Below are 143,552 nucleotides of genomic sequence, written 5' to 3' on the forward strand. Positions count from 1 at the left end.
CTGTAGCAGGGAGAAGAGCTGCAGGGGGCTCCCTGCAGGCCACTCAGCCTCCCCGAAGCTGCAGTGCCGAACAATGCGCCAGCTGCAGCTCCCAGGCCAGCCTGGAAGGCTCCGGGTGCACTCAGGCTGAGAGATGCAGCCTCTGGGTTGGAGCTGGTGGAAGAGACTGCAAAGAGAGGTCACTGTTTTCACCATGAGGCTGGGCAGGGCAGGAGTGACTCACCATAATTTGACTTCTGAAGGCTGCCAGGTGGCTAGGTGGTCAGGAATAATTCATTTGTTCGTTCATTCATTTATTCACTTAGACATTTTCTAAGTGCCTGCTACATGCAAAAGGCTAAGGATACAGAGATGAAAAAACAGCCCCTGACCTTCTGGAGCATTCAGAGCAGTGGGGGAGACAGAGGGTAAACAGTGAACAATATAGGCCTTGCTTAGAAGTCTGTTCTAAGTTCCAGGGGGTGACTGAGTCTACCAGGGGCAGGGGGCAGGCTACACAGAGGATGGAACCTTTTCAGGCTCTTGAAGGGCGAGACAAGTTTGCAGGTTACCAGACAAAGAAAGGAGTATGAAGGTGGAGGAAGGAGAGTCGGGGCACTGGTGTGTGCACAGAACCGAGAGCTGCCAAAGGTCCTCATGCACTTGAAGATAGGTGAGAGGTGCAGCCGGAGAGACAGCGGGGCAGCCAGAGAGGGGCCTTGAAAGCTATCCTGAGGGCTGTGAACTGTATCCCGTAGATGTCAGGGAACATCTCAGGACTTTTGAGCTCTGGGATTCAAAGTTGAATGCTGTGGTTCTTGCTACCAAGAGCTCAGAGTTTGATGGTGAAATAGACAAAGGGAAGGCTACCACTTATGTTTACTGAGCCCTGACCGTTTGCCATGCATGGTGCTAAGTGCTTCCTGAGCATTGGCTTCTTACCTACCTTACAGTGCAGGTACTGTTATCACCCCCATTTTATTACTGAGTAAACTGAGGCTTAGGGTGCTTCAGAAAATTGTCCAAGGTCATAGAATTAGTAAGGTGGAGTTAGGACTTTTTTTTTTTTGCTTTTGAATGATCACCTTTACAAAAGCAAATTCATTAATTTTATATAGGTTTTGTTTTTTTCATGCAAATGCTACAAAATTCAAAAGTTGCCCAGTGAAGTTGCTCTTGCTGACATCCCTGCTCTTAGCCCTCCCTCCCCAGAAGTGACCACTCCTACTAGTTTCCCATGTTTTTTTCCTAAAAATCTTCTTCTATCCAGACTCAAGCACAAAGGGTGAGAAAAGACAAGTATATGTACATCACCAGCGTGGGCTTCTGGAACAGCTTGCAGGGGACTGAATCCTGACCTGTGTGTGTGTGTGAGAGAGAGAGAGAGAGAAAGAGAGAGAGAGAGAAAGCTTGAAGAATGTTACCACTAAATTATAGTTTGAGCAAGGGGCAGAAGGGCTTGGCGGGTGGGAAAGGGGTGGCAGGTGTGTGTGTGATGGTATAGGGCTGGACTTGGGCAGGTCAAGTGTTGGGATGGAGAGGAGGGACTGAGGACCAGTGGGGCCTGGAAAGAGACTGATTGGGGGTGAGGAGGGAAAGAGACGCTGTGGAGGTGTTGCCACAACAGGCCAGCATCTGGCAGGGTGGAGATGCACTAAGAGGGCAGAGGAGCCAAGTGGGGCTGGGACAGTCCCTGTCTGGGGCCTCACGTTGACCCCTGGAGCCGTTCCAGTCCATTGGGCTGCACACAGGAACTGAGCCGCTGGCATTGGGCTATCAGGGAGGCCATAGACTCAGGAGTCTGGGAGGTCTGGCCCTGGTGGGGGATTCTGGGTAAGTCATTTCTCTCGAGGCTTTAGTGCTATCAGCACTCACAGAGGTTCATTCTCTCAGTTGTTCTTCCTTGTGGAGGGAAAGGCAGGTGATGGGGAGTGGGAGGGCTTGAGAGAGGCCCAGGTTGGAGGTTTCCAGGCTGCATCTGAACAAGTGTCCACAGTGCGCAGAGCTCTCCTAGGCAGGGTGGGGAGGCTATATGAAGCTATAATATCACATGCTACGTTTAACCTATGTATAATGTGTGTAATAACATGTAATATGTATTATTTTGTTTGATTGTCACCTCCCCCTGGTGTTGAAACCAGTTTTCAAAATGAGTAGGTTCTCTGGCATCCTCCCATTCTTTCTGCTGCTCGGATGGCTTCCTCTCCAGCCTGCGGGAGCCCCTTCAGGTTGGACACTGAGCCTGTGACCCATCCCTCGTAGGCTTTGGGAACTTCTTGGCTTTTTGGAAGGACACGATGTTCCAGTTCACCTTGTACTTTCCCTTCCCAAGTCCTGGAATCAGCCATTTCTCTAAGCAGCCCTGGTTCCTTTCCATGAGAAATGCTATTTGGAGGCCAGAGTCCTCAGGTCGGGGAGATGGAGAGAAGTGGTAGGCTCCAGAGGAAGAGTCCCCAATCTGGGCAGCCACTTAGCCCTGGTGACCTTGAGCAAGTCCCTCCATTTTCTCTGGGGGTTGAGGATTAGAGGACCAGTGTAGTCCTTTCCAGACTCGTGTGAGGCCAGGAACGAGATGTGGGAAATATTCATGCTGTGTGCCCTGCTGCAGCAGCACAGTGGAACCCCACAGACCTGGATTCCAGCCCTGGCTCTGCCACCATGTGTCTGAGTGACTCTGGGCAATTTACTTAACCTCTCTGAGTCTCAGGGTCCTCATCTGTGAGGTGCGGATAATAGCACCTACCTTGCAGGACGTTCCTGAGGATTATATGAGACAGTACATGTAGATCACTGACATCTTACTTAGAGCTGATGTTCAGTGGATGTGAATTCCCTTCTCCCTCCTCAGTCATGTGACTTCAGCACCCCAGGAGGTGAGGACTCGTTTACTGGTTGGTTTAGGAGAGGGGAAGAAAGGTGGCTAGGAAAGAGAAAGAAATTGGAAAAATAGAAGTTCATGGACAAGTAAAGGGGAGGGGAGATTACCCAAAATAGGGAAGGTGATTAAAATTTTTTAAAATTTAAATATAGTTGATATATAATATTACATTAGTCTCAGGTGTGATTTGACATTTATGTACCTTAAGAGGTGATCACCATACTAAGTCTAGTTATCATCTGTCACCGTGTAAACTTACTGCGATCTTATTGACTGTGTTCCCCTTCACCTTTTTCATCCATCCCTCCATCCCCGCCCCTCTGGCAACCATCAGTTTGATCTCTATTTCTATGAGTCTGTTTTTGTTTTGCTTTGTTTTTCTAGATTTCACATATAAGTGAAACCATACAGTATTTGTCTTTCTCTGACTTATTTCACTTAGCACGATGGGAAGGCAATTTTAATTGTCAGATCAAGAAAAGCTCTGTTTGCTTAGGGGAGATGGAGAGCCTCCTGTCTCTGGAGGTATGCAAGTGGAGGCTGAGGGACCATATGCCATAGAGATGTTTTTGTGAGGATTCCTGCATTGGCCAGGAGGTTGATTCATTCACTCAGCAAACTTTTGGAGAGGGTTATCCTTGCCTGGCCCTAGGATGGGACAGGGGATGCCAAGGTGAATGGGACACCATCTCTGGCCCAAGGAGCTCCCAGTCTGGGGAATGAACTGATCTCTAAGGTCCCTTTCACTCTGCAGTTCTGTGCTTTAACGTGTCCAAGCCTTGGAGGGAATTGGCTGAGGGTTTTCAGTGTGCATCTCTTGGTATTGATCCACTGGAGCTGGTGCTGGCTGGGGAGCGGCAGGAGGAGGACGCCGCAGTGTTATTAGTGCGGAGGACACGCTGTAATCTGTCAGTGTCACCCTGGTCGCAGCTGGCCTGGGAGCCATCCTGTGGTTAACTCCTCCCTTCCCAGCAACCACCAAGCACACAACTTGTATGGCACCCTCCACAGCACCTCCATCTGTCCCTAGAGGAGGGGCAATGGGGGTGTTTACTCTCTATTTCTTCTGGTGCGAACCCTCTGCCCTAGTCACACTGATGTATTCAGTGTTTCCTAACACACCTTGGTCATTCCTACCTCCGTGCTTTCAGTTACCAGATTTTCCTGCTACCTAGGTCACCAGATCTACTCCCATCTATCCATCCATCCTTCCTACCTCTGTGCTTTCAGTTACCAGATTTTCCTGCTACCTAGGTCACCAGATCTACTCCCATCTATCCATCCGTCCGTCCGTCCGTCCGTCCGTCCGTCCATCCATCATCTTAGCATCTAAAAATCCATTAATTTTTTTTCCATTTATTTAACCAACTATCCATCCACTCATCCAACCCTCTGTCCATCCTTTCACCCTTCATCCATTCAACCTTGTGATTCAGTTCAGTCCAATTCAATTCAACTCAACTCAGTTCAATTCAATTCCGTTCACCTTTATTCAATTCATAAGACTGTTAGGCCTTGCCACGTGCCAAGCAAGTGATAAGTGGAGTCATGTCTTTGCTGTCAAGGAGCCTGTGGGGAAAATCCTCTTCACCCTTTATGGCCAGCTCTGAGTCTCACTTATGTTAAGCCTTTGCCAGTCCCTTCAGCGGAAGCAATTGACTCTAAAGGGCTGTCTCACAGAAGAAAGTTTAGTGTGTTTTTCACAAACTCTACAGGACAGAGCTAAGACAAGAGAGAGGCAAAGCATGGGAAGGAGGTGAGAGTGAGGTGAGCATGAGGTGAGCCAGTGGACAGTTATGGCTCCATGGCGGAAGAGCTTCCATCAGCTGTGAGCACTTTGCAGTCAGAGTGGGTATACTATGGAGGGTGGAGGTAGAGAAAGGGAAGGGAGAAGGAGAACCCATCGGAGAAGCGGGTCAGTGAGGGTGAAGATGCGAGCTCTGGAGCCAGCAGACTGCCTGGCTTACTGTCCCAGCTCCACCACATTCCTGCTGTGTGGCCTTGAATGCATATCTTAATCTCTCTGGGCTTCATTTCCTCATCTGTAAAATGGGGACAATAATAGGATCTATCCCAAAATGTTGCTGTTGGCATTAAAATAAAAATTGTGTCCATCAATGCCTGGTGCAAGGGGAAGCTCGATAGATCCCAGCTATGATGCTTCTTCACTGACACCAGCTGCATCTAGGTGCTGTGCTTGGAGCTTTCACAGTCAGTGTCTCCTCAGAGCATCCTAGCCGCTGATCCTAGGTGAGATCAGTGATCCCATTTTGCAGATGAGGAAATGCAGGCTCAGGGAGGCTGTCTCTTACTTGTGCTACACAGCTGGGGAAGAGTGAAGCTGGGCTTTAGATACAGCTTCCTAACTTCACTACCCATTCTTTCCTGCCTGCTCTTTTCTGCTGCCCTTCAAGGGGTGAGTGCTCTGAGATGTGAGGACTCTAAGACTTCCAGCTCCGTTTCTGTCTGAGGCACTCTTTTGCCCTTCTCTACTTTTAGCTTTGACTTGTTGATGATTGTTTCATGTGTGTTTTCTCTCTTCTCTAGAGAGCATGAGAGCAAGAAAAAAAAATGTTCTTCTCCACAGCAGCTGAAGTGTTGACTCTGACAGTGAAAGCTGCAGAGTTTATGATGCTTCCCTTTTTGCCTTGCTTGCGAGGAAGCTTTTATTTTTTGCTTCTGCCTTTCCATGGCCTTGGTTTTCTAACTTTAATATTCTTTTTTTTAAATCCTCGTTTGAAGATATTTATTCCATTGCTTTTCAAAGAGAGTGGAGGGAGAGAGAGAAACATTGATGTGAGAGAGACACATTGATTGGTTGCCCCCCCCCATGTGCCCCAATTGGGGCCAGGGATCGAGCCTGCTACTGACGTACATGCTCTTGACCAGGAGGAATAGAACCCGGGACCCTTCAGCCTGCCAGCCAATGCTCTAATCACCAAGCCAAACTGGCTAGAACAATATTCTTTTTTATTTATGTGTCTTTTACTGTAAGCTGTTCCACTCATAGAAGGAGCTGCATAAATAGAGGTTAATTGGATGGAAAAGGGCAGATCGCAAATCACAAGTAAATAATTCAAATAAAACTCTGAGAGTTAGGGAAGAGACCTGGCTTACTTATATCTGTCCCTGCACAGTGTCTAACCTTGGCTCTGGCTTCATTAATTTTGCATGGAGAGCTCAGGGGTGATTTTCCCTGTCATGTCTGGGTGAGGGGGCCTTCCTTGCACTTAAAACAAAATCCAAAGGCCTGCCCCATGAGGACTGACCTCTGCCTACCTTTCCCACCTCATCCTGTGTTACTTGTCCCTTGCTCGCCAGGGATAACCAATTGAGTCATCTTTAGATCTACTCACAGGCCAATTTCTTTCCTGCCTCAGGAAAAGAGGCTTTGCACATGCTATTCCCTCTGCCTGGAACCTTCCCTTCCCTTCCATCCCTTGTTTTTGTCTGACTCACCCTCCTGACCCTTCAAATTTTAGCTGAAAGTCAGCATCTCAGAGAGGTTTCCCTGAGTGCTTTATCTAGGGGGTTGTGGTAGCTGGCCTTCAAAGACTTCCCCCAGCATTTCCTCGCTTCTCACACATCTGCTGCTATTCCCATCAGGAGTTGGACTTGGTTTTTCTTCCCCCTAGAACTGGCCTTGGGACTTGCTTTGACCAACAGAATATGGCAGAGGTGACTTGCTGACACTTCCCAGGCCAGGCCTTCCAGTGACTGGCAGCTTTCAGTTTTTGCTACTTGGAACCCAGCTATCATGCTGTGAAAGGCCCAAGATACAGAGAGTCCACAGGGGCAGAAATGAGGAGTTAGGTCAACAGCTCAGCTGAGCTGCCAGCTGACAGTGAGCACTGACTACGGCCCCTGAGTGTGTCAGTTTGGTTGCTCCAGCCCAGTCCAGCCCGTGAGCAATTGCAGCCTTAGTACTCACCATGTAGAGCAGAACTGCCCAGCTGAGCGGATAATAAATGGTTATTGTTTTAAGTCACTGAGTTTTCATTAACCATAGGAGGTCAAGCCTTATTACTTTTTAAAATCAATTTACTTTTTACTTTTTAAAATGAACATACTTTATCGCACTCATGGCAATTTGTAATTATATTATTATTTGATTCTTAACTTGCTAATTTTTCCTTTTCCCTCTGGAATATGACTTATATGAGGCTGGAGCTGTGGTCTCTCTTGATTACTGCTACCCCCAGCACAGAGCAGCATGTAATAGGAACTGGGTGGATGGATGGATGGATGGATGGATGGATGCATGAATGAATGAATGAAAGGCATCAGAGCGGTCTTGAGTATTCCTGAGAACCAGGTTGGGGCAGCACCAGGAAGGAGGCGGGTATAGCCCAAGCCTCAGCCCTCAAGGGCTTTTACAGCCCAGAACTGTGAAGCCTCTCCTGGCACTGCCTTTGCAACCCAGGCCCCCTCTGCCCTGCCAAGGAGAATTCACCCTCCCTTCTCCTTGCCTGTCTGTGCCCTGTGCAGCCTCCATTAATGCACTCACTGGTGACCCTGTGTGTGCTTGTGTGTGTAGATGATGCAGGCAGGACAAAGTGGTGGGTGCGCATGAGGACTCTGAACACAGCTCTGCCACAGTCTGAGCATGTCTTGGTGCCACAGCACATTCTTGAGTGTTCACTGATATAGAAAGTGCTATATAACTGTTATGTATCAGGCAGAATGCTTTTGTTCATGTACTCCCCATAACAACAGTGCTATTATTATCATTCCCCTTTTATAGATTAGGAAACTGAGGTGTAGATAACTTGCCCAAGGTTGTGCTACAGGTTAGTGGCAAGAGCCAGGACTGAACCCTGGCAGTGTGACTCCAGAGCCCACCCTCTTAGTTCCCATACATTTCTGCCTCTCTGAGCCTCTGTTTCCTTATCTACTTAACAGGGCTGTGATAATATATGATCTGACAGTGCCCGGCACATTGTAGGCTCTCAGTAAAGCCCAGTTTGCTGTGGTAAGACAGACAACCAAGGCCCAGATGAGGGAGAGCATTAAAGACTTTACTGTGAGGGCACTGGGGAGCTGCTGAAGATTTTGAGTGGGAGAAATAGTGGTTTAGCTCAAGTCCTACCCTTTTCCTCCCCTGGCTACCTTCTCCCTGCTCGGAGTCACCCTCTGACAGCTGACTACATCCTGCCTGATGTCTGTGTCTGAGTTTCATATCCCATAAAATTTTGAACTGTTTAGGGGTCCTGACAGGTCATTGCGGACTCCCTGACTTGATGGGTGGGAAGGGATCACCCCCTCCTCCCGCTCGTGCCAGCCGTTCTTGCGCGTCTGCCTCATTGCAGGGAGCCGCCTCCGAGAGCCCATCCGTGGTGCTCTGCTCTGCTCTGCATGCTAGTGGCTGAGAGAGGTGCCTGGGTTGGCCAACCGTTTACTTTTTATTCCCCCTGGAATCCTTTGCAACGCAGTGTGGGTGAGGTGAGATTGAGGCTGGTCACTGGGTGGGAGGGAGAGGAGGGAGAGAAAAAAGCCAGAGCAAGAGAGGGAGAGGGGGGTGAGGAGACTGAAAAAGAGAGATTGAGAGGGGTACTAACAGAAAGAAAGAGCTAGCAAGAGAGAGGCTGGTGACAAAAATGGGCCATCTCCCTTAGTGTTGTATTCCTTTGTTCTGACCGATGTTTTGGGCACATATGGGCACACACATATATGCACACACAAGCACATGTATGGCACATGCGTCCACACAGATGGAAGCATCTGTGACATAGTATACACACCTCTATGCTCACCTTTGCATGTAAGTGCAAGGATGCATGTAGATTATGTAGAGAAATGTGTGCCGTGGGCGTGTACATCCTTGCTGAAGATGTACCTGCCCCGTGTTAGTGCGCCCTCCTCTCCACGCCTTTGTGTGGCTTTATCATCTTTCTCAGCAACCTTCTGTTTCCCTGTCCATGGCCCTGTCTCCACAGAGAGCTTCCTGAAGGAAAGTCCATGTCCTTGTCATGTTGGTACAGTTGGGACCAAGACCAAGGCCTGGTAGAGGAGACGTGGTCAGTAAGTGCTGACAGACTGAATGAGTATGTTTGGTGAGTGGATCTAATTTCAGAAGTGTGTATGTGTGTGGACATGCATGCACAAGAATGTGTGCATGTAAGAATATATACATGGACATGCACACATGCACCCGTACTGTGGATGTGTCTCAAAGGTGTGCATAAGTAAACCTACATGCACATACCACACCTACACACTTATGCAATGGTATGCTGGTAAATGTTTGACAATCAGCTCTTCATTAAAAAAACCAGAATCCCTGATTTGTAGCATTTGCCCATTTCTTTGGTGTAAACACTCCCACCATGGCCAATTTCAAAATGCCATTGTGGCCCCACTGAACATGGAGTTGAGAAGAGATGCCTGTAAGGAGGTGGTCCCAGCATACTTCTGGATTTGTGTCTGTGACAGCCTGCGGTGGGGAGGACCAGAGGGGCAGAGCTCCTCTGGGAGAAATCTGCACACTGGCCCAGCAACATTTCTTTCCAGAGCCTGGGCACTAGGGGAGCAGGCAATGTCTGGCTACCAGCCAGCTTCCTCAGCCGTTGTCTTGGAAGCCAGTCCAAACTGATGCTCCTTGTTAGCCAGGTCTAGACACCTACTGAGACAGCCGCCTTCCCTCACACCCTGCAGATATGCTTGGAGCTTTTGGAGTTTGGTGAGGTCAGTACTACTGTCAGGGGGAAACTCTAAGCCTGGAGTGTGAACGGAGGATGGAGAAGGAATTCCTCAAACCTCCATCAGAAGGGTGTCTGGGGACAGTGCAGGACCAGGAGGCTGGGGCCTGGAACCTTCTTGAGGCCAATTCATAGTGCAAGTCTGGACACATTGCTTGTCCTCTCTGGGCTCCATCTTGCCTTTTCCCCCAAGAAGATATAGGTCTTCTGAGCTTTCTGGCTCCTTAACTGAAACTCTGGGAGTCAGAGCCCTTGGGCTGGGCCCTGAGTGTTGATATCTACAATCAAAAGCCAGAGAGAGACTGTGCTGTGGACTTGTACTGTGGGAGGGGCCCCTGCCTTGGGCCCTGGGCTTTAGGGGCCCTTGCTCTGGCCCTCATTTGATCACGCCCCTCCCCATGTTCTTACGACAATAGGACACGCTCGCCCTGAGCACTCGCCCTGAGCCCATGCCCCTCTTCTAGACCTGTGTTTTGAATTTCTGTCCAAAGGGACCAGAAGCAGATTCCAGGGCTAGCTACCATCTGTCTTGAGATTGGACTGGCCTGAGGAGTGGCCAGGTAGGGGCTGTTTTGGGTGGCAGTAGCTGGAACGTGGATGTGCAGGCTGGGATGGGCACCACATTTGTGGGAGAGGCTCCTCGTATGCTGAGTGGAGCTGAAGGTGGGAAGGGAAGGGGAGCTGGGTTGTGTGCCAGGTGCCAGGGTTGAGGGCCTAGTACAGGCTTGCCTCGTGCTGCCACTTTGGGGTACAGAAATCAGAGGAGGTTGAGATTTTGAAATACAGGATAGAAGGATAGAGCATTATTTTAAATTGGATTTTTAGCTGTTAAATTTTCAGATTTATGGTATGTCGGCCTCCATTTGTATTCTTGCCTTGGGATTGTAAATGTTAGGGGTGAGCTGGAGGGAGAGACGCTTGCTGGCCCCTGGGAACTTGAGCTGAATTGTGCGGAGAGTTCTGAGCATTGGCCAGTTCTAGAGCTAAGTTTTCCAGGGACCCATAGTGCAGGGCTGGCTTCCTCTGGATCTGTGTGGCTCAGAGGATGCCATCCCCTTTCTCTTGAGCTCCAGGGAGAGCTGCACAGTGACCAAGCTTCCTCCTCCAATCTTAGACAGTGTCTTCCCCCCTAGAGGCCCCACCTCTCAGAGCTTGTAGAGAAGCCCTGGTCTGTGTCAGGACTTGGGTCATGACTTTTGGGACTCTCCCCTGTCCCCATCACTGTGCATTATCATGGCTGATTTGAAGGTGACTTGGATGGTCCCCATAGATCACCTTCAGCCTCTCCAAATGAAAATATTAAAATCGCAGCTACTGTAGTGAATGCAACCTCCATGCTTTTTAAATCTATGATGAGCGATGTCAGTAGGATAAAATGAAGCTCTTTTTTTCTTTTCAGAACAACGTATCATGTTTTCATTTTAAACAAGCTTTGGTCAGCTCTTCTTTTTCCTGTTTGTCATGGTGTTGGTTGTGAGTGCATCCCTCATCTCTGAGTCAAGTATAATAAATTCAGTAAAGTGGTGATGGGCAGGTGGGCACAGGAGGTGTTAGGAGGAGAAGGAATAGTCTGATTTGCCAGCAGATGAGTCCTTTTCTGTTCACTTTTAAAATCTTGATTTGATTTTGAAATACCTTCCTTCCTTCCATCCTAAGTGGTATGACAGTTTTTTAAAGTTAAAATGAACTAAATTAAGTGTATTTAATGCATTTTGGGAGGTATGTACAGCCCTCCTTCAGATAGCTGACCTTGGCAGTCTGGCCAGACCAGGGCTGGACATGGGAGGCCAGCTCTTGAGCTGCCTTGAAATGGGGCCTTTCTTCACTGTTGAGGGTCACATTCTCCTATTAGCATCTTGTTATGGACTGAATTCTTGTGTTCCCTCCAAAGTACATATATCGAAGCCCTAAATCCCAATGTGATGGTATTTGGAGGTGGGGCCTTTGGGAGATAGAGTTAAATGAGGTCATGAGGGTGGGACTCCCATGATGGGATTCATGTTCTTATAAGAAGAGAAAGACCAGATTTCTCTCTCTGAGAGAAAGTGCCATCTGCAAGCCAGGAAGAGTTCACACCAGAAACCTGTCTTCCGGCACCTTGATCCAGTACTCCCCAGCCTCCAGAACTGTGGAAATAAATGTCTGTTGTTTAAGCCCTGCAGTCTGTGGTATTTTTTTATAGCAGCCTGAGCTGACTGGAAAATCCCATCTTGCCTTTCCCATCTCTTCAAGTCAAGAGAGTCCCAGGGCCCCTTCTGAGATCCTCCCCATTCATCTCCCAATGACCCACGGTCTCCTCCAGGGAGCACCTCTGTACAGGGAGCCCCTGAAAATTGTGTCAACTCCAGGCTGCACACTTTCATGGGGAAAACTGAAACCCTGGACTGTCATTGGGTTGTTGAGCAGGCTGGTTTATTTTAAGGCGAAAACTTAAGGACTTGTGCTTACAATCTTCTGAGGAAGTGTTGTGCTGCAAAGGGAAGGGATTCATTCAGCGTTGCTGGATTCAAAGGAAGAGTGGATTAAAATCTGTTGTGCAGAGGAGACTTTCACCAGTGCGTGCTGCCCAGCGTGGGCTGGGGTGAGCCCCCTGTCACTGGAGGAGTGAAAGGATCAGTAAGGAATATTTATGAGAGGACTCGTGACCTGACACTCCTGTGGGGACACTACTGCTTGGCATCTAAGCCTCTTATCCCTCAACTCTAAGAATCTGTGGCTTTGCAGTTGTTTTAAATGGGATGCCAGGAGTTGAGAATGCAATTAAAGAAATCCACAGAAGTGAGGACCAAGCTATAAAAAAAATCTTTATTTCATGTACCAGGATTTTTTTCTTTTTTTTTCTTTTTTTAGTTTTCTGCTTTTTAAAATTTTTTCTGTTAACAGTCTGAAAAAAAAAGGACCCACCGAGAAAATAAAATGGAGGTTGGTTTCTTGAACTGGTTTGAGCTGGACATGAGCAATCGTCTGCCCTGGTAAGCAGTTCCCTTGCCGCCCGCCCCATCCCAGCTTCTTCCCTCCAGGCCCCCGCCCTTTTCCAGCTGCCATGCTGGTTTCAGCCACACCTGATGACCTTTTTCAAGAGGACCCAGGACTCAGGCCTCACAACCTGGAGAGAAGCACTGATCTCCATCCCAAACACTCTGCCAGAACTCAGAGAATTGGGGCCAACTGTCCTCTTTGGACAGCACCGCTTGTTTGTTGTTTTCTTGGGGCCTCCCCCTTCTCTCTAGCCCTTGATCCTTTCAGGTTGGAATCGGGTAGGGTGGAGGGCCAGGTTGGAGTGGGGAGGGAGAGAGTGTGATTTCTGCCCACACTGAAAAATCCTGTGTTGCTCTGTCCTGGGGCCCTGGGGCCTCCCATGAACTTCTGGGCTGGGCAGGCAGATGTTCTGCCTTGTGGTTCAGGCTGAATTTAGGGTTCCAGCTGCTGCTGACCTGAGGACAGAGCTAAGAGACGGGAAGGGCAGCTGGGAGCGTGCAAACCCCAAAAGCCTTGCTAGCCACTCCCACCACTCCCCAGAGCTCAACTTAAGAAACTTCAGGCCAGGGCAGTGTCAAGAAAGAGGCAAACTGAGATGTGCAGATGGGGGCAGCAGGGCCCCTCACCTTCAGCAGAGTGGCTGGCAGGCTGGGCTGAAATGCAAGCTCTGCAAAGCTATTGGGTTTCTCTCCGTCTGAACTGGCCCCTGTCCCTCTGGGAAGAAAGGGGAGCAACATGGGATGCTCCAGACTTTAGTCAGTGGTGTCAGTTTAACTTTTGAGGTTGGTCCTCACTCTGGGACCAAACTTTATAAAGCTCTCCTCTCCATCCCCTGGCTTTAATCACTCCAGCAAACCTTGGAGGATCCTCTTTTTCTCTGACCCCCAAAGACAGTGGGGGAAGCGTGGTGCCTGATCTCTTCTCTCAAGGAAGCCCCCTTCCCTCTCTGTGACTAGGTTATGGCATTAAAGGGGACACAAAATGAAGAGTGGCTTTGGGGACCTCTGGTGCCTTTTCCCTCTCTGAACGGCAGGATACGTTTGCTCAGGTGTGTAATTTTTGCTTTGACGTTGGATGTGGGGACAGGGGGTTGGGAGCACAGTGAGGAGGCATATGGGGTGTGTGTGTGTGTGTGTGTGTGTGTGTGTGTGTGTGAACAGCTGACCGATAATTCAGAAATGTTCTCAATGTATGGGGCTGGATGGCAGCTATTTTGGTCGTCTCTGGCATCTTCCTCTGGGCAGGTGGCATATCTTAAAAGTCATCGGCATCAAGAATAAGAATGAGCCTTTGGAGCTCATCTGGGTCAATCCACATGCTTATTACACAAGGGAAACTGAGGCCCAGAGAGGCTACACAGCAAGGGATTTCAGAATTCAAAGCTGGATTCTAGACTGGTGTCCTTTCCATGCATGCAAGTAGTGTGCGTGTGTGTGGGGAGGGCACGCGCGAGCATGAAGGCCAGTATGGAGTTGTCCATGGCTTTGGAGGGCCTGAGTCATCTTTGAACCCTTCCTCTGCCTGCGTATGGGAATGGAAGGGTTTACTTGGCATGTGTATCCCTGTGAGTGAGTCTCGCGCTGGGCTTCAAGGACTCTGTGTGTGTGTGTGTGTGCGTGTGTGGTGTGCGATCTCCTTCCCAAAGAGAGGATTCTCCATTGTGGTTCTCTCTCCCACGTGAACATCTTCCTGGTATAAGGAAGAGTTCTCTCATTACAGGAACTCCCTGCAGCTCCCTAGGGCCGTTCGTCTCTCCCTCCTGCTTTAAGCCCAGCTCTAATCTCTCACAACAGTATTTTTAAAAAATGGATTTGTATATTTGTTTTCTGTTTTTTCTTTACAAGTTCCCTGCTAAATTTTAAGTCCCCCACCCCACCCCATTTTTTTGTTTTCACAGTTTAAAGCTGGAAAAGAATTAAAAGAAAAATACTATCTGATTTTCTTGCGAGTAAATCCACTTATTATATATTTACATTTATTTATAGTCTGTGGTTTTTTTTATTAAAAAAAAAATCACCACTTGTTTTTCCTTTTTCTTTTGTAAAAAGAAACCTTTTTGCAATGTCAGGACCCCCCCAAAGGGTCAGTGAGCCCCCTTCCCAGGAGGCTGGGGGCCTACGAATCTGGGGGTCCACCATCGCCCCAGGGTCATTGGGTGGCCCTGAGGTGAGGGGTGAGGAGGGAGAGCTGCTTTATATCCCCGGGGGTGGGGTGGGATCTCCTGCCCCCAAGGACAGGATCTTGGGGTGGTGACCCCAAGAGGCTCACCCTGAGGATTCCGGGGTTTCTGGGCATCTCAGCAAGCCACCAGCAGCCATCCCCTCTCCTTCCTTTCCCTCAAGGCCTAGGAAGTCATCACAGTGGGTTAAGGACCATTAAGGACTGGGAACCTGGGGGCTAGGCAAGCCCCAAGTGCACCCCCCTCCAGGCACCTTTCGGACAGGAGGGACCAAGGACTCTTGGGTCACCCGGAGGCCTACAACTGCCCCATTGATGCTGGGTGGAGTGGGCTCGCAAGCCAGGAGCTTGCCCAGCATTCCTGGGGTGCCCATCCAGAGGCTCCAGGGACCTGGCAGTGACCAAGAGGCTCACCTGGCCCCGGGGCCTCTGAGTCTCCACCCCCCACTCACCCAGGGAGGCAGAGTCGCTTGGGGTTAAAGGGAACAGAAAAGCAACTCTTCCAGAGTTTAAAAAAATAAGTAACAGAAAGCCCTGATTAAATACAAAGAATATCCCCCTTCTTTTCTGTTCCTTCTCGTTTTTTTGCTTTAATGTTATCTTAGTTCCCTTTTATTTTTTCATTTAAATTGGTTTTATTAAATGTTAAAATAATGGTACATGGGAAATCATGCATTTTCTTTTAGATTTATTTTCTATTTTTAATTTTTATCCTCGCTTGCTTTTTTAAAGTTTGTTTTTCCTTCCCTCGCTTATGTTTTTTTCACATTTTCTGTTGTTTGGCTTCTTTGTTCCTCTTATATTTTGTTCTTTTTTTTTTAAATTTACTTATGTTTTTCTCTTTTTTTGTTTTTTTGCTTTTGGAAGGTTTCCCCCCCAGTGGATTGTTTGGTTCCCCCCGGCCCCCAGCCCTGGCCCACCCCACGGGCCGCGCCTGCTCTGGGCTCTGCCTGGGGCGGCAGGCGCACTGGGCCCCGCGGCCTCATACGGGGGTGGTCCGGCGGTTGGCTGTGTTGGAGTGGAGAGAGTCTTTGTTCTCCTTCTGGATACAGTTGTGAACTTGGAGGAAGCTGTTATCCCTGTCGGAGTTGTAGGTGGCGGTGGGCGTGGTGGCGGCCTTCAGGGGGTCCCTGCTGAGGGTGTACATGGAGATCTCCGTGGACGGCAAGGTGTTGAAACCCTTGAGGCCCACGGGGGAGGCGTCCCTGGAGTGTGAGGGCTCGGTGGAGCGGGAGCTGGAGCGGCTGCGGCGCTGGTAGCGGTAGCGGTAGCTGGGGATGCGGGTGATGGCGGAGGCCTGGAGGTAGTCCGTGGCGCGGGCCGTGGCCCGCAGCTGTTTGTGCCGGTCGATAAACATGTGCACGGCCAGCACACCGACCATCTCGGCAATGATGAAGGACAGGGCCCCGAAGTAGAAGGACCAGCCATACGAGTAACTATTCTTTTTGGAGTCGCTCTTGGAGGGGTCTCCGGCATTGGCAGATATGTACACTATGATGCCAATGATGTTACTCAGACCTGTGGGGCACAGGATGGACACGGAGGGGGACGGGGCAGAATCAGAGAGAAGGATGTTAATTTCCAAGCAGAAGGTCAGGCACTGGGCAGAATCAAAGGACAGGGACAGTTGCCCTTGCCTGCGTGGCTTGTTTGAGCGTCATCGCTTGCACAGAAAGGTTGTCGGTTTGATGCCCTAATTGTGGGCTTGATCCCCAGTAGGGGGTGTGCAGGAAGCAGCCCATGGATGTTTCTGTCTCTCTCTCTCTCCTTTCCTTGCTTTCTAAAATCACAAAAACATTATAAAAAAGGGCAGGGACAGTTGAATGGGCCTTTGTTTTCAAAGTGTATGGATAGGTGAGTATACTTCAATGTTGGCAAGCATCACCTTAATTCTTTATCACTTCATTTGGAGAAAGCCACAGAAGAAAGAGCTAATGGTAACATATGGAAGAGGGGAGAGAAGAGAGAGGCATTCTACAACTATTGAGTAACAATCATAATAATAGGTATTGTTTATTGAGCATTACCACCTGCTTTCACTGCTAAGCGAAAATGGCCCTTTTCTAAGAGTTGGGAGGAAGATGGGCCGTTGGGCTAAGGGACAGAGTCTGGGATGTTCGTGGAGGACTCGGGGTGGGGGTGGGGGCTCAGGTGGGAGCCCTAGCACAACCTGCCTTCCCCTCAATATGATCTGTTGCTAGGCCCAGAGATTCCTCTCCTCCCTCCTCTCCTCTCTTGTCCAGGTCCTCCCAGCCAGTGAGCACCCAAACCTCACTCTTCTTCCTACTGGTAGGCCTGGGCTCTGGCCTGCCTGGTTTGGTTCTCATTACCTGCAGACACAAAGAAGATGCCGGCACTCAGGATGATGTTGTGTCGAGTCTTGTAGAACTCGCTGGCTGCGATGCAGAGTCCCCCCATGAAAAGCAGAATCACACTCAGGATCGGGAAAATGCTCGAGGCCCTAACAGCCCCTGTGGAACATGGAGGGTCAGGGGGAGAAAGAACATGGCTGTGAGACTGAGGCATGCCAGAGGGAGGAGAGGGCCAGCACACAGGAATGGGCTTTTATGGACACAGGACCAGAGTCGAGGTTGCTTAGCAATACTAGGGAGGAGAGAGAGGGAGCCACTGCCCAGCTCACAGCCCTGGAGGGGCTTATCACTGCCTACAGGCCCAAACTCCAGTGCATGTTGAGGCTCACAGGGCCCTGTGTGACTTGGCCTCTGCCTAGCTCCAGCCTCATGCCTATGTTCCCTCTGTTCAGCCACAGTAAACTTCCCATATCATGTCATTGCATGTCTGACTTTGACATACTAAGCTTTTTTAGTAGAATGTTTTTCCTGCTCTTTTTCACTCAGTAAACTTCTATTCAACCATCAAAACTCAACTCAAAGTTTCCTTGTCTGTGAAGCCTTCACTGACATCCTTAGGCAATTTTTAGCTCCTTCTTCTGCTCTTTGGGGTACCTGGGACACATTGAGAGGCAGTACTTGTAGTGGCCAGGGAATCACACAGCCTGGATTTGGGATTTGAATCTGGCTTTAGCATTTATTAGCTGGGTAAGTTTGGGTAAATTATCTCACCTCTCTGTACCTCAGTTTCCTCATCTGTAAAATGGGGACGGTAATAGTACTTGCCTCTTAAGATTGTTGTGAGAATTAAATGAGTTGATTCTGACAGTGCACTTAGATAAGTCTTTGGGGGCATACAGTAAACATTTGATGAACAATAGTTTGGGGGCATGTGTGGGGCGAACCCTAGCTGCATTCCCTACCCTGTATCCCCACCCTGATCCCTCAGCGCACACACCTGCACACACACACATGGGTGCCCGGGCGTGCAGTGAAAACCACCTGCATTCTCATCTTTGTGAGCACACAGGGATGGTGAGAGCTTTGTGAAGACCCAGGAGAGAGAGAATTCTTGTTAAGCACTCACTCTGTGTCTGGTCTTGAGTGAGTACCTAATGTATATTATAAAATTTAATCCTTGTAACAGCCCCTCAGGGTGTGTTTTTCAGCTCCAACTGATAGATGAGAAAACTGAAGTTCAGAGAGGTGAAGTAACTTGCCCAAGCCCATCAGCCAGTGAATCAGAATGGGGATTTTGCAGTTAGTCTCACCTGAATTCAAATCCTGGCTTTGTCACTTATCTATGTGACCTTGGGCAAGAGTCTCAGTTTCCCTGTCGCGTAAAGTGGGAAGGGCAAGAATAATATCCAGCTCGCAGGAGTGTTGTAAGGCCTGCTGCTCAAAGGGCAGTCTGAGCACCAGCAGCATGGGCGGCATGGGAGAGCTGGCTAGAAATTCAGATTCTCAGGCCCCACCCTGGACCTCCCTACTGAGGCAGAATGTACATGTTAACAAGATCCTCATAATAAAATTCGTGTGTGCACAACAGTTTATAAGGATTAAATTGGATAATATCTGCATTGTTTCTGACATGACAAGGAGTACAGTAAAAATACAATTTTTATTATTTCTAATGTTCAGATACAACTTCCCCATGAATTGTCCTGATTACCCACTGAAGCTGGCGTGGTCTTAGTGCTAAATCTATAATAAGGAGCAGAAAATATCTGATTTGTTCCAACAAGTATTTGTTGACCTGTGAATAAGCCTATGGAACTACACAATGCCTACTAATACAGAGTTCTTCCTGCGTGCCAGGCTCTCTTCTAAGTGCCTGCTGTGGGTTAACCCATCTAAACTTCATACCACCCCATGAACACCATGGGCCTTAGCTTCGAGGAGATTACATGTACCTAAAGCAGGTGTTCATAAACTTTTTCTGTAAAGGGACAGGTAGTAAGTATTTCTGGCTTTGCTGGCCATGTAGTCTCTGTTGCAGCTATTCAACCTTGCCATGGTAGCATGAAAACAGCCGTAGACAACATGTAAATTATTTTCTATACTGGTGACAGAAATGAAGAGTGTTATAAGCACCCAGGAGGGTTGACACTTTACCTTCTAAACAGGTGGCCTAAGCTGGAAATTCCATGCTAATAGTCTTTTTGGCCAAACTCTGTAAACAAATCATTTCACCACTAGTGCCTCATGGGCCCAGGCACCTATGGCTGCCTGCTGGGAAATCCCTCTCCATGGTGGCCTCGGCTGGAGGACGCCTGACCTGAAATCCTGGCTATTTCCTCATTCAGGCAGGCAGAAGAGGAGGTGCTCTATGGGGGGGTGGGGTGGGAGTTCAGCAGGCCTGGCACCCACTCTGCCTGGCTGTCCACGGAACCTGAGCATGTGCTTTCCCTTCTGTGGGCCTAGGTATGCGCTCTGGTGGGCTTGGACTACGTGATCTTCAAGGTCCTGTGTCCCCCGAGACCTCCCCTCAGGGCCCACTCAGCCAGGCCAGGCTATTGTCACACCTATTCCCTGTGCCAGTCGTAGTCTTTACACAAAATAGTCGTCATAGTCATATATAGGGAGGGCAGGCTCCTGATTTCTGGGCACGGTGTTAAGCTCTTTATGCCTGTTACCCCATTTGGTATTCATTCCATTTTAACGTATAGAGTGACAGATGCACTGGGTTGGGAGGAGCTTCTAGGCTCTTGGGCCTCTCTCCCCCTCTCCTCCTTCCACACTGTGCTGCATGGGGTAGCCGGTGACTGTGAAAGTGGATGGGCTACAGCAAATGCGTGTGTGAGTACATTTGTGTGAGAGTGTGTAAGTGTGACAGTGTGAGAGTGTGTGTGAGTGTATGTGAAAGTGTGTGGGGAGATGAGAGAGAGAAGAGAAGAGAAAAGGGGGGAGAGGGACAAGGGAGGGAGAAAGAGAAGATTATTGGAGAGGAGAGCAAGAGCTCAGAGAAGGAGGAAGAATGAACCGAAGATGGTGGATGAGGGGAAGAGAGAGAGCCGAGAGTGGTGCTTGGGAGCATGGGCTCCAGGTGCGGACTGCTTGGGGTCCCATTCTGTCCTCCCACTGTCTTTGTGGCCTCTGTGCCTCCCCTTTCTCATTAGTATCCTGGGCACACCAGCAGCACCTTCCTCTTAGTGTGGCTGTGCAGATGAATGAAGGTAATATATAAAAGTGTCAGGCCCTGCACGGACAGGCAGGTATCCAATGAGCGTTTGCTGTATATAATGACACATGAAAGGAACTTGGAAACCCAGTGAGCATCCTTCGGGAGCGCCATCTGTGCAGGTCCTGGGTGCTTTCCCAGTTCCTCTTGTCTCTGGGGTTGGTGATCAGCTGCAGGATCAGGAGAGAGTGGCCTGAACGCATCTCTCTCGCTGTGCTGCCTGCCCTCTCTGAGCTTCAGTTTGCCTCCTGTGTTGCAACGAGAGGGTCAGACACCAGCCCAGAGGGCCACAGTGAGGAGTCATGAGAATGCATTTTAAGCAGTTAGAACAGTGCCTGGTACCTGAGAGCACTGGGAAATGTTGGTTCTCTCCCAGCAGAGCATATTGTTGCTGTTCCCCCCGGGCCTGAGGTAACTTCGGGTGGTGGTGGTTTAAGTGCAGGTTGTGACTCATGACTAGCTCGTGAAGTCAGCATGGTGGTTGCAGCCAGCACTTAAATGAGTATGCCAGGACCGAATAGAAACTGCCGATGTGTGTGGAGTAGGTGGAGGGCAGGCACCTTTTTGTGACCCATTGGCTCTGGTTGCATGGATGTGAGAGCACGAGCTGCGGCTTAGCAGGCTCTCTAACTGCAGTGTTCGGTCACAACAGTTTTAGCCACACTGACCATGATGACCTCTGGTGGGAATGTCTTTCAAAACCATTTTGCTAGAAGGGGCTGCAGGGCTGGGACAGTGGACAGGAGCACTCAGCCCTGCATAATGTTCCAGGAGGCAGGTGGCAGCCCAGCAAGTGTACTGGGCTGGGATGAGTCATTTTACCTCTCTGGGCCTCGGTATTTCCTCATCTGTAAAATGGGAGGATGGGGCTGTGTGTGTGGCCCCAGCATTTCAGGAGCCGGGAGGATGTTTTACTGTGCTTCTAAACTCTAACCTGAAGGAGGGGGTGATGGACTTCTCCCAGGTGTTCCCAGGGGCAGCTGGGAAGCCCTAACAACGCACCACCCTAGCCCTGGTCTCATTCTCAGAGTCCCCCGGGGCTGGTATTCATCCAGGCTCAGAGAAGTGTAATGTGCCCAAGGCCACAGAGCAGACCTCACCTTGAATTCAAGTCCTTCACTCTAAATCCCAGGCTCAGACCTGGACACCTGGTATTCCCCACACTTCCCATGCTTAGGTGCCTAGGAATCCCCTTGGTGCCTGGTGAGATTGGCAGAGGGGGATGGAGAAGGGGCAATAGAGAGGAGGGGGGTTCTCTGAGGCTGGGAAAGGTGGCTTTAGCTCAGCTTGAGACCCAGCATCCACCTCTGTCCTCAACCTGGGAAGAGGGTGAATGTACCAGGGGGCCCTAGGGAGGGTGGGTTCTCATTTATTCGTTCAGCAAACATCTCCTACTGGGTGGGGGTGGGGAGAACTCTATTTGCAGCTACTCAGAGGAGTAGCTGTTCATGGTCCAGTGGGGACAGAGAAGAATCCATAACAAATCATGCAGGTTGGAAAACACAGTGATCACCTCCCTGCAACCCAGCCTCCTCCTACATTCCTGGCCTCGGAGAAGGGCAGCAGTGCTCACCGTCTTTAGTCACTGAGTCCTCTCTTTCTCTCACCTCTCCCCAACCAGGCTGTCAGTAAATCCTGCTGGCTCTGCCTTCAAATACATCCAGAATGGACCCCTTCTCAGTCCCCTTCCAAGCTCCTGCCCTGGTCCCCCCACCTGCATTTCTAGCCTGGATTACGGCCATCATCTCTTTCTGGTCTCCCTGCGCCTGCTCAGACCCCATAGTTCCGTGGCAGACGCAGAGTGATACTGTTAGCATGGGCACTAGTCCTTACCTCTCCTCTGCTCACAGCTTTCCTGAGGTCCCATCTCAGAGTAAAACTGAGGCGTACAGTCCTGGCCTCCCATCTGCCTGCTTATGCTCTCTTCCTAACCACGTGGCCTCCTGGCTGTCCCTGAGCCTGCGAGCTTCAGACACTTTGCACTGAATGCTCTTCCCAGTACACCTGCAGGACCAGACACACTCCCTCACCTGCTTTAGGTCTCCTTCCTAGTGAGGACCTTTCTGACCACCCACTGAAAACTGAAGCCCTCTTCTTGGCACCCCTTCTCCCTTCACTGCTCAATCTACATCCTTTGTACTTTTTACTGTGTAACATACACAACTGTAATGGCCAATGCCTGCCCAGTGCTAATGCCTACTATGATCCAGGCTGGTGTGGAGTTGTCTTACAGTGACTTATTTTAGCCTCATTACAACTCTAGGAAGGTACCAATGGCCATTGTCCCCATTGCGAGGAATCCGAGGCCTGGGAGGTTAACCAAGAAGTGGCAGAGCTGGATTTTAACCCAGGCAGTGTGTGCTAAAGCCTGCTGCTATGTCTGCCTACCTCCCATGGCGGTCAAGTTCAGTAAAGTTCTCCTCCAAATAACCCTCATGCCAGTCCTCCCTGCCTTGGCTGCTTTTCACCTCCCCTTCCTTATAGGTATTTGTTCCTGGTCTAAAGCTGCTCCAGGAGCTTTCCTCAACGACTCTGGGGTGGCCAGTGAAGCTCTGAGAAGGGGTCAACTCCTAGTCCAAGTGTAGTCAAATGAGACCTCTTTTGGTGGGGAGGGACAGGCCCTGCCAAGAGCCCTCCCTCCCCTCCGCTTCTGTTCACTCCAGGCTCTGGAAAAAGTGTTTGACATAGTAAGGCCCTGTTACTGCAGCTCTGGGGTGTGTGTGTGTGTGTGTGTGTGTGTGTGTGTGTGTGTGTGTGTACATGTGCAACTTCTGGGTGCCAGCCCCTCCACTCTCCCTGGACAGAGTATGTCAGGGACAGCAGCTGACCTTCGGCCCATCACCTCCAGCCCCAGGCTCTCACTCTCTGGAGAGCCTGATCCCATCCTGCAGTCCTCGGCTACAAGTGGCCACAGTACAGTGGATTTTGGGGTCTAGCATACAGTAGGTGCTTAATACATGACTGGAAGGGAACTCATTTCCTCTAATCTTCTTTCTCTGCTTTAAGTCACATTGAGACAGCTAGAAAATACCACTCCCATTTCCTGGCTGCAACACACACACACACACGCGCGCGCGCGCGCGCACGCACATTCGCCATGTAGGGACCCACATGCACACAAGCAGACATGTGCAAACACACAGGCACTTACACATTCAGACAGGCAGACATGCAGGTGCACAGACATGCAGGCACTGAAAGACAACACAACGCAGACTCATGCCCTCATGCACAAAGACAGACACACAGACACATTGACAGCTGTAGGAAGTCACACCCTGGTTGCCACCACCTCTGCTCTTCGTCATGCTCCTCAAGCTTTGTTCAGGAGGGATAGGGGTAGGGAGGCGCCACAGCAGACACATCGATGGCCCCTCAGAGCGCCCTGTACATAGTGAGTGCTTAGTGAGTGCTACATGAGTGAGTGAGTGAATGAATGAATGAATGCTTCTAGAGTTCAAGTCTCAGCTTTGGTGCCACCTCCTCCAGGCTGGGCGAGGAGCCACACTCCCTTGTGCCCCACTCTTCCTTCTAACCTATATCATGGCATACACCTTATGTTCATGGGTCTATCTCCAGACAGCGAGCCCTCGGGGGCAGAGGCTACTTCCTTGCCTCTCACAGCCTCCCGTGTGGCAGGTGCATCCTGCAGGCAGGCTTAACAGACCTGAATAGAGAGCTGACTCAGGCTCCACCCACTCTGGTGCAGCTTCGCCCACCTTGAGGCACAGCCCCGCCCACCACAGGAGAAGCCCTGCAAGCCTCCCTGGGCCCCTGCTCTGCCTGCCTTAGTGGGGCAGAGGGTCCTTCAAGAATGATCCCTGTCTTCTAGCTTCTCTAGCCAGCCAGGTTACAGCTGAATAGACAACGATAGGAACTCACATCTTCCAGCTTTAAAAAATTACTTTTATTGTCTAGCTCAAGATTAGTGTATTATAGATCAGGGGTCAAAAAACTATGCTGCATGCGGCCTGCTGCCTGTTTCAGTAAATAAAGTTGTTTCGTTGGAGCACAGCCACACTAATTTGCTTCTGTTTTGTCTCTGCTGCTTTTGTGCTCCAAGGTTAGTTGAGTAGTTGGGACAGACTGTACAGCCTGCAAAGCCTAAAATTTTTATTATCTGTCCTTTTACAGAAAAAGTTTGCTGACCTCCTATTATAGATGCTCAAAAGTATTGGATTTAGTCAACTCAGACCCTCAGATCCTGCACTGCTAATGTATGTTCAAGTTCTTTGCCCAGGGACACCAAAATGAGCCCAACAATCTAAGCTCTTTTCTCTTTAAGAGTAAGGAGAAGGAGGTATAGCGTAGGCAGGGAACAGTCACTGAAGAACCCGATATTTTCCTTCATTTAACAAAAAGCGCTGATTGAGCATCTACGGTATTCCAGGAGCTGTTCTAGGCATAGCAAAGAAGGAGATGGAATTCCTGCTGCAAGCACTTGGCATCTAGCTGTGCTCAATCAGTGCGGCTGTGGGTGTGGGGCTCAGCTTTGCTCCCCTTCCACCTCTGTGTGCAGGATGCATCTCCGCGTGCGAGTCTCCCAGTCCAGCTCTTTCCCTGAGGGTCCTCCCCACCAGGCTGTGTACCACGTGGTCTCCCTAGGGCCACGGACTGTGTCGCATTCATTCATCTGGATCTCCTCAGTCCTGAGCACAGGGGTAGTGTGCAGATGGTGTTCAATCTGCCTTCACCCATTGCCAGACTCCTTTGGGAGCCCCAGACGTCGTAACAGGGAATACAACCAAACTGCCCTTTAGGAATTCCATTTAAGAGCAACGTCTTGCAGGAATTCATAAAAATAAATGAGGGGCATTGTAAGATATTTCCTCCCCTTAGAGAGAAATCTATAAATTGCATCGTGTTCCCTTCCTTTCTCTCCTTAGTTGCCCGCATCGTGTTCCCTTCCTTTCTCTCCTTAGTTGCCTGGCTGACGTCATATTCCGTGGGCTTCTCGGTGACGCCCGGATTCCAGGCTGACCTGAGCTGGATTTGATGTGAGGAGTAATTATTGAAAGAGATGGATGATCCATATAATAAAATGCCTCCTGCATTTTTCATAAAAATGATCTGAGGGTAATGCTAAGCCCTCTGCCAACTGGGAGGGGAGGGGCAGAGCGGGATGCTCCTGGGAGAAGAGCAGATCTCAGGAGGAGCAGGCCTGAGAGCCTCGAGCAGAGCCTTCAGTCACTTCTGCTCTGGTGGCTTTGGTGTCCCAGGTGTCAAGGGCCCTCAACCCCTCTCTTGGAAATCCCTTTCTCAGGGAACATTTCATCTTGTTAGTTTTTGCCAATTCTTGAGAATGTTTCTTTGGGACTCAAATGCTTTCTCTTGATAATATGTCTCAGGTGGATTTAAGAGTGCAGCTTTTACATCAGGATTCAACTTTGACTTGACTTGTGGGGGAGGAAAAACAATCTGATCTATTGTTTCAGTAGAAATTCTAATCTGGCACCGCCTGATAAGTTTCTTCATTCAGTTATTCAAGAAGTATTTACTGAGGCCACTGGGCTGAAAATATAATGCAAACAAGAGCCCCTGGCCTGGCAGCGTTGGTAGGACTGTGAGGGAGATGGTTGCCCAAATAAACAAGGACCTTACAGCATGACAAAAGTGCCTTACTCTGGGAATATGTTCAGGGGCATGGAGGACTTCCTGGAAGAGGTAATGTTTCAGCTGAAACCTGGTGGACGAGTAGGACAAAGAAGGGAAAGAAAAGTGGTGCAGGCAGAGGGAACAGCATGCATGAAGGTTTGGCCTCCAGACAGGAGGGAAGGGGGAAGGCTCAGCTTTTTCCAGCCCTCTGCTGAGACAAGGACCTCTAGACAGTCCTGGTGTTTGGTGCTCTGAAGGCTAGAGGGCAGGACCCGTCACCATGAAGGAGATAAAAAATTGCATGCACTTACGGAGGAAATATTCTGCTGTGTCAGCTTCGTAATCTGTATCCTCTGGGAAGTGATCAATTTGCTTGCAGAGGCCTTTGAAGTTCCCTGGAAAACAAGGGGAAAAAGGACACATGAGGCAGGCATCACAGTTTCCGGGGTTCAGACCCACTGGCCTCTTCCTGACCTCTCACTCTGCTGAAGCTGGTTCAGTCCTCGCCCTCACCCTAGAGGACGGTATTGCTTTGTCTGTTTGGACATCCTCCTGGTGAATCAAAACACGCCCCTTCCCCTGCAGTGCTCTCAGAGAGGATCTGAGGCCTAAGACTTCAAAACCCAGCCTTCCACTGAGGCTTCTGAGGATTAGCGGAAGCTCGGTGGTGGTGGAGGCTGGAGGTGGAGGTTTGGTTTAGGGCTGTGGACTGCCACTGAAGAGGCCCATGAATGATGAACCTGGTGCAGTGCGTGTGGTTGCCTCTGTGCCCCAGCTCCACTGGTCACCCCACAATTTGCTTGAGAGAAAGTAGATAGCCTTCCAAAAGAGGCAGACCCCAGACTGAAGCTGACAGACATTCCCACTGCACTTTAGGTAAGCTTGCAAAGCAGCATTCCACCTGCAGGGCATGGAATTCACCACACCCAGGCCCCAATGGCTCTGAAATCCAGGGGGTGAGTCCCCACAGGGGGCTAGGCTCTCTGCCAGACTCTTGTACTAGACTCATTCTGGCTCTACCACAGGCCTCTGAGGGGGTATTATCATCTCCATTTTACAGATGAAGAAGCTGAGGCTCAGGGAGGCTAAATGACTAAGTACTCATGCCCAGGAATGATGGAATCAGGGCTTTTGCCTCTAAATATTTGCTCAGTGAGAAGGTGAGAACTGGCTTAGGTGAAAACTCCAGCCCAGTGCCACACACAGCAGGGCCCCTGCCAACAGTCACTAAGTGAATCAGAGAACTATGCAGTGCAATCTCCATAAAAACAGATGCTTAGGATAGAATTTACAACCATATCCGCCTCATGACAGCAGGGACTGTTGTATCCCCAGCAGCAGCATAGGTACAAGTGTTGGCTAACTTGCCCTGAGCTGGGAGATATGGTATAGGGCTGAGAGGCAGGCCAGGCGCACTGAGATGCCTCAGTTTCCTCACCTGAAAGGGAGGAAAATTCTTAGGAATTCATAGGAATTCTGCTTTCGTAGATAGTCATGGGGATTGAATGAGCTGACATAAATAAAGTGCTCAGAACAGCACTGCCACATTAGTGAACGTGCTCGAGGCACTGCTGTGAGAGAGAAATGGACTGACTATATTCAGCCACTGACATTGGGGATTTTTCTGTGACAGCGGCTAATATAACCTAATTAATACAGTCCTCAGTACATGTTAGCAATTTATTTTCCTATAGAATTCTGAGCCGCATATCCCATAAAGAAGGCTTTACTGTATACTGTGGAAATTATTTAGGCATTTTAAAGCATTGTAACATAGACCTGTATATATTATATACATGGCATATATAGGACACGGGTATACTTACATGAAGATAAGTGTTTTAGGTATTTCTAGCTATCATTATATGCTACATGTTACAGAGAAAATGGCTTACTGTCCCCCTCCCCCTTCGCCATCTCTGTACCAAATTCACCTCCTTTCCTGACTTCGGCAAGAAAAATAATTCCCCAAAGCATTTTGGGACTTCTGGTAACTTTACGGAAGCTTTGTGAGTCCCAAGAACACAACATTTCACCCAAAATACTCCCACAGGGCAGGTCTCTTTGAGTGTTCTGGGCAGTCCCTCTCCTTGCTCCCTCCTTCCCCTGACCTGTTGTCTCCCCGCTTCTCTGTCCCCCCAGCACATCTCCCTGCCCTTGTGCACCTTGGTCCATTAATAGGAGGCCTCAACCTTCCCCTAGCAGCTTCTCTGTCTTTCCAACCACACACCCCTCTCTCCTGAGAAGTGTCTTCATACCAGCTGCTAAGAGGATATACTATCCTCCCTAGTGTTAAAATTACAAATCAGTGTGTTTGAAAAGCACTTTGCAAAGCACTTTCATTTTCTCTCAATTCAATCTGACAAATATTTCATCAGCGCCAATGCCATGCCAGGCATCTTTATAAGGAAGCCTGCAGGAGGTGAGGTGTAGAGAAGGGTCCTGACATGCCCCAAGTCTTCTAACAAATCAGGGACAGTGCTCAACCCCAAACCAAGGGCTTGCAGATGGAGCCTTCACACCCCTCTTCTAAGGGCTGCATGCCTGCACCTGCTCCCCATGCAGCCTGGCTGCCCCTCTGCACAAGCCTGTGCCTCAGCCATCCTTGGACTGGCAGTTGGCTCCTAGCAAGGAGCCTAGTGCAGAAGAAGGGCGAAGAGATGCTTGTTGAGAGGCTGTGTGAAATAATCAGCTGCCCGGATGCTCCTGTGAGGTCCAGACCTGGGTAGTCAACTGCCTATTTGATGTCTCCTGGTGGATGTCTTAAGGCATTGTACACTCAGCAGGTCCAAACCTGAACTCATGATCTTTCCTTCAAGCCTGGCCTTCTGGAGGCACCAGCTAGCTCAGCAAATGTCTCTCCTTCACTTCCTGGTGCAAGTCAGAGCCCAGCCATCATCGCCAACATCTCCTCCTCCCCACTGCAGCTTCCATCCATCACAACATCTTGCTGTATTAGCTTCTCAGTGTCTCTCAAACTCATTGATTGCTCTCCATCAACAGCATCGCCCACTGCTAGGCCGCCTTCCTTGCTTCCCTGGAGGATGGCAATAGCTTCCCCACTGGTCATTTTGCACTCTTATCTGTCTCTCTACAGAGCTATCGTAATTGTCCTTGGAAATGCCAATCTGATCAAGCCACCTCCAGCTTAAAATACTCATCAGCTCCCAGTGCTCTCAGGAAAAAGCTCACCATCTTTAATAGGGTCTGACCCAACCTCAGTCTGACCTCATCATTCTGTGCACATGCCACCTGGGCCTTCCTTCCTGCATGCTCCTTCCTACCGCAGGATCTTTGCACATGCTGGTCTGGCTACCTGAGCCCTCACCACATCCTTTGTTGTCTCCTTCCCTTTACCTCCCTCTGCCCCCCTCTGCATTTTGCCAGTGGGATGTCTACCACCTGCTGGCTACTCTGTGTTGTGGGGGAGATGGCAAGGCATAAGTGGTGCTGGTGGGAATGTTCCAGTAGCGGAAGAATTTGCCCAGAGAAAGGAAGGAGCAATGCAGGAGCAATGTGAGGGGGGATGAAGTCCAGGACACAAGTGCAAGGGTGGCCTTTCATGAGGTGGGTGATGGTACGTTCACTGTACCAAGAAAGCAGCACACACCTGTGGTTAGACATGGTGGGGGCTTGTGACACTTCTGGTTGCTTCTATTTTCTTAATGGAATGGGAAGCAGGGTCATAAACTGAGAATGAGGAAGGGGAGGCAGAGTTGGACATTCGAGGAAGGAGGAAGGGAAGCAAATTTTTCTCCATGAGAGTAGGAGAGAGAATGGGCCAGGCTCGAGACATGAAGTATGTGTATCGGTGGCTTCAAGGTCCCTCTTGAGATCCTGTGGTTTTCTCAGGCCACATTTAAGCATGTCACTGCAATTTGTCTAGCTGGAGGGTTGCCTTTAACTGGGATGGGGGTCTGTGAGGTGAGAGCAAGAAGGGGAGGGAGTGATTATGAAAACTGACAGGCCCTAAGCTGGGTAAAGAGGGCAGTGGAAAGATGGGCGTCAATGCATTGGAAGCCTAGGGCGGGGGTCAGAGAATTGTTAGAGCCAGGGAGTGAGCTGAAAGGGTGGGGCATGGGAGTCCAATAGTGGGTGCAAAAGACTGAGGGTGTGAAGTGTGGTTATTGGTAATCTAGGGTCAAGTGTAAGCTCATGAACTGGGTGGCTCAGGTTGCAAGGAGGTAGGGATGACATTCAGAGTATTTAGCAACTGGAAAGGTCACCCAATTAATATATAAGACAAAACTAAAATTCATTTTTATTTTCTATGTACATCAAGTATATATTACGAAACTGCTTAGTAAGTTAAAAGTTGAAGTGCAAATGATTCATCAAATTATCCTAATAAGCCCCAAATTATTGGTTGGTTTTTAGAAATTATTGGTGTGATCTTTTGATGATGAGGCTCTTACAAGCTAAATGATGGCCCTGTCTGGACCACGGTTTGACACACGGAACCACACCAGATGCTCCCGGCCTTCTCTGCTGCATACGAGTCATTCTGTCTCAGTGAGTACCGAACCTAGTACTGAATTTTCTACTACTAATCTGGTCAGTCAGAGGACTTCTCTGTGAAAATAGCCCTATGTTCTCAGCAACCCAGGAGGCAGGATTGATGGTGCTGGGAGTGGTAGAGTAGAGGATGATGGTGGTGAGGGGAAGGGCAAAACCCCAGAGGCAGTGCTCTCGGGGTAGTGGTGTGAGCACAGCCCTGCCACTAGGGGCTGTAGGAAGGATCTGTTCTTCTTGGGCCATTGAACACCTCCTTGCAGCTGTGCTTGGGCTGGACCTTGGGGTTGAGGCTCAGAGCTCACCCTTCTACCCATGCTTGGGGAGGAGGGAGAGCAGATGGGGCCTCAGTCCCAGCCCCTCTGTCCTCTGCCTGTCAAATCTAGGAGCCACCCCTACCAGCCCTCTTCCCTGGACTTACTGTGACAGATTGGTGTGATAGGTAGGATTCCAGTATTTAATGACCAGAAGTGAAGAGCAGAGGTGTGGGCCATGAAACACCCCCATGTAAGAGACTGCAGGGGAGAAAGCCAGGCTTCCATCAGAGCAAGAAGGTGAGAATATAGGGGGTTCTGCTGACATTGGGACAAAATTCCAGAGAGCCCAGGGCTGGGACTTGAGGGGCTGGGGAGGTTGGAGATTGGGTCAGCTAGGGGATGAACAGAGCTCTGAGGGACAAATGATTAGTAGTGAGGATGACCAAGGTAACCTGGGTCCAAGGCCAAAATGGGATTGATTGGTCCCAGCGGTCTTTGAGGCTGATGGTGGTGATGAGGCCGTGAGGGTTGGCGGGATGTGTAAGGGATCTCCAGGAGCACCTGGAGCTCTGTGGCCCTGGACTCAGTCTGACTGATGTGGTGATGAGGCTCATGAGGGGGGGTGGTACCAGTGTCATTCAATCATCTTTGGTAGAATTTAAATTTGGTAGAACCTCTATGTCAATGGACATCACTACAGTCAGTGAAGAGTGGTGTACTCTTGTTTTCCTGATTCCAGCCTCGAGTTCTGCTGTACTTCCTTTTGTAATCAAGCCCTGGAGTTGTATGTCTTCAGGCATAGATGGATCCAGGTGCTCAAAAAATCTGGTGTTGGCTTTTCTTCCAGTTGGCTTCATTCTTAGGCAGGCTCTCTCCCCAAATAGTGACTAAAGGCGAAGTGCCTGGCCCTGGGGTGGTGGAAGGAAATTTAATCTGACTCCTGCTCTTCAGGGACACACAGTCTGGGGGAAAGTCAGAAAGCGTTGAATGCGATGTTATTTACTGGAATGTAATGTCTCACGTACTATATTAGAGGGATGTATAAGCCTTGTGGGAACAGAGTTGTTTAGCTGACATTTATGGAATATTGACTGTATGCTATGCTCTCTGTGCAACCTGTTGAAGACAGAGGGAAAATATACTTTCTGTCCCACAGAACTTGCAGTCTATGGTGGGGGACAGAAGGCAGAGGCTGTTGCGTAGCAGGATATGTGTTGTGACAGAGCAGAGCCTGTCTGGGTGCACACAGTAGGTGCCTGTGTGTGAGTGTGTGGGTGTTGACGCAGGCCTCCTGAGGAGGAGGTGGCTGAGCTGCTACAGAGGGTGGAGGAGGTAGCCAGGAGAAGCAGGTCGCGTGCGCGTGTGTGTTGGGTTGTGATGAAGAAGTGGTGGAGGGTGAGAAGGGATTCTAGGAAGAGGGACCAGCAAGAGCAAAGTCAGGGAAGTTCTGGGCACACAGGAGGAACAGACTGTCTCAGGGGGTCAGGAAAAGTTCCCCAGGGCAGAGTTGGAGGTAACGAGGAGGCCTGAAGGTAGTGGAATGCTGGAGCTGACTGTACCAACTCATGGGAGCTGACTGTTGGTATCCTTTCCTAACTTACATTAGAAGCTTGAAGTCAGCCACACTGGGAGTATTTGCACCACAGGAATTGGCAAATATTACAACACAAGGTCCCCATTCACTGTCCATAGAGTCATTTGTTACACATCCATCAGGATACTACTTGATGAAGGGCCTCCAACATGAGGGGTCAGCTGGTGTAAAGACATGATGTCCTGGTGGGATTGGAGATTTCAAAAACATTGCTTGCACTTAGAACGCAGGGTAGGCGAGGGTGAGGGCAGGAGGTGGCTGGAGAGGGTCGGGGCCAGATCTCTCAGGGGCCTGTGGTCTAGGCTGAACTGTCCACTGTCTTTGAGCCTTTGGAGGATGAGGAGATTTAGGGGAGACTGTCCCACCATGAACTATAAGTGATTTTTCTGCCAAGGGGCCCAATAACTACAGAAATCTCTGCTGAGCCCCTACCAGAAGGGCAGTGATGCCACACCAATCCCAGAGCCGAGTGACTTCAGGCCAACTCAAGATGGAAAGGCCTGGGGCTGCGCCTAAGGCTGCCACAGCTCTGCCTCCAGGAATCGACCTGCTCACGCTGGAAATTTCAGCTTGTAGGTATTAAGTAGTTTAAGAGGAGGTTGCATCAGCTTTGTGAAAAGCACATTAATATCTCACAACACCAACCGCTGTCTTGTGTCTTTGAGATTCAATAAGCTCTTCATAAACCTGGTCATTAGGGGCTGCACAGAGCTGTTCTATTTTCCACTTTTCAGGAGGAGTTGCAGGAGCAGCATGAGGGAGATGGGAGGGTGCCGATGGAGGAGCTGAGGCACGGGGTGGAGGCTGGCTCAGTAATTTTTTTAAGTGAAGCAAATGAAGGGTTTGGCGGGAGCTGCTTTCTCTGTGTTTTAAATCATTCCTGCTCCTGGCACCTTGCTTTGCTGGCAGGGCCGTCCCTGAGGGCAGGGATTCGGAGACCTTTAGCAGGTGAGTGATGCCTGGCTCCTCCTGGAACACCAGCCCCCAGCACAGCGCTGGCACCAGCTGGTGCTGGAGGATTCAAAACAACAGCCCGTGTGGCTTGCTCATTTGCCTGTTGTTTATTCATTCATTGGACTGCTTTGAATGCCTACTATGTGCTATCTCCTGTGCAGACACTGGGTGGGGTGAGAATGGGGTAAGAAGTCTGTTGTAGCTCAGTCTCTATTCCCTGAGCCTGCCTTTTCCATTTGTCCTGGGCTCTCAGCCCCTAGAAGTCCTGACCCCACAGCGAGCACTTGCTCATACAATCCCCAGTAGTGTCCTGTCCTCATTCTTATCATCACAGCTACTTCTTTAGTTCCTTTCATGTGATGCAGGGGAAGAGATTGTGCTCCAGACTCAGAAAGATCTGATTTCTAAGCCTGGCTCTGCTAGCTATTAGCTGTATGGCCATGAGCAAGTTATGTGACCTCTCTGTGCCTCAGTTTCCATAGCTGTAGAAAAGGTAATTAATCTCTGTCTGGTGAGGTGATTCTGAGGACTCGATGAGATGACAGAAATGAAGGCCCCTGGTGCGTTCCTAACCCAGAGCAGGCGCTCAGTGAATGTAGTTATTCCTTTGCTCTCTTCTTCAAATGACACCTCTTCTGTGAGGCCTTTTCTTTCTTTCTTTCTTTCTTTCTTTCTTTCTTTCTTTCTTTCTTTCTTTCTTTCTTTCTTTCTTTCTTTCTTTCTTTCTTTCTTTCTTTCTTTCCTTTCTTTTCTTTCTTTCTTTCTTTCTTTCTTTCTTTCTTTCTTTCTTTCTTTCTTTCTTTCTTTCTTTCTTTCTTTCTTTCTTTCTTTCTTTCTTTCTTTCTTTCTTTCTTTCTTTCTTTCTTTCTTTCTTTCTTTCTTTCTTTCTTTCTTTCTTTCTTTCTTTCTTTCTTTCTTCCTTTCTTTCTTTCTTTCTTTCTTTCTTTCTTTCTTCTCTCCCCCCCCCCTCTTTCTTTCTTCCTTTCTTTTTTAACATATCTTTATTAACTTCAGAGAGAGGGACAGAGAGTTGAAACATCAAAGATGAGAGTCATTGATCAGCTGGCTGCCTCCTGCATGCCCCCTGCTGGTGATCGATCCCGAAACCTGGGCATGTGCCCTGACTGGGAATCGCACCGCAGTCTCCTGAATCCTAGATTGACACTCAACCACTGAGCCACGCCTGGCCGGGCTGGGAGGTCTTTCTTGATTGCTCTTAGCTGGAAAGACTGTCTCCCTCACATAGCTCCCATGCAGTGTTTCTAGATTGTAATGTGCATAGGAATGAGCTGGGGATCATGTTAAGCCAGATTCTGACTCAGTGGGAATGGTCTGGGGCCTGAGAGTCTGCATTTCTCACGAGCTCCCAGGCAGCGCTGACCCGGTAGAGTCCCTGGTGGACCATACTTTGGGCTGGGTCGTGAGGGTTTCAAGCATTTTATATCTGTTTTGATCATATTTTGGGTTCTGGCATCATTGTTTAGGAACAAATGGCTACCAGTCTGTAAGCTCACTAAGGGCAGAATTTCTTCTAGAGAGTTCCCTAAGCATACCTCATTTCCCTGGATTCCAAGATGCTCACATGAACATTCCAGTGTTTCTGAAGTAGGGATGTGTCTCATAATTGATGGGTTCATTTACTCACTGTTACATTGATGGTGTGTTTTATAATTAGTGATAATGGCTACGTGACAAATGTTTATTGAACAAATAGATGAAAGAATGAGTCAGTGTGTGTGTGTGTGTGTGTGTGTGTGTGTGTGTGTGTGTGTGCATGCCTGCACGCATGTGTGTGGGCAGGGAGTGTGCTACACATTCCATTCTCTTAAACAGATGAGCATTATTCCAACTATTAGAATCCCTGGGGCACCAGGAGATTTTGTGCCTCCCTTATTAAAAGCCTATTTGACAATATAAAAATATGTGTATACCCCACAACCCAGCAATTTCTCTTAGAAATTTGCCTTGGAGGAACACTTGTGTGTATACACAGGATGAGTATAGTATGTCTGTGACAGCACTGCTTGTAACAGCCAAACATTGGGAACAGCCCACACTTCTGTTGCCAGAGAATGGTAATACTGTGGAGTATTTACTACAATGGGGTCAGCAGTGGAAGTGAGTGGGTCACAGCCACACATGTCAGCACAGGTGAATTCCACAAATGTAATATTGAACATAAAAAAATCAAGCTCCAGGAAAATACATATAGTATGGTTCCATTTTCATGAAGTTAAAAACTGTGCAATTAGACCATGGATTGCTTAAAAATACATACATTTGTGGTGAAACTGTAAAGTCAGGCAAGGCGATGATACACCCAGGATTCAAGGGGGCAGTGCATGGGATGTGGCAGGGCGGGCACCTTTAATGTGCTGGGGATGCTCCATTCTTAGCCCGATGGCACATGCACAGGTGCTCATTTTATTGTTGTTGTCTATGCCTCACTGTGGCAGAGCCTGGTGGCTGTTTCCTAGTATCCTGCTCTCTCTGTCTTCCCACATTTTGCCTGGACATACGGCTTCCTAGAATGTAGACTTTAGTTACCAGCCTCTCTTGCAGCTAGAGGTGGCCATGTGACTAAGTTCTGACCAAGGGATGTAAGTGGAAGTGCTGGGAGCAACTTCTGAGAAATGTCCTTCATGGGATGTGCCCTTCTCAGCTATTTCCTCTTCGCACATGGACTATGGAGGTCCAAGGTTGCCTTATTGGACCATGACATAACCTTGAGGATGGAGAGCTGCATGATAGTAGAATAAGGTAAGGGCATCTGGGCCATGCCACTGTGGGGGCGTACTAGCCCTGGACATCTTATCTCTAGAGCTGTGCGATGAGAGAGAAATAAACCATCTTTTTAATTTTAGTTAAAAAAAAATCTGGTAGCTGAACTTAACCCTAATAAACACAATCATACATGTTAAAATAGTCTTTTTAATGTATTTAATATCAAACACATTTTTAAGAAGGCAATTTGTTGAACCCTCAGTGCTCGCATATAGTAGGTGCTTATGAAGTATCTAAAGAATAACTGAATGAATTAATTAAAAGGCGTCTCAATGTTCCTCATAACCTCTTTGTTCAGGATAAACTTTTCTACTGTTCAGTGCCAGCTGTGGCTATGAATATGGGAGAGGGAGATGGGGGCATTGCTAAGAACAGCGTGTGACAGGGTATGCCAGCTTTGGACTAAGGGGGCTGGGAAGGGGTGTAAGATGATGGGTTTGACCTCAGACAGCAAGGATGTAATCGATCCCAGTGACAATAGGCAAGCTACAATTGTTGACACTTAGAGATAATAGAAGAGCCCTTGGAGATGGGGTCAGGGCCCCACACTGGGGACTCTGGGTGTCATGGAGAGGGTGTGCTCATGGGCTGGTAGATTGATATGGGCCTGACCTCACCAACACTGAGAATTTGAAGGATCTGGGTTCTGAACTTGAAGGCACCTTCATCACAACCTTGAGCTCTGGGTCCCCCTCCTGAACATATGGCTTCCTGGACATAGTGCTGACACGGGCAGGCCCCCAGGGACAGGAAAACCTCAGACCCACTTCACACCACAATGTGATTGAAAGCCTGTTCCTGATGAGGTTAAGGACCCTTGGCACAGGTAATGAACTAACCTAAACATACTCCATGAAGTAGACTATGAAGGAACCTTCCCAAAATATAGTTCAATTAATTCAACTCCTACCACTAGAGAGGCAGGAAAGATCAGCAGTTAGCGCCAGGGTCTGGAGGTGGGCCACTGGGTTCCTATCCCAGTTATACCACTGAACTTCTCTGACCCTCAGTCGTCTTGTCTGTAAAATGGGGAGACAGAAAGATCTATCTCACAGGGTGGAATTGCATAAAGTACTGCATTGAGAGGGCTTAGCATAATTCCTGGCACCCAGTAGGGGTTCGATAAGTGGTAGGTATTGTTTCCCATTGCTGGGCCACACGCTGGGTAGCACAGATGGGTCACACACAGTCCCTGCCCTCAAGAAGTGCACCGACTAGTCAGAGAATGGTGGTTACACTCTGACGTGTCAAGAGAGCTCCCTGGTGGAGACATGCCCAGGGAGTACGGGAACCTGATACGTTTAGATCCTACAAGACAGGACTGTTCAAATGACTGTGTCAACCCCAGAGCCCCAGGAGCAGGCAGACAATGAATAAATACTGTCATCTACCAGCGGCTCTACATTCATCTTGAGAAGCCTGTGGTAGAGAGGAAAGACGGCCGTGCCACTCAGTGAGAGAGCTTGTCTCTGAGCCCTCCTTCTGCCATTTATTACCCATGTGATCTGGAGCAAGTTGTTCCCTTTTTGACTCAGTATTTTAGCTAGTCCTCCAATTCACTGAGTGCCTACTAGGTGTGGCGGTTGAGGTAGGCGCCGCAATAGAATGCAGCGGCATGCCATGTCCCTAAGAGCTATGGGCCTAGGAGACACCTGGACAAATAATTAACTTCCATTACCCAGAGTGTAAACAATGTTAAGGGCAGGGACGGTGACAGCTGGCCCTTTGGAGAAGCTGCCATGAGCTGGGCACTGGGCTGGGCACTTTACATTTCATCCTCAAAACCTTTCATTATTTTCTCCACTTCAGAGGTGTGGAAATGGAAGCACAGGGAGGTGGAGGAATTGCATCTAAGGATTCACTGCTAGTGTAGGCGAAGGAGCTAGGATTTGACCCTAAACAGTGGGGTTCTGGGTGACCACTATGCTCTGTTGATACAGCAGAGCACAGGACACTGGAGGTGGGTGGGAGGATGCATGGCTCAGGCTGGATGGTGGTGGGTTGCCAGGAAGGCTTCCTGGAAGAAGCCCCATCTCAGATGAGCCACAAAAGATAGGTAGAAGTTGGCAGATGAAGGGAGGGAAGGGAGGTGCTAGGGGGAAGAGCAAGGGTTAACCAGAGAGAGGATGGGATCCCAAGGCCCAGAGCGTGGGTCTGTCGGAAGGACAGATGGTTGGTCTGGAAATAAGTGTGTGTGTGTGTGTGTGTGTGTGAGACCAGTGAGAGACAGCAGCCACTGTCGGATTATTCAGAGCCTAATAAGCCATTCAGAGTATGAACTTCGGTTAAGCAGGGATTAATGTGACCAGACTTGTGCTTTAGGTTGATGGCCCTGGTGGCTGAGAATAGACTGGAGGGAAGACTGGAAACCACAAGCCCTGTCAAAGCCACTGGGTCTCTTACCTGAACCACACTGACAGGAGTAGTCCAGATAAGAGATGGAGGTGGCTTGGCAGCGTGGGGGCGGTGGGCATGGAGAGAAGTGGATGGATATGAAGTAAATTGAGATCATTTATCTGTAAAATGGGGAAATGGGCCAGTGCTGCTTCTCTGATGGTATAATTGAATAGATGAAATGAGAGCTAATAAACCCACTTGGTAAAATGCAAAGCCCCTGCAGAGCTGCAGGCCAGTTAGCACGGCCATCCTTTAGTGAATGAGCCCGTGCCAGACATACACTTCTCCTTTCATGTGTATACTTTCCAAACCCTGGACAGATTGCTACTCCCACACTCGCTAGTGTGTGACTTTGGGCAGGTCATGTTTCCTCTCTAAGGTTTGCTTTCCCCCTTTGTAAAATGGGAGTAAGGTTGTTGTAAAAATGAACACGGTAATGCACAAAGAAAGCTGATGGACACCGTTCCTGTCTCATAATAGATGCCAGGGAAATAAACATCTCTACAGACATAGCTTCTCTTCTGCTACTCCACGCACCAAGATCATGAGACCTTGCTGCCAGGATGTGTCCCACAGACTTTGTCTTCTGAGGGACACTCCTTCCTGCTAGCAGTCATGAAGATCTCCAATATGGTGCCCAGATTTCTCTATGGAATGAAAAAAGTGCCCCAGTGGCCTTTCCTGCTTTGAAAATCCACCTTAATTTTCTGAACATTGATTTTCCCCAGCCCCCTTTGGCTCTTTTTTTAGCTGCTTGGGCCCATTCAGTTTCATGGCTGAGATCCAGGCCTAAGTGGTCAAATGTCACGTAAACCACTGACCCACAAATGGAAACGTTTCATGGGACAAGGATCCATAGACCTGGGGATCTGTCTAACCACATTCTTGTTTCCAAGCCAAACACACTGGCTCACTCCGAAATCTCCCAACTCCCATTGCTTGCAGCACAAAGAGCAGATGTCTTAGACTCAGACATTCTCAGCTGTGTCCACTTGGACCCAGAGATTCCCACCTCGTCTGCTCTGACTCTTCTCTCCCAGCTACTCTGGGCTCAGAAAAGCATTTGCCTATTCCCCCTCCTCACCTTTGCTCACACTTGCCCTCCCAGCCAAACCAAGTCCTCCCTCTTTCCTACCTAAAATGATGCCTGTTTTACTGGGCTAGGAGAGCTAGGAACCATGGGTGGGAATTCTACAAGCAACACTAGACTAGGTGGGGCACCTTGGTCCAAATTTAAGGAGGCACTTGCTCTCAGGGTTGGGCAGGTGCACTGAGCACCTCCGTCAGTTTTGTACCTCACCTTAGTCCAGCCCTATGAAGGGGAGAGTGAGATGTCAGATTGGTAGCTGGGAGAGTGTTGTGGTTTTCTGAACTGACTCCCAAGGTAGTGAGCTCCCTGTTGCTGGAGGGGTTCATGCGGAAGGTGGTTGGCTGCCTTTGAAGGATGCCGCAGAAGGCATTTCCAGGAGGTAGAATAGATGATCCTGAGGTGCCTTTCATCCCCTGGAAGTGAGGATTTAAGGAGCCCTCCTGATCCCTGCAGCTCAGAGCTGCCTCTCCCTCCTTTCATCTCCAAGATCACTCATCTGGCAATTAACCACAAACTGCCTCGTGACAGCTCTTGTATTGCTGTCCTGTCTTATTTCAGATCTCACCAGTTTTTGTGCCATTTTCCTAATAGCATTCTGGTGCATTGAGGCCAGGGATTGAGCTGTGCATTTTCCGTTCTCTCTCAGGGGATATGGGGGACCCCCTGATATTTATTAAAGATCCCCTCTGTGCCAATACTTTACATCTCCCCTGATTTACCTACCACATCAGTCCCTTGGGTGGGTTCTATCCATGATCTGTTCTACAGATGAGGGGCTGGAGGCCCATAGAGCTTGATAAAGATTAGCTACTCTTTTTAATAAAAACTCAGGACAGATCTATCAGAATACCTGGATGTAGAGCCTTGGGGAAGTTGCTTAACTGCTCTGGACCTCAGTTTCCTTGCTGTAAAATGGGATGATAATATTACCTATTTTTCCCATTCCTTGTGAGGGTTGTTAATGTATGTGTAAAGCTCTTAGATTGGTGCATATTGTGGGCTCTCAGTACACATTATTATCACTAGAGTGGTGGGCCTTGTCATATCTAGAAAAAAGAACCATCAGAATGCGAGCCTTAGTATTTTTGGTGTTTAAAAAGATCATCCACGTGGGAAGAAGGTGACTCAGAATTGTCTCTCTACCCAGTAGAGAGGTTCCACCCTCAGAAGCCACTTACATGTAGAAATGGGAAACGTGGGTCTCCCATGAGTCTCATCAACAGGAATCAGTCCCCAAGGACTTGATCACCTTTGGGAGAAATGCAAAGAGAATTCTCAAAACCATAAAGCTGAGGGCAAGACTTGGTCTTTAATGGCCGATTAAACAAAACCCTCACTGGTGCCTTCTCTGTGCTAGGCACTGCTGTGGAAGCAGATAAGGGTAAAAAAGTCAGAATCTTTGCTCTGAAGGCCCTGCATAGTCTGGAGGGGTTGGGGGTAGGACAGAGAATGGACCAGTGAGCCCTGGCTCCCAAGCCAGTGGGTACTCGGAGAGGAGCAGACCATGAGCCAGCCCCCTCTGCCTCTCCACAACTCCCGGGAGGAGAAGGATTCTGAGGGAGGAGAATTGCTGAGAGGAGTTGCAGCTGATCCAGGCAGCTCAGCGAGGACGAAGACCAGGAGGGAGGTGGAGTTGGTGGCACTAGTTGACTGGTGTGCACGGGAGAGGTGGAGGCAAGCTCTAGGGACCATGAGGCTTCTGCCAGCCATTGAGGAAGAGGGAGCGGGCTCTGGAAAGGCCTGCCTTGCCATGCCATGCCTCTGGCCCACCATTGGCTGCTAAGAGCAGCACTTTGGTTGCTGTTGGGAAGGCAAACACTGTTTGCATTTCTGTCACTTAAAACAATGTGGTGTTGTGACACTCTAGAATCTGAAGATAAATGTTTAATGAAAGGATTTAATTTGATACGATGTCAGAACTTAATTAGGTCCACAATGCACAGAGGGCTCTGCAGGCTCTTCAATTAAGAGCAACTTCAGCATCTTGTGTGTGTATGTGTGTGTGTGTGTCTAGCATCTTGGAGGGACTGCCTGGGCTGGGATGATGCCTCCCAGCCTTGAGACCTGCAGATTCTGGCTCAAGGACACTACTTTTGGCAGCTCTGGTAGAGGTGATGGAGGGTTCCGGCCACTCTGTGCTTGGAAATCTGCATTTTCTCAGATTGGGGCTGTAGCATATGACTGTAAAATGCTGCAAATGAATCTAACCTATTTGAGGCTCAAGGTCATCACCCCAGGTCAGGTGAGGACTCCTCTGAGGAAGCCAACCCTGCAGAAGGGAACTGTTTTTAAGCCCACCTGGCACTGCTTCGAGGAGCATTGAAGGTCGAGGCTACTAGAACCGCAAATAGCTGTTTTCAATCCCAGCCAAGGCTGACATTCCACAGGTATATGCCAAATAGCTACATTGGCTGTCAAATGACTGCTGTCCAAACAGCCCCAGACTCCCCTTGTCTCCACTGCCCTGGTCATGCTAGCCCCTCCTCCAGGATCTCCTTGACACCCCCATTTCTTCCATCCTGTGTTGGACCTGACACGGGTGTCTCCAGGATGCTGTTCCAGCACCATGGCCAGCACCCACTCTGCCTGGCCAAGGCCTAGGCCCCAGCAGTTGTGAAATATGCTGACTATTGCTCAATTGCAGCCTGTAAAAAACGACAGCAGTCTGGGTGGCACGAGGTTATAGACCTAGAAGAATCAGCTTTGAAGCCAGACCCCTCCACCTCTGGCTTCAAGAGCTTCAGTGCTACCCACTATGAGCTGTGTTAAATACTCTGAGCCTCCACTGCAAATGGGGTTAATAACATTACTTCAAACTGCTGTGGTGAAGATCAAAGAACATAAATAATGTGAGTGGTCCCAGGGTGCAATGGTTAGTACTTTAGATTCAGACTCCAGCAAGCCAAGTTCAAGTATCAGTGGGATGTTTTTAAAGGGTGTAGAATGTAGAGTTTAAGAGTATAGTACCTGGAGCAGACTGTCTAGGTTCAAATCCCAGCTCTGTCACCTAAAAGCCATGACCTTGGACAAGAAATGTCATCTTCCAGTGTCTCAGTTTCCTTATCTTGTGAATGAGAACATAAATATCTTTAGTTGTTGAAAGGATAAATAAGCTAACAGACTTAGGAGAGCATTGGGTGCATAGTAGGAATTCAAGAAAAGTTAGCTGTACTAATTATTATTACGTAAATTGTCTTACACATGTTAGGTGCTTAATAAATGGTAACAGCTACAACCACTTTGAGAATGGCCCTCACCAGTGTTCTTCACTACCCTCGTCATCCAATGTTTTCCATGCTGTTTTCAGTTCCTCAAACATCATACTTCTTAGAGGAGAGAGGGCCACCTCACCATATGGCTGCTCCCCTCATCCCTCCCAACTGGCCAGCCTCCGCCTGGTTATTTGGCTAGCCATATCCTCACCAGGAGCATGCAACAAATGTTCCATGTCTCCCACCCTCCAGACTGTGTCACCACTTAGTAGGCACCCAACCAATGAGGGAACCCAGACCAGGGAAGTCTTCTGTCTTAAGCTCAGGAGAGGATGCTTTTTACCAGTGGTTTGCCAGCTGCAGACACTTTATCAGACATGTCTGTGGTTTCCTGAGTGTGTTTTGCTAATGCCAGCTGGAGAAATACTGGTAGGGTTACACCATAATGGGGCTCCATTGTCAATAAGTTGGAGGAATGCCGGGTTAACTGAGGTCAAACAGGTTTCCTAATGCAGGGCTTTTCAGAGCCTTTACTACACTAATTGCATTGTCAAACTCTAATGTGGGAGTACAGTGCATAACCTTTCCAAAAATTTATTCCACTCCTGACTTCGTGTGTGCCTGTGTGTGTGTGTGTGTGTGTGTGTGTGTGTCTCTGTCTGTCTTCTATCTCATGGGGCTACAGTTTTTCGATCATCCTTTGGGAAACATGGAACTAAATGGATCTTAGATTTCAGTCCTGCAGGTTCATGTAGAGCAGTGGGTAATAAAGAGGTAGGGTACAAAGGTTTCCAACACCTCTTTCTCCCGAGTGCTAGTGTGGGAGTCATTTTTACACGTCCCTACTGTATTCACCGGCCTCTGCCCTGCCCTGGTGGCAGCATTTGACCCAGCCGAGCACTCTAGCCCACTGATGTGCCCTCTTCCCTTGGCACCTGGGACCCCTCCCCTACACCTGGGGCCTGGTTTCCTTCTCAAGCTCCTCCTTCTCTGATTATCCTGTAAGCTTGGTGTCCTGGGGGCTCTCCCCTTGGCCCTCTTATCTTTTCACTCTATGTAAGTTCCTCCTGGCTTTAATCTTCATCTGCATCCTGGCCATCCACAAGTCTGTCTCCAACCCAGGCCCGTCTTTTACATCTCCCTATGCGTATCCCGCAGGTACTTGGACCTTGGGCTGAACTTACTGTCTGCTTCCTCTTCCCAGAGGCTCACTCTTCCCTGCCTTCACCCAGCCGCTTTCCCAGCTGCAGATATGGAAGTCGTCCTTGATTTTACCTCTCCATGCCGCTCTCATCTCATTGCCAGTTCTTTAACATGTCTCGAACCATTCGTGCCGTAGCCTAGACCACCACCAAACCTCCACGTGCTATTATAACACCCTCCAACCTCCCGCGGCTTCCCTGGTTCCCTCTTACCCATTTCAAATCCACTCTCCACTCTCCGATACCTCTCCCCCCATTCCTAAAGGATACGCTCCGAACTCCATGGCAAGGTCTGCAGGCCCCACCACAATTTGCTGCTTAGGCCCCCAGCCTCATCCACCTTCAGAAGCCACACTCCAGCCATCCTGAGCTGCTCTGACTCCCACGATCCACTGTGCTGGCTCCTCTCTCTGACTTTTCCACATGCTTTCTGCCTGTACTCCCTTCCCCACTCCCCTCCAACCCCATCTTCTCTGCCCACCCCCTGGGCTGTTGGCTCTTCAGCTCTCAATTTATGCGTAATTTCCTCTAGGAAGGCTTCCTTAGAATCCCCTCCTTCCCACACATTGCCTCAGAGAACAGGCCGCCCCCTTCTGTTTCCCACGACACTCGCGCTTGCCCGTTTTGTAACTGCCCACACCATGTTGAGATGGCACATTGGCCTGTTTCCTTGCCTGTCCCTTCCGCTGGAGTGTTGGCCTTTTAAAGAGCTACTGTGTTTCCGTCATGTCCTCAGGTCGGAGGTAGCCTGCCCACCTTCTCTTGTCTCCAGACTTGCCCACACACCATCTCAGCCCTTGCCAGAGAGTGGGCAAGGTGGTGGGAGCAACAAGTACTGGGAGCTACGATGCCACAATAAATTTTGCTGGGTTAGTGTAGCTAGTGAAAGGCTTGTGGAGGGAAATGATTCCAACTATTGACTCAAATGAGGTTGGGGGATTTTCTGTGGTTTGCAATGATTCATTTGCCCATTACCGGCTGTGATGTGAATTGGCAGCACTGACATACGGCCTGGGCCCACTGCACAGGAGGGAGGGAGCTTCGGAGCCTGGAGGCAGAGTGGAGTTCTCCTTTCCCAGCTCCTCTTGTGCCTTCCGCCGTCTCTTGAGCAGTACCAGCCTGGCAGCAAGGGCCTTTGTCACCAGGCACTCTGACTCGGTTTACTTCCTGTCTCCCTCACTAGAGAATGCCCGCAGTTAGAGCAGGGACTATATGTATGTTTTATTCACAGGGTATCCCCACCACCCAGCAAGGGTCTTGATTACACTGGGTGCTCAGTGAATGTCCAAGGAATGGATGAACTGAATGAATGCTTTCGAAGCCATATGCCCACTACAGCATATAATGCCCCATTGGATTGGTTAGGAGGGAAAGAGTGAACATGGGGTTTGTGGTGATTGGCTGGAATCTCACACAAAGAAGACCAGTGAGCAAACGGCATGAATTGCCGCCCACTGTATACATTTTTATGTATCTCATAGGTAGCACACCTACAGGGTCCCATCTGGTTTAGTCTGAGATGACTACTACACTCAACTGTGACTCTCCTCCATTCACTCTACTTCAGACACACAGGCTTCTTAATTTGTCCTTAAATGCACCAATCACCCCCCTGCCCCCAACCAGGGCTCCCTGCCGGCAATGCTCTTGTCCTATCCAAATAGCTGTGTCTCTCGCTTCATTCAGGTCTCTGATAAAAAATCATCTGAACACCATCCTCTGTTCCCTTAGCTGGGTTTATTTTTCTTTTTAGTTAATCACTAGCTAACGTCCAATTGCGTTTTTATTTGCTTATGTGTTTGCTCAGTGTCTCCCTTGCTACAGTGGAAGATCCACAAGGGCAGAGCTTTGCTCTGTTCGCTGTTGCAGCCCCAGTGTTTAGAACAGTGCGGCACATAGCAGGTGCTCAATAAATGCTTGTGGATTACATGCACAAACCTTTGCGTGTTCTGCTGTAGCCTCCTGCTTTCTAAAGAAATAATGTCACAATAGGTATCAGTCAAAACAAAACAAAACAAAACACGACCTTACTGGCATCCTGCATTTAAAGATAAGAAAGTGTATTTATGTTCATTCCCCACTTTTTCCTCAGAATTACCTGGGCAGTAGGTGGAATTTTCATTTCCCATTTTTCTAACCCAGGGCTCAGAAAAATAAAGTCATTGCCCCAAAGACTCCAAATCTGGTATCCCCTGAATGACAGTGTCCTTGGATTACTTAACCTCTTTGTTGGCTAGGTTTCCTCATCTGTGATATGGAGATAAGACAAGTTTATGCCTCATAAAGTTGCTGTGAAAGAGTTAATTTGGTTAAGTGCCTAGAGAAGTGCCTGGCACATACTAACAACTCTTTAAAAGCTAGTTATTCTTGTTAAGTCATTTTAATATTGAATTTTTATTGAAATCCTCCCGTATTAGCATTTCATTTTGAATTTCTTATGTATTTTTCATGCAATTGCATTGTAGGCTTCTTATGAATATAAAAAGGTGAAATCTAGGAAAATCCCTATCCCTGGTTCCTAGTAGGTGTTCAATAAAACATCATCTCTTTTCCCCTCTTAAGCTCAGAAGGCAGTGTGGCGTGGTGGGACGAATGAGAGCTTGGGGATCAGACAGTCCGAGAATGGAGCTCTGTCCTCGTCAGCTCTCTGCTGAACCTCTCTCAGCTGTTTGCTCACGTGTGGGATGGGTTAATGGTTCTGAGATTAGTTGAGATCATTTATGCTGAACACCTGCCACATTTTAGGGTCCGGGAACTCTGTTAGCCTTCAATGTAAAACTTAGAAGCCCTGCATGTTCCAGCTGCTTGTCAAGAGAATAGGCATGTCTGCCTGGCCATAGTGGCCGACCGATAAACATGTGCTGAGTGACCGTCTCTGATTTTATGTGGCTAAATGCCACTGGAGGCAGAGGTTGAGGGCTGAGGGGGAGGGGCGCGTAATGAATTCTGAGTTGTGCGCTGGTGATACCTGGAGGCTTTGGGATGGTTCCAAGACACTGGGTCTGGGACACTGCCAGCCTCTTCTCTCTGACTTTGCTCCCTTGAGTCTCGGAGGGACCAATCTCTTTCTTCCCAAAGAGGAGCCGGCTGCCATATGGCCGTGTCTTCAACTGGGCTGGAACCTGGGTGGAACCCAGAGGAAAGCGGCCAAGTGTGCCTGCAGGGGCCCCTTGGAGGCAGCTGCTCCTCTGTCACATCCTAGGCTGCAGAGGCTGCCCCAGTTTGCTGCCAGGTCTGCTGACTGCCCTCACATGAGGGACTGGCTTTCCCCTTCCTGGGGAGACAGGTGGCAGCTCTATGAGCTCAGTCTCCCTCCACCTCTCTGCCTTCCTGATGGCCACTGGGGCTCGTTTGCCCCTGGTTCAAACAAAGCAGGAAGAATAAAATGGACATAGTTAAGCAAGGTTGTCACTGACCGTGGATGTGGCTGCTCAACCTGGCCTCTCTTCCACTTATGAAAATAGAGAAACAGGAGAGTGGCATGCACATGGGGGTAAAACTTAGAGAGAAGGGCAGGAAGTTCACTTTTAGTGAGTGCCTACTACATGCTTGGCACTTTCCTCAAAACATCTTTCTAAATTCTCACAGGTGACTTGTGATGCCAATGTTATAATTCCCATCAGATGAGGAAACTGAGGCCCAGAAAGGTCAAGAGGGAACTACCCAAGATCAGGCGGCTGCTATGTGGCAGAGCCAGGATTTAAACTCATTTTCGTTTGGCCCCCTGACTATGCTCATCCCACTGCATTGGGGTCTCTCAGACCTGAGTGGTGGAGGGCACATTAAATGTATGTAATTCTCATGGCTCTGCAGAAAGACAGATTTAAAAACACTCTGGTCTTTAAAGGTAAAAACATATCGCTAGGTACAGATTTCTTATACTCACAGCATAAGAGCTTATAGCACATAAAGGATTGTAAAATATAAACAAAATTACCAAGGAAATACAGAGTTGCAATACTAATCGAATTCAAATTAACAACATCGATTTCATGCGATGGATGCTTTTCTGCTGGAGCCTCTTGAGTTCATTATGCCTTGGCCAGTATGTGCCAAGTGAGTCCTCTGTTTGTCTACCAGTGTTTTCACTTCGAATGATCTCAAGACTCTCATGGGTGAAGACCACTACTCTGTCCTGTGACCTCAGTTAACAGGAGCTGGGCATCCACAGTTACTTCTGTCCTCAGTCTGTGACAGTTAAGGCAGTAAATTACTACTCTTGTGATGTAAAATCAAAGTCTCAAGTTGTTAAATAATTTAAGAAGTGAAAATGATATTCTACGAGTCTGACTTTCCATTGCCACAGACCGCAAGGGAGCTTAGTCTTTATAATGTAAAATATTTCAACCCAAGGGCCAATTGTTGTCACTCGAAAGTTGGATGTACCTGCCACTCCAGTGGCAGCTGGACATGTTTGTCCACCTGTTAAAAATTAAATGCTGTCACTAGGGGTCATTGCCTTGTGTGAACACAAAGGCAAGTTCCAGCACGGAAATGGTGCTCATAGGAGCCTCCACAGCGCTGTCGAAGCCAGTTATGTGTAAGTGGATTTGAAAAGATTATCATCAACCAGGAAACACACAGAAGCGCGTGGCGCTTGTTCGCCCGCGCACGCACACACACACTGCCTGGGCCTGTGGTCCAAGGGGGACTTTATGATGGGAAATCCTCGCCTGCCTCCTGTGACTTTGCTCAGATTAAACCAGCAAAGCCAGGTAATTGGACACTCACCTTTCAGCACAAATCTTCCCAATGTGTTTGCAGAGGGCAAGTGGCTAGAGAAGCGTCCCTCACTGGCAGGAGAACTTAAGGCAGCTGCTCCTCTGGGAGGCAGTTGAAGGGCTCTCAACCAAGTGATAGCAAAATCCTCCCTCCAGAGTGAGGCTTCCAGTGAGGCGGAAATGTCTTCACCCAGATTCACTTGGAAAAAATGTTTTTCCCCTTTCCTTCAAATAAACTGTCAGCACTAGAGAATCTCTTCTCATCCCTCCGCCAGTTCATTTGTTTTATGATATGGTGGAATGTTTAAGAGCATAGACTTATGGCTGACGTCCCCCAGATTTGAATGCCAGTAACACCAATTAATGGCTGTGTGACCTCGGGCAATTTATTAACCTCTCTGTGCCTCTCTTTCTGTTCATCTGTACAGTGGTGCTGCTGGTAGTGTGTGACCACCTACTGAGCTTGTCGCGGAGCTCTCAGGAGACTTGCGTATTAAACCCTTGTCATGGGGCCTTGCATCGTTCAGCCCGCAGCCAGGGCAAGACCACATTTGCAGTATTCACCAGCTTCTCCCCTGCATCTGCCCAGTGGGAGCACCAAAAGAAGGGGTCTTTACTATTTAAGTCTTTTTCCTTGGGTTGCACCTCCTTTGGGAAGCCTTTCCCACTTCCAGAAGCCCACAGCGAGAGCTGCCTTTACCACACCTTCTCTTTGCTGCTGGATTTGCCACCCAGTCCAAGCCTGTCTGTTCTGGTCACATATTTTGTCTTTAAGAATTTTACATCTTATGAGATGGGAGCAATTTGGGGGCCAGGATGACTTTTGTTTGTGGATTAAGCTTGGTGCTTGGATGAATGACAAATAATGATTCTGAGCTCATTCCAGAAATTGATAAAGAAGTCAAGAGAACAGAATAAGTTCCACCCCTAATGCCCATCCATGCTTTTTATTAAAAAGGCAAAGATCAAGTAGAGTCCATGCGTGCGCATGCACACACGCTCCAGGAGCCTTCCCATCCCACCCCACGCACCCACAGGTGCTGTGACACGTGCCTGCCCCCTCCCCTGCCCACAGTGCAGTTGCATTCATCTCCTGGGACAGTATCTTACTCATCCTGGCATCACAGAATCACAAGGGCACTGGCAGATAGTAGGTGCTCAGTAGCTATTTCTTGAATAGAGCTGAATTAAAGAGACAACTGGAGCTCCAGCCATTTAAGACAAACTGAATGTTTGCAAGGCAATCCTACTGTTTTCCATCATGTTAAACACGCAGGTTGGTTCATGTATTTGCCAATGACAACAGCAATGAAACAGCAGGTGACATTTACTGAGTACTCGCTATCTGCTGCTTGCTCTACTCAATGCTTTATCTCTATGATCTCATTTAACCCTCCAAACACGGTTACTAAGCAGGCACCACTGTCATTCCCTGTTTATACACAGGAAACAGAAGCAGAGGTTAAGTGACTTGTCCAAGATTGCTTAGCTAGTTGGTGGAGGGGCAGGATTCAGACCTGGCCAGTGGCTTGACCTACGTTTCCCAAGTTCCTGCTATGCAATGGACACAGACTAGGTGTGACACAGGTCACTGTGTCAGTAGTTCTGAATTGTCAGTGAGCCCCAGAATGTCCTAGGAGGCTGTCAAAACAGACAGCTGGACCCCAGCCCCAGAGTTTCCAACTGAGTTTGGGGGAAGCCTGAAAATCCACATTTCTAACAAGTTTCCCAGGTACTGACATTCTGGGCTCACTGTGAGAGCCACTGGTCTAGACTCACTGGTCTAGCCTTAGAATAGGAGGAGTTCAGCAATGTGTGGAAACACAAGCCATGGTGAGACCTGGGGACAAAAATGCCCAGTGAAAGCAGAAATTCAGCTTTGGAACTCTAGGGGGAAGGATGAACAATTTTTAGGCCCCTTCTATATGCCAGCCCTGCTCTCACACTATTTTACTTGAAAGACAAGGCAAGACATCCTCCTCACTCAGCTGCAGAGTTTGGAGAAGTAACAGGCATAACTTGGGAAAAGATTTTGAGGTGTTAAGGGTGTGCATTTGATGTTCCTGTGCTGGGGCCAGAGTGCTCAGTAAAATTCACAGCACTGCTGCTTCCTGGTGGTGTAAGCTCAGGCATGTGACTTATTGTCTCAGGCTCAGTTTCCCTGTCTGGAAATGGGGTAACAGGAGTACCTACCTCATAATGCTCACTGTGAGTGAGTGTCAAGTGACTTAGAGCAGCAGTGCCTGGCCCAGGGTTTGCCAGTGATTTTATTAACTGTTGGTTAACACAGCAAGACTGAGTCTGAACAAATGAGGTTCAAGCCACTGAAAGGAACTGGACTCAGAGTCTGGGGAATAACTGATGATAATAATATTGATGGTGATGATGGTAATAATAATAATATGAATTGCTGTTAATATTATTCACGGACACATTTGTGGGCCAGTCATTGTGCAAAGTGCTCTACTGCAAAATCTCATCGAATGCTCTCAGTAATCCCAACTGTTACCTTTGCTGTTGGGATGAAGAAACTGAGGCTCTACCTGATTGGCCCCATTAACACTCAGCTACCTTGGGCAAGTTGCCCAACCTCTCAGGGCCTCCAGGATGGAGTTGGTCTTGATGTTCTCCAAAGGCTGTGCTGCTCCTACCTGGCGACTCCTCACCCCACATCATTGAGAAACAATCCCCATAGTGGGGAGCTACTCTTACTTGAGCTTTAGGTGTCAAAGCACCAGCCTCCCTGGAATTGGTGATCTGGGACTCTCGACACCTATGAATCATTTCCAAACTGTGCAGCACCTTGGAATGCTGGCATCTGTGTGGGAGGTGGTGGGGATGGCCTGAGGTGAAGCCATGCAGCAGGCAGAGGTTTCCTGGCACCTTCTCAGCCCACCCTGGTGGTGGGAGCACCAGCTTTCCTTTATGTAGCGTTGAATTCGTGTCAGAAACTGCATGCCATCCCTTGAATTCCCTGAGCCTCTGTAACAAGCCTCTGAGGTAGCTCCCCAGGAGATGTGAAGTTTCCCTTTACAGATGAGGAAGCAGGCCCAGGAAGGTCAGGCTGCTCACCCAAAGCCACTGGCTTGAGGGTCAGAGCTAGGATTTGAACACAGGCCTGTCTGCCTCCCAAGCCCATGCCAGTGATCACCACCCTGTCTCCCTGTTTCTTTCTCTTGCCCCTGCTTTCCAGTCATCCCTCTGTCCTGCTGGCTCCTCTCTGAACTTGCTCCTAGAGTCCCAGGACAGGTCTGATATGCACCTTCAAGGTATTAAGTAGTGAAGCCCTGGCCAGGTGGCTTGGTTAGAGCATTGTCCCATACACCAAAAGGTTACAGGTTCAATTCCCAGTCAGGGCACATAGTTAGGTTGCGGGTTTGATCCCAGGTTGGGGTGCGTATGGGAGGCAACTGATTGATGTTTCTCTCCCCCCCTTCCTCTCTCTAAAATCAATAATAATAATAATAATAATAATAATAATAAAAATATCATCGGTAAGTATTAAAAAAAAGAGAGAAATAAGAAAAAGAAGCAGTGAAGACACTGACCCCCAGACTCTGATTTTGGTAGCTCTGGGGTGATGTGCCCTCTTGATTATAAATCATAGGGCCCCTCTGGATCCAACGATCTTTGAAGCTGGGTCCTAAAATGTGTTAAAAGGGCTCTCTGCAGTTCCAGTAGGCTTTGCACAGTTGCAGGTGTGGGATTCACCTCTTCAAAAATTTACACTAAAATCTATTCTTTATACAGAGGAAAGAGCACTAGATACAGAGTTTGAGAACTCATTTTGAGTCTCTCAATAACTCACTGTGTGACTTTGGGCAAGTTCCTTCCCTTCTCTGTGCCTCATTTTTCTTTTCTTTAAATGTCTTTATCGATTTCAGATAGAGGAAGGAAAAGGGAGAGAGAGAGATAGAAATGTCAGTGATGAGAGAGTCATTGATCCGCTGCCTCCTGCACGACCCTGCTGGGGATCGAGCCCGCAACCTAGGCATGTGCCCTGACGGGGAATCGAACTGCAATCTCCTGGATCCTAGGTCGAGAGCCATGCGGGCTGGGCTCTCTGCCTCATTTTAAATGAGAGTTGGATGAGATGATCCTTCTTGGCTGTACAATTTGGAGATCACATTCTGCCTTCAAATTGCTGTATACCTGCCCACCCCCTTGCTGAAGGTCGGGGTCCTTCAGGACAGGGCACTGGTACCCCCCGTTTGCCTCCCCAGGGCCTAGACAGCACCTCTCACAAACTCTGTGCTGAGTAAATATTGTAGAAGGCATGAACAGTGCTTCACAGTGTCTAGTAGGCTGCTCCATTCTGCAAACTGTAACGTCACATTTAGATAATCACTACCGATAGCAGATAATCTGGGCTCTTAGAAAGAAACCGTTTGTATTATCCTTTGTCTTATTTGATAAAGTAGCACAGCTTTGGAGAAATCGTGTTTATCTTTAACTACCGTTTTAAAAAATAATTTTTAGTAAAACCTTCTGAAAGTAATTTGACTATATGGGATTTTCTACCTCTAGTGATTTTCTTGGAGAAAAGCAAAACAAAAAAAACAAAAACAAAAAAGAAAACAAGTGCTACTCATTCACAGGCAATGCTGCTTGGGGATTTAAAGGCACAGAAGTGAAAATCTAGCAGAGTGAGTGAGCTGCTTGAAAAGCTGGCCATAGGCTGCATTGGCACCTTTAAAATTAGTGTCAGTTGCAGGCTAACTAAGGGCTCCACATTCTAATCTTATTTCCGAACAAGTCACTTAACTGCCCGGCCCAAGCTTGCTTCCCTGGCGGAGGATGACAGCAGTGGCCTGCGACAGTCTTGCCCATTGTTTCTTGCTTCCTTTTTGCTTCTTGTGTCTTTTTAAAGAATCACCCGATCCACGTTGCTCTCTCGCATTTGTAGCCTCCCCTCCCCTCCTCCTGCTCCACCTCTCCTCCCTTCTTCTCCTTATTTTTCAGTCGGATGAAATGTGGGTTTAGAAAACAGAAACCACCAGGGTCTCGTTGGCCTGTTTCCATCTTTATCAGGGAAGACAATATTCAGGAAAGATCTTTGTGGATTTCGTGGCAAAGGCAAGCCGAGAACCTCATCCAACCGGGAGGGAGCTTTCTGAGAGCTGAGTAATATTTTGGTCCTTGCCTGCTCATGTTTTGCTTTTGAAACCAAACTCCCAGTCCTTTGTGAAGGTTCCTGCTCTAACATTAAAATGTAACCCTTTGTCCAAGCAGAAAAACCTCAGCTATTTAAGAGTCTGCAGCTATAGTTGAGGAGATCATGGTGAGAGGAAGGACTGAGAGTTTTAGGGTAAAACTAATGGCCCAAGATGCTCAGTTGTGAAGGCATTTATTTGGTGGGACCCTTTGTCAGAGATGATTTCATTTAATCACAGTATAATCCTGCCTGCTGGTCTCCTTATCCTCGTTTGACAGATGACACTGAGGTTCAGAGAGGTTAAGTGACTTGGCCAGGGTCATACAGATAGGAAGTGACACAGCCCTTCTGACATCATAAGCCTGCCTGTTCCCATCAAAGTTTGTCTCCATTCTGCTGAGCAATGCTGCCTGCTGGCATCAGGCTGGGCGGATTGGAGCCAGACCGGAAGAGACTGGGGAATGAGGCGAAAGCCCCCTGTTCTCTCTCACCCCTGCCCACCCAGGAGCAGGGAGGGAAGTATGGGCACCGGTGGAGTCTGTGCACTGGAAAAATGGGAGATGGGAATGGGACTCCTGGCTGTGTGTGTGTGTGTACACACACAGAGACAGAATGGGAATAAGAAAACCAGGGTAAATATATAATTAGGTATTGTTTGCTTCCAAATGAAAATAGCATTATGGTTTATTTCCAATTTAAAAAGCAAGGCATGCTCATGATAATATAATTTACTCTGTAAAGAAGGGGATAATAAAGGAAGTGAAAACAGCCCACAATTCCACAATCTAGAGATAACTGTGACCCATGATGGCTGGGCTCTGAGCTCTGCATTCTCAGATTTGCTACCTTAAACTCACCTCAGTCTTGCCTGTTGGTGAGTTGCCATGGAGACCACCAGAACACAGTTAACATGAATAACTCTAATTTTTGCAATTTTGACTCACTTGTCACTGGGAGGGTAGTAGGGTAGCTGATAAGTTCTTTGGATTTATTTGATCTAAGATAGATGTTAAAACTAGCAAAATATAATTAGCTCATTCAAAGACATCTTTTCAAAGACAAGGAGTATGGGAAAATTTCTGATATGATATTTAGACAAAAGTGAACTTGCATCCAATATGTTGAGTCTTGATTAAGAGATATATCTATACTCACAGAAAAAAAGACAAAGAAATGTCAGTATTTCTCCTAAAATGTTATTAATGTGTGTTTCTAGGTGAATTATTTTAATTATCTTCTTCATAGTTCTCTGCATTTACTAAAGATTTGATAATGGACATGTTTTGCTTAAAGAGCCAAAGAATAATATATCCTATTTTTAAAAAAGAATAGATGCTTGGGGATGAGGTGTTTTTGAAATACACAGTGACTAGTATGTACAGAGACAAAATGAAGCAGAATATTAAGCAATTTCCCTTTGACCTTAATCAACACTCTAGCCTGGATGGATGTGGGTGAGGGAGCAGGAGTGACTGGCCGAGGGAACGTTCATTTGAGTTTCTGAAATATTCATTTCCTGCAAAAGCCTCAATTTGGCACCACCTTTTATGAGTGGAAGCATCAGTTAAAATGAGCAAGAGAAAGTTTCTCTCTGCAGGAGCTCCCCCAAAGTCCTCATGCTTTCCCCATGGAATTGGTGGTTTTACCAATGGACAACTGCCAGAAATCAAACAGGAGGGACAGGTAGGAGAAAATGGCCTGTAATTTTGGCTCTATGGATGTGTGTCATATAGTAAATTTCCTCAGTTTGCTGCATTACGGGTATGAAACTGTCAAGAACTCCCTTGAAAGCTCCCACTATTTGGGTCCACTGTCAGGGAGAGAGTGAGCCCAACAGTCCCTCCCGAGTGGAGCTAATAAGCCTCTCCAGCCTCCTACGGCTCTGTCCTTTCCAAACGAGTGGTAAAGATAACAATAAAAACCAAGAATCCTTAAATCTCAGGGGAGAGTGGGGAGGTGAAAGGAGGTCTGTTTTATGGAATACTTTTAATAAAAAAGATTTACAGGTAAGTCATTTTCTCTTCTTTCTAGCTGTTAGATTGAGAGGCTACAGTAAACTAAGCCCCAGAGAGAGCTTGGTATAAATAAAAAAATCTGACAACTGTCAAAACGCATAGCAACCAATCAGAAATACAATGTTGAGGGACGCTTTAGTTCCCAAGTAATTCAGAGACGTGTTAGCCAGTTACAGAAAGAATAAAGACTTAAAGGGACATTTGGAGGATATTTAGGATGCCCCCCAAATCTCAAACTTTGGCCAGGGGAGCCATCTAGGGATAAGACCTTCCATGCTGTGCCCTGAGACTGACTGAGAAAAATGCATAGCACGGGCCTAATCTTCTCCTTTGCGGAATAATCAGAGCCCTAAGGTCAGAGAATACATTCCTCCCTCCATTCAATAGGTAGCACTGAGTGCCTTCTCTGGGCAGGCTGTGCACTGGGTGACGGATATGCAGAGTGGGAGGACCGAGACCCCTCCCCGGGAGCCTGGACCATGACCGGGAGGAGCTGTAGCTATAATGCAGGGTGGGTGTTACATACGTAAAGGCTGGGGGTTATTGTGTGAAGTAGGAGAGAGGCAACTGTGTGTGCGTGTGTGTGAGCTGATGATTGGCAGGGCTGAGTTTGAAGAACACAGAGGAGTTAGGCAGGTAAAGGAGGCCAGGTGATAAGCATATAGACCAGATCGGTGGAATAGTCATTTGTTCATTCATTCATACAACACATACAGGGTGGGGCAAAGGCAAGTTTACAGTTGTGAGTAGGTGAAGCACAGAGTTTGTTGTATTGTTTATTAATTATTGCCTTATTTTCCACATGAAAAACTGTAAGCCTACTTTTGCCCTGCCCTGTTTATTGAGCTCCCACCACGTTCCTGGCACTATCCCAAGAACTGAATGAATGAGACAGACAATGTCCCTGCCTTCAGGGAGCTTACATTCCTGGGGAACAGACAGCGAACAAGCCAGCGAACACATCAACAAAGCAGAGGCTTCCAAACAGTGATGTGTTATGAGGAATGTAAGTATAATGTGATGTGAGGATGTGGTGGGCATGCATGAAGGTGGCCAGGGGAGCCATCTAGGGATAAGACCTTCCATGCTGTGCCCTGAGTCAGCAATGGAAAGGCCTGGGAAGAACATTCCAGGTGGCAGGAACAGCAAGTGTCAGGGCTTTTAGGTGGGAACCAGCTTATATCTTTAAAAATCAAAAGAAGGGACAGTGAATGAGGGGTCAGCAGAAGGTAGTAATGTGGTCAGACAGCAGGGGCCAGAACACACAGTGGCACTTGTGAGGACTTTAAGAATTGTTCTTAAGGAGCAGGAGTGGGTAGATAGACTAGTTGGCCAGCTATTGTGATTGACCTGGTGGGTAGCCGTGGTGGCCTGAGTCGAGGTGGCAGTTGTGAACCTGGACAGAAGATGATGGTGTGTGATTATGTTCTAGAGGCAGAATCAACCTTATGCATGGAGGGATTAGATGTGATGGGAGTAGGAAAGGGAGGAATCGAGAATAACTGACTCTTAGGGTGTTTTGCCTGAGCAGCAGGTAGATTTACAGAGGTGAGGAAGGGGAGTTCTGTTTTGTTTGAAGGGGGAATAGCAAGCACTTGGGGACCTATAGATGGGTCAGTATGGCATAAACCCAAGTTTTTGGAAAAATTTGAGAGATGGCAGGAGGGGCAGGCAGAGGTCATGAAGGATCCTGCTGGCCTGGTGAGAGAGCCAAACACAACATTGAAGCCTCAGGTAGCCAATAATTGCTTTTCCAAAAAACAGAGAAACACTGTCAGGTTTCGTCTTTTGAGAGATTATCTTCCAGTGTAGATGGTTGTTTGGAAGGATGTGGCGGGAAGCAGGGAGTCCAGGAAGAACTGGCTATAGCCTGACATTAGGTGGAATTGATAGAAGTGGGCAGATTCTTGAGCTATGTAGTGGGTGGGAAATGCAGGACACAGTGACTGATTGCACATGTGAAATGAAGGAGATGGTGAACTCTTCTTTTCTAGGTTGTGTATTTCATGGATGGCGTTCACATTCACTGCAATGCAGTGCAGAGCATGGGGAAGGTTGAGGAAGAGAGGAGTTCAGTTATAGACTCTGGTGAGGTGTCGCTTCCCTAGTACCCACCTGGCTCTCCCTCTTTCCTTTCTGAACACTGATTTGTCCACAGTTGCCTCCCACGTCCTTCAGGGGAAGCTGACCCATCCCCAGTGCTAGGGATGGTCCTCCTGTTTAGTAACCCACCCCGGCCAGTGATTAGTATGAAAATGGTCATGTGGCAGACTTGAGCCAATGAGATGGGAGGAGTGGTTTGCTGGGAGCTCTGGGAAGCGGCTTCCTTGCTTTCACCTGAGAGAGCACCTGGAAATGACACTTCCGGTGTCTGGGAGTTGTCTTTTGAGGATGGGCAGCCCCAAACCACTGTAGCTGTCTCGCTACCAACCCTGAGGATGAGAAACCTAGCTAACAGGCTGGAGCTGCTCAGTTATGTGATCAACCCCATTTCCATGTTGTGAAGCCAGTTTGAGTTGCATTTTCTCTCCTTTGCAGCTCAAAGCATCTAAACAGATCCAAGGGCCCGTGGGACAACCAGGTGGAGATTTCCAGCAGGCACACATGCTTTTGGTCTAGGCCTGGAGCCCACTCTAGGGTCTGAGATGGAAAAGACTCTAGTGCCCATACTCTTCTGAGAGTTGGTATCAATAGGATTGTTTTCCTATTCAAATAAGGCTTTTTTTTTTTTTTTTTTTAAAGGAGGAAGGAAGTGGAGTAATAAAATGAAGAACTTCTTTGAATAACACACTCTGTGGTGAGGTAGTGCACGGGGGGTGGGGTGGGGGGTATGGAAACTCTTTAATTGAGAATCTAAAGGAGAGATGCACCATTAGAATGATTCAGACACTCTTCAAAGAGAAGCCGAATGACCTATTTTCTGAGATTTTTTAAAAGTGGGAACTCATTTTGTGTTGGTTGCCCCAGATGACATATAAGAGACATGGACTAGCCCAGAGGAAAGAACATGGGAGCTTTGGGGTCTGGCACACAAAGGCCAAGTCCAGCTTTCACACTTATGAGCTGCATTAGGTCCCCGAATCTCATTTGTAAAATGGAGAAAACAACTGCTCCCCAAGGTGGTCCTGTGAATTAAATTGGGAAGCTCATATAAAGAATCTATACTGTGCCTGGAAAATAGTAGGAGTGAGGGAGAGAGAGAGACAGAGAGAGAGACAGAGAGAGAGAGAGAGAGATATTCCTTTTTTTTCCCCCACTGTCTCTTGCTCTCTCTCTATCTGACATTAACCTCCAGCATCCTCTGCTCATGATGTGGTTACCAGTGACCTCTGCTTGTCCGACCTGACGGTCAGCTCTCTGTCCTCGTCTTGTTTAAGCAGTGGCATTTGATCCGGTCAGTTACTCCCTCCTTAAACTCTCGGCTTGCCTTCGGCACCCCTCGCTTGGCTCTCCTCCTGCCTCTCGGACTGCTCCTTCTCAGGCTCTTTGCTGGATCCTCCTCGTCTTCCCGAACCCCGAATGGTGGTGTGCCTCGGGACTCGATCCTCAGACCTCCTCTCTTCTCTAGCTGTGCTCACCCTTCAAGGCTCCTTATCTCAGTTCAAGTAAAAATCCCAACATTCTTGTCATGGGTTACAGGCTCTACCCAGCCTGTGCGCTTTCCCAGTCTTCTCTGCTGCCTCTCCTCCCACTCTCCCCCAGCTCAACTGATCTCCTTGCTGATTCTGGAAAATGCCAAAATTACTCTCCCTTCAAGCCTCTTTACTTACTGTCCCCTCTGTCTAGAGGCTCACTACCTCACTTCTTTCAGGTCTTTGTTCAAATGTCCCCATTTCAGAGAAATCCTCCCTAGCACCCTGTATAACCTGGCAGCCCCCTACCTCATCAGTCTGCACTTTCTCTTCTTAATCTGTGTTCATGGCACCCAGCATCACTCAATGCATTATATATTTATTTGTGCATTGGCTCTTTCTTCCTTTAGAATGTCAGCCTCATGTGGTCAGGGATCTAGCTTTATGCACAGTTCCATTTCTCGCGTTTTAAATGGTGTTTGGCATAAAGTGGGCTCTCAATCAGTATTTTTGGATGAATGCATTCATTGAAGGTTACTGCTATTGTTATATTAGTAGCATTATTTTGCCCAACTTTAAGATTCTATGGTTTAGAAGGATCACAATACCAGATATCAAACTACTACAAAGCCATTGTTATCAAAACAGCCTGGTACTGGCACAAGAACAGGCATATAGATCAATGGAAAAGAACAGAGACCCCAGAAATCAACCCACACCATTATGGTCAATTAATATTTGGCAGAGGAGGCAAGAGCATACAATGGAGTAAAGATAGTCTCTTCAATAAATGGGGGTGGAAAAATTGGACAGGTACATGCAAAAAAAAAAAAACAACAAAAAAAAACTAGACCACCAACTTATACCATATACAAGAATAAATTCAAAATGGATAAAAGACTTAGATGTAAGTCGCAAAACCATAAAAATCGTAGAAGAAAACATAGGTAATAAAATTGTAGACATCTCATATAGCAGGATTTTTGCCAATGCATCTACTAGGGCAAGAGAAACTATGGAGAAAATAAATAAATGGAACTACATCAAACTAAAGAGCTTTTGCACAGCAAAAGAAACCATCATCAAAATGAAAACGGAACCCACTGTATGGGAGAACATGTTCACCAATGATACATCTGATAAGGGGTTAATTTCCAAAATATATAAGGAACTCATACAATGCAACAAAAGGAAGACAAACAATCCAATTGAAAAATGGGCAAAGGACCTGAATAGACACTTCTCCAAATAGGACATACAGATGGCCAATAGACTTAAGAAAAAATGCTCAGTGTCACTAATCAACAGAGAGATGCAAATTAAAACTACAATGGTACCACCTCACACCTGCCAGAATGGCTACTATCAACAAATCAACAAACAACAAGTGCTGGCGAGGGTGTGGAGAAAAGGAAACCCTAGTACACTGCTGGTGGGAGTGCAGACTGGGGCAGCCACTGTGGGAAGCAGTATGGAGGTGCCTCAAAAGATTAAAAATGGAGCTGCCTTTTGATCCAGTGATCCCACTTCTGAGACTATATCCTAAGAATTCCAAAACACCAATCAGAAAGAATATATGCACCCCTATGTTCACAGAAGCACAATTTACAATATCTAAGATCTGGAAACAGCCCAAGTGCCATCAGTAGATGAGTGGATAAAAAAGCTGTGGGACATTTTACACAAATGGAATACTATGCGACTGTAAAAATGAAGGATCTCTTACCCTTTGTGACAGCATGGGTGGACCTGGAGATTATTACACTAAGTGAAATAAGCCAGACAGAGAAAGACAAATATTACATGATCTCACTCATATGTGGAATCTAGTGAACAAAATAAACTGACCAACAAACTAGGTCCTGAGGCATGGATGCATGGAACAGACTAACAGATGTCAGAGGGGAGGAGGGTGGGAGGGGGATGGAAGAGACTAACCAAAGTATTTATATGCATATATGCATAGCCCACGGACAAAGGCAACAGTGTGGTGAAGGTCTGAGGTGGGGTGGGGGCTGGGTGGAGGGGGGTAAAGTGGGGGAAATGGGGGATGTCTGTAATACTGTCAACAATAAAAAATAGAGTGGATGGGGGCAAAGGGGAGGGGAAATATAAAAAAATCTACGGTTTATGTTTGCAAAGCAAGAGGTAGAGCCAATGACCTCCCAAGTTTCCTTTTAATTTTGCAAACCCAAGATCCACAGCACAGCGGGTGCTCTGTAAATTGCTTACATGGGAACAGATCCAAACAGAATTACTGATCCTCAAGGGCCTCAGATCACCACACTCCTAGACGTCCTAGCCTTCCTAAAAAGCCATCCTGAGCGATATGGTTAGACAGCTATTTAAGACATGTCTGTTTTGGAGGCAGCTTGACCTATGGTGAGAATGTCAAATGAAACAAAAACATTCTGACATTTTAAAAGCTTTAATTTACTCACGGTAAAAGCCATAGCATCAGAATATGTCAGGTTTATAAGGCAGAGACTTTAGAACAGGAATATGTGCCTACCTAATGTGAGGGCATGTCAGCGAGTTGATCGCCTTGTTGAAGGAGGACACGGGTAGCAAAGTTGGAACTAATGGAGGATGCATCTGCAGAATACGCCTGAACCTTGGGCTTAGGGTGAATCTGTCACTCACTGCATTTGGAAGTTAGGATATATGTGAAATCCAAGGATCGCCACGGTGATTCAAACATGCATCTCAGAGGCCCCGGAAGTACAGCACTGCAGTGACTGCTGTCCATTTGTAGGGCGTGGTGGGGAAAGCATGGACTTGGAGTTATACAGACTGGGGTGTGAATCCTTGCTCTGCTGTGCACAGACAGTGTCATTAGGAAAGTTCCGTAACCTCCCTGAGCTTTAGTTTCTACCGTCACACAGCAGAGACAGCTGTGAATCACCCAACGCGTTTCCCCCGTAGCCTAGCCCTCAGCCGGACGGCGTTTCCTAGCCTTTGTCACAGTGGGGCGTGAGAGCATGACTGACTTCCAGCCAGCGGAAGGCGGTGCCGGTGATGTGCCCGCTCCCAAGCGCAGTTGTAAGAGCCACCATCATGCTCTTTCCCCTTCTGCTTTGAGGCAGGGGGGAGCCTGGCGCCCCCAGGAGCCGTGTGCTGACGATGGTGCAGCCACAGGGTCAAGAGGCCCGTGTCCCCAAATCAGTGCTTGGAGTAGAGCTGCCTGTTTTGAACTTCCAGTGAGTGAGAAGCAAATGTGAGTGAGAAATCACCTTCTTTGTGTGAAGCCCCTGGGATTTGGGGGTTTAGTTGTTACATCAGTTGCTGTTATCCTAATATCTTTGTAAAGTGGGGATAAAACATTTTTTTGGAGGGTTGGAATATAAGTGTTATGTTTAAAGCTCCCAGAACAGGTTTTGGTATGCAGCAGGGATGAATAGATACAGTTCTTCCCATCCTCTTGCCCAGCTAGTTTATCTACAGTAGTCATTACACATCGATCCTGTGCAGAGTTTTACTGGGCCCCAAGGGGATGTCAAGAAGCAGAAAACAGTTCTAGCCCTCAAGTTCCACGGGAAGACAGTTGCTTTTCATGTGTGTATACGCTAAAGTATTGGCCTATGAAGGACAAGAGTGGAGTGAGTGTCTCTAGGGTTAACCATTAGAATTCAGAGGAAGGAGGTCCCTTCGGTCGGGTTAGTTAGGGAAGACAATAAATTACCAGGTATTGAAAGAGAGCAGTACATGGGTCATCATCACAAATAGTGGTCTATCAAGAAAGAATTTCTGTTTTATTTCGGACGCATGATATACCCATCCTCTTAGCAGTTATCCATTGCTAACCGTGTTAGAAAGGTAGGCTATTTAGAAAATTAACCTAGAATATGGATAAAGCTATAAATTAGGACCAGGATATTTTTCCTGGGACATTTATAATGTCAGAAGGTCAGAAACAACTCAAATGTCCAATAGCAGGAGAATGCTTAAGTAGAACATGGTGCATCCCTTTGAGGTGTGTCCCTAGGAAATCCCATCCATGTCCACAGCTTACATTACCACCTGGGCCTCAACGACTTCTGCATTTATGTCTCTGGCTCTGACTTCTCCATACCTGACTCCCATAGCTCCAGCTGCCCATAGGATGCCTCCACTTGGATGTCTCAAACACATTCACACTCAGGCTTCCCAAACCTGAGCTTATGATTCATACCCTTTCCCCATCCTTCCATCATGTCCGTCTTCCAGCATCATCTGCCTCACCATCTCCAGTTGTGAGAGTGAGGGTTATAGGAATCTTCCTTGATATTCCCCCTCCCTCACCCCCATGTCCAATTATGATGTCTAGTCCATTAGGTCCTTAATCTATTCATAATTCAGCCTCTTCTCTTCATCTCTGCTGCTACCTCCTTGGTCTGAGCCACCATCTTCTTTCACCTGGACTCTGGCTTAGCTTCCAAACTGGCCTTCCTGCATGCAGCCCAGGCTCCTCTCCAGTCTGCTCAGGATCACCTCTGATTATCTTACTCCTGCTGTTCCTCAGCCCCAGCACTCTTCAGTGACTTCCCACTGCTTTTAGAATTAGGCCCCGTGGACCTCATTGTCTGAGCCTTACGTGTCTCTCCATCGTCATCCCATTCTATTGCCCACCTCCTCTGCCATCCAGCCACGGACATTGCACGACTGTTCCCTCCACTCAGAATGCACTTTCCAAACCTGATGCCCCCACTCTAAACACACCATTGCCAGGTTCTTATCTGCATGTACCCTGGAACTCAGACTCAGTCTCCTTGAGGAAGCCCTACATGTTTCTGCATCTGTTAGGTTCGTTTGGGACCTGCTTCTGTGGCTTAAAACACACTGGACAAAGGAAAAAGTGGCTTAGGGGCACTCTGGATGGGGAAGAGCCAGGTATTTAAAAACAGTTGTCATCAATAATGCAGAGTGGATTGTCTACCTCGATACCATCACTGTCAAACCACAGAGTATACAGTTCTGGTACTGAATCTGAATAAGGGCTAGTCATCTAGGCCAAAAATATTTACTGTGTGCCAGACACTGAGCTATTTCCCCTACTTTTGTGGAGCTTGCTGTTTGTTTAACACATTTCAAAAACCTGGGTATCAGGAAAGCACATTTGTATTCAGGGCGCTCCCCCCAATGTGTTTTATTTCCTTGAGTAAGACATTTAATGTTCTGGGTCTCAGCTGCAATAACAATCCTTGCCGACTGCCCTGTGGTATGTTCACACTGCTGAAATACCCAGACATCTTCAGTCCCTGAGTGTGATGTGGGGAAGTCAGGCTTTGAATCTGAGCTGTTGAAAGTGTAGCTTTCCCGAGATCTTTCCTTGATCCCCCAGAGGACTTGTGTTACTAAACCAGAGAGCAGAACAGATCCTGGCTGGCGAGGACTCGGGGATTAATGTCCAGGCGTTAACATCATAATTGGGCAATGTTGAAGGTGGCAACATCTGCTGTGTGAGACTTTGATGCCACAGCCCACGTTGCACCTCTCTGCTGGCCAGGACCTCCTCTCAGGAGTCAGCCTGGGTGGCCTTAAGGTTGTACTTAGCACATGCTCCATAGCTACTGTCAGGTGTTGAAAAGCTCTTATTAGGGCCCAGAAATTGACTTGTGTCCTGGGCTTCTCAGGAAAACAGTGGGGACCCATGGGAGAAGCTTGGTGCCTGAAGGTGCCCGAGGACTTGTAATTGAGTTATTGCTGAAGCAGTGAGAGGCTGTGGTCAGTGACAAGTGTTACTGGCATGAGGTTGGCAGGCTGTTGTGAGGCCATCCTGCGTTTTCTCTTTCGCATGGAGGATACAGGAATTGATTCTCTCTTTAAAAGTGATTGCTGGGGGCAGTAGAGCCCAGCACTCAGGAGGGCAGTTCACAAGTGAGACTGCTGGTTTCTGGAGGTGGCAAATGGGTGCCCACTTGTCAGGAGAAAGTCACTGTGCTCCACACTGTCACATGCATTGTCTCATTCAATGACAACATTCCCTGGAGGCTGGTTCTCTTATCCTATTTTCCAGAGGCGGAAACTGAGGCTCCAGGAGTTTCAAAGACCTGTCTAAAGCTCCACAGCCATAAAAGATGGATTGTGGCTCCGAGTCTCAGCTGCTGCCACATCCACGCTGCCTTTGGTACATCACGGGTCCGGCTGTGGACGTGACCGAGTGACGGCAATATCATCTGTGTTCACTGTCCTGCTTCTAGAAGGGGTCGTAAATCCATCCATTTCTCCTCACCACCCCTGGCTTGTGTGGCTGTTATCTGAGCGATGACAGTAGCCTCCTGACCAGTCTCTCTGCTCCCCTCTCTGTTTCCCATGGCCACACAGCCCGGACAGAGGGAAGGATGGCGCTTTCTTGCTTCACATCCCTCAAAGCTTCTCATCACAAACAGGCCAGAATCCCAAATATTTAATGAGCCCAGGAAGCCCCATGCATGTCCCTTGCTCTGTCTCCTGTCTCTCCCACTCTTGGGTCTGTCCACACTAATCTCCCTGTACTTTCTCGAAGGCTCTAAGCTCTTGGTCCTGCCTCGGGGCCCTCACATATGCCATTTTTTCTGCCCGAAACACTTTCCCCTCTGCTTTTTTCCTGGATGACTTCTAGTCAACCCTAAGTATTCCTTACTCAGAGAACGCCCCTGTCTTAACCGTAGCCCTCTCCTCAGTATCCTGTACTCTCTCCTTCACCCCTTAATAATTTGCTAATATCTTTTCCTTCCTGACATTACTGACAGTTTTCTTGTTTTGGGTTACGGACCAGGATGGTCTGTTCCTCGCAATTTCCCCAGCATCTAACACATTGCCTGGCACCCAGGGGATTTCCAATAAGCACTTTAAGACATTTTTGTCAAATGCATAAACGGTTCTCAAAAGTTGTTGGCACCATCCCTGACGATGTGAGTGCGTGTGAGCATATTTATAGGAGCCAGTTCATTATAACTCAGTTTTCATCCATTTATTCACCTATGAATCATTACCATTAGTATTTACTAAGTACCAACTGGGTGCTGAGGATGCAGAGTGATGAATGTGTAAAAGCTCAAGCCCTCCAGTGACTCAGTGTGTGTGTATGTGTGGGGGGAACATGTGGGGCAGAGGCCTGTGTTCCCGAGCCGGCGGCTCTAGGTTTGCGTCACTGACCCTCCAGTTACCCAACTGTGTGACTTTGGGAACCTCTCTGAGCTCCGGGCGTTTCATCTGTAAAGTGGAGAGAACCATATGCATGTTGTAGGGCTGTTCTGACGCTAAATTGAAGGAGATCAAGTATGTAGAAGCAAAGTTCAATAAAGAGAAGATGTTTTGTTGTTATTATTGCTTATTTTTATTACGTGAGTGGGGCCTAAAGGGGAATTAGGTGAATTCTACCTAAGAGCAGGGCTTCAAGGGAGCTCTTACAAATGAGCAAGTGCCTTTGAGGCAAGATGGATGAAGAGGGGAAAGCTTTTTGAGGATAGGGTGGATAAAAGGGGAGGGCTTTTGCGGTGAGAGCAATGAGGGACTTCTGGGGGACCTCAGGTTGTGGTATTTTGAGAACCAGCACTCCCCCATTCTCTCTCTTCCAGAGGGGCACACACCACCCTCTCTTCTTCCCAGAATAGTTCAGCCTGTCCTTTGGGAATCCGCCCTCAGCCTCTCTCCTCCCCTGCTCCATCCCCGTTCCCACCCTTGTCCTTGCCGCATAAGCCTGTACCTCCAGGTCCCCCTTTGCTCTCAAAACTGTAAAGAATGAAGGATGGGAAACATCTCTGTCATCCATCAAATTAAACAGGGAGTTGGCAGCCATGGTTTAATCAATGAAAAATCAACTCTTCTCTCCCAACATCTGGGAGACTTGTGCCCCAGGATGGACAAGCCAGTGACATGCAGGGACAGACTTATCAACAACTTGGAGATGGATGGGGACCCTGAGGCCATCTCATCTGCCTTCCGTCCTTAGCCCCTGCCTGGCCGCTCTCCAGTATGCCCCAAGTTCACGTTGATGGAGTCAGTTTAAATGTGTGTCAGTAGTGTGAACCTCAGCCTCCAAGCCCAAATGTCAGCACAAAAGTCCTGAAAAGTAAACTTATCTCTTCAAGGAAGAAATAGTGTGATGTTCAAGAATCGGTGCTCTGGGAGCCAGACTGCCAGGGTCCACGTCCCAGCCCTATCCCTTGGGCCAGTTAACGTAGCTCGGCTTCAGTTTCCTCATCGGGGAAATGGGAATGGCAGTCGTAGTTCCTGCCTGGGAGCTGGTGTGAGAACTAGTTGCAGTAACAAGTGGGGACCACTTAGAAGACTGCCAAGTCTATAATAGCTTGGAAAGTGTTGTCTGTTATTATTAACTCTTGGCAGAACCCTTTCCAAGCAAGGGCTGGAGTGCGAGTACAAGGGCCCAGAAAAATAACCAGCCTCCCCAAATCCTTCTGAGGAGCAAACTTCCTCCACCAGGAAACAGTGCTTTTCATCGTGGGGGAGTAGAGAAGCTTGCGGCCGAGTAAAGAGAGCTAGGCATCTGTGGTTGGGCAGCCAGGAGGAGTTGGTTGGCTGCTTACTAACTATCTAGCCTTGGGTAACTACCTGCCCTTTCTGTACCTTGGTTTCCTTTCCTGCACCGTGGGGACCATCTTCCCCACATCAGAGGGTGAGGTCTGACAGCTTGGCAGCATCTCCCGTGGTTCACTCCTTTTTTAGGCCACCTTCATTTCATGCCTTGGTTATTGCAGTTGTCTGCTAATGGGCCTGTTTCCACACACATTCCCATCGAGGCAGCCAGCACAGCTTCTGAAACCCAAGTCAACGAATGGCACCCCTTTCCTTAGACCCTCCAATGATTCTGACATCCCTCAGGGTAAATTCTTCATCCTAGCCCACAAGCACTGCCATGGCTGGCCCCACTTCCTCTCTGTCCTTCTCTCCTCCATTTCTGCCCCTCCTCCGCTCTGCTCTCTCCCCCCTGCCTCCTTCTTGGAACACGCTGAACACTCTCAGGGCCTTTGCACTTGCTGTTTCCTCAACCCAGAATGTGTTCCCCAGAATCAACAGGCTTGTTCATTCTGTTCAACTGTCTCTTCTTCTGAGAAGCTTTCCCTGGCTACCTTGTCTTCCATATCATTCCCTCCTTGCCAGCCCCTCTCTCTGTACCCTGCTTTACTTTTCTGCACAGCACTTATCACTGCCTGACAAATGTTCATGTACTTGTTAGTTTATTGCTTCTTTATTCCCATTAGGCTACAGAGCCCATGAGGGGAGGCTCTGACTTTTGGTCTCTGCTGGATCTTCTGTACCCAGCACAGTGCCTGGCTCAGTGGAGATAATCAATAAGTATTTTTTGAATGAACAAGTGTGTAATATGTGACAAAGATGAACATTGTTTATGAAAATGTGCCTGGTCCATTGTAGGCGTTTGATAAATATGAGTTTTTAATCCCCTCATTACTGAACTAGAAAGAACATTTAAAAAACTAATACCCTTGGGAGGGGTAACATGTTGATTTAAATTCACATGGGATTCCGGTAAAAGGGAGGACTGGGTTGGGAGGGCAGAGAAGGCAAGCCAGGGGCCCTGTAGACAAACTTCACCAGCTAAGCAATTTTGCCCTTGGCCAGCTCTGTTTATGTCTGTGTTTACGACGATTCTCCAGGCAATTGAATTGCATTACCCTTTTCATTCTAATAATATGAACAGAATTCAGATGTGGTATTTGATGATGTCTTGTCTATTGAGCGACTTCAGGACTGCCTGGCATGCTGCAGCAAATTACTGTCAACTTGAGGGCTGCCGTGCCTCCACCAAAGTGCCCATATTTCTGTGGAAAATCCTGGTCATTTACAGTTTATGTCTCAAAAATGAATTTTTATTTCATTGGCTTAATCTTTAGAGTTATCAGAAAGATGTGTTTATTCCCAGCTAGACTTCAAATGCAAGATTCTTATAACGAGACCAGAGCTGGAAGATTTCCTGAAGGGAGAGAGAAAAAAAGCTTTCCCCGCATGGTTGGAATTGCTGTGTGTACGCTACCTGCTGTGAGAGAGAGGAGGGTAGACTGGATTTCTTCCAAAAATTAGAAGGGAGGCTGATTCCAGCTTGGGAGGGTATTAAAATCTCAAGACCAAGGCTGATGGGAGGAAGTGGAGGAGAGAGGGGAGCATGTGACCATCTTTCCCAGCTCTGTTTTCTTAAAACCAAACACCTGGAAATCCATTGCCTCCAGCCGTTCCTGGCCCTGGCACATAGTAAGCATGCAAGGAACATATGATGAATTAGAATTGAATTTAGTTGGTGAGGGTTTGGAGGCTGTGTTAGCTGCTGCATCTGGATGGGGAGTCAACCATGTCTCCCCCACAACCCTCTAGAGCATTCATATTGCCTAATCATCTGTCACAAGTAGCAGCAGCGTTGAACCTTTGGCTGTGCCACAGGATCCAGCCCTTCCTGAGGGAATCTCCCGTCACAGACAGGTGCAGCTTCACCCACACACTAGGTCTCTGAGTCAGAAGGGCATGTTTTTGCTGCAATAATTTTACTACTGTTGTTCCTATCAAATTGGTGTGAACCCCGTCAGCTTTTTAGGGAAGGGGTCCACACCAGCTGAGATCTTGAGATTAGTTTTGTTGATAAAGAGGTATTTACTTAACCAGCCCCTTAACCTGCTTCCTCGTTTCCTGTCCTTAGACAACAGAGAAAGACGGGCTGCACTGTGACCAGTGTCGTTATGGAAACTTCTCCCGCAGCCTGCCTGCCTGGCAAGGGCCGGTGGAATTCTGGGTAATTAGTGGAGTTGTAGCAGCTAGCAAACTCAGCGCCAGCGCAAAGCGATTGGTTAGTGATTGTATTAAATCCCAGGGAGGGGGTTATCCTGAGCAACAGTTATGGAAGATGCCATTGCTTTTTTTCTGCCCATCTTTCAGTTGTATAGCAACGAACAAAACAAGCAAAACTCTTAGCTCACTTGGGGCTTGTATTTTAACGAGCCACAGCTATCTCGCCATCTCATGCAGTGACCTGAAATGACATAGACAATACAGTCACAGAGAGAATCAGGCTCAAAAAATATGTCAATCAGAAGGGAAGGTGAGCACCGGAAGAGAAGGAAAGAAATGCCAGTGAGCAAGTCAGAGGGTCCTATAGAGTTGACAGTGCTAAGTGGGAGCTTGGCTCAGACATCCCTGACAACCAAGGCAGAGAGGGAAAGTGTATCAGTCACGAGAATTTCATTGCTCGGAAAGGGACACTACTACTTTTCCTACTACTTGTCATAACCAAATCTGTTATTTAATCATATTACCTTATTCAAGCCTTAGAACAATTGTATGACCATGATGATCTTATGATCATTATTAGCCCCATTTTACAGATGGAAAAACTGGAGCTTAAAACAGTTAAGTACTTTGTCCAAAGTCACATCTGGGAAGGGGCAGAACAAAGATGAATTCCCAGGCAGTCTGAATTCAGAGCCTATGCTCTTAACCATAAATCCACTGCCTCTCCTGGAGGGCAAACTGAAAAAGTACACCAGTGGTCCTTGGGCAGAGGCCTAATTGCCTTGGGGATAGTCTCCTGCCAGGGATCTGGGAGGGGAAAAAAGAGAGAAAAATTGGATATTAAATATGAAACTCATCAGCTTTTATGCCCAAGACATTCTAATAGTCCAAGAATGGGAAAACCAGAGCTGTTAGGTCCCAGGCTCAAGAAGACCTGGCTTAAACTGGTCTGACAATTTGCACTCATTTTCTGATGTCATAAAGGCATGATCTTAGTAAGAAAAAGGAGTAAAAAATTTCCTTTTCACATGGCTCTTGCCTGTCCTGAGGCTCACCCTGTTATGGATTCTCATTAGGGCCCCAAGAGCTGCTGTAGTGCCAGGAAAAGCAGCTGGAAGGCGCTCTCCAAGGCGCTGAAGCAAGAGGCGCTTCTCTTTCTTTTTTTCAGATTGGCTTCTCGCCTCTGAGTCACTACTCCTGGTAACCACATGAATGAAAAAAAACCAGAAACAAAAAAACCTCTCGAAAAACGAGACAATCTGCATCACCAAGCTGAGAAAATATGCCAATTTGTAAGCATTCAAGTTTATTTGTAGGTGATGCCAACCCTACAAGGCACCATAGGGTAAATGATATAGCATGGACTCCAGAACTAGACTACAGCGGCTCAGTTACGTACTAGCTGAGTGACGTTAGGCAAATTTCTTAAACCTCCTATGCCTCAGTTTCCTCAAATGGTAATAATAATAATAATAATAATAATAATACTGACTCCAAAAAGAATTGCTGTGAGGATCAAATGAGTTAAAAGTTACTAAATGCTTAAAACAGTGCCTGGCAAATAATAGGTCCTATATATGTCTTCGTCAAGAAAGTTAGTTACATTCCTTAGGGCAAAATCTTGTGGTAATGAGGTCATCTCTGGAATGATGAACCTGGCAGAGTTACTTCATGCCATGGGGTAGGTCTGGCCTTAGGGAATGCAGTAGTGGCAGATGACACAGAAAACACTATCTTGCTCTCATCCCCTCTCTATCACATTTATAAGACAAGACAAAAAGCCTGCACCAAATCCAATTTTCTGTTGCATCTTGGAATGCTAAGTCCAATGATTTTCTAAGATGTTGAATTCTGTTTGCTATACAGTTCTTAAACAACAGCTGTTCATCCACCCCAGAGGTGACAGTGAGTCGTTGTCGGGGGCTGTTCAGTGCATACCCATATCTCTGGTTTCCCTTGTGGGGATGTTAGGGGCTCTAATTAATTACTGTTTGCAAAGTGCTGGGAAATTCTCTAGTGAAAGTTGCTATAGAAATGCAGGTTGCTGTATTATTACATGTGCTTGTCATTGTTTTAAAAGTTTACTGGGTAGAGAAAGATGGAGAATATTTTTTTCTCTGGTGGCAGTGAATTAGTGTTTTGTAAATTGGCATTTAAGGACATTAAGTCACTTTATAGAGACATTGTATCTCTAGAGCAACAGGGATCTCATATGGGAAATGGACATGAAGCATTTCCTCTTTTAGTTTTGACCCCCCCCCATTCAACTCCTGTTTCTACAGTTGAACAAATATGAAAAGCTACTGTATGTATCCAATCTTAAAAAGGTCAAATACATATTTTTCTATAAAATTTCCTTTAAAGAGTCAGTTTTTTATATAGAACACTCCTCCCATTAATTTATGATAAAATTTGAGCAACATTAGGTTGAAATAAAAATTTGAAGTATAAACAAAGAAATTAGGGATCGATATAAACTCCAACAATTAAAATCATGTGTTGGGTACCTCCACCTGAAAAGCTATCAAAAATTTTGGCTTGACTTGATTTTGTAAAAAAAACCAAAAAAACTCACATCTCAGAAATACCTCTCTGTGTTATAACCGTATATGCATTTCTTTTTTTCTTCACTATCTATTTCCCCTATTTTCCTTTAACTTTTCTGTCTCCCAACTCAAGCTTGAGATAATGACATCAGTCCTGGCATACTGAATGCCACCAAGTTCACTGGAATGAAAATTGGGCGTCACACAGAGGAGAACACAGATCTTGCTTGCAAGCTGTTCAAGCGGTGATGAAATCTGAATCAGATAAGATTGCTATCCTTGCTACTATTAGCTGCTCCTCAGCCAAGTTTTATGTGTAGTCTCACAAAAATTGATTTGTAATCAGTTATATTTGTTTTTTAAAATCTCACAAAATCTAAGAAGTCTATTTTAGTTTGTAAAAAAAGAACAAACGAGAAAAGAACAAACAATTGCCTCTTGTATACGAATAAATGTAAAACCCATACCTGGAATAATGGCCATTTTCTTACTCCCCAACAGGCATTCCAGGTGCCAGTCACACCACATACCTCTAGATTGTCTAGTGTTATGCTCTTATGTTCGGGTTGGGATTCTCATCAGCTCTCTCCACCTGTTTCTCCTCCCTCCCCTACCTTTCCCAGCTGCAGACATGGATGTTCTCCTCTGGGCTCCCATACTATCTTGCATGCTATGAGACTCCTCACATAGTAATCAGTAAAGGAAAGAACGAACGAACGAACGAACGAATGAATGAATGAATGAGGTGGGTCTTACTTCATGAGGGTAGAGACCCTGGTTTTATATTTTCTTATAGCCTTTGATGTGGTGGTCTGATCACAGGGGCAGGCAATGACACTGTTTATTCCAGCCATCCAGTCACTGTCAGCTCACAGCAGCTCTGGATGGCTTTTACTCCTAGTGGATTTGTTATATTGCAGGTGATCGATAAGTTAAATGATTCCACATATCTTCATTTTAAGTTGTTAGGGATGCTGTCACTTACTTAACCGCATTCAGTCCTACTGATTTACCTATCAAATCCTTCCACTCTTCTCACTGTCCAGGCACTGCCCTCATCCAGGCCACCATCAGCTCTCATCTGGACAGCGGCAGTGGCCTCCTCACTGGTCTGCCCTCAGTCATTCTTGCTCACTCTTATCTCTCCATCTGCGCTGTAGCCAGAGGGGTAATTCAAAATGCCAATCTTACAAACACAGGTGAGGGACACTCAGGCATGGTGGGACAGCCATGTGAGGACACAAGTAAGCGGCCCCCTGCAAACCAACGAAAGAGGCCTCAGGAGAAACCAAATCTGCAGACACCTTGATTTTGGACTTCCAGTCTCCAGAATTGTGAGAAAGAAATGTCTGTTGTTTAAGCTGCCCAGCCTGTGGTATTTTGTTACGGTGGCCAAAGCAAACTAATATTGATGCTCAATCAGAATTACACCCACATCATGAGAACAGCCCATCCAGAGCAAAGCCCTGCTTCCTTGAACTGCTTCCAAAATCACCTAAGAACACAAGTAAAATCCTGCACCAGGTCCTCAGAATCCGCTCTAACTGGGATGCTCCACAGCTCCAAAGGGGGTGGCCTGTGGCCCATAGAGAAGAGTATGTTCTACAGTCTCCTAGAAATGAGGCATCTATAAAATAAGTTCTCCAGTTGGTTCTTGTACACATCCGTATACAACTTTAAAAAATACATTGTGAGCTTCATGTTTGATATTTTTCCATAAAATAACTGTGAGTGACATGCCAGTCACTAGTGTCCTCATTATCAGGAGTCGCCCTGCAGTGTTCAGGAGAGCAGAGCTAGCATAGGGAGGTCCAGTCACTGCTCATCTAGTGCTGGATTCAAGCTCACACACTCTAGGATCAGGTCAGGGTGGCGGAGTAGGTGGATGCTGCACTCACTTCCTCCCATGCCCACATGAAAATTACAACTAAATTATAGAACAATCAACCTGGAGAACCATCTGAAGATTAGCTGAACAGAAGTCCTATAACTGAGGATATGAAGAAGAAACTGCGTCAAGACTGGATATATTTCATTTTTGTCACAGATGACAGTAATGAACATCTTTTAAAGTGAAACGATTTCCTCCCCCCAATATGTTTTTATTGATTTTAGAGAGAGGAAGGGAGAGGGAGAGAGAGAGAAACATCAATGATGAGAGATTCATTGATCGGCTGCCTCCTGCACGCCCCCCACTGGGGATCGAGCCCACAATCTGGGCATGTGCCCTGACCAGGAATCGAACTGTGACCTTGTGGTTCATGGGTTGACGCTCAATCACTGAGCCATGCCGGCTGGGCTAATGAGAAACTTTCTATCATACTTCATTATATCCTTAAGATAAATTTCTAGGAATAGTATTGAATTAAAGAATATTTAAAAAATAAACATTCGTTATCATGTCCCTGCCCAAGTAACACCCATTTTACTTTCTAAATATATTTTTGAATCCATCCACCACTCTCCATTTTCTGTGCACCACCCTTGGTCAGGCTACCTGGATGCATCCTTGTAACCTACTTCCTGACTGGGCTCCAATGTCCCCATATGTTCCCTCCAACCACTCCCCATAGTTACTGCCTTTTACCCATAGAACCAAGAAAGAAGGTCAGAGTTCTTAGCATGACTTCAAGGCCCTGCCTGAACTGGCCCTGCCCACCTCTCCTGTTGCATCCTGCCCTTGCTCTCTGTGATGCAGCCTCCAGGCCTTCTTTGCACCTTGCAAACATGTTTATGTTTTTTTGCATGCAAATCCGTCTATCCCCTGCTTCCAGAATACCCTTCACTTCCTCTAACTCTTGCTCACCCTCAGACCTCAGCCCTTTCCTTGAACCCCTGAGGGAAATCTCCCCATTATTCATGTCGTGGACCCCCCCCCCCATGTACCTCTTCTCTGTAAGATTAGCACAACAGTGACTGGGCAGTGATTGGTGTGCCTTCTTGATTGACGTCTCTTTTGCCCACAGGGCTGTAAGGTCCGAAGGATGGGGGACCATACCTCTGAGATCTTTGCATCTCATTGCCAGCAAGCTGCCACCAGCCCCATAACAGGTGCTCAGGAATGTTGCTGGATGAGTGAATGTGGGGCAGGATACCCTGCTGAGCAATTAATTTGGGCTGGATAGTTAGTTTTCACACCCCATCCCAAGGAGGCAGACAAGCCTCAGGGGCATGGTAATGGCACTGGGCTGAGGGCCGAGCGGCAGTGTGGCCCCACCCACCCCCTTGCTGGAAGCCCAGGCTGTAAGCAGAGCAGCTTTATTTGGCAAGCCCAGCTGGCCCACGTGGTATTTCTTTTCTCTCTCTTTTTTAAAAATTTGGAGGAGTTGCTAACATTGAAAAATTGGGAGGTTTTACATACAAATTTGAATATTTGGCTTCTTTTGGAAAATAGAAAGATCCAGCAACCTTGGGCCTGCAGTGCGCCAGTTGGCTGCAGCTGACCTGGGCTGCCTTGCCTGCCTTGACTGGGGCCTGTGTGTTGCAGTTGCCCACACTTCCCACCTGGAATGCTTCTGCCACTAGGCACCTGCCTGGCTTCTCTGTGCACTGGAGGCTGTGGCATCCAGCCTGGGTTCACAGAGACAACAGACAGAGCTGGATTATCTAAAATGGGAAGGGCTCCAAGGGCATAAAAGGTCAAGGAGAGCCAACCTGGAGAGGCCAGAGGTGTTTGCAGACTCTAAAGGCTCTGGGCTGTGTGGGGGGCCCTTACACTGGGCTCCCAGCCTGGGCCCATCCCCTGTGTCCAAGCTTGTGGAAGTAAAGGGGAGTCAGCCTTTCTCTTTGAGGAACGTTTTTTCATTCCTTCTTCAATCTTGTACTAATGAGCGAATTTGGGCGTGCTTGATCCCACATGCGCTCTCTCTTCCTGTAATTTTAAAACTCATACTTATGAGGAGTCCATTATGACACTGCTTATTGTTATATGTATTTGAAGACAACTGAGGCAAAAGCCATGACCTTCAAAAGTCACAAGTCAAAAACAAGGTATATCAGTCCATTAAGAAGTGCTGACTTTATAGATTTTTGTTTCCTCTGTCCATTATCGCCTCCTAGCGCCTGGCAGGGCACCTGGCCCCGAAAGTCAGTGTGCGACAGTGACAGGAATGTGTCTAGAGCTTTTACAGGTAGTAGGTGGGTTGTTTCCATGTGGTATGTGCCTTGGTTTCTGATGTTCGCTGTGGTCATGCTGAGATGATGAGACAGATGATTGTATTTATGTGTGAAAAGTCTGTGGCTTAATTGTTAAGAATTAATGTGCAATTTTTGCCTGTTTGCCTTCTTTATGAGAGATTAGCAGGCTCTGGGCATGGAAATGACAAGCCAGGCATCCACGTCTTCAGTGCAACTATAGATGGACAAAGAGGAGATAGACTTGAGAGAGAACCCAGCTCAAGAGGGTCACTGGCCCTGGAAGACACATGTGGCACACATGTCGAGGACAGAGGAGCTTGGCCAGGGTTCAGGACGCCTCTGTCTGGGGGAGTGGGTGTGAAGGCTGGTCTAGAAGTCAGGGTGGGGATCCTGGGCTGGGATCACCTTCCCTTGGATATTCTCTGGATTGAGGAGCTTATCTTCATAAGATTTCCTTCCTAAACTGGTTGGGGCTGGACACTGGATTGACATTCTATACCTATAACTTTTTTAACCTGTACAGGGTTTTTATCTTATAAATCTTAAAACTTTTTACTGGACACAATGAGATTGGCCATGAATGGACAGTGCTGTGATGGGGAGGACATCCTGGGGTTTGTGTTTCCTCTGCCATGACCCAGGGAGTGGAAGCCTCTGGTTCCAGAATATGGAGCAGGCTCCGGGGCCCTAGGGAGCCATGTGGGGTAAAAAGTAATGGTTTGGTTCTCGTGCCCCGGAGGACAAAGCGGTTCTCAAACCCTCATCCACTTCCAACTGCTCTGAGTGCCCAGGGCCCTGGAGAGGTCCAGTGAGAGCGTGGGCCGGCAGGGACTTCGAGTTTTGGGGGATGAGCCTATAGGCTTGTCACTTCCAGGGGGCTGTCCAGCACATCCCTCTGGGATGTCATATATAGGTGCATTGTGACGGAGTATCACAGCATATACTGGCTTTCAGTAGGGCTGTCAGTGAGGTCCGGGGGAATCCTTACAGAACAGGTAGGGGGGCAACAAATACAGACAAAGACCTCACAGAGCCACACGAGTGAACAAAAACTGGCCCATGAACTTGAGAACAGGCAGGTGTAAAGGGAAGACAGTCTGACTTTGAGGGGGAGGAAGATGGGCCCTGGCCTTTGAATCTCAAACCAGGACAGAACCAAAGCCAGGGCGATTCCTCCTGTAACATTAAGGGAACACACTGCCCTTGCCCCAAAGGGGAAGGAGTAGCTGGCACCATGGGATAGACTGCTGGGGCCTGTTATGCGACCTGCGGGAGGGAAGACGAGCAGAGAGGAGCACTCACGACATGCTGGGCATTTCACATACGAGAGCACCTTAAAAGATTCCTGAAATGGTTATTACTATCCCATTTTACAGATGAGGACAATGAAGCTCAGAAGCTAGACAGTTTACTACTATCTCATGGCTTCTAAGTGTTGGCTGGGATTCAGACCTAGGCCTGCCTTCTGCTTCCATCTCCTCCTCCGTTCCTTCCTTCAACACGTTCATATTCAGTGCCAGTAGACAGTCCTGCTGAGAGGTTCCTGATGCATTATTAAGGCAGATGGGAAGGCAGGGCCCCACCCTTTTGGGGATGAGCAACCTGTCTTTCTTCCTGCAGCACAGGAAGAAAGCTCTGACCCTAAATCAGAAAAGAGGCTGGGATGGAGCCATGTGGGAATGGGAAGTGGGGTGGGGGCCACGTGTAGGTGGAAGCTGGGCCACCATAGAGATTCTGATGGCATTGTCACTGAGGAGCGAAGGACAGGAGGCAGGGAGTAACGCTTCTCAGACACCTGCTTTGCCTTAAGCACTGTTAGCTGTTTCAGGTGCCTGACTTCCCAGAGGCCTCTCCCATCTCCATCACACAGATGGGGAAACAGGCTCAGAGAGGCAAGGCAACTCACCCACAGTCACTCAGCTAGTAAGGATGTGCCGTGTCCTCCTGACTCCAAAACCCATGTTCTTTCCTATGAACGGGCTGAGTGGGAGCAGATCAGCTGGGAGGGAGCAAAGCAGCAGGACCTGGGGGTGATTCTGGAGGAGGGGTGAAAGCAAGAGTAGGATGGTGAGGGGACAGAGGGAAGTCATGTGCTGGGATGGGTTTTGCTTTCAGGACCAGACACCTGGTTTCAAATCCCAGCTGTGCCAACTGCCAGAATCGAGCAGGTAGAGGGAACACCTGGAGTATCCTAACTCCCCATGCAGTTCCTTCCCCAGCCTGCCAGCCTGAGAGGAGGCCCCCACAGCTCCTCTTGCCTCTGGCTGCCTGAGTAAGCAATCCCCCAGAAGAGCCTGACTCATGCGCCTTGGCTTCCTGCCACCAAAGCTGCAGGGAGGACAGTGGCCCAGTGGCCCCGTACCTCTCAGCCTGGTCTGACTGCCCAGTCTCCTCTGGGGGACAGATTGGGACATTCTCCTCACGACTCTGCTCCTGGTACCTACAGAAGCCTTAGCCTCTCAGATCAGCCTACCACATACCTGTGCAGCTTTGTTGATGTAGTTGTATGTTAATGTGTCACTGTCCCTCACTAGGCTGTGAGCTCTTGCACAGCAGGGTTGTGCCTGAGTCATCTCTAGTCCCCAGTGCCCATGGCAGGACCTGGCACAACATAGGGGCTGCTCAGCATATAGTTGTTGAATTCCCTTCTGAATCAAAAAGGAAATCCCCCCACACCCTGCCTGTGGACGAAAGCCAGGGAGACACAGCCCCCTGATGGAGCTGCCCCCTGAACAAGCAGCCCTCGGATGCAAAGCACACTTAGGCATCTGCCACACTTTGGCATTGTTTTCCTTCCAGTGCTTTCGATTGCTGGTTTTAGTCAAGCCCATTCTCACTTTCTGTCTTGGAAAATCACAAGGAAACTCCATGCTGCTCCTGGAATTCTTGCCAACATGATTCAAGCAGAATTGAGCACATGGCACTGAGTTCCCACACAAACAAAGACGTTGCCACTTTCAGTGCAGTGGCCTCCTTCCTTCTGCCAGTCTGAGCCCCCCACATTGCCCAGGTGAGAGGGGGCAGTGTGCATACCTGGCTGGCTCACCCACTTCTCACCAATAAGAGGCACCGGGGGTTGGGTGACATAAACATGGAGGTGAGGTTGCCCAGTGGGTATAGCCTAGACACTCGCTGCATCCGCATGCCCACTCAGCTCAGGTGTCTCCTCCTCCAGGAAGCCTTCCTTCCTGCCTGGGCACGAGAGGCAGGTACCCCTTTAGCCTAGGCTCCCCTCAACTTAGGCATGCACCCCCTGCACAGTAATAGTGGATTCAGTTTACTCAGCATGTACCATCTCTGGGGCTTATGAGGCTCTTTACACATGCATTCTAGTACCCTGTGCTCTTCAGCGTAGTTGTTCTTGTCTCCATTTCAAGGTTGGGGACCCAGGATTTGAACTCAGGTTTGTCTGCCATGGGCACCTAGTTGCACTTTTTTTTTTTTACTTGTCTCTTTTACTGGACCTTGGCTTATTTATTTATCAGGGCCCTATGCCACAGAGGGATTCAAATAATAGTTGGCACTCACAATGTGTTTCTAGAATAATCATAGTTTAAAAGATAAAAAGGACAGGTCTCAATTAAGCATTCCAGTTTCCCATCCTCCTCACTGGTTTAGGACAAATTCTCATGTGGAGCGTGAACTCTGAGGAAGGAGACCCTCGCCTGAGTCAGCCAATGCGTGTCTGTTCCGGTGCCTGGCGCAGAGGAAGGGCTCAGAAAATACCGAGTCCACAGTTTGGTGCATTTTGCCCTGGTGTGTTAAATCTCAGCTCTGCTTCCTGTGAACCATCTCCTTAGGAGCCCCCAACTCCAAGGTCCTTGTTTTATGCCAAGGGGTTCTTAGAGGAAAGAGCGCTACCTACTGTCTCCCAAATCAGGGAAGTTGGATGTCTGATGACTGCTACCCACATAAGCAAGTATGAAATGACAAAGCGATATGAGAATTAAAGTGTGCAGAATACCTATCTTCTTCAGGCTTCCTGAATCTTTCTTTTTAGAGAAAAACCTTGTAATATTAATAAGTGACAGAGAGAAGGGTGGAAAAATGACTCTTTCCCTTTGACATGGCGAAGATCACAGGGACTAGAGAGACCTTTAATCTTTATTAATACGTCGCAAGGGGGCCTCTGCTGCAAGCTGTGGGAAGCAGACATCCAAAGGGTTTGCATTGCTTGTGGTCCTCAGCATCCCTGGGCACCTCAGATGCCTGCCTGATACTGTCAGACTCTAGCAGGGCCACATCATGGGGACCTGCTGTGTCCTGGGCAAGAACAAGGCAGCCCTAACCCAGCTCCCATCTGTGGGGGGGCTGGAAGACAAGGAAAATTCAGGACACGGGCCTCAGTCACATGGGCCTGCTTCTAACCAAGGGCACCGATGCCCTGAAGAAGCTCAGAAGGAACCAGGCTGGTGGTGGCAGGGACAGGCACATGTTATGCCTCATAGGGGCACACCTGAGGTCATTAAGGAGAGCATCCAGTAACTAGCACCCTCGTTTCCATTCATCACTGCCCTCCACTGCCTGGCTGAGTGCTCCCCCTCCTCCTTCATTATGGTTGAGCCAAAAAATCTGTGACTTGGTATCAGACCTAATTCCACTGAGTAAGTCAGGAATCGCAAGGTAGGTTCAGGAGAGTGTAATAGAATTGACAAGTTTTACCATAAGGATTTAAGAGTCTAGACGGTTGCAGGGGCACACACACACACACACACACACACACACACACAGAGACTGAGAAATGGAGAAGCATATTTTGACATTCATTCATCATTCATTCATTCACTCGAAAGTACTTAGTGGTTACCTACTCAGTGCTGAGCACTGTTCTGGGTACTGGGGATCCAGTGGCTCTCCAAAGTATTGTAGAGCTTACACTCATTCCAGTGTTCTAGTAGGGAGTTCCTCCAGCAGCCAGGATGTGCCAGGGTCAGTCTCACTAAAGCCACATTATAATGCAAAGGGGTGAACACTGCCTGCACCCCCTCTCTCAGGGAGGGCACCTGTCCAAGGCCACATACTAGGTTATGGACCCAGGATCTGATCCTAGATTCCAGGCTCTTCTCTTTCTACTTTCTACTCAGAGCTGGCTAAGAATCCGGCTGAGAGGGATGGTGCAACCCAGGGAAGAACTGGTTAAGTGTGCTCCAGTAAGGCAGCGCCTAATTCGATTATGTCTGCTAGACTGCAGTGAAATAAGATGGGGTTCTCTCGTAGCATTGCCTGGTGTTTACAGAACAAGAAAGTGGAGGTAGGAGCTTCTGGGAGAAGAGCATGTGTTTCAGGCTGAACTGTAAAGAGAAGAGACCCAGAAGAAAGTGGTTCTTGATTTTACTACTCAGTTCTGAGAGGGGATGCCTGGTGCAGGGGAAAGGTCAGGCTGGTGCCCAGAGGGAGCTACAGAGAGTGGGAGGTCCCATTGGAAGGACACCAGGGCAGGGCAGAGAGGCTGATGGGGAGAGACTTGTGAGTAGGAGAGTAAGCAGTGAAGGAAAGTGACAGTGAAGACTTGGGTGACTTGTGGGATTTATTTCAAACACCTCCTTGCTCCTCTCCAGTGTCCACCTTCACATGCAGACCGAATGATTTTTCTAGGAACAGTAGAACCTGGTGAATAGTGTGTGGGAACTGGAGCCAAGCTGCCTAGGTTTAAAGCCTGGTGTGCCCCTTCCTATGCTGTGTGACCCTGGGCAGATTACTTGCTCATTCTGGATGTCCCATTTCCTCATCTCTAGGTGAGGGTTGAAGTAGATCCAGACTCATGGTTCTCATGAAGATTCAATGAGCCAATATTCATGAAGCACTTAGAACAGCGCCTGGCACATAGTAAATGCTCAATTAACGTGAGGTTTTGTCATTATTTTAAATCCATGTCTACTATGCCCCCTTTAAAAACCCATGAGGGGAGGCTCTCTGTGGCCCTCAGAGAAGAGCCATAGCTCCTAGCTGGCATTCGAGGCTTTTGCAATCCGGCCTTTGCCAGCTCTAGTTTTCTGTATCACCTTTCCCTCTGTCCATCCCCGCATCCCCACTGGACCCAGTGACCAGCAGCCCCTGCCAGCACCTTGCTCTTTCATTCTCTGGGCCTTGCTGGTCCTCCTTGCTTTTTAGCCCCCTCCCCCATATGCAACGTGGAATCAGCTTCAAGACTCAGCTCCCACCTTGGACAGAACTTTCTGACCCTTTGTCCACCCTGGATCTCAGTACTTCCTCTTCCGTGCCTCTAGATTTTGGCCCTGTCCCCTCATGATTTCATTGTTCTGAGCTGTTCACATGACCATTCACCCCACTTAACAGTTAGGACCCATGCCCTATAGTTTCCGAACCCCCAGTCCTGCCCAGCAATTGCCTCCATGCCTCAGTCAGTGGCTGCGGAATGGATCTGGCTCTTTTTGAAGGAGCAAGTGCAGGCCAGAGGGGTGACCTGTTATTATAAAGTAAGCACAACTCTAGTGATAGGGAGATGTTAAGAACCGTGAAAGGCTGTTTAGTTTGTTTCCTTGGTTAAAAACCCTTCGAGACAAAGAGCCGGGAGGAAATGCTGCATTTTGCCACCACATTGCCTCTGGAACAGGGAGGAATAAAATGAGGGTTCGTGTTTCTCCTTCGAGAAATTAGGTCACTGGGTGTTGTTAAGTGTGCCTTGCAGAGCGATGCTAATCAGTTCTCTTCTGGCCTAAATATCTGGTAATTATCTTGGCTTTTTGCTTTGCCAGGCTTGGCTTCCTAAAACAGTTCATCCACACCATTACTTCTCAAGATCTTCAAGGAGAGAGTTAACTACCACTACCTCACAATGAGCACGCCAGCTGCTGCCCACGCCCGGCTCTGTTCTGAGCTTTTCAGGTGTGCGGACATCTCAGCTCTCTGCACAGTCTAGGAGGCAGGTGACACTATGATCCCCAGTTTATAGGGGAGGGGACCAAGGCTCACCGTTTCAGGGCTGTTGCCACCTTGCTGGGCTCTCATCCCTTTTGTTCCTCTTCACCCTTCTTTCCCACTCCCCACACTCACCCCTTGTCTGGTCATGCAGAGCACGTGGTTTCCCAGGCACAAGCCAGAGCTCCAGGGTGATCCAGGCTCCCTGCCCTCCCTAAGCCCACCCACCCCAGGACACCTGCCTGCCTCAGGTCTGTAGCCCCCATGCACTCTCCAAGGCATGGCTTTGTCTAGACTCTTCCAGAAACTTCTCTCTGATCTCATGTTGCAATCAGAGGCCAAACCACCTGCTTTAATGTTTGACCGTCAAGTGGTTGAGTATGTATGCATGTGTGTACATGCATGTGGGTGCTCATGTGACTGCTTTCTTTCCACATTTAGACTATAACTACTTGAATGCAGGGATGAAGTCTCTTTCTCTGTCTCTCAGCTTCCATGGAACACTGACCTCACTGTAAGATTTTCCTTGTAAACATTCATTCAAAAAGGCAACAGCAAACATTTATTTAACACCTACTGTGTTCCAGGTACTGTGACCAGCACTGGGGTACTGGACTAGACTCTGACTGACTATTGTTAGGAGAGCAAAGGTGAAAAGAGAATTAAGGGAAAAACTGATAGATTAGGACCAGTTCATCTTTTAAAACCAAAAGTTTGTCAGTCCCAATTTGTGACCTACGGTACCAAATTATACTGTCAATCACAAATAAAATTCAGTATAAAGTGTAAAGGTAGATAATATAGCTTAGCGTCTTATGACTGGTTGGCTTGTTTGGAGGGATCTATTTTTAAGTTTGTATCTTTATAACCTGATAATCTTGCACAGCTGTTATGAAAAGAATGGTTATCTTAATAGCTAAGTAATTGAGCTTTTGTAATAGGCTTTACTTACAGCGTGTTTAATGTGCAGACCACTCTCAGAGCAGACCTCCTCACGCCTATTTCTCTGAAGGGGAAACTGAGGCTCAGTGAATTTAAATCATTTGCCTGAAGGGCAGGGCAGCCGAAATTGCAGGCCAGGCCAACGTTTATATTCTTTACTCTCCTGGTCTCTATCTTTCTGCTTCTGAAGTTCTAAAATCACAGAGGAAGAGAGAGATGTTTTGACCTTGTGGTATTACATTTTCTATAAGGTCAGAAATAAATAAGTGGAAATTAATCTGACAATCTCCAAGCAGGCTGCAAAATACCACTTTGTGTTCCCCTTGGATTTGACCCCCATAATTGTTCCACTCATTGACAGTTGATTGGCTTAAATAATTCATACCCTTTCCTGAGGCCTATGGCTCAGAGTTGGCATTTGCTTGATGAGGGTTGTGACTGATGGGCTATTACAGGCTGACATGCTCCGGAGAGAGGCTCAGAACTGTCCCCGGCCCCGGCGTCTAAGGTGAATCTGTATGCTAGGATCTCAGTCTTCTGTAAAGTGCTGAATGGTCAACATGCAACTTTGGGGATATTCTGAGCATGTGTGCATTCCCAGCCTTCCTGTGGACCCAAGGGTGGGGGTTGATGGTGTTTCCTGGGACAGAGGTCCCTGTGCTCTAAGTTACAGGCCTGGCTGGACCTGGGTGCCCCAAGGGTCCACATGGGGCCCCTGCCTCCTCATGGACAGAGCTTCCATCAACTTTCTAGGCCCATTGAGGACCTAGATCTTCTGCTATGAATGGGGGACTGCAGTTTCTCCCAGCCCCTTGCCCAGGAAAGAAACTCCTGCTAGTGGGCGAAGTGGCCAGCCTTTTTGAAGAGAAGAGAAAAGAAGTATATCCTCTGAGATAAGAGGCTAGGGATGGGGAGCAAGGCTAGGAGGGGCTAACCCAGTGGCAACCTTGACAAAAGGCAATAAGGAAGGATGGGAAGAAAGAGGCAGATCAGATTCTCAGAAGGGGCATGAGCATTTCCTCCGAGCTGAGGTACGAGAGGTAAGGTGAATGGTGTGGAAGGGAAGCCAGGAAGGGGCACAGGGCAGGGCTACCTTTAGGGCAGGTGGGTAGCGGAGGAGACAGAGAAACCACAGCCACAAGGTGTCCTCCACCGGGCTGGCTTCAGTGCACATGGCAGCTACTCTAATTAGCTGGGTCTCAGGATGTCACATCCCCTGGCTTGTTGGGGTGACCTTGAGCCTGGGAGCAGTTTTGGTTTTGGTCTTGTTTTTGGTTCCTGCAGTTAGCCCTCCTTCCTCGTGCTCTCAGCAAACCCTCTTCTTCCCATGTCATCACTGTTCTCATACGTCACCGGACTCCCATTCACGTGTGGGTTCCCCACAGCAGTGCCCCACCCCAGACCTCCTGAGTCCGAGTCTGTGTGTCACCCAGACCCAGGCAATTTGTGCATGCTCAAGTCTGAGAAGCAAACTTGAGGGCTGACTCTAGGCCTCGTGGGCTAAGGATGGCACCTACCTTCTGGCTGTTTTGAACCCTAAGCACAGAGCTGGACATAGAGTGGAATGTTAATAGATGTACATTGACGGAGTGAACTAATGAGTCTCTATAGAAACAAACAATGGGGGTGGGGCCATTGAAAGGAAAGAAAGTGATCCAGTCTGAGCAGGCAGCAGGGGTTCAAGATAGAAAAGACTAGAAGTCGAATTCTCAGAACTCCAATAATGTCAGAACTGTTGGTAAAACTTTTATGTGGACAGTAGCCTGCCTGTGAAAAATACATCCTACAGAGCACACTCTGATCTCTTACATGAATTCTTAAATGCTGTGGGAATGACATCGCCAAGGAGGGCCCATTCCAGGGAAAGAGCCACCATGAACATTGTGGGCAGATGGAGAGGCAGGAGGGAGCAGAGGGAGGAGGTTTGGGCCCCAGGTGCTGGGAGAATGCAAAACACTGGCTGCCCTTCTGCCATAGCTTTGCTGAAAAGAACTGGAGCCAGGAGAGCGGAGGTAGGGCAGAGGGCTCTGGACTCTACACAGAGGTTCCAGCCTCCATACCGAGCCCTGACCCCAGGTGTGCACTTTACAGCTTACGTGTGTTGTGTCTACCTGTCATTTCCTGGGAATGAAAATACCCAGGCAAGCAGGAGAGGTGGCAGCATGCACCTGGGCGGGGGAATGCCCATCAGTGAGGGGACAGGGTGATCTGGTAATGGGGCCTCGTGGGAATCTCAATGGCGCTCGATTGCTGGTGGTCCATGGGGCTCGGGGCAGCTGGTGGCCATCCCTCCCTTATGATCAACTAAAAAAGAGGTCTGGTGGTGCCCATGCTTGGCCCAGTCAGCCCTGGTGATTGAAGAGGTTGCCTGGTGGGGCCCCCTCCCCTTGGCTGGTAGCTGCAGGCTGGTGTTGGTCTTGGCTGATAGTGCCATGTGTGGGCTCCAGCCAGGCTTCAATCTTGGCTCTACCACCTCTGAGCAGAGGTGCAGTTAACCCTAGGAAAGCTACCTCACCTCTTCCTCAGCATGGACCCGGGATAAACTCATTTCATTCTGATTCATAAACCACATCTGTGATAGGGATGTTTTTTATCCCCCATTTTACAGATGAGGAAACTGAGGCCCAGTGCAGGCCCCTGAGAGCTGGACTGGACACAGGCGGTTCTAGTTCTGGACCGTGCTCTGAGTCCTGTGCTGTGCTGCAGGGGAGAGGGGCGCAGAGGCTCGCAGTGGGCACTCTGGAGCTGGACTTGAATCCTGGCCCTCTGTGCACTGGCTGTGTGGCCTTGAGAAAATTACTCAGTCTCCTTAAGCCTCAGTTTCTGCATCTGTAGAGCAAGTCTAATTATAGTAACTCTCTCAAAGAGTTGTTATGAGGGTTACAATGAGATCATACAAGTAAGTCCTTTAGAACAGTGCCTGGCATATGGTAAGTGCTCAATAAATTCTCACTCCCACTATTCATGGAGTTTGCGGGAGGACTGAACAAGGTAATTTATGAGGCAGGCGATCAGGAGAAGTCCTTTCCCTCCTTCTCCTCCCTGACCCTAGAGGTAAGCTCCAGTCAGTTTCTAATGCCGGGTGGGAGTGAATTCCATTCTAGGACATGCACACTCTTGTTTTGTGTTGACTTTTTTCAAAGAGTTGGGAGTACTTCCAAGATGGAGAGTTTCATTGTAAGGATAACGGCCCTAGGAATTATGTCCCATCCAACAACCAAGGGCCTGCTGGGCTATGTTAAAGTCCCAGTGTCACCCTGTCAGTCGGAGGCACGGCAGTCACAGAAGAGCCGGTGCGCCGGAGTGCCTGGCTCATAGCTCCCTCATGGCTCTGCCTCTCTCCTGCCTCCGACCTGTTCCCTTGTTATTGCAGCAGCCTCCCCACCTCCTCACTCTCCATGGGGAGATATTTGAGAGAGAAAGAGGGAGGAAAAGAAAAGTGGGTTATAATTTCTGTTACTACCAGTAACAGCAGTGACTGTCAGCAGTAACATCAAGAAGACAGGAGCAGCCAGTTCTTCCACCGTGTGCTCTCTGCACTGCTGAGCTGAATCCTCCCAATGGCCAAGGAGGCTACTGTGGCCACCATCTCTAATACTAGGAGGCCCAGACAGGTGAAGTGGGTTTGTGTCCGCATGGCTGGGAAGTGGTGGGTGCTTACCAGTCACACCTGGCCTGTGGGACACCACTGTGTGGCCCACTCCAGCCCTCGTGGAGTGGGCTCTCCCACCCTATCTCTTGGGAAGGCCAGACAGAGAAGAGTTGCTGCCCCACATGACCTTGCCCTCCCTGTGCTGGAGCCTTGCACCAGTGGTCTGCACTCTGGCCTCTCTTTAGTGTCTTGGAAGTCCATCCAAGCCTGAATCTTTGTTGGCAGCAGCAGATCCTTCTCTGGTTGGGACCATGGCCCTCTCTTTAGGAGAATAGTACCTGTCACCTGTACCTAATGCAGATTGCTACCAAATATGTGGTCCCCACCATGTATCTCACATATATTCCCGTTCAGAATCTCATGTAACAGCAACATCACTCATTTCGCAAATGAGAAATGTGAGGCTCAGAGAGGCTAAACAACAATCCTAAGGTCACCATCTGCCTCACTTCCATTTTAAGTCCTTTGATTCTCAGGTCCCAGATCCCCGTGAAACCCAGGCCTTAGAGCTTGATGTGAGGTCCTGTGGGGAAGGGGCTTCATAAGCTGTGTCTAGCAACTGAAATGTTAGGCATTATCTGCTCCCTCCGTTTTACAGAGGAGAAAATGCAGGCTTGTTGGGCAAGGAGCCTGATCAGGGTCACAATGCTCAAGTGGGAGATGCAGACCACCTTTAGCCCAGATCCTCTGCCCCCACATCCGGTACCGTTTCCTCTACTCCTTTCCCTGGGAACATCTGCTGGGCCAGCCTCAGCAAGCGCCCTAGAAAAATGGCAGGGACCTCGTTCCCCTCAGCTGCTCGTGGAAGACTTGTCTCTCTTTCTGCTGCTTGTAATCTGAAGTGTGTATGAGTGCATGTGTGTGTGTGCATGCATAGGTGTGTATTTTAAAAATCTTTTGTCAGCACCAAACTCATCTGAAATTGCAGCAGGAATAATACTTTAGTGTCCTCTTCACTCTCTCTGGTTCTGACAGTCTCACAGCATCACCCTCCGCTTCAGAGGGAAAATCATAATGAATGACTTAAAATAACTCAGCAGAAGAAAATGAGGTTTGATTTGAATTGCAGTGAGAACGACTCCCTTTCAGTCCCTCTCCCTTCATTTCCTGGCCTAGGCTTTCAGAGTCTGCAAGATCCTCTGACATTCAAAGATTCCAAGAGTCAAGAAAAACCAGTCATTTTTTTTGATCTAAAAGTATATTTGTTAGGTATCTATCCCCATAATTCCACCAAGTGTCCCCTTTAGAGTAGGAAGCACTCATGCCTTGGTCTCTCCTTTATTAAGCATTTTCTAGTCCACAGGGAATGCTATGGTTTCCCCACCCCTGTACTGCCTGCACAAGCATCTTTCTCTGGGTGGATCAGAGTGGTCCATACACCACAGAACCTATTACATACAAGCTCATCTCATTAATCACTGTGATCTGTATCAGTAGGAAGGAATTATCAGAAGAAGGCAAAATGCAGATTTAACCAAAGTGGCCCTATCTGAGCAGGTTCATTATAACTCCAACATAGGGCCCAAGAGGACACGGCAGGTCATGGGTATACCGAATATATCAACGGAAACCCTGCTTAACCCACATGAACATAATATTGCCAGAGAAATATGCACTGACCCCGTGGCCCCGTTCAAGCGTAATAAAGTTCTGCGTATTTAATATATTTTCTCGGTAGAGTGTCTGTCACAGCGGACAGAGTTGTGAATTGCACATTCTGTTTCTGCCTTGATAATAGTTGTATTCAGCCAAGTAGCCAATAGGAGCTCAGTAAATTAATAAAAGCGAATTCCTTTTAAGTCCAATTCTGAGTATTGTTTTGGTTTGCCCCATGGTTGCACGGATTTGAACAAAGCCAGCTTGGAGGCTGCTCAAATGAACTTATTACCCAGCTTTTGTTTACAAAATGTATTTCGAGGCTGCGAGTCATGCAGTGGTCATGCAGTGATGCCAGCGGTTGGGAAGAGGAGAGAATGGGTGTTGAATTTGTTGATATGCTGAAACCCAGAGGGAGGGCAGGGCGGCTGCTCACCAGGCTTACGTCCTGCGTAAAATGAGGCCACACCAACTTACAGAGTTGTCACCTCCCCAAATGCCAATACGGGTTGGCTTGCAAAGTGCTGCAGAATGAATTCACCCTGTCCTGGTGGAGATTTATGACACACGGTTTGTCTAACCTTACATGAGGGGAGCCCGCAAGTCAATGGAATTGGGAGGAGATGAGCATAACACAGAAGCTTGATTTATAACCCCCGCGCCGATCAAAGCCGCTTCCTCGCTTCCTCGCTTCCTCATTCCCCTTCCCCCGATCTCAGAGAACCAGCCCACTCTCTGTCACCTTCCACTACCCTCTTTCCACACATGTTCACATTTGACCCAATTCCCCCTTCTATCCAAAGACTCGACCCAGTTCTCCAGCCTTCTCCCCCACAGTTCTGACCCAATTTTCTCATCATTTCCACAAAGACATGACCCAATTTGTCTCCATCCTTCCCCATGCACATGCGATGACATTCCCCCTACATCTCCCCGCACTACAGATCTGGTCTAATTTCCACCTCCACGCTAGTCATTCACACCTGTCCCCTCCCCCACTCCTACGGACCGGAGCCAGAACAAGCCTCCTCCTCTCCCGGCTGCCAGGACACCAGCCTCTCCTCTGAAAACACTGGAGACTCGGCTTCACTTCTGCACAGTAACCTGTACTCGTCCCAGGTGCACTCACAGGAGCTTGACCTGATTCCCTCACTCTCCAAGCCTACCAGGGTCACTGATCCCATCCAAACCCCCTTCCCAAGGACACGGGGTTCCCAATTCAAGTTCTTGGTGTAGCTCAGAGCAGGCAGTTACTGCAGCACCTGGTATGGGCGGAGGAGCCTGCACAGCCACCAGGTCTTGATCTGATATTCAGTTATCAGGTTATTTTTAAAGAAATCACTTTGTGGGCAGCATAAGTGTCAGGATTTTGAATTTTCTTTTAAAAAAATGATGTGTGAATAGCTCTGGTGAAGTGTGGCGGACAGAGAGGAGATAAAGTTCTTTATAAGAAAAGGTAGAAAAGATCAAATGCACCAGCCACTGAGCACGCCATGGCCTATATCAGTAGGCCTCCTTAAGAGGTTATAGGAGCTTGCTCTCCATGGATGGCTCACTCTGAGCTGCTACCTAATTAATAAGTAAATATGTTTCATTATTACAAATGATTCTTATTTATCACTAGGAGCCAGACTATAATCACTTATGCATTTTATAAAAGCTACAAATCAGCTATCAGGTTACAACGGCATTACATACTATCAATTTTGGGGACTGATTTGAGTGAGAAACCTTGGGATGGGGGTGAATGGTTGAGGGAAGACTGGAGAGGGCTTTTGTAGCACTTCCCTAGTTTCCCAAGTGTCCATTCATCCCCATCTAACTGTCCACTCACGTCTGACAGAGAAAGGACCCAGGACATTCCTCCCTTTTCTCTGAACTCGACCAAACTGGGGTGATACTTAGGGGGGAACTAGGATTAGAAATTGTTGTTGTTTTGAAAAATCCAGCATACTGTTCTGAACAGGTTTTCTTCTAAAATGAAGTAATGCAACCTGAAAGGCTTTAAAAACTAGGCAGACTGTTCCAAATGTCAGTTATTATGATGACAATCCCTGTTACCATCGCAGTCATCACTGTCTCCACCACCTCCACCTTCATCGCTACCTCTTCCTCACCAACACCATCAGCATCCTCACTACCAGCTTCATCAGAGCCACAGTCACCTTCATGATCACCACCACCACCACCACCTTCATGATCATCACCACCACCACCACCTTCATTGTCACCACCACCACCACCTTCATTGTCACCACCACCACCACCTTCATGATCATCACCACCACCACCACCACCTTCATTGTCATCACCACCACCTTCATGATCATCACCACCACCACCACCTTCATTGTCACCACCACCGCCACAACCACCTTCATTGTCACCACCACCGCCACCACCCCCTTCATTGTCAACACCACCACCACCACCACCTTCATGATCATCACCACCGCCACCACCACCTTCATGATCATCACCACCGCCACCACCACCTTCATTGTCACCACCACCACCACCACCACCACCTTCATGATCATCACCACCGCCACCACCTTCATGATCATCACCACCGCCACCACCACCTTCATTGTCACCACCACCGCCACCACCACCTTCATTGTCACCACCACCACCGCCACCACCTTCATGATCATCACCACCGCCGCCACCACCTTCATTGTCATCACCACCGCCACCACCACCTTCATTGTCAACACCAGCACCACCACCACCTTCATTGTCATCACCACCGCCACCACCACCTTCATTGTCACCACCACCACCACCTTCATGATCATCACCACCACCACCACCACCTTCATGATCACCACCACCACCACCACCTTCATTGTCAACACCACCACCACCACCACCACCTTCATTGTTAACACTACCATCACCACCATCACATCTGAACAACTCTGATCCTGACCATTACCTCTTCAAATCTTTTCTTATCCTATCAACCTCTTTACTTAAAAATTTATCCTTTATAAAGAAGAAATAGAAAAAAATTCCCTATTTTTAAATTTTAAGAGCTTTTATATGTTTTCTTCATAAGTGAGAATTTCAAGATCTCTATTTCTATCGATCTAGCTTACCTCTGCATCTGTCTGTATCCCATCTATCTATCTACCATCTGTCACTTGTCTCTATCTACCATCATTTTCTTTCTATTTTTGGTTGTTTCTGTGACTCTCCCATTTTTTTTTTTTTTTTTCATCCCTCTACCCTCACTTGCAGTTGGTTTAGAGCTTAGAGCCTGATGGAAACCTTAGAATACAGAGGATGCTTCCACATGCCCCAGTAGAGAGACCAGACCTTTCCTAGTTGCCAAAGAACAACTAAATTTTTTTCTCTTTATGTGGGGAAAGGGAGTGCATCTCTTTATTCAGAGTCAGAAGTGTGTAAAGTAGAAGAAAGGCAGTAAATCAGAGCCCTTGGGCCGCACCTGGCCCCTCAGCCCCATGACGTGCACTTTGTTACCACCCAGTGAGTGCTCATCAGATTTGAGTGTCAGCTTTGGGGCAGGAAAGGAATTAAATCCATAGTCCCTGGGCAGCCACACTTATTCTGAGTCTCTTTTTGGGTCACATCCCTTATTTCTCCCACTGCTTCCTTTTGCCTTTATCAAAATTTATGACTCTGATGCTGACGTAAAATTAACTATTAATGTTTGGAGTCCATTGAGGTTTAAATACAACTCCACCAGGGACTGACTTGAAAAAATTATTGAACTTCTTTTGGCCTTAGTTGTCACAGCTGTGCCCCTGGGATCACTGCCATGCAGGGAATGCTATGGGACTGAATGAAATAAGGTGCATACAGTCCTGCCAGAGCACCCAGGTGGTAGGTGTAGGCCCGGCACACGTATGTTTCCTGTTGCATATCACCTCCGCCCCCCCCATACCATGCCCATTCCTGGTGCAGCCAAAGGATGGGCTGCATGCTCCTGGGGATCAAGGCTCGCCCTACCACCAGCTAACAATGCTCAGCCACGAGGAGAATCTGATAATTGAATTAGGGAGGTGTGACATAGACGGGCCAGGAGGCGGAGTTCCTGGGGGAACTTGTGCCCCTTATTCACAGCTGAGCCTCCGAGACAGCCCATCGCCACGGATGGGGGTGGTTCCCACAGCTTGGAGATACTTGGAGGAGGGGTTGCAGGCAGGAGCCCCATGCTGGAGGGAAGAGAGTCTTAAACCTCACTCCCACCTCCGCAGTTGCAGACTGTGTGACTTTGGGCAATTACGCAATCTCTCAGCTCCTCAGTTTCCTCACCTGAAACATGGGGATCCTAAGACAGATTTTGCATATTGCTCTGAGGATGAAATAAAAATGATTGGCACGTAGGAGGCCGTGCAAGAGATACTGTTTTCCTTCTCTTCCTTCCCTCTCTGTCCTTGTTCTTTCTGCAGGTCTCCTTTTCTGTGTATTGCCTCTTCTTCTCAGGTTTCGTGTTGCAGATTTTGAGAAATGCTGGCTTGTATGAAACCTGCATTTGTTAGGAGGATGGCCATTAAAAAAATCCAATAAGTGATAAATGTTTGATTGCATAAATAAGAAGAGCGCCACAATTATTTGGAATTATTACTAAATTGTGGAATCAAATGAAGCCAAAATAATAATAATTGCATTGAAAGTCAGTGGACAGCTACACCCTCTAATTTGCTTGAAAATACTACCCTCGTTTATTATGGATGCTCAGTCATGCAGTTATTAAAAAGAAGACCTCCAAACTGACAATACTAATAATGGTGATAAATCTTCCAGACACGGAGGGATCTCACTTTGCTTTAATTGAAGGGAAGCTATGGAAGTGTTTTCCCTCATTTGAAAAAAATCTTCCCTTTTTCTCAGGCCATCTGTCTGGCTATTAAAATCCCATCAGCTTCATTGCGAGATCGCTTACTTCCCCCATGCCTGCCATCCCAAAGGGGGCTCTAAGAGCCAACTAGTTCATGACAGCTCAGGCCCCTCCAAAGGGGACGCTTGCCTCTCTTAGCTCTTCCTTTAGGCATCCTGTCTCTCTCTCCTGGCCTCTCCGTTCACAGCTGTGATTTATTTCCAGGCTCCCACATTAATGCCCAGAAATTAGTTTATATCTTTAATACTGTGCTGATTTGTTTAACTGTTTAAGAAATAACTGTCTCTTCTCAGTGGTGTAGGATCTAAGGAGACAGTGCTGGATCTTCAGGATAAACATTCTTGAGGTGAAGGTCAACACTTCAAGTTCGGTGTGTACTTTATAGATAAGGGGTGGGGGCGTTGTGAAGCCCATGAAAGGAAGTGGCTGAGTCAAGACCAAAGCTATAGAAGGAAATCCTTGTATTCCTCTGCTCTGACCCAACGCCTGGATTCCTAGCCCTCGAGACTCCTGGGCTTGTGTGTCACAGTATTCCAAACCCTTCTGATGTTCCCCCAAATCCTTTCTCTCATTACTGTTATCACTCGTTACTATTATCTTTCATTTCTATTGCTATTATCACAAGGCCGCCCCTTTCCCCCCAGCCACTCCCTGGCACAATCTTTACTGAGAAACCTCATAGCTTCTTCCAAGTCGTATCTTTTCATACTAGGGGCTAATTCCTCTATGCTTGAGAGACTGTAGGGTGGAGAAGGAAAGCTGCTAATGTCTAGTAGAGGCAGAGGAGAGAGCTAATTCCTCTTATTCTGGTGGTCCTGGGAGGGGGCATCTGAAGATCCTGCAGGGAAACAAGGGGGAAATTCTCCAGCTCAAGCTGGTGTGTCACAAGGGAGGCAGGCTCCCAACCTCTCTCCCTGGGCTGTCATCCACACCACCATCTTCTCCAGATGGAAAAATGGGTTGAGTTGTAACTAGGAGCCCATTACTCCTGATACCACAGACAGACTTTTAGAGTCAAAGCGATTTTTGTGGATTGTCTCTGACCTTCTCTTCACTTTCCATCCCAGGGTCCCTTTATCACCTAAAGAAGAAAGCTGGGCCTGGCCAGTGTGGATCAGTTGGTTGGAGCATGGTCCAGTACGCCAAAAGGTGACGGTTTCGATTCCTGGCCAGGGCACATACGCAGGTTGTGGGTTTGTTCTCGGGCGGGGCACACGTGGGAGGCAGCCGATTGATGTTTCTCTGTCACATTGATGTTTCTCTCTCTCTCTTCCTTCCCCTTTCTAAAATAAATTAAAAATAAAAATAAAAATAAAAATAAAGAAGAAAACTGGTGAGCAATGGAGATGGAGGGACACCAGTTTCTCCAGTTCTTTCAAACCTGATGGGTGGTTTATTAGTCAGAATGGTGCTTTTGCAAAATGAATGATGGACCATGTGGTATCTGAGATGAATCTGGTTGGTATAGGGATGAACAGTTAAGCAGATTTAAGCTAAGTATTTTTTTATATATATCTTTATTGATTTCAGAGAGAGGAAAGGAGAGGGAGAGGGAGAGATAGAAACATCAATGACGAGAGAGCCATTGATCAAGCCCACAACCCGGGCATGTGCCCTGACCGGGAATCGAACCCCGATCGCCTGGATCCTAGGTCGACGCTCAACCGCTGAGCCACGCCCTGCAGGGCAAGCTGAGTATTTTTAATGTGTGTGAAAAATTTAACTAGTAGGTCAACCAGAGATTCCTTGAATGTTATTGTTTAGGATGACGCTGAAATGGGATCAATTTAAAGATATGTGATTGGTTAAATAGCAGTATAGGTGGTACCTGGTTGTGACCAAAATAATGAAGGTGGCACCCAAATGACTGAAGGGTGGGAAATCTTGATTTAAAACAACACCAGCCATCTTTCGACCCCCTACTCTGGGTGCATATCCTTTATACAGATTGTTTTAATTTTTATAACATACTGCTTAATAAACATCATTATTCCTGTTTTCTGTGGCAGATAAGAAACGGCAGTTCAGGGAGATTAAGTACCTGCCTGAGGTTGCAGAGTCAGTCACGATTTGAACCCAGGCCTGTCTGATGCCCAAACAGGGCTCTTTCTGCTGGATCGTGCTGCCCAGTCAACCAGGGAAGAAACTAGGGCAGGAAGTGGTTGGGTTCCAGGGAAAATCTATGGTCCTGGCTGCTGTGGTGTGCGGTCCTGTTGTCTCGCCTGTAATTTTAGCCCGAGTCCTGGCCACAGGCTTTGTGGCTTCATCATCAGTCTACAATATTTACTCCCCTGCCGGGTAGGTCTCAGCGAGTTCTCCTTTGGCAGTGTTGTGGGCTGGAAGGGGGTGTCTGTCCCCTCTCCACATTCTGCTGCTGCTTCTCTGCTCTGAGCAACTGCCCTGAGCCCCCTGGCTCCAGGGTTCCATCTGCTCTGAGAGGGGACGGCCCGCGCCCAGGCATCTTCCCCTCTCCCAGCAGCCTCTGCCATCCTTCCTGTGCTCTCGCCCCTCCCCCACCCAACCTCCTTTGCTGAGCTTCTGCCTCCTGTCGTCCTTTCCCACCCGTCGCCTGCTCTCCCACGGCTTGAGAAGCCACTGACTTTGACATGCTTACTCTTCCTCTCGTATCAGCCACCCCACCCATTCTGCCTCTGGCCACGTCCTTGTACTGGGTACTGCGGCCGCGGAGGCCCATTGGGAAGCAGGAAAGACACAGTGTTCTCAAGTGGGAGGGGAGGCCCTTTGAAACAGACCTTGCACGCCAGGTCCTCAGGCTCTCCTGTGAACTCGGTCGTCCGGGGAGCGATTCCGCTGTTCCTTCCCTGAGCTGCTGCTTCTGTGGCAAGCTGACACTCAAACCAGTTTCTTCCTCCCTTCCTCCATCCGTTCTTTCATCTTTTCTCCCTTCCCATCCGTTCTTTCAGCTTTTCTCCCTTCCTTCATGACAGATTTTGCTGAGAACCTACTATGTGCTAGACACTGCTGTAGTTCCTTTATTCTGACTATTGGCCAATCCCCTGTTTATTCATCAAGCACCAGTGTGTGCCAGGCACTGTGCCAGTAAATGGGGCACAGAGACAAATCTTACAACGTCCTGTCTCAAGGGCCATACTGTCTGGTTGAGGAGACAAAGACTTGAAACCTGAGAAGTACAAGAAAGTACAACAGATCTTTGCGCACGTCTGCACTGGCAGGGGCAGTGGATGCCCTAGGGCCAAGCTCTGGTTTCTGCAGCCTGTGGGAAAAAGGCAAGAGTTGCCACATGGCTTCTGGCTTTGATTAGCCCCCAGCCTTCCCTTCACTGTGTCAAAATGAACACTGTGGATGCCAAGACAATAGACACCTTTTCCTGCCACAACCACCCCGGATATGAAACCCCATCTCTAAAGTAGATGTCCCGTAATGGAGCAAGTCTGGAAGAGGGAGAAAGCTCCAATTCTCAGTGCTGTTTGAGGGCTCCCTTTCCCCAAACCCTGCTGCCTTTTTATGTGCCTTTGTAGGACAGATGGAGAAGCACGGAGCTCACCCAGGGCTTCAGCAGCGATGCACGCTGGGAGGAAGGGGCATGAAGAGACCCAGGAGAGCAGTCTGCCCTGTGCACAGGTGGGGTTTCATCCGCCCTGAGAGGCAGCTGCAGAGCATGCGGTCCAGAGGGACATGTGTGGTGCTCTGGGATGGCAGAGCCCCCTCAGTTCCACAGGCTCCTACTGTGTGAGCTCCTACTGTGTGCCAGGCACTGTGCTAGGGGCGGGACTGGGCCCTGGGTTCTAGTCCAGCACTGGTGCCAGCTGGCTGCATGGCACCCACGAGTCCCTCCCCTCTCTGGGCCTCAAAGTCTTCAGTCATAAGGTGAGGATCCAGAGTAGCTGAGCTCCTGAGATACAGCAAGTCCTCACTTAAAGTCATCCATAGGTTCTTGGAAACTGCGACTTTAAGTGAAATGACATGTAACAAAACCAATTTGACCATAGGCTAATTAACAGAAACAAGAGTTACATTTCTATAGCATATTTCTGGTCACAAAAACATCACCAGACTTCTAAATAAAGACCCCAAACACTTCTAATATTAAACTTTGAAATAAAGTAAGCCGTATACACTTAAAAAAGATGAATAAAAACAACTAAGATAATTATTTTCCAACCTGCTTATTCTAGTTCAGGTTCATGGGTGGTAGGAGCCTCTCTCAGCAGCTCAGGGCACAAGACAAGAACCCGCCATGGACAGGACACCCTTCCATCGATGAACCACTTGCACTCATACCCATATTCACACCCACATCCACACTCACACACACACACACACACACACACATTCTCTCTCTCTCTCTCTCTCTCTCTCTCTCTCAGATGGGACCATGTAGACGTGCCAATCACCTAACGTGAACGTCTGTGGAATGTGGGAGGAAACCAGAGTACCCAGAGAAAACCCACACAAACACAGGGAGAGCATGCTTACTCATGGGTTTCAGTGAGTTCCCCCCACATAATCAATTTTTTCTCATCAATGTTATAACGAAACAACTTTGAATGAAATGTTGTTTGAGGACCCTGCTGAAAACCACTAGTTGCCTTCCCTCTTTCCTTTTCCTATAGCAACAAAACCTCTCATTTTTCAATGGGCATGTGGCCACCTGGAATAAAGATTATATTTTCCAGATCTTCTTATAGCTAATGTGTGGTCACATGACAAACTTCTGGCCAATGAGAACAAAGCAAAAATATGTGATATCTTTCAGAAACTCCTTAAGAGCCAGGTGACAGGTGCCTGTGGCCTTGGTCTCTCTGTGCCATCCCCACCTTGATGCCTGGAATGTGAAGGCAGTGGCTGGAGCTCTGGCAGCCATACTAGACTATGAGGTCAAAGGCCACACTGCAGGGATTGTGGAGCAGGAAGCTGGTAGGAGCCTGTACTGCTAACCAGTTTGTGGAGGCTACAGATCAGACTTTTACTTCATGTCTCCAGACTGATTTACTTGAGAGAGAATAAACTTTTTGTCTTATTTAAGCCACTTTTAATTTTCTTTTTCTGTTACTTGTAGTCAAACCTAATCCTTCCTGATACAAGCTCTAAATTCCCTACCAGGTGAACCATTCTGAGGTTGTAACATTAGGGGAGTTCTTTAAGCACTCACTTCCTGGGCTAGGCAGAATAATGCCTGCCAAAGATGTGCACATCCAAATTCCTATAACCTGTGACTGTGTTGCATTGCATGGCAGAGGGCAGTTAAGGTTCCAGATTGAATTAAGTTTGCTCATCAGCTGACCTTGAGATGAGAGATTAGCCTCAATTCTCCAGGTGGGACCACTGTACTCACAAGGACCCCTAAATATGGAGAAGGGAGGCAGAAGAATCAGTGTCAGAGGGTTGCAGCATTAGAAGGATTCTGTCTGATGCTGGCTTTGAAGGTGGAGGAAGGGGCCACTTGCCAAGGACTGTGGGCAGGTTCTAGAAACTGGAAAAGGTGAGGAAATGGATTGTCCCCTAGACTCTCCAGGAGGAACTCAGCCCTGCCAACACCTTGATTTCAGCCCAGTGAGACCCATTTCAGACTTCTGACCTCCAGAACTGTATGATAATACTTTTGTGTTGTTTGAAGCCATTAAGTTTGTGGTAATTTATTACAGCAGCAATAGGAACCTAATGCACTCCTGTTTCCTGCTGGTAAAAGGAGAATCATGCTAACACCCGTATTATAGAGTACCATGTGGCTTAAGGAAGAGGACATGTGTGTGGTCCTAGGACAGAGCCCAACACACAGGAGTCCCTCAAGCAACCTTAGCTCTCAGGGGAAAATCATTCCTTCCTCTTACACTTCTAGTCACCACCTTTAGCCATAAATAACAATATTAGCTGAAACATACTATATGAAGTGCTCAGGACTAAACTAATGGCTTTACCAAATTCATGTACTCTGAATTTATTCAGTATCTGGGAGAAAGGTTGTCATCTTCATCTCAGAGGCGAGGAAACAGGCCCAGAGGTAGGATTTAGATGCATGTCCACCAGAACCCACTGGCCATAGTCCAAAGCCTTGCTTCCCCAAGTGTGGCCCACAGTCCTGTGGCATCAGCTTTACCTAGGAGCTAGAAACAGTCTCAGCCCCAACCTGGACCTCTGTGTCAGCAGGTCAGCAAGATTCCCCAGGTGACTGGTGTTCACATTAATGTTTGAGAAGCGCTGCTCTGGACCTGAGTGCTTGCTCTTTCCCTGACCTCACCCTTTTTGGGGGCAGCCTCAGGTGATTTCATTTCCTTTATCTACTTTATGCCTCTCTCCTTTTTCTACTTGGCAAACTCCTATTCATTCTCCAAAACCCTATACAGGGGGACCACATTCCTAACCTCCCCAAATAGAGTTGTTCTTTTGTCTGGCCCTCACACATGCTTTCATCAGTGCTTGAGCTCACTGGTAATGGTCTCAGTACATGCCTGGCTCCTTCTTCTAGGCCTTGATCTCCTTCAGAGCAGAGCATGGCTTTTGTCATCCAACCAACATTTACTAAGCATCTACCATGTGCCAGGTGCTGGTCTCATCCTGTGGCTATGGCAGTAAATAGGACAGACAAGGACCCTGGTCCCACAGGGGTCACATTCTGCTTGGGAGAGAAATAATGTACACTGTAGACAAGTTCAGAGAGCATGAAGTATGATGAAAAAAATAAACTAGGCAAGAAAGACTAGTGAGGATGAGTGATATCAGTGGTGCTGGTGGTGGTGGTGAATCAGGGCAGCCCCCCTGCTTTAGAGCTGACTTCTTTCTGTGCCCCATGAATTAGCACAGAACCTGACATATCAAACACTCACAAATTGTCTGACTGGATCAGATCCAACCATTCTCTCCGATCAAACTGTACATTTTTGTAAGTTCACATCCTTTCTGAGCAATTGCTGGGTAACTGTTTTCCTACCAAGAAAGCTTCTGAAATTTCTTTCTTCTCTATGAAGTCTTCTGAGGAGAAAATTCAAAGTAGAAAATGCCCCATTTTCCAGCTTTAACCCCACCTCTCTCTCTTCAGCCAGCACTGGCAACTCAGGACTGGCTCCCTGGCGCCTGTCATTTAGTTATTGAATGAAGCACACCACGTGGTCTGCATGGCAGGGTGCACTTCCAAAACTGGGGTCAAGGTCAGAAAATGTCAGCCTCTGAAAGAAGCTGTGAGGGTGGCACCAAGAGAGTGAGAGGCTCTGTCTTTAAAAGCAACAACTGATCCTAGAGACGCTCAGTAAAGGGGAGTGGATACGGCCAGCCTTGCACCTGAATCTTACCAGCAAACACTGCTTGGGAATGTGGGATATTTATGCATTTATTTACAGATGCGTGGACTTAGTCACTCTTAGCTGCTACACCCTGCCTGGCTGGTGTTGTTTTGCTAACGCTTTCAGCTCTGGGAAGACAAAGCTCCGCCTGTAATTTGCCATTGGCAGATAGGAGTGTTTGCAAACTCAGAGCTCGCAGAGGCCAGAGGGAGGCCAAAAGAGAAAAGCAGCCACAAGAGACACTCGGGAGTGGTGGGGACTTGGGGAACTGCAGAGCACCTGCCACACCTGAAGGGACATCTGCTGCCCAGCTCCCACTGATTGCTCCCAAGCAGGAATGGGACACAGGGTGACAAAAATCTGATTTTTTCAAGGAAAACCCAAAATAGGGATTTTTTTTCTCTATAGGAAAGTTCTCAATTTGTAGAACATTTGAAGGCCAAGCACAGCTCACTTGCAGGTCACCATTTGCAGCTGGAAGCATAATCAATAATAAACACACTGCTGTTACTCACAGCACCTGGTGTAGCTCGAGAGCTTGCTCTGTACCCGCACCTTGCTAGTTCCCTTCCTCAGAGCATCCTACTGAAACTTCACAACCAGCTCATGAGTGAGACCTGCTTTTCCCCATTTACACGTGAGGAAATTAACTCAGAGCAGTGAAATTCCTGCCCACGATCACACAGCTGGTAAGTGATAGGTTGGGATTTGAACCCAGGCTGTTGGATACCAAAGCTGACACGAACTCCAGGTTTGGCTAGAACATATGTATACTTGCATTATGCTGGTGCTGAGGAAAACCTGAGATTACACATGCATCCTAATCTTAGATGCAAAGCTTTTCGTTCTTCACTCATTCAACAAACACGAACTGAGCACCTACTACATGCCAGGCGCTGGGCTAGGCCCTGGAAACTCAGGTGTGGAATCACTCTATCCAAGATTAAAGGCACCATCTTCTCCCTGCACATTTCTCCTTTTTGAAGGTCACTCCCTGTCACACCTTACTCAACACAAATGACAGCTCCCAGGTCCTGTGGATCCCCTGCCCTGGGTCAGCTGCCTCACTCGCTGGGCTATGCAGTCATCTCCTTACTGGACTCCCTGCTCTGTGCTCTTCCTCCCATCTCTACTTCCCAGGGCTTCTGGAGCCATCTTTCTAAAATGCATGTCTGACCTTATTTCCTTCTCCACAGCTTCCTCTCTGGCTTATTTACACAGTATAACCGTCTCTTCATGATGTGGCCTCTGTCTGATCTCACCCGTCAGTACTAACACCTCCCTCTACCTTCCCTTGCACTCCCGCTTCTCCAGCAATACTGGAAAACACCCTGCACTCTCTCACACCTCTTCCTGGACGCTCCCCCCCCCCCCCCCCCCCCCCCCCCCCCGCCATGTGCTCGCTGTGCCCATGTGTCGCCCACGAGCACAGCCTCCTTGAGGGTGGAGGCCGTGTTCTTTCACCTTTGTAAACCCGGGGTGAGGACAGTAACTGGTACATAGCAGTAACTGAGTGTATCTTGTTGAAGAAATAGTTGAGAACTCATGGTCTAGAGGTGGAGACAGAGATGGAAACAAGCAACAGAGAAGATGGAAGATGCTGTTGGAGGCCCATGCGGGTGCTGTGGAAGGAAAGAGGGAGGGAACGTAACCCAGGGAGAAGTGACAACCTAGCTGAGTCCCGAAGACAAGTAGAGTGTGGTTGGAAGGAGCCCTCCAGGCAGAGGGCAGGGGAGCGGGAATAGGTGTACTCACTCCCTCTGCACCAACTGCAGGGAGAAGGATGTCCTTGCATTTGAGGCACCCTTTGTTTTCACAGCAATGAGAAAACCCGGCAGCCCTTCCTCTTCCTCACTCTGCCCGGGGTAAGGAGCATATCCTACTCAAGCATCAAACTTTTGAAGACTTCAGCATGCACGGAGTACAACTTCTGCTTAGCCTTGCCTTCAACTTCTCCAAGAAATTTATTTATAGATTTTGGGGGCAGGGGAAAATTATAAATATGATTAGTATAGTAGAAGTCTGTGCACAGGTTTTTGGGTTGGACAGACTTGGGTTGGAATCCCAGCTCTGCCACTTGCTGTGTGACCTTGGGCAAGTGACCTAACTTCTCTGAGCCTCTTAAGATGGAGACATGGGTATCATAGCATATCCCTCCAGAACTGTGAAGATTGAAGAAGAGCTAACTTCTGGGAAGTATCTAAAAGAGTGCTTAGCACAAAGAAAGCACTAGACAAGTAATAAGCTATTATTATTATTACTGTAGTTATTATTAGTATTGAAGTTTTTCAGGGCTTCCTTCTTTGTAAAATATGTTGGAGGAAAATTGGGGAGGAGAGTTCTCAACCTTAGGGAAAATTCAGGAAGGATAAAAGATATGTGCAGACAGAAATCCGGGTGGGGGAAAATGTGACAGAAATGAATGACCCTTTATTCAGAGAAAGTAAGAAGGGAGAGCAATGGGGCAAAATTGGGATAAAGAAAGGTTGCAGGGTCAGCCACAGCCAGTCACCAGTGAGTTTTGCCTGGTGGCAAGGCCAGAGCGAGGCTGGCACTGGGGTATTTAAATTACAGAGTGCCGATTCCCCATACAGCGAGGCCCAGCAACTGTGCACCTGGGATCATGTACCGAATCCCTGGCATTCCCATTAGCAGCTGGAAGACTACCTGAGGTCTGGGAAGTTCAGGGAAGAGTGAATAAACACAGTGTCAATAAGGCAAAGGCTTGGTGGCTGCGCGGAGGCAGACCCAGGGCTGCTGAGGCAGACTCTGGGCTAGGCTATAACTAACAAGGATTTGGGTTGAGAGGAAGGGTGAGTGCTGCCCAGGAGGGAGCAGGTTTGCAGAGGCCGATCAGCTTTCTGAAGCTTGATTGCAAGCTGTGGTCTGGGGAACCCTCCCCCTAGAGAGCCTCCCAGGTTGAGGGTGCAAGGGAAATCCCCCTGCCTGTTCTCAAGAATGTGGCCCCAGTCAAGCCTAGGCGAAAAGACTGGTACCAGGATGCTTGGTGTTTCTGTTTAAAAGCCCATCTCCCTCCTTAGATGGGAGCTCCTTGAGGGCAGGCACCACTTTTTTTTAGTCATTCATTCAACATGTAGCTCCTAGGCTCTTTCTGTGCCAAGGTGGGCACGGTCCCTGCCCTAATGGAGCTTACAGTCATATAGGGGACACAGATCACGAACAAGTAAATGCTAAAAAGAGAAAAGCCAGTGTTAAAATGCTAAGGATGGAAATAAGCCAGGGTAACGGGACTGGGGGCTACTTCAGATTCAGGTGGTCAGGAAGGCGCCAGGAGAAGTGACATATGAGCAGAGACTTCCTGGATCTTTGAACCCCAGGGCCTAGCACACAGTAGGTGTTCAAAGGAGGCTTGTTGCACTGGGGAGTGAGAAGGGAATAGAGGGGTGCGATGCACCTCTATTGCACGTTGCTTATAAGCGTCTCCCGTCTTCCTTTGTTACCCATTTACTGCAGCTGCCAGTGTACATCTCCTGGTTACGGCAACAACCTCCTCACAGTGCTTCGCTCAGTCCCTGTAAGTCTCACTGGTTCCCACCCCAACCCCCTCCACGAGGGCCTTGGCATCCGGTGTTCTCGCTGGTGGGCAAAGCCAGTTGTGTCCCTCTGCTGCTCACCAGCTTTCGGGGGCTCCCTTTTCTTCTGTGCTGAAACATACTCCTCCGTGAGCCATTTATGTCCCTTTGGGGTCCCGTCTCCACCACCTCCCAGTCTCACCTCTCCCTGCTTCCACCTTCCAGCTGTGCTGGACTGCTTGGGAATCTGTGTTTGTTTCTGCACATGCCATTCCTTCTGTCTTAAGTGCTCTTCCTCGCCTTGGCTCACTCTCCCCTATGATGCATCCTTCAGAACTCTGTTTTCCCTGACATCCCTCCCTGCCCAGTCTCTGCACTCCCAGAATCCCGTGTGTTTGTATTTCACGCTGTGCCATCGTCATCGTCTGTTCACTGGTATGTCTCCTCTACTAGGCTAAGAGTTCCTCGAGGGCAGAGATTGAGCCTTTGACTCTGTCCTAGACTCTCACATAGTACCTGGCAAGTACTCAGGGAGCAGCTATTGAACCAAAAATTAGCTGTTGCCCTTTTTCTTGTCAAGGAAGGTGCTGGTAAGACCACCTTCTTGTCTCCTCTGCTGCTTCCTGAGTCATGAGACAGATACCAGCTGCACGCTAAAGAAATCCCTTAGGCCCTCTCAGCACCCTGACTGCATTTCTCTCTGCCAGCAAGAGAGCTCACCATCTTCCTTTGGTTCTAAGGCACATATTTTAAGTTTCAACATTTCTGAAATTAGAGAGTGTTTTACAATTGATGTGTACATTACATTTGAAAGCTGTTTAAGGAGACAGCTCATTTTGTAACTGATGGTGTCTTAGAACTGAGGAAAGATGGAACTGAATGAATAAATTCCTTTATATGCCCAGGAGAAAGGATCAGGATGCTAGGCCACAGTAGCTTATCAATAATCCTACAAAAATTGACATGCAGTTTTTGGTGTTTCTTATTTTCAAAAAGTCTGATGATATAACTGAACCTCATTCAAATTCCAGCTCGAATCCTCAATGATCCTGACATTGTAAAAGATGCCAGGAATCCCTCTGAATTTGCGGGAGGGTGAGGTGGAGGGGTGGCAACAGGCTCTGTGAGATACTTTGTATGAAGAGGAGCTGTTTTGTGAGATGCCTCTTCTTTAGGGTCTCCTGCTGGGACTCACCTGCAGGGTCCCTGAGGCAGGGTGGGGCTTGTTCCCCACTGCCTCCCTATATTTAGCACAGGGTTGGCTAAACACCTCCATATATTTTGAATTTTGTTGATTGGAGTCGAATCAATCTATTTCCTCCCTTCTCTGTGCTGTCATGGGAAGTTTTAAAACCAAAGAGACCACCATAATCAGGCTGGGGTGGAAGTGGGAAGAAGGTGACAAGGAGGAGAAGGGCATTGTGCTCTTAAGCCTCAGCCACCTCAGGGACAGGCATCATCATCTCCATTAAGTAGATGTTGCAAATGAGGTGCAGGCATAGAATGAACCAGCTCAAGGTCACACAGCTTAGAAGAAAGAAGCCAGAAGTCAAAGAGCAAAACTCTTTAACAGGACTAACAGGTCCCCACCTTTGGGTCCTAACTACTCTGCATCTCCCATCCTACACCATCCATCACCCCCTACACATGCACACTTCTCCCCCCTCCATCTCTGTTCTCCAGCCACCCTGGCCTTCTCCTGCACTCATCTCACTCTCTTCCTCACTGATCTCTGCACTTGCTGCCCTCCAGCCTGGAATGTTCTTTCTTGCTCTCTTCACCCAGTTAATTCCTCCTCATTCTTCAGATATCCGTTCACATTCAGATATCCAGGGCCGCCTTCTCTAATTGGATATGATCATAATATTATAAACGCACAATCCCGTGTGACTCTCCTTGGCAGCACTTATCAGAGTTGGAATTTGTGTATACATTGGGGAGTCTACTTGAAGTAGAGTCTGTCTCTTCTAGTCAGCTCTCAGGACTCTGAGGACAGTCACCCTGAAGGATGCTACTTCCCATTATGACCCCAAGCTCTGGACCAGAAGCTGGCACTTGGCAGGGGTTCATCAAAGATTTAATAAATAAAATAAATGAGTTGAAGAAATGGACTGATTGGTGGCTGTAAATTAATCTGGAAACTCAGTGCCTATTTAATTTGAAAGTGGGTTTTTTGCTGAAATATATGTAGTCAAGGCTAAAACAACTATTGAATTTGAAAAAAATTTAAAATCTCCCGCATAATCAACCTGGATACATATCTTCTCCTCCCCCACTGACGTGGAAGCGAACACTCATGGGGAGCTGTCCCCGGGGATCTCTGTGACAGACACTCTGATGATGTGGAGGTAGAAAAACATGGCCAGCATCTATTTAGAGGATGTTCAGCCCCCAGCACTTCCTTCCCAGGCATTTCCTTTCTCTACACTCTTTTTTTATTCTCTTTATTATTGTCCCTTGTGTATTGAGCCCTCCTCTTCCTCCCTCTCCCCATTTCTTCCCTCTTTCCTTCCTTTCTCTGTGTTGGGTTCATTATTTTTTAGAATGTCAAAATAATGATGCCTTTGCCACCGCTGCCGATTGGATGTAACTTAAAGAGCAATCCTTTGATGATGTGAAGGGACCACCATTTTGGAAGGTCCACCCTGTAGCATTTGTTCATTCGCCAGCAAAGGTGGGGTGATGTCTTGCACTGTCCTAGTTGCTGTGGCTACAGCAATGAACAAAACAGACAAAACCCCTGCCCTTGTGGAGCTGCCAGTCTAGTGGTGGAGATGGACAACAGATATCATGAGTTAATTATGCAGTGTGCCAGAAGGTGGAAAGTACTCTGTACAAAATAAAACAGAGTAAGGAGGATGGATGAGGGGAGGGGCTGGGGGTTGCTGATTGCTATTTCCAACAAGGTGGTCAGTGGAAAGCAGGTGACAGATATCCACTCATTCAATTCCTAAACTACCAACCACCCTGTAAAGAGGCTGTTATACTTTATTCTTACAGAAAGGGAAACTGAGGCTGGGGAGATGAAATGACTTGCCCCAAACCACACAGCTCATGAGGCTGCAGGGCTTGAGGTGAACCTGGGTCTGTGTGACTGCAGATTCTTTCAACTGCACCCCACCCCACAAAGCTTCATCTGTAAACTTCCATGAGTGACAGAGGACATACATTTGCCATTTTCTGAAAAATGATTGCAAACATAAAACCAATGGATAGTTTACATTGGGGACACTTCCGAAATGAAAGGGTAAAACCAGAGAGGCACCTGGTGGGTCTCACCTGAAGTTCAGTGTTTCATTCCCTCAGCCTCGTGGGGGTGAGGTGACTGGGGACAAAACTATCACCCTGCATGTCACCCTGCATGGTGCAGGGCAGCTGAATGTCGGGGAGTCGGGTGCCTTGGAACTCAGGTTTCCTGACATGCAGGCTGGCACTCGGGGATTGCCCAGTGAGGTGCAGACAGACTAAGTCCGGTGCTAGCCGTGATGAGAAGTACAAGTAGGCCAGGGGCTGTGCATGGAGCCCGCTGGAGGCTTGCAGGGTGGGCAGGAGGGGCCTGGGTTCGAGTTCTGGCTCTGCCCCTCACTGTCCATGTGCCCTGGTGTGTGTGTCACACAGTGCACGTCATTCGGATCGCCCATAAAAGGAAGCAGGGGCAAGGAGGGCAGTGTGAATGCCAGGGACTTGCAGGGCTTGTTCCTCATTCTAAGATGAAAATGGCTGGGATGCTGGGCCTGGTTCTATGGAAAACTGCTGAGCAGAACCCAAGACCTTGGGGACTGTTCTCAGGGTCCTGGGAATTGGTGGGCAAGTTTGGTAAAGAACAGAAGCTTCTGGGGAAGCTAACTAGGGCTGGTCCAGAATGCCTGCTCTCTGCCCAGAGTGTCTATTCTGGTGAGTATTAAGATCAAACTGGCCTTTGATATACTTTAAAAGCAGAAAAGGGAAGAAAATCAATGGGTTATTTTTTCCTTCCCTGTAAAGGCTGAATGTACTGATAATTTTTCTTCAGCCAATTAGGAGCTGTGCAACTCCAATGACTGACTCCTTTGGAATACTCTTATTTTATAATAATGAATTCATGACTCATTATTATTCTTTAAAAAAAAAAAAAGTTCCAGGAAGAACAAACAAACCGGCCTGATTTCCTCATTCCCACCCCCTCTCTTACTTGATTGGCACAGTCACATGTCCTTATGATGCTTGAATTAATTTCAATAATTTTAAGAACTTCTGAGTCAGTCCATTGATAAATAATTTTTATGCACCTACTGTGTGCAAAGTGCCAAAAGACAGTCAAATTATCTTGTGGATCATGGAGCCATGTGTACACACAGTATGAAAGTCCATGAGTAACTTCCATATTCAGCTTGTCCACACTTAAAGGCACGAGTGTCTGGGAAAGGCAGTTGGCTTTCCTAACATACAAGACATACCCTTTCCTTCTTCAGAACAAGAGAGCCTTGGCTGAACCCAGCATGGAGCACTCGCCACCTTGCAGGCCTAGCAAAGCCTATGCAGCTATGAACTTGCAAAAGACAATTCAGGAAAATCGAGACACAACTTGCTCAAAGAGAGCAGGGATGCAGAAGGACAGCAGAGCCTCCGTGAGAAGCAGTGCATGGAGGGGAAGACAGGAGACTATGGAAGGAAGAGGAGCTTGGAAATGCAGCAGAGGGAATTAGCAGTCTGAACATAGAAAGATTTCGGCTGTGCCTCACAGCAAGGGAAGGGGCAAGAGAGGGAGAGAGAAAGCCGTGTGCGTTTCTGCTGCAGACCACGCAGTACCCTGGGGCCTCCTCCTCTGCAGGGCTGGAAATCCTCTGGGGGTGACGTGCGGCTGGGACAGGGTAAGAGGGACAGGAATAAACACGAGTGAATTTCTTGCTTCCCCTGGAGACAGTGATTCCTTTCAGTGACCACAGAGGTGAATGTCTTAGGCAGGCAGCCACTACACGGCCCGCAGCTACGTTGCCTGAACAAGCTGTTTTAGTGCCCTATTGTAGATTTTATTGAAATGGCCAATTCGTCTCTCCATCCGGAGGCTCTTAACGCAACTTTTGTGAAAAGTTCAAGAATTTCTGTCGCTCTCCACCCACCTGTGTCCACGTGCAGACTGTCCCCTAACCCCCTCCATCCCACTAAGGACACCAGCTTGCCAGGGGTTTCAGGTTCACACAGGGATACTGCTGTTACTCACTCTGCAGAGGGAAAACATAAAGGTGGTAGTTTCTTCTGGATTCCTCTCCCCTCCCACTGTGTCCACCCCTAACAAGTGGTCCTGCCCCTTCTCATCCTCAGAAGACCAGTTCATTTCAAGAGCAGCAAGAGAGGCAAGGAAATATTTTTCGATTCTTATTTTCATCAAGAAGTAAACAACAACAAAAATCATCTAAAGAGCAAACGCCCCAGTGAAAGCAGGAGAGAGCACAAGCAGACAGGGCTGTGCTCTGTCTGGAGTCATTAGCAGCCTTTGGGGTAGAAGGTCTGAAATCTGTTCACAACTTCTCAGGTACGGGCAGGAAGCACGATAAAGAGGTGACGGGGGATCTTTTCGAAAGTCCAGTTTCTCACAAAAAATGTAGGTTGGGGGAAACCAAAGCACTGATGACTTGATTTCCATAAAGGACGACCCTATTGTGAATGCTCAGAAAAAGGCAAGCACACGAGGCCATCTGGGCCAACCTCCAGAAAAAAGTGCACTTACAATCTTTGGAAATCAGCACAGCCTTTGAAAATAAGTGACTTAACATCTTCAAACTACTTCCTAAGCAGCCAAGGCCTGATTTCCTAAGGGGGTCCTGGGCCTGCAAAGCCCCATGTGGACAGAGGCTTTGGCAATGAACGGCCAGGTTGAATGGGGGCCCTGAGCACTCACCCTTCCTGCCTGGGCCTCGGCTACAAGTGAAAATAGAATTCTAGTCCCGACGGGAGCCTGGCCCAGCCCTGCCCTCACTGCTTAGAGGCCCCGTGCCCAGGGAGAGGGGCCAAACCCACAGCTCCTGTGTGCATCACACAACCCTTGGGAAGGGTTGCAATTCTAACCTTTTTAAGGATGATTCGGGGAGAGAGAGGGTGTGTGGCTTGGAGAGAAAGTTAAAGGGGTTGGCTGGGCAGCACGTTTGGGGATGTGGACACCAAACAGATGGGTTTTAATGAAAATACTTAAGCTTTTTAATGCAAAAATGATCCAAAGCTCCCTCTAGTCCTCTTGCCTTCTGGGAACAATTAAATGTTAAAAAGATCATAGTATTAAGAATTTGCAGATATAACCCTCAGGAAGTATATATATGTATACCAAGTCCCCCGGGTCCTGGGCCTCATTCTCCTGAAAGAATGTCCTGCCTCCCCGCCAACCCCTTGGCCCCATATCTCCATCCATCTAACTAAAGTCCAAGGGAAGCGAATTGCTACTGTGAGCATTTCCCTAAAGCAGCCTTCATTCACTTTGCTTTTCTTCTCTTTTGGAATAAAAGTCTGCCATAAATGTTTAATTAAATGGAAGTCTTTCTGCTGGTAATGACTAGCTGCATGAAAGGCTCTTCATTTTTTTAAAGGAGGGGTGTGTTTAAAACAGTCCCTATTAATTTCCCGATATTGATTCTCTGGCTGGGGAAGAGCATATAGTGTTCAGCATAGAGCTGCTATGCAGACTATGTTCGAGGCAGCAGTTTGGATTGAGAAAGGGCACCAAATGCAGTATGCGTCAAATAGACCATCGCTCAATGAAGTCACTTAGCTATTCAAAACATGTTCAGCCATCACTCAACCGTTTGCACCAAGAATGTTGGGAGGGGGGCACAGAACTGATGCTCTTTCCCAGACATGACCATTTCCCAAAGAGCTGCATTTGCTCAGTTTGCGTTAGATCAGTTTCTCCCTCTCCTGTCTGTTTCGCTCTTTTCTCCCCCATCTCCTGGCTTCCACTCCCTGCATCACCATCCCATGTTGAGCTTAACAAACAATCCTGCAGTCCCTGCTTCCCAATGCTGCCTCCAACAGCCTCCGGTATTGGTCCAAATCAGAAGCAAAGCACATAAGCCTTCTCTCCACATGGAAACATGTATCTATCTGTGCACGTCTTTCTACGGGTGGCTGTAGCTTGTACACACAGACCTATGTAACCGTTCAAATGCAGTTGCTCCCATTAAAGTCCGTTGCTAAATGCAGGTCGTATGACCTGCAGGAGTTTTTTTCAGTGCTTATTAGTGTGTCTCAGAAGCACATTCTTTCATCTGCACCCTGGTCACCCAGGCTTTACACTGTGGGGACCCCTCTGCCCACAGCACATGCACCACCACACATGTCCCAATGACCCTGCATGATCAAGGCAAACAGCTGACACCCCTGCCCCACTGCTCTCCTGTCCCCCCCTCAACCTCCCCGTGCCCTCGCCTTCCTCCTGGCCTCCCTGCACAATGTCTGATTCTCCAGCTGGCTGCAATGCTGACTCTACTCGCTTCTGGATAACAGACATGTCACTCTGCATGGAAGGGAATTGGTTCTCAGCTTAACCTGCAAGTGAATTGCTGTTTATTAGAACTTGGGCTTGTTGCCTGTGAGAGACGTATGTATTTTTAGACTTTGTAAATGTTGAAACACACATACACACACAGCCAGTCACCTCCAACAATATGTGTGGCTCATAGACATTACGAAATGCTCTTGAACTCAGCTTGAGATCCTGGAATAATTAGGATTTACCAAATAAGGATTCTTAGAAACAATTTTTTTTTTTTTTTTAAAAAAGGAGATTTGCAGTTGATGATGTGTCTGGGACTTTTGGGGAGTAAGGGGAGGAGGGGGAAAGGAAGAACATTTTTGAATTCCTCTTATGAAAAGAGGAGCAGTGTTGAGAGACAATTATTCCCCCCTTCCCCCCATAGATGGCACGACTACATCAAATGGCAAATCCTAATGATTCCGAAGTAGGCAGGACACATTTGACTTTTAAAGACAATCGCTTGTTTTCATCACATCATAGGTTATTCCAATGAAGAGGTTTGGGGAAAGGGAGGTGGTGGAGGCTTGAGAGTTGAGAATGGTTTTTGCTTGTTGATTTCCTTTCCTCTGAAACTAACCCAAGCAACCTTGATCTGTGGCGGAAGGAGTGAAGTAAGAAAATGGTGGAATGGAAAGGGGACTTATCTGGAGGAGGGTGGGGAGGGGGAGCGAGGAGGGGAGGGGTGGGGTGGAGAGGGGGAGGAGATGGGAAATCAAATACCTTCTAAGCAGCAGGTTCTCCATAATCCAGAATGGGTCATAACTTCCTCGTTCTTTTTGCTGGTTTCATTCTCACTGACACTTTTGCTCTTGCAAACCCCTCTGGAGTAGAGCCAATAGTCGGTTCCCACAGCTATGGTCATCAGACTGAAGGCAGCGAAAGCACCAACGGTGGTTAAAAGCATTTGAACACCTCGATCAAACAGCCCCATAATTCTTCATTATATAAACACCCAACCGACTTCTGGTTCTCGGGAGAGTGTGGTGAGGGTGCAAGTACTAAAGCAAAAAATAAAATAAAAATAATTCCACTACTAATATAATGGATAATATGTGTGTATAGAGATTATGGAGAGATATAAAAAAAGGGAGGTAAGAAAGCTCACGGAAAAGAGTATAAATTATAAAGATCACACGGGAAGAGAGGCTTGCCTTTTGAGATCAGAAACTGTTCCAGTTGCAGTGATTTTTTTTTTTTTTAAAAAAAGGAAAAAAAAAAAAATAAAAAGACACCCCCCACCCCCCCAAGTGAGATGCCTTAAGCTCTTTTCCTAAAATTCTGGTCTCCAGTTTCCATATGTGACAGCTAATTTGGAGATGGCTTCCACAGTGAACCAGGGAACAGCCGCATTCTCAACACAATCTCTCATGGTCGGGACCTAGACAGTTAGAGATTGTAAAAGCCGAGATGCAACCTTCCGTCTCTGCGGCCTGCGCCATGAAAATCCTTTGCTTCGCCAGTTCTCTTCCTTGGGGGGTCTCGGGCGCTTTCGTTTCAGACCAGACTTCCCAGTATTCTGTAAGCCCTTGATCTCAGCTGAACAGGTGCGGGGGTCTCGCCTTCCATGGTTTTGCCCCGGCGGCGGCGGCGGCGGCGGCAGCAGGGCGGGCAGGCGCAGCGGCGGCCGGACGAGCAGCGGCGGTTATTGTTGGCGGCGGGGTAGTGTTGGCGAAGTGGGGGAGGGAGGGGGTTTCTCCCGGAGAATCGAGGCGGGTTTCCCTCCCCCTATCTGCAAAGCTCCTGGAAACGAGGGAGCCGGCGTCTTGCTGCAGGATGGGCCGCCCCCCCAGCTCCCTGCCGGCCGGCCCGGCGGAGGCGCTCCCACCTACTGCATTACCGGGTGGTGCTGAACTGGACAGCTCCCTGCGCTCCCGCGCGCCGGCGCTGGCGGGGCGGCCGGCCGGGCGGGGCGCGGGCCGGCCCTGCGTCCCCGGGGGCGAGGCCGGGCCGGAGCGGGGCTGCCTTTCCTCTTTTTACCCCTCTTCCAAATCCTAAAATGAGCGCTCTCCTGGGCGCCCAGAGCTCAGAGGAAGGCGTAGCTAGAGAGAGCTCGCTCCCTTTCTCCCCCCCCCACTCTCTCCCCTTCCCTCCCTCCCCCTTTGGTGTTTCTTCCAGCTCAGCCTCTTTCTCATTCCATCTCTACGTGCCCAGAGCTTCAAATACAAACCTCCCATCACAGTCAGATGGGCACAAAACTTCAACCAGCCGTTTCTCTGCCTGGAAGCGGGGAAAATATAACCTGGATGGGTAATTACAAACAAGGTCTTTATGTGCTTTTTTTAAATCATCGGTTTCACTTTGCTGTTCGGGGGTTTGTTTTCTTTTATTGGCAAGTTAGCTGCATCTCCTTTTGGTTTCCCTCTCTTGTCTCTTTGTCTTTTTGGCTAACCGGGGGCGTGCAGTGCACTGTGTGTGTCTCTCTGTAGTTTTCCGTGAAATTCCGAATCTTGCTCCTACAAGCAGACATTTTGGAAAGATTATTCATGGAAAAGGGTGCGGAAGGGTGACTGGTGGCTGGGGCTTGGGCAGTGATTTTCATCTTAAGGATAAACACGTTTGTAGGAGAAGTGGGTGAAATGTGAGTCCTACTTAAGTTTCCCATGCCATTCATAAACTGGATTGGAAGATAAAAATCTCCCTGCTGTGAACACGGAAACACATCATAACACATCTCTTCCTCTGCAGAATCCTTATCCTGGGTTAATCACAACATCACCTCTTGTTTCTATCTGTGCAACTTTTCCTTCATGTGAACCCTGAAAAAAGCAGCACATCAAATTCCTGCTGCTACTGATCCCATTTTTCTCTGATCAGCTTCGTAGTTAAGTGAGTGAGAGCACATGAGGACAATGGTGGTTGCACTGTTTTTAATTTTGGGGGGGGAGAGGAGCCTAGAGAGAGCTGTCAGTCTGATGGGTCAGTTGAGGGCTATAGATGTTGTAATTTCATAACTCAGTTATTCTATACTTTCTTCTCTCTCTCTCTCTCTCTCTCTCTCTCTCTCTCTCTCTCTCCATTTTTGTCTTACTTGACAATTTTTCAGTGATCTGGTGATTTTCAAAGAGTGCATAATAGATGACTGAATTAAAATTAGATTTTCTTTGGTATTGCCTAACTTCTTTCCCCTAGCTCAGAGGTGGTCTGTAGGCAGAGCCAATGCACTCTTTTGTGTGTGTAGAAAAATGACCTGTTTCTTCATCCTGCATAAAACTTCCTTCTCCCCCTGTTTTCTTTTCAGTCACTGTGAGGGACGATGCTGTGCTCCTGGCACCTGGAGAGGGTCCTGGTGTCTGGAGAATAGAATGAAGATTTCAGCAACCCCTGCTAAGGTACCTTTAGGGTATAGAAAGAGCTGCATTTGCAGATTAAAGATTTCTCCAGGTTGGTTTCTTGTCCTGTGAGGATGGGGTTGGGGAAGGGCAGATCTGTGGATCCCACTCAGCAGGGAACCTAGCAAGTTCAGCCAGTGGGTCAGGTGGGTGATTTTCTTGGCTCCCGTTTTTGAGAGAAAAGTGAAGGACAAGCAGGAAGGTCTCTTAGATTGGCTAGGCCTTTTGGGGGCAGTGGAGAGAGGCTTGGGTATAGCCACATAAGCCTGAGAAGCTTGCCCTTACTCTTGTCACCTTGACTGCCTTTGACCTACCCTAGAAGTCCCTTCGGACTGAAGATAGAGACCTCCTTCTCATCTCCCCACCCCTTTCACACCAATCCTTGAATCTCGCTCAAATGAATCAGCAGCAGAAACTCAGAAGCTTCTGTTTGCTCACAGAAGCTGCTAACATCGTAGCCACTAAGCGGCCACAGCTTTAGCAGCATTTGATTAATCTCTGGCCAGATAATCACTGAGAAAAGGAAAGGGGGCTGGGGAGGAAAGTAAAAGCATTTAGGCTGCCTGCATGGAGAGAAAGAGACTTCTGGAGACAGAACAGACCTGAGGGCATAGCTCGATTCTGCTACTTAGTAACTGCATGACACCCAACAAATCTACTTCCTAGAGGTTCAGTTTCACAGTATGTAAAATGGGCACATTAGTGCATGCCTTCTTTTTTTCCCTGACGTTATTCCTAGCTACTCCTTGCTTTTAATTGCTGCCACCCTGCTCAGGCCTTTACCATCCCATCTGCAGCACTTTAGTGTATATGTGTCACCTTTCCTACTGACTTTTGAGCCCTTGGAAGTCAATAGCTGTGTCTTATTACATCTTTGGGACTTAGTCTAGGGCTTGGTACATAGTAGATGCTTGATAGACACAACAATGGCTAAGTGATCATAGTGAGGTTAAATGGTATGAGACAGGTGAAGTTCCTGGTACATATTAGGTACTCAATAAATGGGGGTTTCCTCTCATTTCTCCTCCTCCCATTTACATTCAGATCGGTCTCCAGCTTCTTCTTCCATCTAACTCATGCGCCACTCCTCTTCCCCCTTCCCAACGTAGCTCTACTCCTTAGGTTCCTTGTGCAGACCAGGCAAACCACCTGGGAAGAGCTGTCTTGGTGCAAGTCCCATTAGACGGTCTAGATCCACCAGGCACACATACTTAGCAGCTGCTGAATGGACGCTCTTAGGGGAGCAGCTTTGTGTGCCTGCAGTTGGTTACTTGGTAAGGGCTTAGAGGAAATTAGCTGAAATGCCACAGGCCTATTTTGAGCTCCTTCTTTGATGGAGTGGAAATAACATGGGATTTGGGAGCAGCAGACCTGGCCTTGAAGCACAAGGCTGACATTTCCTCATTGTTTGACTTGTGCAGTCACTTACCTTCTCTGAACTCTCTCTTCATCTGTCAAGGAGGACCATGGGTAAGAGCCTTACCATGTGGTTGTCAGTCTTATATATTAAAGGCAATGACAACAGCGAATGTGCCAGGTGCTGATCTAAGTGGAATTCCATCATTATTCCCATTTTACAGATGAGGAAACCGAGTCACATAATGGTTTTTAAGTATCTGGCCTAAGTTTGTTCAGTTAGTGAGTGGCAGAGCTGGGAGCCCAACCCAGCTGCCCAGCTTAAGAGCCTATGTCTTTACCACCGTGCCATGACCCAAGGTGTGAACTTTCTGAATAAGGGCATTGCACCAAGTCTATTTTCTTCTCATCCACAGACAATTAGGGAGTAACTTCTAGGTGCCAGGTGCTTTCACACAGATTCTCACACTTTCCAAGAACCCTGCAAATGCATGTTATTCTCTTATCCTACAGGTGAGTAAACAGAGGCTCAGAGAGGTCTTGTATCAAGTCTCAAGATCATATATCAAGTGACGTGCAGCAGCAGAGATCTGAACATTTTGCACTGCTTTAAGCTCTACTCGCTCCATAGTTTAGCCATTTATTTGTTCAACAAATTGAGCAACTACTATGTGTCAGGTACCATGCAGATTCCTGGGGATGTTGAGCAAGACAGACATGGACCCTTTGTCCATGGACCTGAAGACAAGCAGGAGGAACAGACAAGTAAGGAGTAGCCAAGTTGTGTGAGGGATGCTGCGGGGCCGTGGAGCAGGGAGACCAAACCCAACCTAGGGAGTGAGAAACATCTAGAGGACAGGACATTTAAGCTGAGATGTAGGAATGAGAGCCAGCTAGGCCAAGATGGGGTGAGTGAGTGGAGGGGAGCTAAGAAGAGGAAGAGCATTCCAAGCTGAGGGAACAGCACCTGCAAAGGTTCAGAAGTGAGCACACGTGGGAAAGGCGATTGGCCAGTTTTAGGGGAAAATGCTAAGTATGGCTGATAAAAGGGTAATGATGGGAAATGTTTTAGGCTAAGAGCCTGGAGGCCATGGAAGGGAGGTTGAAGCATAAGAAACAACCTGGAGGAGGGAGGCTGGTGGAATATGGAATGTGAAAACCAAACCTGGAGGCAGGGAGACAGAAAGGAGCTATTGCTGGGCTCCAAGCAGGAGACAGTGGTGGCCTGGACCGGCGTGTGGTCATGAGGATGGAGAAAAGTGAAGGTATTGGGGGTGTGGGGAGGAAATAACTGAATATTCCATTACTGAGACGGGCCGCTCCAAGGGAGCAGCGGGTAGGTATGTCAGAGGTACGGGGATAGGGGAACTGAGAATTCAGTTTAGGTCACGTACGGAGTTTTACCATACTCGACTGCCTCTTCACTCCCTGCTCCCATTCGGGCTCTTCTCAGTATGTTAATTAGTGAACTAGATTTGTAAATAATTCACTCAGTTACATTCTAGCCCCACTAGAATGTAAGCCTCATGAAGGCAGGGATTAGGTCTGCTTTCTTCACGTTGCATTTCTAGCACTTAGAACAGTGCTAAGCACATAGCAGGTGCTCTATAAAAAGGAATTACTTTACTGATGTAAAAATCCAAATGCATGTCTGCTGCATCCCAGGCACTGAGCTGAGGCACTAAGGGTGCCGATGAAATTAAAATACCCAAATCAGGGAGACTGGCAAGCAGACAGCCAACCCAGGGCAGTGAGACACAGGCCAGGGAAGCTCTGGGGTGTCCGACATCCCCACTCTGGCTCCCACAGCCCCCACCTTCTTGACTGGTGGCCCTTTTCTTCATGTTAATGAATTGCTGGTTAATGTCAGGCACATAGGACGTCCACACACATATCTGGTGACTGAATGAAAGGAAATGAAGACGTGTGCTGTGGAAGTCCAGGGCAGGGAGCATTGGTTTCTGTCTTGGAGTGTTTCAGAAGGCTATGCCTGGTGACAAGCTCACCCTCAAAAGCCAGGAGAAAAGGTCACAGTTAGTCAAGGCAGAGAGGAGGGCACTGTAAGCAGAGGAACCGCACATGCGAAGGCAAGAGGTCTCAGCAGTAGGAGCAACCTCAGGGAGGTTGGTATGACTGATGGGGACAGACAGAAAGGCTGAGGCTGAATCCAGGGAGACTGCTGTGCCTGGGACAATGGACAATGGACAGTCCACTGGCATCACTGTTCTTGGGGTGCTTTCCCAGGCAGGAGCAATGAAGTGGGAAGAGACCAGGCTGTGGAGTCAGATGGGCCTGGGTTCGAACCCCAGCTCTGCTGCTTCCTCTGTGTGACCTTGGACTGTGATTTAACCCCTCTGAGCCTCAGCCTCCTCGGCCGTAAATGGGGGCATAGGTGCCTAGTTTGTTCCTGCCTTAGGTCCTTTGCACGTGCTGCTCCCTCTGTGGGAATGCTCTCCTCCCTTAGCGCTGGGCCCTAGCTCATCACTCAGGTTTTCGCTGAAATATCGCCTCCAGTGAAGCGTTGCTGGTCACACAACTTAAAATGCCTCTCTTTGTGACACTAGACTGTTTTGCTTTCCTCACAGTGCTTCTTGCAACTTGGCACTCTTTTTATTATCTGAAATTCCTCCCCCCCCAGCCGCCTCCCCCGGGGTGTCAGACCACGTCTGTCTTGTTCACTGCAGTGTCTCCGACGCCTAGAAAGCGCCTGGGATGCGGGTGCTCAGCGAATTGTTTTTGAGTGAATGACTAAGGTTATGGTTGTGGGATTAAACAAGGGGAAGCAGGTACAAGGCTTTGGAAGATAGTAGGAGCAGGTCTCTAGAAGTCCCTGACGCTTGGCAGGTGGAGGGCTGGCGTGGGGAAGGGGAAGTGGCCTCGAGATGCTGCGGGAGGACCGGCAGCCAACAGGGAGAGAGGCAGCACCAGGGCCGGACGAGGGAAGGCCGGCCGGCCTAGCCTCCCGTGCTGCTTCTCCCGGCCTGCTCCGCTCTCGGACCCCACACCTGGCTCCCTGTGGGTGACCAGAGGCCTCCAGTCCGCCTGGCTCTTCAGCTCCATGCTGCAGCATCCCCTACACAGGGGCCCTGGGCCTGGGAGGGAAGGAGACGCTGGGAGAAATGGCAGGTTTTACTCCTTGCCAAGAGCTGCTGAGGAAGCCTCAGGGAGCCCCACACACCTACTGCCAGAGGGGCTGGGAGACTGGGTGGGCGCGGTTAGTTCTGAGCCTGGGAACTAAATGCCCAGGTGTAGAGGTGTCCACAACAAGAATTCCCACAGAGACGTCCTTTCCCACCCAGGACTTCCTCCCAGTCCGAGCTCTGAAACCCCAAATATGCAGCCTCCCCTCTGCCTGGGCTGGTGTGGAATTTCACCAGGACCGGAGTCGTGGCCAAGACAATTATGATATAAAATTATTAATAATGAAGTTACAGAGTAAAAAAAGGTAAAGAGGACACACAGAGGTGCAGAGGAGAAGCAAGAAACAATGTTAAAGGGCCGAAGGGCAGGAAGAAAAGGTGATTTCCAGTGACTTACAGGAAAGGGAATCCAATGGATGGAGAAAGTGAGACGAGGGCAGTGTGCATGACCGAGCGAGTTCGGGACAGGACAGAGCCTGGGTCCTGAATGTCCTACATGACCAGGCTCGGATACCACACTGCCCTTCCTCCTCCACCATCTGCCCACCTGCCTCTTTCCTCCATACAAACCAGACTCCTGTTCCTGGATCCCACGGCCCCACCCCTGCCTCAGGGCCTTTGCACCACAGTTCCTCTGTCTGGGATGCTCTTCTTCCAGCCTCCTTTTCAATGTCCGGTTCCCGAAGCTGTCTACCCAGAAGGGCCCAGTTGACCTGGTCTAAGGGCCCACCCGCCCCTCCTCCATCATCACTCACTCTTTACCTGCTTCGCTTTCTCCTTAACTCTTACCAGCACCTCTCACCTAACATACGTGTTTATTTTCTGATTTATAATGTAAGGGTAGGCACCTGGTCATGTCCTGTGATATTCCCTGTCTGGCACATAGTAGGTACTCGTAGATATGTGTGGACTGCACGGTAAAACCCCTGGGTCAGCAGGGAGGGAAGCTGAAGCCGAAGTGGGCACAAGGGGAAAGGAGATGGCTGGAATATCCCAGAGGGTTGGCCTGGAGCTGCACAGGGATGCCAGCAGTATCTTGTGGAGGAGATGCTGGGGTTTCTGAGAGGAATGGGGGCAGGGGGACTTCTGTGGTTTCTGGGCAAAGTGGAACCTGGAGAGGTGACAGGTAGGAGAGAAAAGGGGGGACACTCCTCTCCATGTGGATTTCAGGTGGGTCAAGGAAGGATTGCTGAGGTGGCAGGGCTGGACCATATGCAGGCTGGGGACCCCGGGCTCAAGTCCCTGCTCTGATGCCTCCTATGTGACTTCGGGCAAGTGACCAAACATTCCCAAGTCTCAGCTGGCCTGTCTGGAAGATGGGGCAGCGTCGCCTGCCTCAAGGTGCTGTTCTGATAATTAAATAAAATGAGTACTTCCAGTGCCTCCTCCATAGTAAGCCCTAAATAAATATTAGCTACATGTCGAGCTCCTGTTGGGTGTTATGTGCTTTGAATAAAACACGAAAATGAAAAAGATATGGTCCCTGCTCAGAAGTGATCAGTTGAGTTGAGAGAGACATGTAAGTGGAGCTCAATATAGTGGATGGAGGGCGTAGGGAGGCACACGGGGCATCAGGTAGAGGGCAGGTGACACCACCTGGGTGTTCAGCAAGGGCTTCTGGGAGATAGTGACATCTGAGCTGGGTCTTGAAGGATGAATGGAAGACAAGGATCAGAGAAGGCCAGCGGTAACAGTAGGCCCAGAGATAGGGGATGTGAAACATTCACTCAACTAACATTTGTTGAGCACCTACTGTGTGCTGAAGACACATCAGTGAACAAGACTGGGAACATACATGCCCGGGAGGCAGACACTGAGTAACTGATTACACAATTGGCTATTTGATTGCAATCGTGGTGTGTTTGTGGAAGCTACAGATAATTCTGTTTTGTCAAAGTGCCAGGAGGGACTGGCAGAGATCAGTCTAGAAGGGAGGTGGGCCAGGTCAGGGAGGCCCTTGAGTTAAGCACAGTGCCTACTGTGTGCCAAGCTCTGTGTGGTGGATATATAGATGAACAAAACCAAGTTTGTCATTGGCAGGAACCAATGATTGAATGTGGAATGATAGAGGGAGGTCTATGTTGTGACAGAAGCACAGCATGGAAAGTGACAAGCAAGGAAGGCTTCATGGAGGAGGTGCCCTTTGTTTTGTCTTCCAATTGAATAACAGTCCCAAAGCCCACTGTCTTGCCTTTCAGGAGTAGGAGTTCCTCTTGGTAAGTTTTCATTATAAGTGATTTGTTATTATGGCCTTACACAATTCTATAAATGTGTCTGACCTGGCTCCTTACAGAAATGGTCAGAATGGCTAAGGGTGCTCCGTGGATGGTGAGGAGGGACCCAGGTACTCAGGGCCCTGCAAGATGTGGCCAGCACCATGCCCTGCTTTGATCAGGCCTGATTAGGGACAAACCGTGGTGGCTGGACAATGACTCCATCCCCGACCCTGGCAGGTTTTGCAGGGTGGTAAGTTTCTCCTTCCCTGGCAAACCTTTCTTCAACAACCCTTGTGTACCGGAAGCTCCCGTCAGTGCCCAGGGAGACACCTGCACGTTGTGGGTGCTCTGTTATCTAAGCTAGGTAACTCGGTGTGCACTAACACGTCAGTCCACTCCATGGCCTGCTCGGGATTCAGAACCCACTGTTTCCCGAGGAAATGGGGGTTCCACATGCCAGGGCGGAGCCCTCGCAGACCAGGCCAGGCTCGGTGCCTTAGCTGGGCTCCCCCAGCCTCCTTCCCATGGGCCTCACCTCCTTGTGCTGCAGCAAATGCTGTCTCACCATCTGCCCTGATAGGCCCTGAATCCACAGAGGCTGGGTCCTTTCCCTCGTGCTTGCTGTCATCGTGGCCGTTGCATCTTGTACACAGTTGCACACAGAATGGGCCCTCAGAACATTTGTTGATCAATGGGGTGGGGTGGGTGCAAGGAGAGAGAGGGGAGCATCCTCTCTTTAATGACAGGGGAATCCTGTTGACCATCCAGTTCCCACAGCTTTTGCTGAGCATGGCCTGTGTGCCAGGTACACATCACATCATATGAACTCACTTAATCCTCACAGCAAGCCTGGTTCTCATTGTACAGATGGGACCCAAGGCACAGAGAGGTTGAGCAATTTGCCCAAAGTTGCATAGCTAATATACAATTGAATCAAAATTCCAGCCCTGAGGCTCTCACATGGTAGAGTCTCATTTATGAATTGCCCACTTCATGCCAGGTGCTCTCTCCTTTCATGCTGCAGAAACCTTGGGGAAACTGGAGCTCAGGGTGAACGTGCAAAGGCAGACAGCTAGCTAACAGCAGACTCACTGTTTGCACACAACTCGGCCTGTGCAAAGTCCCGCCAGTATATAATCATCCGGGAGGCTCTGCTGATCACCTGCTTCCTCCCCTCCTGCTGACTCGGCGACAATAAGGTATCTACTGAGCCCTGGTCTTCTTTCTGGCACCACAGGACGCTGGACTCAAGCCTGGGACTGCCCCTGCAGCTAAGGGGATTGCATTAGCTGTGGGGGCCAGACTGAATGGGGCAGTGGAAAGAACTTGGAGCCTGGAGTTAGAAGACTGGGTGAGAGCCTGGCTGGTGTGGCTCAGTGGTTGAGCATTCATCCATGAACCAAGAGGTCACTGGTTCGATTCCTGGTCAGGGCACATCCTGGGTTTCAGGCTCGATCCCCAGTAGAGGGTGTGCAGTAGGCAGGGTGGATGTTTCTCACATTGATGTTTCTATCTCTCTATCCCTCTCCCTTCCGTCTAAAATACATAAAAACATATATAAAAAAGACCGGACTGGGTTAGAGTCCCAAGGACCTTGGGGATGGTGCTTCCCCCTCGGAGGTCTAATTTCTTCATCTGGGAAATGGGACAAATGATAATGATGCCCTCAGATTAATTTATATCAAGCACCTGGGACTGTGTGGTCCAGACATAGTGCTCAGGAAAGGTGTGAGGTGGTAGCATCTTTCACCACGTTTTTGAGACCTGGCCCATCTCCTCCAATCTCCTTCATCCTTTCACCCTCTCCCCCAGCTCCCCCTCCTCCACCCCCCACGTACACATTGAATTCCAGCCACAGCCCTTCTTTCTCAGGCTCTTTTCTCCCACTCCTCCCTTTGTCTTTCTGTGTAGGTCTGAGTGGAGATGATCGCAAAAGGGCGTTGCTGAGCAATGCCCTTTCGCCAGCTATTTTTCAGTGTTTCTTTATGTCTCTTTTGCTTGTGTTCCTACTCCCTGTGCGTGTCGCTCTTCCATCCCCTTCACCCCCATGTTAACCACCTGTGTATTTCTGCTTGTCCCTACAATTGTAAACAGAACAGCCGTGCAAACAACATCCCCACATGAACACGCTCCTGCACCTGCCTGCACACACATTCCCATGTGGGGGTTGGTCTCTGTTTCCCCAAATGGGATTCTATGGGGCACCCCTTCTGCATCTTGCTTTGTCATTCAAACAACGCTCACGGGATGCTCTCCGAGTCGGCTGCAGTGGCTCTAATTCATGCCTCTAATGGCAGCGTAATGTTTCGTAGTGAGCAGCACTGTCAGTTCCTCTGGTTTTCTGTTGACAGGCAATTGCTTTATTTCCTGTCCCCCTCCCTCCTGTTATAAACATTGCTGCAGCAAACATCTTTGTATATACATCCTGCTAACTGGAGCTTTTATTTCGATGGAATAGATCCCCAGGAGTGGAATTGCTCAATTGAAGGGTATACATATTTTTTTTTAATTTCAGTCGATGTTGCCAGATTGCTTTCCAAAAATGCTGTGATACATCACATTTTCCGCAACAATTCATGAGCCTACTATTTCTTTGCATCCACTGCAGCAATAGGTGTTAGTATTATTTTTATTTTTATTACTTGCCAGTCTGATGGGGATGAAATGAAATCTCATAGTTACTTTAATTTCAAGTTCCTAGAAGCCAGAGCTTGGGCATCTTTCTGTACGCTTGCTGGCCGTTTGGATTTGCGCCGTGTCTCGCCCAGTCTTATCCTTTGCCGGATTCCAATCCTCATTCACTTCTCGGCAGTTTGTAAGAGCTCTTTGCATTCTATAGCATTAACCTGTATTTCCCATCTCTGTTGCAACTAGTTTTGTACTCAACTTTCTTGTTTTTATATTGACTTTATGAATGATATCTGTTGCCACAAAAAGTAATATTGCAGAGTGAATGTCTTTTCAAATAGGACTTGCTTGTTTTTTATGTCCTGAGACTGCCCTGGCCTTATTATTTTTTTTTTTTGCATTTTCTTCCAAGATTTTTTTATCTTAATTTTTTGGCTGTTAAGTCCTTAATCCATCTGAGGTTTATTTATGGATATAATATAAAATGAGGTTTCAACTTTCTTACAAAAGATAGCTGGTTGTGCAAGTTTCATTAATTAAATAATCACTCTTTTTCCAACTAAATAGCATTTCTGCCGCATACTGGCTTCTCATGAAGACGTTGATTGTGTTCTGATCTCTCTGTTCTGTTCTGTTCTGTTCTGTTCTGTTCTGTTTTACTGATCCATGTATCTCTTCCTCACCTGCACCATTTGGATTTGATTATAGGGGCCTTAATATGTTCTGATTTCTAATAAGCCAAGTCCTTCCCCAATATTCTTCTCTTTCTGGTTATTGCTGTCTTCATTCTTCTACATGAACTTTGAAACTATTTAATTCAATGATGCCTTAGTCAACACTGGATCCCCGACTTACATGGGGTCAAGCATATAATAGGGGAGCTGGAGATTTTTGTGAAAGTTGTTACTTTTCTTCCCCTTCCCCAGTGGTTCCTATCTCTCCACCTCCAGGACTATAAAAGGTATAAAATACTAATATTCAAACCAAAAGTAGGCCCCATGAAAATGTGTGCAGAGTACAAATTTAACCGAATAAAGAAAGCTTCAGAAAGAGGCAAAGAGGTCAGGCATTCATTTATTGAACACCTATTTATTGAACCCATATGGTATGCTAGACCTTACTCTAGCTCTGGGGACACAGTGGTGGCTAAGCCCAGACAAAAACTTGATTTTTAAGGTGTGATGATGGTATTGTGTGTATTATTTTTCGGTGTGACGATACTGTGGTTATGTTTAAAATAAAGAGTCCTTTTAGAGACATATATGGAAATATTTACAATAAAGTTATATGAAGTCTTGAATTTGCTTCTAAATAACCTAGGGTTGGGGGAAATGGATGGAAGTATAGACAAGATACGATTGGCCATGACTTGATAATTATGACAGCTCAGCAATGGTTTAATGGGGATTTATTATACTATTCTCTCTACTTTTGTCTATACTTGAAATATGCCATAATAAAAATGTTTTAAAAATGCATGCAGAGCTTATTGTGTTTCAGGCATTAGTGTGTTTGCCTTACATCCATTAATTCACCAAATCCTCCCAATAGCCCTGTCTTGGTCGGCTAGGGCTGCTACAACAAAATACCGTAGACTGGGTGGCTTAACAACAGGCGTTTCTAGTTCTTACAGCTCAGGAGGCAGAAAGTTCAAATTTGGTTTCTGGTGAGGACCCTCTTTCTGGCTTGCAAATGGTCACCTTCTCTGTGTCCTCACGCTGGGGGCCGAGAGCGAGAGAGCAAACTCTCTGGTCTCTTCTTACACGGGAACTAATTCCACGATGAGTTCTCCTTCCACAGGCCCCACCTCCAAATACAACCACACCCGGGGTTAGGACTTCAGCATATGAAGCAAGGAGGGCCCAGTTCAGTCCACAGTACACTCTGTGAGGTGGACATTACCATCCCAGGTGAGAAAATTGAGGCCCCACAAGATTCGGTACCTTGCCCAGGACCACAGCTAGTAAGTGGCAGCGCTGCCTGGCCCCCCGACCTTGCTCTCAAGCACTGGGCTCTACTTTTACATCTCCATCTACTCTTCATGGCAATGACTCTGGCAGTGAGTACATGTATATCACTTCATATGGCAGCAAGGGCCATGAAGGATAAAATGAAGCAGGGGTGTGGCGCAGAGAAGAAGCCTGGTAGTGGGAGAAGCAGGGGTTGATGGTGGGGTCCTCCTTCAGCAAGGGTGACCAGACAAGGTCCCTCAAAGGAACTGGGGGAGCTGAGGCCTGAACACAGACGCAGAGGTTGCGTGGAGATCTGGGACAGCTGTCCAAGCAGAGGGACTGGCAAGTGCACAGGCTCTGAGACAGAAGCAGGAAGGTCTGTGGGGCTGGACACAGCCAACCAGGCTGAGGGCAGCACAGCAGGGCGATGGGACAAGCTCTCCCTGCAGACGGTGGTCAGGCATGGACGTGTTCACAGAAGGGAGCAAAGAGAGCTCAGTAAGATCATAACGACTTATCGGATTTATTAGCTCAGTGAACATTTAAATACATTTCCTACATTTTGCAGTGTGAAATTCGTCTGTAACAGACGACTAATTTAATTCTGAAGCCAAATGAACTGCTCTTTGCCTTCTCGCAAAGTCACCCGCTTTTGATTTTGATTTTTTGCATAACTTGATTCAATTTTAATTTTTCTGCTCTTGTCACATTTTCTCCAGGTCCTCCACACTTTTTTTGGGGGGGGGGGTGGTTATAATGTTGTTATCTTATTATTAGTCACTAACCAGTGATAATTCACTTTTCCAATTGATCTATGCTGCTCATAAAAGGCCAGATCAACTGGAAGGCCCGGAAGCAAGTGGTTAGTGAGTTCTGAAAGCCAGTGTAGACAGAAAACTGTGTGACAGGCAGGGGACCAGGCATTGATGACCTTTGGTGAGTTGAATTTCTCTGTGTTGAACAGTCCCCATGTCACAGGAGCGTCCACGAGGCAGGTTCTCAAAGGTGCAGGTGGTGGTAACTGCTTGTATCAGAATCGTGTTGTGTGTGCTTAATATTTTACATGGTCCTGCTAGTTCATATTTGCTCTAAGTAAGTATCTGACAGTGTCAGGTTCAATGGATTCTGTAGCTAAAATGTGCTCAAGCACAGTGTTTCCCTTGGAAAAAGAAGGCTGGCAATCCATGCGCATTTTTAGTGCAACCTTCACGCAAACCACACTTACCTGAGTAAAATGAGAATCTGTACGTGGGGGTCAGTAGGCCCTTCTGCCATTCCGACTTGGACCTGGAGAGTGTCAATCACAGATGAGCGAGGGTGGGGCACACACAGCTGCTTGGCTAACTTTCAGGTGGAATCACCCCCGAGGTTGCAAATGGGAAGAATAAAGGCGAAGAGGGATCACTGCGTGGACTAAAAGGAGTGGCTGTAAAATAACACTTTTTTTCTTTGGGTAAGAGGAAGCCATTAAAAAGGACAGATCTACTCACGAATGAGAGTTCTGGGTTCCTCCTTTCAGACGGTCAGCTAGTGAGGTTTTGCAGGTTTTTGACTAGCTTTGGGGGGCAGCTTGGGGATACAGAATAGAGAGGAAAGAGGGAGCAGGAAATGGGGGGAAGCCACCATCCAGGGCTCCGGAGGGATTTGCAGGGCGCCGAAGGAAAGCGTGTTGGGGGAACTTCAGGGAGGGTGAGAAAGGCAGACGGGGTGGAAGGGTGGATCTTAAGAAATACTCACTCAAACTGTGTCTCTTTATGATGCTCCAGGAACATCATTAAGGAACTTGAGTAGCCCTGAGATTTTGGTGGCCGGGTTGATTCTCTGACTGCTGCGCCTCCGTGTGGACTGGGTCACGGGGGTCATGGCTTCATCAAGGCCTTGGGGGAAGGAGTGGATGCTGGGGGACTGCTCTCATAAGATGGTAGGTTGGCCAAAGATTGGGTGAAAGGTCATGACAAACCGTACAATTTAGACATTAGAATTTGTCTTCTGTTTTTAGGTGTTAGGTAAAACGAAGCCAGAAGAAATAAATAGCCCTAGACTGAGGATCAAGAGACCTACGTACCTGCCCCTGCTTCACTAGCTAGTCCCTTCCTTCATTCAGTAGTTTATTGACTAAGCTGTTCTATGTCCCAGGCCAGAGCTAGGAGCTGGGCATTTAAAGATAAGTTGTTCATCTTTCTGGGTCATTTTGAGCTGTGTGTTGAAGGGAGGATAGGAGCTTATAGACAGACAATGGAAGAAAGGGAATTTTATGCAGAGGGAACAGCATGTGCAAAGATATGGAGGCTTAAATTGGCAATGAGTCTTCCAAAAGCAGAGAGCAGTTTAGTGGGCTGCAAATCTAGGATCCATGTGGCTGGGGAAAAATGTGACCTTTTTTCTATTGCCATTAAGGATGTTTCCCCTTTTCATAATTATAAATAATGCTGAGGTGAATATCTTGGTATATAACATGTCCAGGTTTTGCCTTAGGGTAGATTCCTAGAAATGACACTCACAGTGACTTTTAATAGGACAGTGATCTGGGGGACTGGGCCCTGTAACTCTGGCCAAGTCACGGCTCCTCTGGGTTTCTCTTTCCCCATCTGTCAGAACATGGACCCCAGAAACAAAAACAGCCTTTCTAGCTGTCACATCCAGACATCTGATGGCATCCACAAAGTATGCTTGGGTCCAGGACTCTAGAGAGATCTGGATTCCTACTGATGCAGAAAATTACTTGTTACTTTATTTCAAGCGAGTCGCATTCTTCCTGCGTGCCTCAATTACTCTATTGGCAGAAACCAGAAGAGACACAGGTGGTCACAAAGTGACGTGCATGAAGGTTTAAAAATGAGATAATTACATGGCCCGGGCATGGAGCTTCCTTCCATGCCACCCCTTGTGTGCAGATGCCTCCTTTTCATGCTCTGAGCTCGCATCTTCCCCTCTATCCCGTTTCCACTGTCTGCTGCAGACCTTGCTGGTCACTGTAACCTCATTCTTGGTTCCCAGCCCACCCCCCGGGAAAAGTGGAGTCAGCTTCCAAAGCTCATGTCCTTTGCTTGGGTCATACACTGTCCCCCACATGGATGACGTGGGACCTCTTCCCTCCTCCTCTGTCTTGCTAATTGTTCTTCCTCCATGATGTCACCGCTCCAGGAAGCCTCCTGCTGTCCCAGCCTGGATGGGAGCCGCCTTTTGTATCCTCTTGGCTCCGTAGCGACCCTTTCTCATACCCAATGGTACTGCCTAGTACCTGGGGGGCTTCCTGCTGTCTCCTCCCTGTGGCTTCTGGGGGCATTGAGGTGGGGACTGCAGCCTAGCCTCGTGGTTAAGGTCGTGTGCTCTGTGGCCAGATGGCAGGGTCTGTATCCCATGTGACTGTGGACGCCTGTCTCAGTGTCCTGCTCTGTGAAATGGGAATCCCAGCTGTGATATCACACCTCGAGAGCTCAGCTTCCCCCTCTACAAAATGGGATGATTCTGTTTCTCTTTCATGGAGCTGAGCTGAGGTAATCTTAGGCTATGTGTACAGGAGCTGACACAGAGTAGGTGCTTAATAAGTGCATTTAAAAAAAATTATGTGGACTTGCACTCCATCAGTCCCGCAGACCTGGGGCATGAAAGCCAGAGTGGAAAAGGCACGTTGGGGGACAGGTGAGTTCACCACCTCACTTACAGATGAGGAAACTGAGGTCCAGAGAGGGCTGGGGCTCCTATAAGGGCACACAGCGGGTAGGAGTTAGTAGGTCTTGGAGAAGAGCCCAGGTCTCCCTGGCCCCAGTCCACGGGTCTTTCAGACCCTCCACGCTGGGCCCTTGAAAATTTGCGTCTGTGGGGATTGTCAGAAGCTGACGGGAGTCTGTTTCTGACAACACCTTACACAAATTGGCCTTGGTTTTCAGATGGTTAGACAAATAATTTTTTAAAATGCTTCAGTTGTCCTGAGGCCCAGAGTCCCATGTTTGCTTCCAGTTTAGCCCGAGCACGGCATGAGAGTCACTTGCTTCCAGACACCGGAGTGTGGCTTTCACCCCAGCTGGGTCCAGTGCAACTCTGTGTGGCTCAGTCCTTTGGGCCTTGGGCCTGTCCCACTTGGCCAAGTATGGTGGTGATGGGAAGTGTGGAGAAGCCACATTCCTTGGCCTCCTCCTGGCGGATGAGGTTAAGAGGGCTTCCAGCCGACAGGTCTGAGTCCCCGGGTCACCTCGCCACAGCTGTGTGACCTTGGCAAAGTCTCTTTAGTCACCAGGTCTCAGTTTGCTCATCTGTCAAATGGAGGGGATGCTGGACTCCCTCAAAGCAGTGTTGCTGCAGGGACAGGATGAGACAGAGCAGGTACATGGTAATCAGTGTCATCGTATTCATTTCACTTAGTGACAGCCCTGAAAATTGGGATCCCAGGGACCCCAAGATACCCTCGGCATCTTTGACCTGAAGGAGGGAACATCTATATTTCTGTAGGCCCGGTAGCTGTGCACACTCGGGCAGTCTCTTGTCATCGTGAAAGGCACAGCCCCATGGCTCCCTGGTGTGCAGAAGCACTAATGACTGGCGTGGGTGCAGCATCCTACACTTCACAACGCCCTTGATTCTACACAATGTGTACCCCTTGCGTACCCTAGAACTTTACAATCCACACGTCACGAAGCATCTGCCGGGGTTTAGAGAGGCTGACCCTCAACTTGAGGGTCAGATGAGGTGGAGACGGAGGGAGTCACTCTGGGGTCCACGGCCCTGCCTCTGGGTGACCCCAGGGGGAGTGGTCCCGGGGACGGTGGTGGTCGGAATCGACTGCAGCGGCCCCTCCCAGTCCCCTCCCAGTCCCCTGGGCTCTGCTCCTGCTCTCGCCCTGCGTCCTGCAGAAGATGGAGTCCTCCTGAATGAGGCTTGGCAACGCTGCCACTGTTCAATGAGCTAATGGCGAAATTGGAAACTCAAGGGCTGCTAGCAGAGGGAGAAAAAAAGACAGGCTTTGATTCATGGGCAGGAGCATCGGTGAATGGGGAAGACTCATCCTGCGGTAGCTGTAATCCGAGGAAACGCCTGAGTGGCACGTCCTTGGTCCTTCGTCCTTTGAGCAGGTCCCTCCCAGAGAGGGGAAGGTCGCGCCAGGGGAGACCTCTGCTGGCTTCGGGAGCGCCCAGGGGAAGCAGAGGTGAGGGAGCCCTCCGAGTGGGGCAAGCAGGTCTAGGCTCCCATCCCAGCCTGCCGTGGAGCCACCCTGGGGAGCTCCTCTGTGAGTGGGGGTGCTAGTACTTGTCATCACGGAGCTCCCCTGAGCAGGGTGTGTAAACAGCTGGCAGGAGCCGGGCACAGGAGAGCGGCTCACAAAATAAAAACACCTGGAAGTTTTTTCCCCCCTAAATTAAGGCAGAGTGGAGAGAATTTCCTGTTAGGAGATGGGGATAAACTCTCAGCTGCCTCCATTGGTCCTGAATGAATGAGTCAATTTCTAAGCATCAGATCTGGTTTCTGGTGGAGGGCAAGTAGCTGAAGTTATAAAAATGTTTCTAAAGGTGACAATTCAAGCGTCTGTCGGTTATCTCTTACAGGGGGCTGTTCTATACAGTCTCTCTCATCTGCTCTTCATATAGACTCAGTGAGCTGGGTGCTATGATCCCAGTGCCGGCGAGGACGGAGGGATCAGAGAGGGGTAGTGATTTGTTCCACGACACACAGCTAGTAGATGGCAGAACTGGGCCTCTAGTTTGGATCTGCTGCTTCCAAGTCCCCAGCTCCATCTTAATTTGGGAGGAAACAAAAACCTCTGAGAACAGAGGAGGAGAAACATGATAGTGTCAGAAGGAGATAATTATTGTACCGTGGTAGGTTACAGAAGCTTCTTCCAGCCTTCAGGCTGGTGAATTTCTTTGGAAACATGTTCTGTGATAGGAAAGCAACTAGGCTGCCACAAGGAAGACTTCAACTCACCAATTTTTTGGTTCACATATCAGTTTCCCAAATTAATAGAGCCTTCCTCTGAGTACTGGGAAAAGGGTAGGAAAGCTCCCAGCCTGAAATGGGGCTACAATAGTAATTAATGAAGCGGGGTTAGGTGAGCAGCCTCAGCTTGCAGGGCAAACAGGAAAAGTTGATATTTTATTTTTTCTAATAACTGCTCCCACTGTGATCTATTGAGTTTCATCTTTCTTGCTGGGTAGCTGAAAAACACCGCGGGCCGATTCCATAATTTCCCAATCACTTTAAGTTATTAAAAAGAACAATTTCATTTTGGTTATTAAGACTCAATCCTGTTCATTTTAAAATGTCAATCTTGCGTGAAACGTGGAGTGCCTCTCTCGGGTTGCGTATGTACATGTATGCGTTCATGCTCACACATGTGTGTGTCTGCGTGCGTGTGCACATGCATGCATGCTTGTGTGCATCCGCTTGGGTCCAGGAGAAAGGTGCTTCCTGGAGTGACTGCATCTGGAGAGTGGGCTGTGCCGCCCCGTGGCTCAGCCCTGCTGCTCCCTCTGCAGACAGCCCTGTGTGTGTCAGAGAAAAAAAGACTGCTATGCCCCTGCCCCGTGGCTTTGCCTGTGTGTCTGTTCAGTACACAGTATCTGTGAGGCTGGTGCCAAGGTCAGGCTCTTTAGGGAGCAGGTGTTGGTCTGATGAAGCTCAAGTGCCCCCTTCTCCTCTCAGTTCTCACGGGCAGCTGGGGATCCACCTCATAGCTCTGCCTGCCAGGGCCCCTGATCTTGGGAGTGGGTCAGGATGTTGACATCAGTCCTTTCTGCCTTCTTTGATGTCCTCTTTAGCTATGGAAACCCATGGGCCCTTGCCACACCAAACCCCAGGCACCCTCCTCTCTGTCCTGGCATCTCCTCTGTCCCTTTCTTCATGTACCCTGGGATCGCCAAGCCTGGTGGCATGGGATGTGTGGCAGGTTCATGGGAAGTTGGCTCACTGACTTGGGGAGGGGAAGGTGAGGTGGCTTTGGGCTCTCCTGGTCATGTAGACAGACAGCCGGACAGCCGGATGCGCACTCTGCTCCTCCCCAGACTTCCCTCTGCACCGCTCACTGGTGAGTGCCGTCTCCTGCCCGAGGCTGTGGGCACTCCTGGGACCCTGAGGATCAGACCTTCCTTGAGATGGCCCTGGACAGTTTAGCCACGTTGTTCTCAGCAGTGAACCTCTGCTGCCCCTTGGGAGGGAGGGCAGGTGGGGAAAGCGCAGGCCTCACACACCTGGCTACATGCGGCCCTGCTCCCTGAGCACCCAGGTTGCGCCAGGCACTGGCAGGGGCTTTATCAACACTGTCTGGTGACGCTTGAGACCCGCGCAGCAGGTTTTACTCGCCCAGTTTTATGGCCCAGGCACCGGGTGTCTTGTCCTGGGAGCATGGGCAGCACGGGCAGGACCCAGATCTGAACCCGGGCCTGCCCATCTTCCAAGTCCAGGAAGGACGGGTGTGAGCCGTTTGGGGCCGCCCAGAATCGAACCCTCCTTCTCTGGACACAGCACCCTAGTTTCTTTTGAGGCAGTTACCTCTTCCCCATCGGGTCCAGCCTTGGGGGCTCTGTCAGCTAAGGTGGCCTGCCCTCCCTTAGACAGGACCCAAACTCAACTTCCTGGACCCTCTGTCCTGGATCGAGTCCAGCACAGAGAGATACAGGGACAGACAAACGAGCAACAGGAACGAGAGCAGTGGGAGCGCATTCGCTCTAGCACTGGTAGCCCAGGCCTCCAAACGGTGTGGCCCCTGCAGTCCCTGTCGCTGATCAGACCCTCGTTCCCCAGCTGGCCCATCACTTTAGCAAACTAGCCCATGTCCTTCCGTGAACCCCCCGTCCCATGTTATCTGCTCCAGTCAGCCACAGTTGATGTCCGTTGTTTCGATCCAAAAATCCTGTCTGGTATCCTGAGTACGGTGTTGGGGTCTTGCTCCCCACCTGATGGGAACCCCACTATTCTGTGTCTCGGTGAGTCGTGACACGTAGAGACTCAGGACAGGGCCTGGCGCAGGCTGGCACTTGACAAATGACCACAGCCATTACTAGGACCATTCTCTCCAGCTCTGGGTCACGTCAGGGTCCAGGTGGGATGTGTGGCTACGCCTGGCGCCCCCAGGCCTCAGGGCTGGTGGCAATCCTCAGGCAGCCCCAGCTGACAGGTCTTGGTTCAGTTCCTACCAGGCAGATGCTTGTGTTGCATCAGATGGCCGCTCACCACAGCTGGCACTAACTGGCCACGTCACAGCGTGGCAGCGGGCTCAGCTGGATGGCGGGTGGGCGGTTTTGGGGAGGCCGGCCTTGCTGCGGCGTGCGCTGTGGTCCCAGAGCCCCAGGCGGGGGCTGACCGTCTCTTCCCGTAGTTCTGCAGCCTTTCAGCGGCAGGCAGGGGGGCCTCAGATGGCAGGGGTCACCATTCTCCTCGTCACCACTGTCATCTCCTTGTTATTAAGAGTGATAATCATTACTGCTCTGAGCACCTACTATGTGCCAGGCCCTTTATGATAGTAAGGCAACCCTAACCATGAAAGAAACAGCAAAATACATCATCACAGATACTCTTCCCAGAACTCTTATGGGGAAGCTTAGGCCCAGATTACAGATGAGTAAACTGAGGCTGAGGGATGATGCTGGGGAAATGTGGTAGGGGCTTGGGTTCCACTCGCTGTGTGTACTTCAGCGGGGCTGTCGCTGGTTTCTCCTGATTCACTTCAAGGCACACACAGAAGTGTTGGAGTCTTCCGGAGATAGCCATCTGATTTACACAAAACACATACACTCTTCTTATTCTGCTCCTTGTAAAAATAATCCTGGCTCTGTGACACCAATGGTACTTCCCCTCTTTCCCGGGCCACACCCGGATCCTTGGGGAAAAAGTGTTATCCTCACAAACGGCCTCCTTACATGGCTGACCCCCACATTTTGCCCCTAGTCAGAGCCCCTCCTGCACTCCAGACTCAGGCCTACACACCCCACCAGCCTTCTCACTCCACTTGGGCGTCGGGCAGACACTTCCAACTCCGTACATTTAAACCCTTGGTCTCTTCCACCAACCCTGCTTCTCCTGCAGCTTCCTCCACCCTGATGACCAGCGACTCCACCCTTCCAATGCTGATCCCCAAAGCCCCAGAGTCATCATTGGCTCCTCTTTCCATCTCACACCCCCATCTAATCCATCAGCAAATCCTATATTCAGAACCCATCACTTCTCCCTTCTTTTACGGTTTCAACCACCATCCTCTCCTGCTTGGATGATCCTATTAGCTTCTCCACCCAATGCAATGGCTGGGATGATCCTTTTAAGACATAAGTCAGACCACGTCACCTCTCTGCCTGAGCCAGGGTGGTGACTCCCTGCCACTCCAGTAAAAGTCAAAGGTCTAAGGAGGTCTGCAGGGTTCTCCTGACTTGGTCTCATCTCTCACAGTTCTCTGCCCTCTCTGCTCAGCCACACTAGTCACCTTGCTGTTCCCCGGCACACCAGGCACACTCCTGCCTCAGGGCCTTTGCACTGGCTGCTCCCTCTTGCCCCAGATGTACACAGAGCTCACTCCCTCACCTCCTGTGAGTCTCTGCTCCTTCCTCCCCCACCCACTGAGATGGTATCACCCACACCCCAAACCCCAAGCTCCCAGTCCCCCTAACCCCATCCTACATTTTCCTTGTTTCATAGCAAGTATCATCGTCTGACATCTTCTACAATTTACTTAAAGAGAATTAGAATTGCCACTTACTGTCTGACTCCTGATGCCAGCATGTCAGCTCCTCAGGGATGAAGTTCTTTTCCTGTTTTGCTCACTTATGTGCCATAAGCTTCCGGAACACTGCCTAGTACACGCAGACACTCTGTGAATGAATCCCTACTAGCTTTCCTCTGATCCTCAATTTTCTTCCTGAAACGGGACAGGAGAGCTTCAGTTCATCCCACTCTACAAGATATTGTTAAAATCTCCCAGTGATCCATGGCTGACCTACCCCTGCTCCCACGTCCAGGCTCATCTCCTTCTACTCTTGTTCTCACCCTTGGGCTCCACCAATATCAAAGCCTTTGGAGGCTCCTGCTCTATCATACCTCAGGGCCTTTGCATATGCTGTGCTTCTTTCTGCTTGGTGGGCTCCTGGGTGTCATTCAATGTCCTGATTACGTGTTGCCTCTTCCCTGAGGTCTTTCAAGATATTCTCAGCTGCCTCAGTCCTCAGAGACTCCTTCCTTCCTTCCTTCCTTCCTTCCTTCCTTCCTTCCTTCCTTCCTTCCTTCCTTCCTTCCTTCCTTCCTTCCTTCCTTCCTTCCTTCCTTCCTTCCTTCCTTCCTCCCTCCCTCCCTCCCTCCCTCCCTCCCTCCCGAGTGACTTTGGTCTTTTTGTGCATCTCGGTGCATGGGTCCCATTGTCTCGCTGGGGCTCATCTCCATATCCATTGCACCATCAGACTGAGCTCCTTGAGGGTGGAGGCAGGGCCCTGGCTCCGTGTCCCGAGCCGGCCCAGGGCCTGGCACATGGCAGTTGCTCAGTCAGTGTTTGTTTGCTGTTGACAATAGACCAAATCTGAAATAAGCCAGGAGAGAACAAAGACTGTTCTAAAGACCCTTCAAGGTCACCGCTCGCAGGGAACAAACAATGCCTTATTATTTGATCATTTATTTATACTCTATTTTCAAACAGGATTTGGGGCAGCTGAGATGAAAGGCACAGATACGGCAGGAGCAAAGCCTGAGTCTTGGACGCCTCCCTCTCCTTCTACTACTGGCACTTCCTTACTGGTGTATAAACATGCCCCCTCTGTTGTTTTAATAAAAGCTCCCCAACCCCTCCCACAGCTCGGTCCCTCTGCAGCTTTCGCCTTTAAGCCGGGCCTTCAGGACTGTCTTCACTCAGGCCCCCTCCGCACGCCACCATGAACCTGCTCGTAGCAGGACGGCAGCTGCCTCTATGGCGCTTAATACCGTGGCCACTTCAGACCTAAATCTCTTGAGCTCTGGGTAGCACTGGACCTTTTGGCCTCTCTTCCCTTCCTGAGCACAGGGCAAGTCAGGTGCCTCTGAGTCCCCGACCCAGCCTGCCCACTTCCTGTCCCGCCACTGGGGGACAGTGGCCCTGCCTCTCCAAGCATCCTTTTTAATGTCTGTCTGAAGAGGAACATGCCACCCGCCTTTAGACTGTTGTGCGGCTCCATGCAGGCCTGGACCCAGGGAGTCCTTCCTGCGCAGGGAGAGTCTTCCCACCCCACGTGCTCACGTTTCTTGGACTCAGGAAAGGCCTGCCAATTGGCTGAACCCAGGAGTTGGGCGTGTAGTTGGAAGGAGATGGAATCAGGAACCAACCATGGGTGGCTTGCTGCTGGGGACTGTGCAGGGACATCCTGGCCAGAGGGCAGCTGTGTGACTGGCTCGTCCTCTATAAATCTGTGGCCGGAGCATAGGGACCCACCCGGAGAACTGACTCGGCCCCTCGGCCGTTGCTTATCAAATCCATCAACCATGGTCAGTGGTGTGACAGTGGGCATATGTCACCCGCTCTTGACATATGCCCTTGACACCAGCTCTCTTCCCCATTACTAATGTCCTTGCTCTCTCCGTGGGTAGTAGTTCTCCTGTCTTGGAGACGAGGATGCTGAGGACCAGAGAAGTTAAGCAGTTGGCCTGAGAACACAGCAGCAGAACTAGGCACAGTGTGGGTTCTATGATTTTGTGTCAGATCAGGCTGGCCATGCGGAGGGGTCCCAGCACCTTTCTGAAGACGTGTCCAGAAAAGGCCCTCCTGTGCTCCCAGGCCCCAAGGAGGAGCACAAGGAGCTACTCTCACCAGGGTCCTCTGGATCCAGAGGAGCAGCCTACCCATCTCCATCCTCCAGGTCCCCTCTGCACAGCTTCCCCGAGATGGCACTGCGGCCACCTCTACAGAGCTGGCCCCAAATGAGGTTCTACTCTCACAGGGACCCCTGGGATACAGCTCAGCAACTGACCTATATTAATCGAAAGTGCTATTCGTTGCTGTGGTCCCCTCCCACCCAGCACGCAACCCCACCCTGCACAGATACCTCCATCCATCCAAGGACGTTGTAAAAATAAAATGATCACAACCTGGCCCTCCGGGAACCTCGACTTGACAGCGTGTCCTGCTCCGAGGAGGCATTCACAACCCAGTTTGAGGAAGAGAAAATGCAGGGAGGAGCTGGCGAGGGGGGAGAGTGAGGCAGATATGAATTTAAGGGGTGGCAAGAATGAGATGAGAAGATGAGGGGGCGGGGGCCAGGAAACAGAGACAGACCAAACCAGGGACAAAGAAGAAAATTAGCAAAGGAAATTCCGGTCCGATTATAGGGTGGAAGGGACTAAAATTCCCAGGGGGACAAGTGGAAGCCTTAGAAAGAACTGTGCGAGATGGGAGCAGAAACGAAACAGGAGTCCTGGAAGACTGGTGAAAGGGAAGAATGGGTGATGGGGACGGGAGACATGAGGAGCAGATGGCTGAAAACAGAAACCGGGAATGTGGAACAGTACAAGAGGGTACCGGACCTGAGGGCTGGAGAACTGGGAAGGAAGGGTTGGTTGTTAAGACAGAAAACAATTCAGGCCAGCCCGGGGGCAGCTGGGGCCTTGGGCAGCGACTGGACCAGCCTCTGAAAGCTGGACGGTCCTGCAGCTGCAGACCAGGCGAGTCCAGCCTACGGAGCCTGGCCCCTCTGCAGGGTCTCTCCCAGTCTTCGCGCAGGCCCCAGCCTGCCAGCATCCAGTCCTGGGCGTCCTGAAGCTGGCTGCTCAAGAGCAAACTGCCCATGAGGCCTGGGCCAAACCCACTGATTCACTTTCTCTCTTCAACCTTCACGCAGAGGATCTGGGGCAGCCAAGGGTTCTGTCTGGGAATTTGCAGTCTCTGCTGGGTCCATCCTGAATTTGTCTTCAAATGTGCGTTAGGAAACTCAGTGTGCCCAGAATTAGGGTTGTTTCTTCTCCCCTTCCTTCATTTTTCACTAGTCAACACGGATTGGGCACCTACTATGCACCAGGCCTCTCCAGGCACACAAAATCCTTGCCTTGTGGTCCTTCTGGTTCCTGCTTTCCCTTCCCCCCATCTCTGCCTCCTCCCTTCTTTTTGCTCTTATTCTCTTACTCACCCCCAGGTGCATCAGCTATTTTTGCTGCATTGCAAACTGTTCCAAATTTAATGAAGGGCCAAACAACAACGATCACTTATTGTTATTCTCTCTCATGGTTCTAGGGGTGACTGGGCTCAGCTTGGTAGTTCCTACCTGGGGTGTCATGGCGTCATAGTTAAATGGTGGCTGGGGGTTGGGCTGGAGTCCTTTTGAAGGCCTCTCTTGCATGTCTGGTGGCTGTGACCTCATCTGGAGCTGGCAGTCAAAATGCCTACATGTGGCCTCCTCATGTGGGGAGGGTTTCCTCACAGCATGGTGACTGGGTTCTAAGAAGCTGTTTTGCCTTTTATGACCTATCTTCAGAAGTCACTCAGTGTCACTTCTGTTGTACTTTATGGTAATTGTGTTATTGTCTAATACTATCAGGTGCAAGTAGGGATATGTCTCCTTAGGTGGAGTCCCTTGGGTATAACTCCTTGAGAACCACTCCTCTCATTAGGAAGATCTGTGAGCTGAAGAAACAAGTTCCTTGCCCTCTCCCCTGTGCCCCGGGAACAATGATGGGACAGGGACAGGGTAACTACCATAGACACTCCCACTAAAGAGGGAAGTGTGGGAGGCACATAGCAGTCACTGGTCCATAGCAATTCTGAAATCCACCTGGGCACATGTGGACCATTCCTTGATTAGTAATCAGTCCTACTGCCTCTGGGGTTTTGGTTCTTTCCTTTGTTACCCTAGTATTTCCGTAAGAAATGACTAGTGTTTGCAGCTGAGTAATTTTCTTAGCCTGCTTCCTACCCATTGAGATTTGAGGGTTCAAAGGGCTCTTTTTTCATTTGGTGATCTCTCTGTTCCTTTCATTCATAGCCCAAACAATTCCTTTAAAAGTTTTGTGAGTTTCCTATGAATCAATTTGTAATTCATTCCATTTGACAAAAGCTACCCCCATAAATCTCTTTTTATACCTTAGGCTCCTGGCAAGGCTGCTCTTCAGATTCTTCAAAGATCAACTGTTTAAAAGGATGGATTTTCAGCACATGCCTTTAAGATCCTCAGATGGCCTTTGTCTGTCTGAGAGAGTCTATGGGGCACTTTAAATCTTTCTGAGCTCTTAACAAAAGGCTTTGGAGTCACACCCTTGGCTTCATCTTTAAGCTATTTTCCTGACAGTGGCCCTGGCTCTGATCTGTCTTTGCCTAAAAGTCATTTCTTCTTTTGAGAATTGTCATGTGGGTGGATGGAAATAAGAAAAGTTTCAAACCCAGCAAATCTTGGCTTCTTTATATTTAATAGTTTGTTCTTTGGCTTCTCGACAGAGGCAGGATTTGCACCCAGGGCCACCTGTTCTCAAAGCCTGCACTCTTGCTGAGAGACCCTGTTCCCTCTCTGCACAGTGGAGTGATCAGGGACTTCAGTGAGTCCTTCAGGAAAGGTGGGCGTAAGCAGGTGGGAGAAAGGAAGGCATTCCAAGCAGGAGCACCACATGGATGAAGGAACGGGAATGGAGGGCCGCGCATAGTGTTTAGAGGACAGCATGGCACCCGAGAGCACAGTACCTTCCTGTCCCTCTCACCTTTGCCTTCTTCATACATCCAGTTCCTACTGCCTATTCCCTTGTGGCCACTTTTTATGTCCCTTTGTAGCATAAGCCCTACTGTGTCCTCCATACTACATTTCACTCTTCAACCTGTTGGCTCACGGGTCCCATCTTCCCTAAGAATGCCCTTCCCCATCTTGCCCACTGGAGAGTGACTGACTTATCTATCAAGGGCCAAGATGAAATGTTACTGCTGTGTCCTCAGGGAGCTTGCGGTCCTGCGGGAGAGACCCAGAATGAGTAGAGAATCACAAACAGCTGTGCCAATAAATTTGAAGTGACAACGGTGACTAAATGCTCTGAAAGAAAGGGGCAGGGTAGGTGCTCTGGGTACATCTAAGAGAGATGATCTAATCCAGTGGTTCAGAGAAGGCTTCCTGAGGAGGTGACATCTGGGCTGTGACCTGAAGCATATCCAAATATTAACCAGGTGGAGGAGGGATGAGAGAGAAGAGTGTGCCAGGCAGGGGGAACAGAACAGCCTGGATAAAGGCCCTGAGTTCGGAGAGAGCATACCATCAGTCACGACAACAAATTATGACATTGTTAAATTATCAATACATAGTTCAGTGGCTTTTCTCCCTCCAGTTCTCACTCCCCCTTTGTGCTTCTGGGATCACCTAAAAATAGCCACCTGCCCCTGAACATTTATCTCAGGGTCTCAGGGTAACTGGTAACCAAAACTAAGATACTATTAAGTATTCCATTTCATAGGTGAGGAAACTGAGGCACAGAGGATGTAAGCAAACACAGAACTGCAAATCTTTGAAACTAAAGCACCAACTGTGTGTGTGTGTGCGTGTGTGTGTGTGTGTGATGCGACAAGGCTGCCGAGGTGTGTGTGCAGGACAGGACAAGGATTTGAGTCATTAACTTAGGGGCACAGGAGGCCTTTGAAGGGATATCCTGTGCCCGTATTTTCCCATCCATGTGATGAGAAGTTTGGGTAGATGAAGGTGCCTTCTCACCCCGCCCTGCTACAATTTGGGGGTCTTGGAGCCTCCCCTGCCCCACGTGCACTCACTCCCTCCTCACCTCCAAGGGCCGATGGGGGCTTCTCTCAGGCCTTTGCTCTGATTTGCAGCCCGTGGATAGGCCCGGTGCTGGGTCAGTCCTGCGTGGGGCCCCAGGGCTGCCCATGCTCTGAAGGGGTAAGTTGGGGCCCCACCCTAGCTCAAGGCTCATATCTGACCCCCCATATCTGGAATTTGCTACTCTCTTAGAGGTGGAAGTCCCAGTGCTTGGGAGAGGATCCATGGGAACCTTGGGATAGTGAGGACAGAGAAGGAGGCTCTGTTGAGATCTGCTAAGGAACTGGGGCTGCTGCTCCTCTCTGCCCCAGGACCTTTGAAT

At 48.5% G+C, this 143,552-nt stretch overlaps 1 protein-coding gene across 1 annotated transcript; it reads right to left on the reverse strand.

Annotated features, from left to right (window-relative positions):
* Window positions 1–15,694: 15,694 nt before the first annotated feature.
* CACNG2 (calcium voltage-gated channel auxiliary subunit gamma 2) lies at window positions 15,695–113,869 on the reverse strand. Its single transcript, XM_016223422.2, has 4 exons — window positions 113,659–113,869; window positions 26,151–26,234; window positions 17,043–17,183; window positions 15,695–16,230 (listed from the first exon to the last, which is right to left on the reverse strand). The coding sequence occupies exons 1-4, from the start codon at window positions 113,867–113,869 to the stop codon at window positions 15,695–15,697; spliced, it is 972 nt and encodes a 323-aa protein (XP_016078908.1).
* Between the last annotated feature and the right edge of the window lie 29,683 nt (window positions 113,870–143,552).

This window comes from Miniopterus natalensis, chromosome 2, assembly GCF_054644295.1.
Source record: "Miniopterus natalensis isolate mMinNat1 chromosome 2, mMinNat1.hap1, whole genome shotgun sequence".
In the NCBI taxonomy this organism is placed as follows: Eukaryota; Metazoa; Chordata; class Mammalia; order Chiroptera; family Miniopteridae; genus Miniopterus; species Miniopterus natalensis.

What these genes read in the sequence shown, in the direction of transcription:
- CACNG2 (XM_016223422.2), bottom strand. Translation starts at nt 113,869, where the DNA reads ATGGGGCTGTTTGATCGAGGTGTTCAAATGCTTTTAACCACCGTTGGT. An exon ending in CACAGCAGAATATTTCCTCC is followed by an intron (nt 17,184 to 26,150) that starts GTAAGTGCATGC and finishes CATGTTCCACAG; the next exon opens with GGGCTGTTAGGGCCTCGAGC. An exon ending in CATCTTCTTTGTGTCTGCAG is followed by an intron (nt 16,231 to 17,042) that starts GTAATGAGAACC and finishes TGTGCCCCACAG; the next exon opens with GTCTGAGTAACATCATTGGC.